Source organism: Nycticebus coucang, chromosome 11, assembly GCF_027406575.1.
Source record: "Nycticebus coucang isolate mNycCou1 chromosome 11, mNycCou1.pri, whole genome shotgun sequence".
NCBI classification, from domain to species: domain Eukaryota; kingdom Metazoa; phylum Chordata; class Mammalia; order Primates; family Lorisidae; genus Nycticebus; species Nycticebus coucang.
In genome coordinates this window covers 43843878-43988056 of record NC_069790.1, presented here as the reverse complement: position 1 = coordinate 43988056, position 144179 = coordinate 43843878, and positions in this window count along the sequence as shown.

Sequence of the window (144179 nt, the reverse complement as noted above, 5' to 3'; positions counted from 1 at the left end):
GCATATCTAGAGGACAGATGTAGCTGACAGCCCACATGTGTGTAACTTCTGGTTTAGCTTCCAATTATAAATACATGAATTTTCTAATCTAAGCCATTGCAATCCATAACATTTATAAAATTTAACAAATCCATCGAATTCCAAACTAGATGTCTAGTTTTTCCTGCTAGGGGAATCCTTTTTTCTCTTAATTATTTTAGTGATGCTCTTTAAGATCTTTGCTAGTTCTTTGTATCTTCCCAAGTGCTAAGTAGCATAGATAAAGTAACACTGAATCTACAGATAGAAAACTTAGATTCTATCTCTAGGTTCACCTCCCTTTTACTAGCTATGCAAATTTGAAATAACCTAGTTAGCGCACTCAGATCTATGCCATTCTATTATTAAAGTGAGCATAATGGTCCTGTTTCTTTTACCTGATGTGAAATCATGTACATGAAAGAATTTGTAAACAATAAAGAGCTTCTTCACATGTAAAGCTTATTCAAGTGTAGCAGGTCTATGGCTTTATATAGCAGTTGGGTCTTACTGAATGCTTTATTTCTAATAAAAAACTTCAGAGCCAATAAGATTGGTTATTTCCAGTATTGTTTAGAACAGATAATTGCATGTTTTTTTTGGTTGTTGCTCCTACCACTGGGCCAGTATTCCCAAGTGTTCTCTAGACGGTGCCATCTTCTTCCTCAGTCACAATTCATAATTCAGAGTGTAGCAGCTTATAAATTTACTTTGCTCTTTAAATTTACTCTTTTTTCTTCTTTTCAATAAACTTGATATCTCGTTATTGTTGTTAATTACCTCCTTTCAGTGACCCTGAATTTTACTTAGGAAATCATATTTGGTTTCTTGTCATTTATTCATCATTTTTAAATCACTTTACTCATCTTCATCTTTAAAAATCATATCCAGACACCAATAGCTGCTCAAATAACATGTCTTTTATGAAACTCCTGACTCTTCCAACTAAAATTCACCTTTTGCTCTTCAAAGCATCTACATAAGTATTTTACTTTAAGGCTTAATTCATTTCGTTTTGATTAACATTTGCATTTATATTCCAAGATACAATGACTCAGTCTTGTTCAATTTTGTGACCTCTGTGACACTTAAAATAGAACTCCAATAAAAATTCTGTTACTTTGATTTTCTTATATCAAAGTCAAATGTCATTATTCTTTATTTTCATTGCTTTCATTATATTCTTACATGCTATGCCTACCTACTCAATATTTCACTACCCAGAAGACCTTCATGATAAGGGAGAAATGAAACTTAAAGAATTCTTTCTGCCTTTTATTCTAAGCAATATATTTAACATATCAGTTGAGTTTGTGTTTCACCATCAATCACTGGGCACCCTGGCCACTAACACTTTTCCAAGTAGAGAAATGATCATTTATTCTTACACATTGCTTCCTGTCATTAAACCATTTCCTCACTTAGGACAAAACATTTTCCATAATAACAAGGAAATCAGGTTTTTTAAAAAATTGTTTGACCACCTATAGGATACTCTCAAAATCTTTTGAAAGTAGAAATAAAATTACCTTCTTCTTCATTCCCATCACTTCTGAGAAATCTAGAAGATTCATTTATTTAATAAATCTGTACTGAGAACCTGCTTTGTGGCAGGCACTGCAAACAAATTATCAGGTACATATAAGAAAAGCCCATTTTGTCTTCAAAAGGCTTTACTGATTGTGATCTAAGTGTTTGAATGAGAGATCGGGGAAAACTTTAACTTTACCTTGTTGGCTGTTCATGGAGATTTAATAGAGGTAGACATTTAGAGTCTTCAAAGACAATTTACTTGATGTTCAAAGGAAATGAGACATATCCTCAGAGAAAGCAATAGCATGTGCTGAGCACCGGGGCATGCTGCATCACAGTGTGAGGGGCCTGCAGGCTGCCAGGCATTGCAGGAGAGGATGCATGGAAGATGAGGAGATGGGCAGGGGCCCTACGCAGAAGGCCTTCTGAGTTATGATGGACAGTCCCTATTATATCCTACAGTCTTGGCAATTAAATATTTTCAAGTAGAAGAAGGAACCAGTGAGAGTGTGTGGAGAGATTAGAGATAATTCTGAAAGTGGAATAAAAGATGTACTATGGAAGGCGAGGCTGGAGACAGGCAGGATATCTGAAAAATCCAGTCGAGCGCACTGACATGTTAGAGCAGCAACAAACAATAAGAGAAGAGGAAACAAGATGTATTATTGGAGAGATTTCATCAATAAGAATTCACAGTTGTGACTGAGTTAAGTAGAGGAGCATTATTTTCCCATTGCAGAAGCCAAGTTACATATATCCCCAAATGTTATATTTTGCTAGGAATCCTCGATGCCATCATTCTTTCCAGCTGCTGCCCTCCTGACAAGTGTGGGGATACGAATCACCTCTCTGAAGTTCCCAAGTTTGCTTCCAGTTTCCTCCCAATGGACACTGTGTACTGAAAACCATTAGTCTTTGCTACCACAAGTCAGCTTAGCCTGACAGCTTGCACTTTCTAGCCAAAAGTTTCACCAAGATCCCCAATGACTTATTTATACCTAGTCTGTCAATTAAATATAGAACATACTCTTTCTTTACCCAGCACAACTTGTTTTAATACATTAACTTGCTGTAGTTGTGCATCCCTTGCTTTCTTTTCAAGGTGGTCGTATTCCTACCCTTAACAATGTCCGATCATCCATCATGTCCCATTCTAGTCTGCCAGCATGAACTACAGTTGAGTTATTTTTTAATATGTGACACATATTTTTCCCTAGGTCTCTAAAAAGGTCACTGAAGGAGATTCCAGGCTTCCTGCGTTCTAATTCTTCTCTAAAGGATTTCTATTTCCTTTTTGAAGATAAGTTATTATGGGGCAAAACAGAATTCTGGTGCATTATTTATCATATAACATCAAATTAAAACTGTTGGTTCTACCCTTCATTATTTATTAAGATGCCAAAATAAAAGTAAGGTACATTGTACTTGTTCTAGTAATTCCATTCACTCATCCCAGTGTTGTTTTAAAACACAGAAAATAATTGGAAAGCATTTGAATGCTAAAGATGGTATGTTTAGTGACTCAAACATGGTGTATACAGATAATGTAATGAGCCCCCATTAAAAATCATGTTAATCTGTGTATTTTGACATAAAATCTATCATTATATATAACAAAGGAAAAATCACACTACACAATTAGAAATGGAGTATGAACTTAGTTTTGTCATAGTCTCTCTTTTTTTTGCATGATTCTATTTAAGTAACAGAATTTCAAAAGACTAATTTTTTTTCTTTTATGCCATGTTTTTACTGTATAATTTTTATTATTTTATACTTTTTGGCAAAGAGAGCACATTGAAAGTTAGAAATACTTGCTCTCTTTATTTGGGAATGCTTCTCCAAGGTTTGGACTCTGCTAAAATGTTTAGATCAAGATATTAGTAATACAAATGACCAACAATGTATTTTAAGACTGTTTTCATGAGACGTTGTAAAGCAAAATAAACCAAAACTTTTGCATTGTATCTTCAGAGTTAGCAGCTTTTGTCTGACCAGTGAGAGACAGTGGCCTTCACCTATACCGAGTCTAGTTAGGATTTATTCCAGAAATGGCAATGCTATGATGACAAAATCAAATTGGTAACTTCGGATTAACACAGATAACATATTGTGACCTGTTTAGTCAGTAAATTTTCTATTTCTCTTTTCAAGGATTATTTTTAAGCATTATGTGTACTTTGTAAAATAGCAAATGGAATATTTTTCTTTCATAGCACTCTTTCTGTTCGAAGTATTTTTTCTCCCCCACCCTCCAGTCCAGTGCACAAATGGCATCATTTAGCATTATTAACTGCGAAATGCTTATTATGGGAATATACTCTGAGAAAGAAAAGAGAGCTCTTGGGCCCACTGACATTCTGATCTGTGATCTGCCTTTATTTTCTTAGTGACACCCACTCTAACATTTCACACTTGATAATGAGTGTTGGTATATAGTGTGCATTTTTCTCATCCTTTATTTTGTTTTCCTTTACTTTGGAAAGTTTCATGGAAAGGGGAGGCGACTCCTACCAATATCCAGTGGTCTCTCTTTTATTTTTTCCTTCACAATCTGGGAAATTGCATTATAAAATGTGAAATTCGATATTATTCCACTAACACATTTTGCATGTTAATTCACCAAGAAGATAAATCACATTTTCTCATGTTTCCAGAATCCCTATGACTATAGTACATCCCACACTTGCTCCCTGGATGCTCTACCCTGGAGTCCCATCTGGTTTTCTTTTCTGAACACGATCCCCTGAGAGCTTCTTTAATTTGAATTGTATTAAATTCATCAAATTCTTTAATGAGCCTTGGGCATTGTTCAACTTGTGTGGTGGCCTCTCCTGGATAGTAGCAGAAGGGAATCTTTACGGCCTTCAGGGTATGGACTTCTGGGCGTTCCCATCAGGTCCAAGCACTGTTTCACATTATGTGAATGTCATAAATAACTCGGTTGAAAGGGTCAATGTTTTCTTATCTTGAAGAGAGTCAAAGGGCAGTTTGCATTTATCTAGGAAATGCACCTCACAGATGCTAGTCTTAAAAGCTTCTCAGAGGAAGGGTGGAGAAATACTATTATCCTTACATAATTCTAAAAACCTGGAGGTAGTGAACCAACTGCACAAATTCTTTCCTTTTAATCAAGGCTACAACAAAGGAAGAATAAGAAGGGGGAAAAACCACTCATAATCTGTAGTAATTTCTTTTTGCTTAAAATTCAGTTTTTCTCAGTAACACACGCTTTTGTTGCCATATCTTGGCTTACTTCTTTCAGGATATTCTTTATCTATGCAGAAAATGGGTTATAAGAGGTTTACTTCAATAGCATCCTTGAAGCGGTCTCAAATATGTACCTCTGCAAATTAGAAGAGTGGGAGCCAAGAGGTTTTTTTGCTTTATTTTGTTTTGTTTTGGCTGTGATGAACTGGGATCTGATTTAAGCATTTAACACATCAAGATTAAAAAACATAGAGTTTTGCAACTGTATTTTAAAGGCCTCCTACACAGAACACAGCTGTCTGGATCTGTTCCTGGAGGGAAATCATAGATGAGGTCTCTGATATCTCTCTACTGAATTCTCATTCCACCACCCATTTTTACTTCATACGAGCTGCTCCTCACCGAATTCCTCTCAATCTATGTTCTTTCACTATGTTTAATGTTTGGGAAAATCAGCTTCCCTAGCAAAGAGGAGAAATCTTGTCCACTCACTTTAAAAAATTAATAATAAATTTTTGTTAAATTTATTTCAAAAAGAAATATTGTGGAGTCCATTCCACTTTATTGTTGAATTCTATAACTGAGTTTGAGATTATTTTTTACTTTAGTCAACTTTCTGAGATGCCACCCACAATCAAATGCACTTAAATGTACAGTTCGATGAATTTTTACAAATATATCTTTATGCTTGATGATATCTATATTCACATGACAACACATCCAATCAAGATATGGAATAGTTCTTTCCCCTAAGTAATTTCATTACGTATTTTCTGGAGGGCACAGGTAGCGCAAAATTGCTAAGGTGGGAGAGCTTGGGAGACTAAGGGAATTGACAGAAAATCAGTGTCACTCTGGCCTAGTGAAGAGGCAGAGAAGAATGACATGAAAAGAAATCAGAGAAGCAGGCAAGGCCTGATCTTGCAGGACCTTTTGTTTTATGGGGAGAAGTTTGCTTCTACTCCAAATTCAATGTAAAGAAGCCACTGGGATCAGGCTCTTATTCATATGTAGAAGAACGCATAGACTCTGATTTGCACTGCGCTTCTGTTCCATTTCCATCTTTCTTTCCTAGGTCCTCTATTTCATGTTGCCCTGATTGCATCCGCCCCAGATGGAGTCATTTTCATCTTTTGAACTCTTATTCTACATGGCATCTTCCATCACTTGCACCACTGCTTTCCCTCTTTTAGCCTGTGCTAAGAACTGAGGGCAAGAAAGGAAAGAAGCAAGGAAGGGCCGCAGAGTCCTTTTTTGGCAAATCTCCCACAGATGAATGTTCATCCCAGGTCTGCTTCTGAGGAACCAGACATAAGGCAACCTTCTCTGAAGGTCACTGGCAGTTATAAATGTAAAAAAGAAATGAAAAGGCTCTTTAGAACAGAATCCCCTTTAAAATCGTTTAACCACAATATTTCTGATTTATCAAACCCTTCTTAACATCGCATGAACAATGCAAGCAATCAAGAAAAACCACTTTTTACTTTTGGTAGCGAATACTCAAATTCCTAAAAATCCTACACTAAATTCAAAAGTTATAGCATATTGTAATTATATTCTAAGGGATTATAGGCATATAATCAGCCATTATTTTTCTTTTGACCTCCTCATCCCTAGATTCTCCTACTTTGGGCTGCCAACACCTCATCTCATGTGGATATAGTTAAGGTGACCATATGTATCCTTTATCATTCTCAAAAGTGCTCAGGTTTAGATGATCAATTATATGTTTTCTACTCTGATTATAGTAGGATCATAATAGTAAAGCAGAGTGTCACACTGGCTACGACACTAAATTCTATAATTATTTTACAGTATTGAATTTTCTTAATTGGGAATGTATTGCTATGTCACTATTTACATGAAAAGTAAACAGTCATTTTTTAAATGCACATTATTCAGCATTATCTCAACACTGTTAACTTTTTCTATTATTTCAAAATATTAGGGTATACAGATTTTCTTTTTTTGTAGAGACAGAGTCTCACTTTATGGCCCTTGGTAGAGTGCCATGGCATCACACAGCTCACAGCAACCTCCAACTCCTGGGCTTAAGCGATCCTCTTGCCTCAGCCTCCCGAGTAGCTGGGACTACAGGCGCCCGCCACAATATACAGATGTTTTTGATACATGACTTGAGACCTTGAGTCAGGGCTATAAACGTGCCTATCATCCACATAGTGTTCCTTATACCCATGAGGTGACGTTTTGCCCCTCCTCTCCTCACCTCTCCCCCACTTGATTTCCAGTGATTTTTACTTCCCTCTGTGCACATGTGTGCCCATCCACTAGTTTCAATTTATTAGAGAGTACACGTGGTGTTTGCATTTCCATTCTTGAAATACTTCACTTAGGATAATGGTGTCCAGTTTCTTCTAAGTTGCTGCAAAAGGCATTAATTCATCCTTTTTTTATGGCTGAGAAGTATTTCATATTATACATATACCATATTTTGTTAATCCACTCATGAATTGAAGGGCACTCGGGTTGATTCCACATCTTTGTAATTGTGAATTGTGCTGCAGTGAACATTGGCATGAAGAGGTCTTTTTATATTTCATTGAAAATCAAATGCAAAAAATTTAAGAAGTTTGCTGAAAGTCTTACAGCTCATTGAGGCAGAGCTGGGGTCTGATTTAGCTGTGTCTGATTCTATACCTATGTTTTTGAACTTCACATTAGAAAGTATGGTAATAAATAAGGGTCAAAATGTATCTATTAGTTATAGCTGTGTTTGCACAAAAATATCCCTTAACATTCCGTCGACATCTTTGACACTTAGTAGGATGTTAGGATACACTGAGTATAACATTCAGATGAAGGTGATATTACAAATGTTTAATATAACCATGCACTCCTTGAGAGATTCTTACTTACTACTCTTTTCCTGTATCTTAGGCAATATTTTTAAAGAATGTGAGTTGATAATGCAAACAAGCGCTTAATACACATAGTCAAAAGACTCTGCTTTCTACCATCCAAGTCATCCTGTCTCTATCCCCAAACCATTAAGGATGACATCTACAAAATACTAGTGTATATTATGGTCAATTATAGACAAAGGATTCTGATGTGCTACTGAATTTTTCTAGGCTCCTTTGAAAAAGTAATTTTCTAATAGATTTTATAAGAGGAAATATCTGGGTCATATAGTTTGAGGTTTGTTACACCAATGTTGAGAACTGACTTTCAGTGGTACTGAATTTTAAACAACCTAAGAAGTGGCCAGTGAATGCTTGTTCTGAAAGTATTACAGGCAAAAAGAGAAAATCTCACCATGATCTTCTCACCATGTCACAAAGCTATTTCTACATAATCAAAACGAGTTTCTTCACCAAGGTGTATAAAATTGTACCAAAACTACCCCTGTTGTTTTTTTAAAGTAAAAATCCAAAGTAGCAACTTAGATACTTTGTTTTGAACTGAAAATAATTTTACTAGCTGGTTTGATTTTATGCCATCTAATGATATATTCACAGTGGTGAGATATTATGATTATGGAATGTATTTATGGTTGTTGTCTAATCTTTATAAAGATTGCCTTCTTGTTTGTGAGATTCTAATTTAATTATCACAAAATAAATTATATGTCAGCATGTTATGAGGGTCAACATGTTAGCTGTTAACTTCCTTTAATTTTGAAGAAATACATATTTTCATATACTAAATCAATTTGGAGCACTTAATGTTTTACTCAGAACTATTGAGATTTTTGTCAAGTAGTAATTTAATTTAAAAAAAGTTATTAGTGAGGGCTTAATTTTTAGTGGTATCAGAATTAATTCTGGGTATAATCAGTGCAAAGTCACAGATCCAAAATATAGCACTTCCTCCTGGGGAATGGCGAGCAGCCAACACTCTGGCCAAAACCATTATCAAAATCAATGCACATCCTGATTGGTCAATCAGGTAAATAGTCCAAAGGGACCTTTTTATCTTTGGTAAAGAAAGTTTCCTTTATTGTGAAACATCTGCATTGTTGAAGATAAAATTTAGAAATACATGACATGGAATTTATTGCGTAAAGTATAGCTGGAGACGGAATCCTTTTTATTAAAACTAGTATGCCAAGGGCTTTCATGATTTCCGGTTCTTTTATCACCTTGCAGTCTGCCTTCTGATCAATTGCCTGTTCAAATTCTCCTTTGTGTTCCTCCCAGAGAAAGCAACTTCATTTCTCTTGGAAACAGCTCCATTTCCTGTTCTGTGGCTGGGGATCTAAAGCATAGACCTTCTTATGCTTCCATCAAAAGGTGTCATTAATTCTAGGGTCCTTGACAACTATGTTCTTTTTCAAAGACACTGAGGAAGTAGAGAGAGCACTCCCTCCCTGCTTGTTCAGGATTTTTCTATTTCAACTCTGGATGAAGGTTTCTGTAGAATATGTATATTGTGCACTTTTTGACTAGCTCCGGAGGTATTATGCCAACTTTCCCTTTCACACTCTACTTGTGGCATTTTTTGGACCTCAGTGGGTATAGATCTGACAGTGGAGAGATGTCAGGAATTGATATGCTAAAAGAAAACACCATGAAAATGGAAACAAATCCCATTTAAGAAACCACTTTGAAATTTGCCATCCCACTGGTTCAATTGCTCTTTATTTTTCTTTGGGTTAATGTATCAACTTTGAAGGTGTAAACATAAGATTCATATCTGTTACGAAAGAAATATTGTAGTTCTCGAGACTCACAAATCCCTACAGAGGTAATACCTCAAGTATAATACAAATTGTTATTTAATTTTTTGTTGCTGTTTGCTTTTATTCGCTTGATTTCTTTAGATATGCTAAAAAAGAAAAACAATGAAAATAAATAACAACAACCCTTATTTAAAGCATTGTTATAAAGGCCTCTTTGTTCTCTAGAGCATCAGGCAGAATTGATGTGAGGTCAAGATAAAGTATTATGATGCTTATTTTTAAAGTTACCTCAATAAATAAATCTTCTAATTTCTCATTTTTCTGTTTCCTTTTTTGGGAAATAATTAATCTTTTGAAAAAATACAAATTAAAGAGTGTTTGCTCAACTGAAATGGAGACTTTCTCTATAATGTTTTCTTTCATAAAGCAGAGATCGAATCTAAGCTCACATTTTGAATATGAAAATTCTCTTAGTGAGGAAAGCCATACTTAATAAATGTGGAATATATGCTTCATACTGTAAGTGTTCTTGAAAATAAAAACTATGCCAGTGAACTTCAAGACGATGAAGTTTAATGGGCCCTGGAGTCTAAGCAGATCTCACTGCTTGGATTCAAATATTAACTTGTAACCAGAAGTGTGTATAGAATCAGCACAAATCAGCAAAGAGTCATGGATCTGGTGAAAAAAAGCATATGTGCCAGTCAGAGGAACCCCTGGCTAGTGTAAGTGATTGAGGAATTGAGAGCTTTGGCTCCACTGAAGTCTAACTGGGTGCTAGACAGGATTCCAGTAGGAAACTTGCACTGAGATTATAGTGGTTTGTAAGGGATGCCAAGAAAAGCACAGTTGGTGCTTCTGGGGCAGACTGAGGCATGAATAAAGAAATCATTAGACATTATACAGGATTATGAAAGATGAGGAATTATCAAATAAAAAGTGTTGTCTTTAGTCCCCGGACCTGCATTTTTGTTTGTTTTCTTTTTCCTTTTCCTCTGCCCTGTCGTGGTCAGTGGTTGACCTACTGCTAGGTTCAATTATTTGAATTCTCTGGTACTAGTGTCATCTGGCCTGGGAATTCCAATTAATTACTTTTGTGAAATAGCTACTATCTTAAAGCAATTCATTTATACTGGCAGAAGGTCAAGGCTAGTTCCAGAGTTTGGCGTGCCTAAAAAAAATTGGAAAGTTTTCTCATCTCATGCCCTGACATTGAAAGCCAATAGGTAGTATTCAAGGGAACTGCAGGACTACTGGCAGCGTTGGCCTACAAGGAAGGAAAAAGAGTGATGACTTGGAAAGACACAGTTCTTTCCTGTGTCTTAGTTTCCCTTAGTTCTTATCTGGATGAATTGTATTAATTTTTATTTCTCTATTTCTCTTTATTTCATTTATATTTTGGACAATGCTCTAATTTCACAAAGTGGTTACGAAAACACTTCTGAGTTGACCGCTATGTTTATATATAAGGTTAAGAATGGTCACTAGGAGGTGGGTTCCACAGTGAGCAAACAGCAAGACTCCAGGAAGAGTTAATAGACATAGAGATATACTTTTAAATAACATAATTTGTGACCGCCTGAACTTTTTCCAGTCAATATAGTTACAAGTTAGTTCAATCTCAAACATAGTGTGACATTACAATAAGAAACATTCAAATTGACTTGTTAATTGTATTTAGTTTGATTCCCTTCTTTTCTTGACTTTAGGGGAAATAACCCACTCTTTCTTTGGCAATAACTGTACATTTAATTCAAAACTGCAAAATTATTAATATATCATTCTTAATAACATTTTCATGACTTAAAATAATATGATAATATGTTAATCATTTTAAGTCATCAAACTTGTTATTAATAACATATTTGATGACATATTATATTAATATATCATTCTTAATAACATTTTGATGACTTAAAATAATATGATCATATGTTAATCATTTTAAGTCATCAAATATGTTATTAAGAATGATATATTAATAGATTTGCAGTTTGGAATTAAATGTACAACTATTGCCAAAGAAAGAGTGCGTTATTTCTCATAAAGCCAAGAAAAGAAGGGAGTTCAACCAATCAACTAAAAAAGTTATTAAACAATATTTCATTAATAGCAATTTGGGAATTGAGCGAGTCCTATAAGCCATGATCTAGAACCAAAGAAATCTTGCCTGCTTATTCCCTTTCTATTCTTTGAAGAAAAGCTGTCAACTTTTAGAAACTCACAGCTGTGTGCCGTGTTGTAAATGGAAGAGTCAGAAAGCAGTATTTACAGATTGTCTACTTTATGCCAGGTGTTTTACACACACTACCACACTCAATCTGGATCAAGTGCCATTAAGAAGAAAGAAAGCATTATGGTCATCTTTTTGGGGAACATACACATGAATCTCAAAAGGAGAGAATAACTTCGTCAAGGGCATATTGTTGATAAGGAGTAAAGTTTGGATTTTTTAACCAAATATTTCTTATCAATCTGTCTTTTATTTACTTCACCAAGAAGCTAGAAATAGAAAGTAACCAAACACAACCTTTAAAAAACTGTACTTTAATCCTTAGAGGATACAGTAAAAAAGCTCAGTGGAAAGTGTTGACTTCATTCACACTTCATTCATTCAGCAAAAGCAATTTGAAGCAATGAACTGACCAAGGCCCAGGCATGGAACAGACACGTCTGCGGCTTTTTCCACATATCCTCACTCTCTGGAAAAGCCTCACTGCCTGTCTGAAGGGCCATGGTTATTGCTGTCTTTTGGCTTTTATGTCACTGTCCCTTCAGGCGTTTGGTTTGAGAATACAGCGAAAGTTCTTGGCAAGCTGTCTAGCAGAAGTTCTTTCTTTTGCCTTCCAAAGAAACGTGACTCTGAGTTTGGTCAGGTTTTCAACCTCCCTCATGGAATCTATGTCACTCAAAAAAAAGGTGATCACATATCATCTTCTGCTCATGGGTGGACCTCATTTGTCTAAGGGTAACCTCCTTCCTTTATTAGCAATTGAGTCATGTGTAGCAATGTAACTCTATTTTGGCCAAAAATAATAAATATTTCTGGAAATTCAAGAGAAGATCTTCATTGGTAAGCTGAGAAAAATACAGAAACCCTCTCTCTCATGTTGGATGTGAATTAAAACATATGTGATCTTAATGGCTCAGGCAACTATTCCATAAGCCTGATGGGGAGCAGCCTCAGGACAAAGCCAGCACTGTTTTGGGTAGAGCAGATGGACAGAACTTATCAATTAATCTTTGTTTTACAGAGCTGGTGCTCAGCTGGGCTCAAAGTGTGCCCTCCCTCTGGATGTACTCTCATTGTTTAAGGTAGGTTGATCTGGATTTTCTATTGCACATACAGTTCCAAAAGCTTGTCAATTGATACAAGAGCTTTAGACAAATGGGAAAAGGCTGATAGGATGCACTCACCCAAACATTGGCTCTGGTGGTTATGCAGGATCATTGTTTGGAAACCCTATTGTTCCACTTTGCTTTCTGGAAGGTGTCATATTGAAAGAAATAAGCAAAAAGGAAGTCATTTTCAGGAACCAAAGTCCTGGAATTGAGTCAAACAAAGGGAAGTAAGTTGAGCGTCTATACTTTGGCAACCACTTTTCTAAGCTGTAGAGATACAGCAGAAAAGCCAACAAAATCTCCAATGATAAGGGGTGGTGTACAGGTTCAAAGAAGAGGAAAGGCAGTAATCAAATACACAGAGAGTTTTACAGCTTGTAAGGTAGTCGTAATCAGTGCTTTGAAGAACAGTAAAAATTAGACTAAGGGATAAGGAATGACAGTAGGAGAGTGCTTTTTTATGTAAGGTCATCAGAGAAGCTTTTTAGAAGAAAGAAAGAAACAAACGAACAAACAGAAAACTGAAGAGGAGCAGTTAAGCAGTTATGAAATTATCTGTAAGGAAAGTCTTTCAGGTAGCAGGAATAACAAATGCAGAAATAAGTTTTTCAAACTAAGACAGGAGCGTTTCAGAGCTTAAGCAAATGTAAAAGCTCTGAAGTGAAAGCACACCAGCTGGATTACAAGAAAACTAGAAAAAGACCCCAGTGACTGGTATAGAATGTGGGAACGCAAGTCTTCGGGACAGACATAGAGATAAGAGTTATACTTGGGCTTAGGTGAACATTTTGGCTTCACACTTTCCTCTTTCCAAGAAATTTGTGCAAAGGTGTGACATTTTCAGGGAAGTGAGAAAATAGACTATAGGGAGGCAAAGTTAGAAGCAGGAAGATGCATTGAAAGGCAAAAAGTAATAAACCAAATGAGTCAAAATGTTGGCTTGAATTCAGGATACATCAGTGGGGAAGGGAGAAGTTGCCAGATTCTGAATACATTCTGAAAGCTTGGCTAATAGGTGTGAGAGAAAGACAAGAATGACTACATGACTTTGGCCTGAATAAATACAGTATTATTTTACTAAATCCATGATACCTATGGATGGGTAATTTTGGAGGACTTGGAAATATGGATTCAATTTTAAAATCAGCAATTTTAAAAGTTGGATTTAGTAAAAATAAAAAAAAATGTTTGTAGATATTTATGGGGACATGCTGAGTAAATGGTTGGGTAGATTCTAGAGTTCGGAAGACAGGTTCAGGTTAAGGATTTATATTTGAAAGTTATTAGAATATTGATGTATTAAAAGTTATGAGGCAAGAAAAACTCATTTGGAGAGTGAGTACAGACTGAGCAGATTTTGAGCCAAATCCCATGCACGACAAAGTTAGCATTTGGGGAATATGAACATTATTTAGGGAAGGAGAACAGGAGAGGAGGCCAGTGAGTTAAAAAAGGAACCAAGATAGGGTGTTCCAGAGGTCAAGTAAAGAATGTGTTTCAATGAGGAAGGAATGAACAAGTGTGTTAAATGCCACTGATTGGTAAAGCAAGATGAGAATGGAAAAATGACCACGATTTTAAGAGCAAAGGGCCAAATTCAAGCTGGTTAGCTTTTCTCTGCAGATACTATTTTATATTTCTTCAGCATTTGGAATGCAGACTAATTGGACTATTTAGTTTTGAGGCTATATTGACTTCTTATTCTCGTTTAAAACGAGAGCCAATAATTGGTATAATATTTAGTATAATTAACAAGCTGAAAACTCTTCACCCTTCAGTGCCGCTAACTGGACTCCAGCCCTATGAGTGAATTAGGACACTCTATCCATATACACGAGACACTTGAGCATATGCAAATAAACCTGTAAAAACATTACATCTTTCATTAGACATTAATGTACACAGCTATAAAACCACTAGGAAATAAGTCTAAACCAATCTCATTGGCTATAGAAATAGTCAAAGAACAAGAAGAACATAGATTCATGGTTTTTGTGGACATAGTTTGATGCATGACATGATTGAATGTTTGGCAAGCCTTTTGAAAATTTTTATTTAAGTTTCAGGTGGCGCCTGTGGCTCAAGGAGTAGGGCGCCAGTCCCATATGCCAGAGGTGGTGGGTTCAAACCTAGCCCCAGCCAAAAAAAAAAAGAAAATTTTTATTTAAGTTTCATTATATTTCAGTGTTAAATTATCAGAGATTTTATGCCAATAAGATAGAGTAAGTTTTCCAAACTGAAACATTTGCACATCTGTGAAACACCTGAATATATGTAAGTTTGTGAGATTACATACTGACAAACTTAATTAAGTTCCAAATGGTCTAATAATGAACAATTCAGACTTTTAAAATTAATATGGTACTCAGATGTGGGCCTCTCTTTTGTGTATTCCTTAATCATAACAATCAAATATTCAAAGAAAAGTCTTTGTGTTTTATTTTGGTCTTTAAATATTGTCTTTAGGCTGTAGGGAGCTAATGGAGTGCAGTGAGGACACAAGGCTGTTGAAATAATAGTTAGGTTTTAACTATAAGTGCCTTGTTGGTTATTTTTATATGACAATAGGCGTGAAAGAAAAAAGAATTGGCCAACTTTTCATTACATGTAAGTTCTTATTCCTCCTTTTTTGCTAATTATTTTTGTTCTCTAAGGCATGATTCACAAAAATGTTACTTTGTGGCATTACTGATTTTCTGTAGCTAAAAATTTGAGAAATCTCTCAGTGACACTGAATGTGTTAAATAGAAATAAATTGCAAGCTATATTTATTATTGAGTAGCGATAAATATTAATCAACCTTTTTAAAAAGGAATAAATCAGCATTTTTATATGTAATTATAATAAACAATTATTTAATAATTTTTTGTATTCCAGATACTGTACTATGCTCTTGATATATAGTTAATTCCTCAGAAGAACCCTAAGAAATAGGACTATTTTACAGACAGATGCCCATTTTAAATAATGGAAATTGGGATTTTCAAATTTTAAGTAATTTGGTGAAAGTGACAATAATTTGGCGCACCACACTTCTTAATTAATATTCCACATGGTGCTATATACAAGTTCAAGTCAACACTCCAAGACTAACAATATGAGGGGCTCTAATTCTTTTACAACTAAGAATGTCTGTTCTCATGTATCATTTAGTTTTGTAGTTCCATCATTAGAATAATTTTTGAAAGTTTTCTGTGGGCTTTTTAAGGTAGTAAGACTTGATGTTATCTGAGGGGAACGGACAAGCCCCTAGCTAATACAATACCAAAGACTCATTACTCAGGGCCAGTCGTTACTTTCATGAGAACCTAGAGAGTTAGAATAGCATAAAACGGTGATATTACATTTTTCTTTTTTGCTAGTGTACTCTAAAATAAATTTTTGAAAAACAGTGCAAACCCTTAGACATCTTTAGATGTACAATTTTTAGAATATCCTTTTAAAATGTATCCCTTGAATGCAAAACAATAGCTATTCTAATTCCATCATTGTCTGTCAAAATATTCATACATAAGCTGTTCCTGAATATTTGGTAGTTTCATTTTGGTTCATTTTTACCCTTTATATTTTATTACCTTCCTCTTTACCCACTCATGTAAAATATGTTTAGATTTGCATGTCTTTATTCATTCATTTATTTATTTATTTATTTATTTTAGATGTCAGCAGCATCTATTTATTTTTTCTTCTTTTTTTATTTCAAAATATTACAGAGTACAAATGTTTTTGGTTACATGTATCAACTTTTTTATACATTAATGCATTTATGGAGTACAATGTGCTGATTTCATATAGAATTAGGAACGCTTACATCACACTGGTTAATATATACCTCATCTCGTTTACTTAATTATGGTGTTAAAGACATTTATACTCTATACTCATAGATATGACATGTACCCTTGCATTATGCACCATTGGTGTGATCCCACCATTCACCCTCCCTTGATCTGACCTACCCCCTCCTACCTCTATTCCCCCTCCTCCCTCCTTTATCTTTGGTCATAGTTGTGATCTATTCTTCATATGAAAGTGTGAGTGATTATAAATTGGTTTCTTAATAGTACTGAGTACACTGGATATTTTTTCTTCCATTCTTGAAGAAAGAATGTTCCAGCTCTATCCATGTAAACATAAAAGAGGTAAAGTCTCCACTTTTTAAAGGCTGCATAATATTCCATGGTATACATATACCACAATTTATTAATCCATTCATAGGTCGATGGGCACTTGGGCTTCTTCCATGACTTGGATATTATGAATTGAGCTGCAGTGAGCAATCTGGTACAAATATCTCTGTTGCCAAGTAATTTTTGGTCTTTTGGATATACACCTAGTAGAGTAATTGCAGGATCAAATGGCAGGTCTACTTTTAGATCCCTGAGTTGTCTCCATACGTCTTTCCAAAAGGAATTTATTAGCTTGCACTCCCACCAGCAGCGCAGAAGAGTTCCTTTTTCCCCATATCCATGCCAACATCTGTAGTTTTGGGATTTTGTTATGTGAGCCACTCTTATAGGAGTTAAATGATATCTCAAAGTGGTTTTCATTTGCATTTCTCTGATGATTAAAGATGATGAGCATTTTTCCGTGTGTCTGTAGGCCATGAGCCTATCATCTTCAGAGAAGCTTCTGTTAAAGTCCCTTGCCCACAATGAAATGGGATTACTTGTTCTTTCTTATTAATAAGTTTGAGTTCTCTGTGGATTCTGGTTATCAAATCTTTGTCAGAAGCATAACCTGCAAATATTCTCTTCCATTCTGAGGGCTGTCTACTAGCTTTACTTACTGTAATCTTGGCTGTGCAGAAGCTTTTTAGTTGGATCAGATCCCAGTAATGTATTTTTGGTGTTGCTTCCATTGTCTGGGGGGTCCTCCTCATAAAGTATTCCCCCAGGACAATTTCTTCAAGTGTTTCTTCTGCACTCTCTCCAAGAATCTTTATAGTTTCATGTCTTAAGTTTAAATCTTTTATCCAGTGAGGGTCAATTTTTGTTAATGGTGAAAGCTGTGGGTCCAGTTTTAGTCTTCTATAAGTCACCAGCCAATTCTCCCAGCATCATTTGTTAAATAGAAAATCTTCCCACCAATTCATATTTTTGATAGGCTTATCAAAGATCAAATGACAATAAGTGTCTGGGTTCATCTCTTGGTTCTTGATTCTGTTCCATGAATCTACCTCTCTATTTTTGTGCCAATACCATGCTGTTTTGATCACTATAGATTTATAGTATAGTTTGAAGTCTGGTAGCATGATTCCTCCTGATTTGTTTTTATTTCTGAGTAATGTCTTGGCTATTTGAGATATTTTCTGGTTCCATAAAAAGTACTTCCAAAATGAAGTACTATTTTTTCCAGATCTTTAAAGTATGATGGTGTTAACCTCAGCAAATTTTAAAGTATAGAAATTATTCCTTATATTTTCTCAGATCAGCATACAATAAAAGTTGAACTCACCAATATCAGGTATCTGCATACTAATACAAAGTCATAGAAACTAAATAACCTTCTTTGAATAATAGCTGGGTCATAGATGAGATTAAGAAGGAAATTGCCAAATTTTTGGAACAAAACAATAGTGAAGACACAAATTATCAGAACCTGTGGGATACTGCAAAGGCAGTCCTAAGAGGAAAATTTATAGCATTGCAAGCCTTCCTCAAGAGAACAGAAAGAGAGGAAGTCAGTAACTTAATGGGACATCTGAAGCAACTGGAAAAGGAAGAACATTCCAAACCCAGCAGAAGAAAAGAAATAACTAGAATTAAAGCAGAATTAAATGAAATCAAGAACAAAAGAATTATTCAAAAGATCAATGAATCAAAAAGTTAGTTTTTTGAAAAATTCAGCAAACTTGATAAACCTTTGGCCACCTAACCAAAAATAGAAAATTAAACTTCATAGTATCATCAATCAGAAATGACAAAGGCAAAATAAAAACAGACACCTCAGAAATTCAAAAAATCCTTAATGAATATTACACAAAAACTTTATTCTCAGAAATATGAAAATCTGAAAGAAATTGACCAATACTTTGAAGCATGCAAACTTCCTAGAAAGAAATGGAAATGCTGAATAGAAGTATATCAAGTACTGAAATAGAATCAACCATATGAAATCTCCCAAAAAAGAAGACTCTGGGACCAGATGGCTTCACATCAGAATTCTACCAAACCTTTAAAGAGGAACTAGTACCTATTTTACTTAAGCTTTTCCAAAACATCAAAAAAGAAGGAATACTTCTCAACACATTCTATGAAGCAAATATCACCCTGATCACCAAACTAGGAAGAGACCCACAAGAAAAGAAATCTATAGACCAATATCTTTAATGAACATAGATGCAAAAATATCCTAGCAAACAGAATCCAGCAGCACATCAAATAAATTATACACCATGACCAAGTGGGTTTTATCCCAGAGTCTCAAGGTTGGTTCAATACATGTAAATCTATAAATATAATACATCACATAAACAAACTAAAAAACAAAGACCATATGATTCTCTCAATAGATGCAGAAAAAGCTTTTAACAATATCCAGCATCCTTTCATGATCAAACACTTAAGAAAATTGGTATAGAAGGAACTTTTCGTAAACCTAGAGGCCATCTATAGCAAACCCACAGCCAATATCATATTGAATGGAGTAAAATTGAAAACATTTCCACTCAGATCAGGAACCAGGCAAGGTTGCCCATTGTCTTCACTGCTTTTTAACATTGTAATGGAAGTCTTAGCCATTGTAATCAGCCAAGAGAAGGTGATCAAGGGTATACAAATAGGGTCAGAGAACATTAAACTTTCACTTTTTGCAGATGATATGATTTTAAACCTGGAAAACCCCAGGGACTCATTCACAAAAATCTTAGAAGTGATCAAGGAATACAGCAGCATCTCAGGATACAAAATCAATACTCACAAATCAGTAGCTTTTAATATGCCAATAATAGTCAAGCCAAAAAAACAGTCAAGGACTCTAATCCTTTTACTCTAATCCTCTTTGTGCCAAAGAAGATGACACATTTGGGATTTACCTAACAAGGACGTGAAAAATCTCTATAAAGAGAATTATGAAACTCTGAGAAAAGAAATAGCTGAAGTTGTTAACAAATGGAAAAACATACCATGCTCATGGCTAGAAAGAATCAACATTGTTAAAATGTCCATATTACCCAAAGCAATTTACAAATTTGAATGTCTTTATATTAACCACTCTTGCTTTCATCCTTAGCTATGATGACATTATAGGTATATTTTTATGTATTTATAAACTGAAGTTGAAATTTTTCAAATTTCCCATGATGAGGTATTCTTAAAATGTAATAAACTTTCTTCTGCATTTAACTTTATTATTGTGATTAACATGCAAATGATCAAGTTATGTTTTAAATTATGATAAATAATTGCTCATCATAAGAACATAACATTTATTTATATACAAATGCATCTCTTCGTGAAGTAGATATTATGCTTTTCTAAAACTTAAGGACCTGATATTTTACATAGTGAAATAATATATTAAAGTTAGATATGCTATGAGAAAGATTATACTTCTTAACAAATAAGCATGGATATAAAACTGGTCTAAGGGAGGTAGGAAAGAAGAATCAGCTTGACTCTTGCCCACAGATATTCTCAGGCAGATTAGTTTTAAGAGAGGTACACAAGGAATTCAAGAATACCACAGCTGATTGTCATAGAACCCTCTGTACCACAATATGACCCATGATAAGAACTGGTTGGAAACACTTTGATATCATTTGTCTCTCTCTGAGGGAGGAAGCAGGAAGATTTCCACAGGTAAACCCTAGAAGCCACACGGCCTAGTGACACTATATGCCCAAGTAAAAGACACAGAGACAGAGTGGGGACTGAGCGAGAAAGAGACAGAAACATTGAAAAGAGAAATAAGGTACAGGGAAGAAAATGAATAACCTACTATAATCTATTTTACTATTTTATTTTAGATTGTATAGTGCCAATAACAGAGAAATTGTTTTTTATAAAACATTTGGTTTTTATTAAATTAGTACTTCTACAAAAATCTTAGCATATATAAAATAATTTTATGTATTTTATATCATACATGTATTTAATTTTAAAACATACATGTACATAGATGATAATGACCTGGCTTGAATTATATTAAATGGTTATTCAAATTATTAATTTCATTAACCAATGGCTAAACTCATATTACCAATTAATTTTTTAATTCCTTCTAGGGATATTAGTTGAAATATTGACAAATTCAATGAATCATATAAACATAACTGTAATCATATAAAATGTAATCATGTAAAAAAAAAACCTATAATCTCTTTGTTGAGAATGTATTCATTCAATCATTTTTTTTCCTTCAGTGAGCATTTATTGAATGTCCTGTTTGTACCAGCCACTATTCTAATTTCTGGAGATAATAATGTTGAATAAGACCATGTCATTGGCTCTTATGAAGCTTCCATTCTAGAAAGGTAAATAATAAACACATAATTCACTGTATGCAATTTTCCCAAATGAATGTGCCAAAGTTTGTTGGAATTTTATTTTTCCAGAATGGTGAGTAGATATGACATACTCCTTTTATATATTGTTTATTTTTTAAAACACAAGATATGTTTTATTTAACTTCATAATAAAGAAATCAAAAAGGTATTAGAACCTGTTCAAAAGAGAGCTCAAAAAAACACAGATATGGCCAGTCAGCAATGTTGAAATAGATTTGTAAGCAGATGCAAAACTGACTTCTTGGAGGCTCACAAGATAAATTCATTACTATTTTTTTTTTTTTTTTTTATTGTTGGGGATTCATTGAGGTTACAAGAAACCAGCTTACACTGATTGCATTTGTTAGGTAAAGTCCTCTTACAACTGTGTCTTACCCCCAAAAGGTATGGCACATACCAAGACCCCACCTCCCTCCCTCATTACTATTTTTATAGATAAGAATAATGGTATTTCCACTATGATCAGTTTTTTACAAATTACAATGGTAGAAAATAGCTAAAAGACAATGAAAGAAACACATAAGCCAAAAGAGTATGCTAGATAGTAGACCAAGATGATGCTAGACAGGACACCAAGTAATCTTTTTTTGCTTATTGAAAAGCTTTAATATTTTTTATGAGGGACTATCTCCCTTCTGATCATAATAATCTCAAAGATATTCTTGATCCTAAAAAGCCCTATTAAATTTGACCTGCTTATGTATATAAATGTAGGAAGAATATCACTTTATTATTGAGGTCCTTGAGTTTGCATTTTAATTCCTGAGTCATACAGTATTGAGCAGCTACAAAATCTATAAATTGGCTGGGTATGGTGGCTCACACCTGGCACTCTGGAAGGCCAAGGTGGGTGGATTCCCCAAGCTCAGAAATTCAAGACCAGCCTGAGCAAAATTGAGAACCCCATCTCTACCAAAAATAGTAAAACTAGCATCTGTAGTCCCTGCTACTCAGAAGACCAAGGTAAAGGATTCCTTAAACCCAAGAATTTGAGGTTGCCAAGAGATGTGATGCCATGGCATTCTACACAGGGTGTCTCAAAGAAAAAAGGGGCTGGGGGCCCATAAATTAATCTTTGCCTGAATATTTTCATAAAGAATCTCAGATTGGATTTCTTTTTTTTTTTTTTAATTAAATCATAGCTGTGTACATTAATGTGATCATGGGGCAAGATTGGATTTCTTAAAACCCTCTGTTTTTCTATCACAAGGCCTGGAATTCAATCCCAAGAATATCTTTCTACCAGATTTCACCATCAGTACTTATACATTGGGATGAATTATTATCTTCTGGAAATGTCCCCAATTTTTTAAGGTCCCATGCCTGCCTGGATTTTTTCTTCCTACCTTTAAAAGTAAGGCTAACACCTTTAAACCAGATATGTTGGGCTAGTTTTCTCGGGAGAAGTTTGGAGGTATCAGTGCCTTCAGTGTGGCCAATTTTTAAAAAAGATGTCCTGTTCATTTTTAATTAAAAGAACATTATTTTCAAATGTAGCACATCAGGCAAGACATTAGAGGGCAGATTCTTATTGTGTTTATTGTGTCTATGCAAATATTTCTATGAAAAGTTAAGGAGATATTGTGGCCTCGGAGTGGCAGTGGATTGAATTATGTTCCCCAAAATGATTCCTCCAATTCCTAAGGCCTGTGCATGAGAACCTATTTGAAAGTAAGATCCTTGTTATGGTAATTAATTAAGGATTTTTGAGATGAGATCATTCTGTATTCAGGGTGGATCATAAATTCTAAAATTGTTGTCCTAAAAAGGGAAAGGAGAGGAAGACATGAGACACAGACATGTTGAGGGGAAGTCCAGGTGACCACAAAGAGAGATTGAAGTGATATGTCTATGAACCACGCAATGCCAAGGATTGGCCTCCACCCGCAGAAACTAGGAGGATCAGGACGGACAGACCCTCAGAGAAGGGACCAGCCATTCCGACCCCTTGGCTTTTGGACTTCAGGCCTCCAGAACTACAAGAAAACAAATTTCTATTGTTTTAAGCCACAGAATGTCTGGCAATTTTCTATGGCAACCCTAGGAAATTAATAAAGCTGGTAATTAAAAAATCAAATATTATCTTAAAGTGCTTTATTTCAGTTTTAAAAAGCAGATTTTAATAAACTATGTGCATTTTAAACAGTTTTAGAAAAAAGAGAAGGAGCTGCTACATATAACCAGAAAATAGAATCTTAACACCAACAGTGTTCTAAATCATGATAAAAATTTTCCTCATCAGCTTTTTCATCCCCAGGAAATTGATTTTTCTTCTAACAGATCTTGGATTAGTCTTTTGCGAAGCATCACACTAATATGGCTTGAAAGTTGTCTATGTGACATCGGCTCTGAAGCCAATACCCAAGAGTCCAGTCTTTTGAAGTGTCCATCATTTAAAGCTCAGAGACTTTCTTTGTTGGCCTGCAGCTTATGGCAAAGACTTTGGGCAAGACTCAGAATGAAACAAACTATATGTAGATGAAAGAGATTTAATGGCTGTTATGAATTTATCACCATAATCAATAATAATATCATAATCAATAACATCCAAATAAAAAGAGTAAGATTTTCTATTGGAGTATTATACATAACTATTTTATAATAGCTTTGATCAGTTTTCTTCCAGGGGATAAAAACATAATAGACAGGGAGGGCAACAAATTCCCAAGATTTACTTTATTTCTGAAATATTAACCTTAGTGACATTTTACCTATATACAAATTATCTAGAAGAGGCAAAATGCCTCAAACCTGACCATTTTTTCCACGTGTGCAGTGGTACCACATCAAATAAATTTGACTCCCATCTTTCTTTTTATAAGGTGAAAAAAAAAATTCTTGTGATTTCTTGGGTGGCCTCTGGGAAATCTCAGATACAATTTTAGGTGTAAAATATACCCTGAAATGTTTTCATTATTTTCTAAATTTACAGGCTGATTTATGGAAGAAGAAAAATCAATAGTTATCAGAGGTAATTTTGGAACTTTAATAAGGTAGAATAACAGGTAGCTGAGAAACAATTCATAGTTTCCTATTTAAAGGGACAATAAGACATTTTAAAAACAAATCTAGGAGATAATATCATTATAAAACCTTTAGCTCTTTCATAAGTGAGGAAGTTTTTTTTTTGTATATGTTTACTTTTTTCTTAAATAAGCAAGGATGTAATAAAGTCAACATACAACACAGAAAATTGATCTGGTGAGACAAAGACTTTGCTATTGAGGCAGATTATGAAGCACTAAAGAAAATTCTTTCATAATAGGTTAAAGTTGTACAGATTTGTAATCAGTCAGCTGAAAAAGCAAGCCCATCAAAAATGAGGAAATGTTACCTAATATTTCTCATTCTTCCCAGCTTCTTCTCTGATGTAGGTATTATAAGCCGAGGCTAAAAATTTCACTTTCTGAGTTTTGCCCTTTATTATGCTCTTTCATATTCTGGAACATATTGAGCTTTTTTTTTTTTTTTTTTTTTTGTAAGGACAACATATGGTCTGGAAACCCCCAGGAAACTCTCAAGAGACCTGTGAGGTCAAAACCATTTTCATAATATGTTAAAACGTTATTTGTCTTTTTTATTCTCATTCTTTTACACAGGAGCATGAGAGTTTTCTAGAAGCAATATGCCATATGATGTAGGATGTTGCAACAAACCACATGCAGAAGCAGGCTGAGAATCCAGCTGCCATCTGTTAATTCGTACATTAAAACATTCACAGAAATGTAAAGCAATGCCACTCTTTTCACTAAAAACTTTTTAAAAAGTTATTTTCATAAAAATATGTTACATGCAATTGGCTTACACTTCTATAAATAAATGAATAAATTCGTATTTCAATAATTTGATATATATATTATAAGAAGACAAATATTGATAGTTACCTACAAAACATATGCTTTGGGGGATCTTCAACAATTTTTGAGAGTGTGCAGGTGTCCAGAGACCGAAAAGCTTGGGAAAAGCTACTTTAGGAAAAACCTACTTGTTTTCTTTAAAAAGTGAGAGTACATCCAGAGTCATATGTCTCTGTCACTGTTACTCCCTGTTTAGTCTCAACCACCATATCAATTACAACTTTTAACCAGAGTAACTAACTTCTATTTCTAAAATCATTGGAAGAAACACATCTCTTAAAATGTGATTTGAATTTAGACACAAGCCATCTTTTTAGTTCAGAACAAACAGAAACTGAACTACACTGACAGGGAGAATAGTAACATCTAGACAAGAAAAAAGGTAGCTCAGGAAGATTAAAAGGATGAGAAACAAAAGAGCACATGTTCTAGAGATTAACAAAGCTTCATTAAAATCACAAGTTATCACACAGAGGAATTTAATATTCACCAAGAGACAGGCTCCCTGTTTCATGAATATTGCCAGAAAAACCTAACAAGAGCACAGGAAGGAGACCTGTCAGAATCAGAGCCAAAAGAAATAGGCTTTAGTAAAAAGACTTTTGGTAGATCCACTGACTAGCGAGATACTCCTGACTGTCTTACTTCTCCCTAAAGGAATAGCAAAACTTGCTCCTTTCTAAATATTCATGAAAGGTCTAATGGCGGAGAGGAGCTACCAGTGGCTTTCTTTCGTAAGAATTATTATTTTAGTTATAATGCTGTCTTTTTCTGTTCAGCCTGTTATGATAAAAGTGCCATAGACTGAGTGTTTTATAAACAACAGAAATGTTTTTTCTTACAGTTCTGGAGGCTGGGAAGTCTGAGATCAAGGCACCAGTAGTGTCTTGAGACCCTGACATCAGGTTCATAGATGGCATCTAAGCTGAGTCCTCACAGACAGAAAAGCAAGTAACCAATCTGGCCCAATCTAAAAGCACACTTATTAAAAATATATAATAAGCCCACATGACCTACCTCCTAAAAATCCCACCTTCTAACAGCATCACAATGAAGATTAAGTTTTAATGACTCAGTTTTGAGGAGGCGTAAACATTTAGTCTATAGAAGGTGGTTTTGTATGTTTCTCTCTGCACAAAAACTAGTATCAGTCATGTTATTGGCTCATACTATGATAGAAAATGTTGACACAACAGCAAAGTATAATAAAGTCTGGTGAAAGAGAAGAGAGTACACATCAATGTCAAAAGTCAAGTTGATTTGAAGAATTTTTAGAAATTTCTTTATGCAGACAAGGTTGCTGTTACACTACTGCTAACAAAAGCTGTTTATATGCTTGTTGGTTGGAAAAGATGGGACCATCCAGACTTATGAGATACGTTGCTTGGACAAAAACACAACACACAATAATCACATTGTAAATATCATATTGGGAAGCATTAAAAGAATGCCTACACTTACTATAGTCAGTATATTGGACTAGAGGTGCTCACATACTCTGTTCAGTTGTGTAATTCTAGATCTTTCCTGGAGGACTATTGGTTACAAAAGTCTCAAAAGTAATAAAGCATTTTACTTCCAGAAACTTACACAAAAGAAATATTCAAATGTCATGAAATGTTATCATAGTGTGTTAATGGTAATACAGAAATAAAACTAACTTAAACCTGCATTAATCCAGAAGTGATTTTAAAAAATGACAGTTTATCTATACAGTGAAACACCCCTCGTAGTTATAAATAATATATGGCTTTATTTAATTTGTTCATTCTCCTAACAAATGTTTAAATACTTATAATATTCCAGGTTCTATTCTATAATCTAGCCATACAGAAATGGACAAACAGAAAAAGTACTACCTTTCTGGAGATTACGTTCTAGCTGGACAGATAGATAAAACACAATAAGAAGTAAATGTATTTTATGTATTATGAGAAAAAGAAAGCAGGGATATGGGATGGTGGAATTTTAAATAGGGTGGCTGAGGAAGGACTCTCTAAGAGGGTGAAATTTGTATCAAGACCTGAAGTAGGTCAGAGAATAAACCACATGTATGTCTGGGGGAATAGCATCCAGCGCAGAGGGAACAGCAAATCCCACTGTCCATGAGGAATAGCAGGAGCCAGCCTGGCCAGAGGGGAATGGGAAAAAAGGTGGATGAGTAGTTGTAGATGTAGTCAGAAAGAAAAAAAGGTACCATGAAGGGCTTTGGAGAGAATGGAGAAGAGAAGAAATGTGATCTGTCTACTTTGTAATAAAATCACTCTGCTTTCTGCATTTGGAAGAGACTAGAATTAGCTAAGGCTATAAGGAAGGAAACCAGTTGTAAAGTTTCTTCAATAATCTAAACAAGGGATTTGGAACATGGAAGTGGGTGTAGAGGTGGAAGTGGTAAAATGAAAGTTTCAGGGCTTATGTAAGTCAACAGAACTATTCTTTAATCAGATCAGATATAGACCATCAGTGAATGAGTTAGTAATTTCTATATTCTTTTTTTCTTAAATAACAGGAAGGATGGAGTTTCATTTACCGAGATAGAGAAGAGGAGTAGGTTTGGCAGATAATGTCAGAAAATCAGGTTTGAATTTGGAACTTTGAAGTTTAAGATGCCTATGAAACCTCCAAACAGATGTCAAAAAGTCAGTTTTACATACCAGTAAGGAATTCACAGAAGGTACCAGAGTAGAGAAACATATATTTGGAAGATATCATCATGCATTATACAAATGATATCTAAAAGCATCAGATTCCATTTTCACCAACAGAGTGGGTATGTAGACAGAAGAGAAAAGGTATAAGGTCTGAATCCAATAGCACTCCAACTTTCAGAGACTATGAAATTGAGAAGAAACTAGTAAAATAGACCAAGAAGGAGCATTCAGAAGAAAAATGAGAAGAGGCACCAGAGAAAAATGAAGACAGTGGCTCAAGAAATAAAAGAGGGACCCACAGTGTCAAGTAAAGGTCCAGTAAAATAAGGAATGAAAATCACACATTAAAATAGTAGTTAGTGGTTATCTGATTATAGAACGGTTTCAGTAGAATTGATATAAAAATCTAAATAAATCTATATTTGTAGGTATATAACATATCTAAAGCTTATTTAAGAGAAAAAGTAGTGTATAAAATAATATATCATTGGAAAGCATATTTAAACATACATATGTCTATATGTGTATTTATGTATGCATATATGTGCATGATTTGTATTTAAATACATTAATAGGAAAAATCTGAAATAAAAATAGTCATAAAGACTATTTTCCAGCAAGTGATATATTAAAATCTTTACTTCTTATCCTTCTTTCATAGCTTCTTTTCTAATTAGTATCCTAATTAGTATCACTTACTCCTATAATCTAAAAAATAAAAACCCAATAAAGCAATTTTCTAAGAAAAGAAAAAAAAAACACAAAGAAACAATAAGGTAAAAATATCTATAAGATAAAAGATAAATTTAAAATATTTTTAGGTCCTCTTAAATTAGGAAATGTTTTAGAAAAGTTTGGTTTTAAAATATATGTGCATTAAACACTTGAAGAAGTTCACAGAGCCCTTTCTTTTTACACTATAAGTATTATTTAGTAAAGAGTGTTCTTTTTCTTAAGAGTGAAAATCTGATTTCAATTGCTCTTAATGATCTAAAAACAAGATGCTGAATTATAAAACTCATAAGAATATGCATTAGAAAATTAAAATTTTATTCCTTTTCCTTACAAATTCATTCTTTTTTTTTTTACAGCTGAAAAAGTATTTAAGGTAGTAAAACTTAAATTTTGCATGTTTTGATATTGATATACTTTAAGAAAGCCTCAGTTTACCAAAAAAGATTTTTAAACATAATCATGACCCAGGAAGCAGCTGTATCCCATTTCCAAAGGAAAAAAATTGCACCATGTTGAATTGTTTAAAAGAAGTAATATAGTGGTGAATTTTTTTTTTTTTATGTGATTTAGTTTGAAATACTGTGCCTAAAATGCTGAGCTTGGAGTCCCATAAAGCTTGGTATGCTTTGCAAAAAGCAATCCCAGCTTAATTTAGGCCAGGCCTCCTTTCGCTTTGAAGAAACAAAAAAGAAACATTAGCTGTTCCTGGCCTTATCCTCAGGAGTCAACTCAAGACTTCCCCACTGGTCATGGTGATGTCCATTGCAAACTGAGCTAAATCTTAAATGAATAAATGTATGACCCAATGAAATCAACAGAAATAGTAAATTACCTTTAATCTTGATAGAATGTAAATGTACATCTCTGAATAACTTGGAGTCAAATATATTTTTTATTAATGTAAAAAATTTTTAGCTTCAGGCATGCACTAATATTTTTAGATCAAGTCTCATTGTGCTCTATCGCTTGCCTAAATTGAACAGATAAGCTTAGCAAAGGAAATATCTATATATTTATTTCTGAGTCCAAATAATGTAAATGAGGGTCAATCTACCCCATATTTGTTATTCCCATCTTACTTTTTGTCTTCTTATAAGATCTACCTTCTTCTCTTTTCTGTAAGTCACTCTGAAAATACCCTGTCCTCCCATATCTCCATAATTTGAGCTTAACACAAAAATATTAGTGTTAAATAGCCAAATAATTCTTTATCTTATTTCATATACTGGAAAAGTTCAAATTACAAAACAATTTATGTGGAATAAATAATATAGTCTATAAAACAATAACTAAAAATGTAAAGCAGTGAAATATAGATTAGAAGTCATGAAAGGGAGTAATATAAAATACTTGAAAATGTTTGACTGTTCCAAATGTAAGACAGGAAGACCAAAAGAACAACAACAATAACAAATAACAAAGTATGTCCCAACAACAAATGTGTACATATATATGACAAACAGGAATCAAATAGGAAGATGGTAGTTAAACTCAACAGTGCCAACAACTACATTAAATGTAAATGGACTAAACACTTCTATTAAAAGGCAGAGATATCAGAATAAATTTTAAGAAATATCCAAGCATATTCTTCTTGGACTTAAAAAGAAAAAACAAAGTTGAATATAAAAAGCTAAAAGTTTTCATGCATTTACTAATCATAAAAACTAAGCTATATTAATATAAGACAAGGTATACTACAAACAAGGGACATTATCAGACACAAAATGCAAGTAATAATAATAAAAGGTCAATTTATCAAAAGATATAACAATTTAAATGTTAAACTAAAAAGAGTTTTAAATCAGGGAACAAAAATTGTCAGAACTAAAGGAAGAATCAGGCAAGTTTGCAGTAATAGCATGACTTTTGTGGATGTTTAATATTTCTTTTTCACTTAGTAATAAAACAAATGGGTAAAATAAAGTATATAGAATATTTGAGCAGCATTATTGTCTTTATTCATACTACCTTAATAAAGTACCATACACTGGGTGGCTTAAAAACAACAGGAATTTCTTTCTTACAAACCTGTAGGCTGAAGGATGAGATCTGAATATGATAACAATATGAAAATCTGAGATCAGAGAATGGTAGAGCTCTTCTTGATTGCAGAAGGCTAACTTCTCCTTGCATCCTCACATGGTAGGAAGAGAGTTAAAGTGCTTTCAGGGTTCTCTTTCATAAGGACACAAATACATTCATAAGACCCCAACTGTCATGACCCCCAAACTCCCCATCTCTTAATGCCATCACATGAAGAGTTAAGACTTCAATGTACTAATTTTGGAGGATATGAACATCCAGTCCATTGTAACTGTCAATTTACTGAACAGACACAGATCCAACAATTGCAGAATATATAATATATACATTTGAAGTGCACATGAAATGTTCACCAACATAAAGAAAATATTGTTACAATATTTTCCTAATAAATCAAAAGCTTGATATCCTAATAAATTCAAAAGCTTGATATCAAACGAATTATGCATTCTAATGACAATGAAATTAAATTTAAAATTAATAGAAAAAAGATGTCTAGATAGACATCTCTTAATTTTTAGTGCTGAATAATATAGTTGTGAAAAAATTAAAATCAATTAAATATTAATGTATCATTCACAATAGCATAAAAAAATTAAATACCTAGAAAATAAATGTACCAAAAAAAAAGACCTCTATACCAAAATGCATAAAAGATTTCTGAGGGAAATTTTAAAAAACTTAAACACTGGGAAAAGTATAAAATAGTCATGGTTTAGAAGATTCAATAATGTAAAGATATTAATTCTTCTTCAAAGTTATCTGTATATTTAATACAATCTTAATCAAATCTTCACAGGACTTCCTATGTAAATTTAAAGTGATTATAAAATATTTGCATGAAAATACAACAGGACCAAAATAGACAAAACAATATTGATAGAGTTGAACAAACTTGGAGTACATGACCATCTAACTTTAATTTTTCTTACAAAGATATACAGTAGAGTATCTAAGTGAGCAAGTTATGTGATATTGGCATAAGAATAAATAAATAGAACAAAGGATCAAAACATAGGACACAGAAATAAACTCAAATATATATAGACAATTTTACTTTGAAAAGATGCTAGAGCTATAGGCAAAAAATAAAGTCTCTTCAACAAAAGGCACAGAAAAACAGGATCAACATAAAGGAAAAAAACAAATCTTTTCCCGAAAATTGTCAGCCTAATGTAAAAGCTAAGGCTATACTCTCAGAAGGAAAAGATAAGAATATCTTTGCAAACATAAGTAGATAAAAATTTTTTGTAATAAAAGCGACTAATTACAAAATTAAAAATTGATAAACTGGGATTAATCAAAAATTTTAAAAACTTGCTCAGCAAAAGAAATCATTATAAACATAAAAAACTAAGCCACAGATTAGGAGAAAATATTCACAATTAACATTTCACAAAAGACTTATATCTACAATAAATGAAGAACTGCAAAATAATAATATAAATAGAGATGAGCAATTCAAAATGGACAAGTTACTTCAAAAAGATATTTGAAAGGCCATGAATGGTTTTTATTATCAGGAAAATGGAAATTGGCATCACAGTGAGGTACTATTTAACACTTAAATGAAATTGTCAAAAATCATACACACATATTCACATACATACATGCACCCAGATAATTCCAAATGTTGGACAGGCCACAGACTAGCTGGACCTCTCATGCATTGCTATGAGTATTTAAAATATACAACCACTTCAGAAATTGTCTGTTATTTTCTCATAAAGTTAAAGAAAAACCTACCTAATTTATAATATATCAAATTTTCTTCTATAAATTTACACAAGAAAAATTAAAGCATGCATGTACAAAAATCTTGCACAAGAATATTCATAGCAACTTTGTAGTAGCCTAAAACTAAAAACAATGTCTATGGACAGGTGAATGATAAATAAATAATGATACATTTGTCCTACTCAGAAATTAAGGTAAATATTAAAGGATGAGCCTCAAAGACTTGAGAGTTAGAAGAAAAGCCTGACATAAAAGTGTACACATTGTATTTTCCATTTTTATGAAATTTTACATTTTCAGAACTAAACTATGGTGATCATCAGATGGGCAGAAAAGGGGCAAGAGAAAACTTTCTAGGTTTGTGAAAATGTTTTCTATCTTTATTAATCTAATGGTTACACTGACATACACATTTTTCAAAGGCCATTAAATTATACACCTAAAATATGTGCATTTTATTGTACTCTTCCATTTAAAAAAATCTAATCATATGAACTCTGGCTTCTAGGACTTACCTATTAAGTCAGGGATATCAAGCAAATACACTACTGTTGTTTTGTCCAGGAATCCCAGTGATTACTCCATAGGATACAATGAAAATAACACAATCCAGCACGTAGAGTTTTGTATTAATCTGGATGAAGGTGGAACACATTCTTCTTAGCAAAACATCACAAGAATGGAGAAGCAAGAATCCAATGTACTCAATTCTAATATGAAGGCAGTAGATGAGCTAATACAGGGGATGGGGTAGATGAATGAGGGACAGGGAGAAGGGAGAAGGGGGAGGGATGGGGTGGTCAGGGTGTATGGCACACCTCTTTGGGGCAGGACACAATTATAAGAGGAACTTTATCTAACAAATGCAATCACTGTAACCTAATTCTTTATACCCTCAACGAATCCCAAACAATAAAAAAAAAAAAAGATATATGTAATTGTCTCTTTGATTTAAAATAAACCTTGAAGTAGGCAGGCAGATATCATTACCCCATGTCAGAATTAAGGAATTTGAGCTACAGAGCAGGAGTTAGATTGAAAGGGGAACCTCAGTTTTCTGATCACTGGTCCAGCTCTTGTTTCACTATATCTATACAAAGCAGTTGGCTTCCTAAGGCATTAATTAACCCCACTCAATGATTACCCACTGATCTCCTGGCTGGGCTCTTTGGTTAAAAAAGGTAAATCACATAAGGTCTCTGTCTTCAAGGAAATTGCAGTCCATACTGTCTCTGCTTATGGCACTCGACAATGCCAAAGCCCTGTACAGACATTAACATGTGAAAGCATTTTATAAATTAAATGATGTGAAACGAGATCAAACATCTTCATCAATATGCAGTCTATCAAAATAAATTCGTGCTAAAATTTTTTTAGACTTTTAATTCATCATTTATCCAGCTGCTCAAACTTTGAATAGTAGTATTTTATTCCAACAGACAAACCCACTAAATGTGTGTCTTTACTTCTCAACTGGACGTAGAGGCCTCAAAACCCCAGAAAGGAAACATTTGGTTTGGCCATTTTTTTTTAGCTGTGCTCATTGAGAATATATGAACAATCACGAGCAGGAGGGATACCATTAAGTTTCCATAAAACCACCAACCCTGACACCACAGAACAGTTTGTTCCTTTTGTTGGTTTTCACAGTTCCTGAAACTTGAAGGTGATGACAGGAAAAAAGGTTCATCAGAAAAGAAATGAGAAAGTCACCATACGATAATTAGAGACTGGGTTCTCCTGGAGAATATTTTTTATCTTATAAAAGAAATAGTTCAATTCACTGTGACTATTATAGCAATTTTAATTGTTTTGAAAGGGTGATTTACTAAAGATATCATTCAGCCATATATTTATTTTCCATTACTCTACATCCTAAAGCTGAGGATTACGGTATTTATTTTGCATTTTTAAATGAACAGAATAAAAATACATAGAGCAACTTTTTAAATCTTATTTGAAAATATTAAAATTCATAGCTTTTAATATAGAAAAATAAAAGATGTTGATGTTTTATATGGTCTTTCTGACAGATTACGAATATCCCAAGTTATTGTGTAAACAGTGAAATGTGGAACTAAAAGCCTCATTTTGAACTTTAATGACTATCAGGAGGAGATTAATATATATTTTATCCACTTTTAATATAAAATATGATTTGCAATTAATATACAGAATAAAAACTTACTCTTACTTCAGACTGTAAATTTTATCATAAAAATCACACAAATGAGAATAATACTAAGGAAATATTTACATAGTACTTAGTAAGAAATGAAAATGGTGTGTGAATTATAAAACTTAATTAAAAATGAGTATGGATATATTGAATAACTTTGTCAATTTTGCAATCAGCTTGAATGGGAAACTCTGATCAAAAGGAGAACTCAGTTTTCATTCCTTGTTTCACCATTAATTAGAGGTGTTATCTAGGATAAGAGCAGAGAATTTTAGGAAGAGAAGACACAAGATTCAGTGAAGACATTTTCTCCAATAGAGAAGACCATAACAGCTGATGTTGTAGCTTCCTCTTTAATGCTTGCATTGACGAAAACTCATTGCTTCACAAAACAGACATTATGTTTCTATGATATAAATTATTTAAAATTATTTCAGGTGAAATACTATGGTATAAATGTGCATGTTAGCTTTAATTTGTGCTCTATGAATAATTAATTAATTTAGAAAATCCTAATCAATTCTGTATACCCAGGGATGGTTAACTACTACTAGGAAAATTCTCATCAGAATGCTGTACTGTGGAATGATAATTCAATTGTCTTTTAAGTCTTCATTTCAGTACCAGATGGTATGAAGGGAAGTTAGCAGTGATTTTGTGTGTGTGTGTGTGTGTGTGTGTGTGTGATAAAATGTGTATTATCTCAGATGATGTGGACTTATCATTTCTGCTTTTGTTTGAAGAAAGTATACAAACCTTGGTTGAACCCATCAAAATGGCACCCTCCATTTAAGGTTATGGCCTCCATTTTAACTAATAGAATTCTGCCACAGGAATACTCTCACATTTACAACCCTAAGCCCTTTTTAGTGCCCCCTGAAAGAAAGAAATTTCATTGAGTTTGCAGCTCAAATGCCTGATTTGTACATGCTTGCTAATAAATTTTGTGTGGCAGAATTCAACATGTGATTTGCTTTTATTATAACATACCAAATGGTACCAAGATGCTGAAGACTACCAATATCTACCCAAAGGAATGTGATCATTCTGAAACCCATTTAGGTAAGTTCACAACAGCCTATTCTGCTTTTTACTTTTGTGTTAACATCTAAAAATAGGATTTATTAATTTGCAAAGAAACATCAAATTTTAAGTAGACTAGAGCATGTATATTAGCTGATAAGCACATTACCCTTTCTGGTTTTATAGCTCCCTTAGGGAATATTCTTTATACTAAGCTAACACCACCTTCTATACATTTCTCATAGTTTTTGCTTTCTGGACCACACACATAAATGTAATCTTTCCAAAGCAGAGCTAAATTTTAAAATATGAACTAAAAGAGAAGGCCCAGAGCATAACAGTTTTTCTACTCTGGCCAAGACTCTCCTTATCAGAATAGCAAAAAATTCAATCTTGATCATTTGAGTGCTTACTCTTTCTGACTTTCTTGAAAACCCCAGAGTCTTTACAAAACTTAGCCTATTCAGCACCTGAGTCCTTTCTGGTCTTTGGTCTGTATTCATATTTATCCCTTCTGATCTACTCATTTTTCAAGACCAACTTATCTACTGAAAAAGGCTACACTTGTGCAAAATGGGGACGGTGGGATGCTTACCATGGTCCATAGCCCTGCTTCTGAAAGTAGAACCTCTAGATGTGCCAGGTCATTTTCTTCTGATATTCTTCCACTTTGCTTCTTGGGAATCCCTGCTATTGGCAGAATCCCAAATTATGGCTTTCTTTCCACTAAAGGAAACATTTCTAGCTGGAGGAATTTCCAGCTGGAGAATCACCATCTTGATTCAACAATGTTTTCTCATGCACTTCCCCATCAGTCCCCATCACCATTCCCCAGAGGTAGAAACTGTTCTGATAGACTAATTTTGCCTGTCATAAAATTTGTGAAAATAAAATCATATAATATGTACTTACACTCTATCTGTTTAAGGCTTCTTTCACTCATCAGTATGTTATTATTTTATCTATGTTGTTTGCATGAGAAACACATCCCTTTTTATACTTCTATTGTGGTATTCTATTCTATGTATATACCACAGTGTAATTCATTCTCAACTACAACTGTTGGTTGTCAACAGTTTTTAAATACCAAAAAAGTCTATTTGTGAACATTTTAAAATATTTTTTCTTGCTTAAACATATTGGAGTGGTATTGCAGGGTCACAGGGTAGACATATGTTCAGTTGTATAAGAAACTGCGAAAACGTCTAAAAAGTAGTTGTACATTCTGTAGTTTACATTCTCATTAAAAATGAATTGCTGTACATCTCCATCAACATCTGGTGGTGTGTCAGTCTTTTTAGTATTAACCATTCTAAGTAATACTAACCATTCTGGAGTAATATCTCATTATGATTTATTTATTTATTTTTTTTTGAGACAGAGTTTTACTATGTCGCCCTTGGTAGAGTGCTATGGCATCACAGCTCACAGCAACCTCTAACTCTTGAGCTTAAGCGATTCTTTTGCCTCAGCCTCCTGAGTAGCTGGGACTACGGGCACCCATCACAACGTCCGACCATTTTTTGTTGCAGTTTGGCCAGGGCCAGGCTTGAACCCGCCACCCTCAGTATATGGGCGCCCCACTCACTGAGCCACAGGCGCCGCCTCTCATTATGATTTAAAGTTGTTCTTGTTCTATATAATTCTGAGTCTTATAATATTATTAACTTCAACAATAAGCAATAATGAAACCATTCCAGCAAAGTTTCAAATTCTTTACTCCTAAGAATTATCCCAGTTGGAAAAAGATGCACATACAAGCCTATTCCTAATATTTGCAAGGGCTAGAATAAGAGTATCAACATACGTTAGTTGAATATTTAAAAGTTAAAGTTAAAGCTATCACACCCTTACATAAATATGTTTTATCTTTGACACATCTACTTCTAAATGACCTAATAGGGATGATTCACAGTTCACATCTGTGAATGTGGGGAATGTGGGGAAGCCACAGAAATGTGGGGAAGCCAACCTGAAGTCTACTCTCTTCTATTGCATTCCCAGCTCTGGCTCCTACCCGCTCACCATAGGTTACCTGTGCACATCCATGCAGATGGTCCAAAACAAGTATCTGAGCTGTGTTCCTACACCTGCATATGGCTTCCCCTTAGCTTTCCAATGGGCTAATGAAGAGCAGATCAGTTTAGGAATCTGGAAGTGGGTGAAGGCATTGTGGCCTAGGAACTCTGAGTAGGTGCATGGAGGATGTGCTGAAAGAGGAGAATGTGGACTTTGGGTGGGTGTGGATTTCAGGTGGGCATGTTCTTTGATCCCCCAATCCTTGCTCTTTAGAAGAGGTGTGGCAGAGGCAGAGACCACTCTTGAACAAATCTGAGCATTTCACCACTTGCCTCAGTGACACCAAGTTCTTGCGGGCTACTATGATTGGAATAGTGACAGATCTTGAAGAAATTTCTCATTTGCTCAGCCACCTCAACAACTCCCCAGTATTTAGCTGAGATAAGCATGATGTTTTCACAAGAAAATGAGAAAGGAATAACAAAATTAACAAATGGAAATTGCAAAATCATAGAAACGAATGTTCATTGATCTCAGAGAACTTTCTATGCCTAATATCTAGAAATATAATTAGTGAAATCGACAAAATGTAAGTAATGAGATAAAAGAACACATATTCCTACAGCCTTGCAAACACACACACACCAAAATTATATGAAATTGGATCGGGCATGTTTCAGAAAACATTTATTAATAAAACTTAAATTTTAAAAACACTATCTACACTATTGACTGCTTGAGGGGGTTCACATGAGTAATTATTTAAAATTTACATGCTATTATCATCTCCATTTTATATATGTGGAAACTGAGGCTCATAAAGGTTAGGTTCAAAGGATTTCTCAAGTTAACTTGGGAGAAAGTATCATGGGCAACATTCAAATCCAGACAGTCTGGCTGGAGCGTCCAAAGGCCTGGCCAGGAGGTCATACTGGCTAGGTCTACTACGTGTTAGGTATTTTACGAGGTGTTTTATATAGATTAGCTAATTCAAACTATGGCATAGGTATAATTATCTCTGCTTGACAGATGACAAAACAGAGGCTAACTAATTTGCCAAAATTATAAAACTAGTAAATGGTTGAACTGGATTTTACTAACTTGCCAAAGTTATGTAGCTAATAAGTCATGAAGCTTAGTTCCAAACTTGATTGAATTATGTGCAGGACACATTGCCCATGAAAGAAACATGTAAAATATTTTTTAAATGTTTGGAAGAATGGGTTCTTTAAATTTTTTAATTTTCAATTTACATATAAACAAGTAAGATGCAAATGCTTGAGTATTTCTTTCATATGAAGCTCCTTGTCCTTTAACCGTCCCTGATAAATGAGGCATTACTAACTATACTCACTGCACTCAGGGGAGACAGGATTTGCTTTCCAGTCCTGCAGCCTAATCTAAACCTGGGGTTTTGAAAGGTGCATTATAATTGCCTTTAACTGTATTTGATTTCTTCTGGTAGAAAAAAAAAAATCTTAGTCATAGAAAGCAATACATCCATTAAGTATCAAACACTATTTTATTTCTATGCAAATCTATTAATATTGTAAGTTAGTGATTTCATTTTTCCCCATGAATGCAATAAAACCTGAAGGAAACTGAAGAAAAAATAACTACACCAAATGGTTCAATACACATGCCTCAGTAAATTCCAGAACTTGGAGCACATACAGGAAAGTATGGAAAAAATGACTGCTTGTGCTCTCCGACTTAGAAAGATTTAATTTTCCTTTTGAGCCCTTAGTGTGAGCATAGGTGTGGTATTTTATTGTACATTCATGATGTGTTTCTAAGTTGCCACTGAAGTAAGCATATTCTCTTGAATATGAGAAGGTTGGAAACTGCAAAGGTTTCTTAGAGGAAATAATGCTTTCTCTGCCCTTGAACAGAAAAATATTTGCACTTTAAGCATGAAATCTCTGGAGAAACTTTTGCTTATAATCATACTCCACAATGCTTTTATGACAATCGGTCTTAGTTGAAGGAGTATTCATTGACTAATTACTGTCCTTTAATTGTGCCTCTCAGTCTTCACAAATAAACCCACTTTTCACAGACTTTGAAACTGAAATGTCTGAGAAAAGAGTCCCTTCACAAAGGAGGATCGCCAGTAGCATTTGTGGGCTGCTAATTAGAAAAAGAAAAGCAAACACAATTACAGGAAACTCCATGACTCATTTAAAATTGAAATCTCTGTGTAATATCACTTTAAATGAGGATGTCATGTCAGTATGGATATAGGTTTGCTAAGCATGGCAATGCTGTTGTTCTGGTGTGTGAATTTTAGCGGATGTGTTTTACTTCCCCTACCTAAACCCTCCTGACAACCCTGTTATAAATGTCAATGTATGTTGTTGCAAGATTTATCTGTGCTTTTGTTTAGACTTCCCAAGATTCCTTCAGCAATGAATGGGTATCCCATGATGAGAAGGGACCCCACACAGCTTTTGGCACCAAGGGTGCTTGGGCACAGCCTACATCTAGCAAGAAGCTGCTCTCACATAATTGGCAGTCCTTTTGGGACATGGAGCCCTCAGCAACCTGGCTGCCCCAGATATTTCCTAAATGAGAGGGTCTCCTTAGAAGGATGGGTGCCAACATTGCTGAGGCAAAGCTTACAAATGAACAATTGGAGCAAAGGGAAGTGAAAAGGAAGACAAATAGGTTGTAGACGACTTGCAAGCACTGACAGTGGGTGAAGACATTCTTTAAAGAGGTTTGGAAAAAGAGGCCTTCATGGTGAAAAATATTTTTCTTTTGTTCAGTATTTGCATTCTGTTTTTTGATTTTTGATTTATAATTACTGTGGTTTTTTATGGCTGTTGTTTGTGGCTATTTTTTAAAGAAAGAAAACCACATCCAACAGAAAATGATAATAAATGATTACCCTCCAGATTAAAATAAGGTTGTGCAGAAAATAAATTAACTTTAAAAAATTTTATAAAGGAAATACAATCTCTTAAAACTCTGCCGTGTGCCAGATAATACATTAACAGTTTAACACATGAACTCAGGTGTTGCTCATAATTACACTGATAAAATACTTATTTTTATCTCTGTTTTATTGATGTAGAATTTAAGGTGTCATGAAGTAATCTGACATGCCTATGGTCATCTAGCCACAAATATTATTTGTGTCTCTACCTTTATTCAATGGAGAAATCTAATTTTTGTCACCACACTGTAAAGCAAATGATATTCATTTGCTCCTCATTATCAATTATTAAATAATTTTGTCACATAATAATATCTGTCACCAAATAGAAATTTAGATATTTCCCAGAAATTCCCATTGTCAATTCTATACTTTGATTTTTACAGGATTTCTATAGAGATGTTTTTTCAATCTATCTGATTATATGATTAGAATGAAACATTATCATACAGAAATCAAAATGTAATTAAATTAGAAGATTATTTAGAGATTATCTAGTTCTGCAATGCCCAATGTGGTCACTATCAACATGTGGCTATTTACATTTAAATGAATTAAAATTGAATTCTAGTTTGTGATTCCACATTTAAGAAGCTTGGAAGTGTCACTCCATTCTAACAAGTATGATAAAAAGCTTTGCAAACTAAAATGTCATAACTCTTCTTGAATCCAAGATTAGAAAGACAGAAGCAAACACCAGGAGTTGCAGTTTACTGGTGTAGACTGACAATTAGAAACCTATGCAGGAACTAAGGAGGGAGTAAGAAATCTGAACTATAATAACAAATTGCTGGAACTTCAGTATGGACAACAAAATGTTGGGGCAAATCAGTATTAAGTAGGACCCCATATTTCAAAGATTTACCTCCAGGAGCTCGAACATTCTCATAATAAATGTCAGAGAAAACTCTGCTCATGTTTTCTACAGGGAGAAAGGAAAAGGAAACATTCTGAAATCTTCCAGATTACTCTGTTCTTCATAATAAGGTTTGACCTCAGGAGGAACTAGTTAATCAGACTATAATATGTTAGAGTTTCTCAAAGCCTAACTGCCTGGGAAAAGAGGAATACTCATCCTCAGCCCACTCTACCTATCCTATCTTATCTAAGTGGGGGACTTAGAAATGCATGTGAAGTTCATTATAGCCCAGAGGCATTAGGCTCACTAAATGACTAAGTATAATAATGGAATATAGAATGCTTCCTTTTCCCCTACACCTTACCACCACATTTCTAAAAGCTTATTTACAGATGTACACTTTACTTGAGACCATTACATCCCACTATCAGGAAAAATATTATAAGGGACACCAAAAAGCGAAAAACACAATTTGAGGAATCAGAGCAAGCATCAGAACCAGATATACCAGGGATATTGTAATTAATAGATCAAAAATTTTAAACAATTATGATTAACATGCTATGATTTCTAAAGGATAAGCTAAACAGCAGGCAAAAATAGATAAGCAAAGTAAGTAAAGGTGGAGATCCTGATAAATAATTCAAAAGAAATACTAGAGATTAAAAACACTGAAACATATATGAAGAATGCCTTTGGTGAGCTTATGAAAATACTGAACAAAGTTGGGGAAAGAATCTCAGAGCTTGGTGATACATCATTAGAAACCTCCAAAACATAAAAGCATAAAGAGCAAACATCGAAAACAAACAACAACAAAACCCCCCAGAATATCCAAGGACTGTTGGAAAACTACAAAAGGTATAACATACATGATAAGAAGAAGGAGGAAGAGGAGGAGGAGAAGATGAAGATGAGGAGGAGGAGGAGGATGAAGGAATAAAAGAAATATTTGAAACAATGGTGACTGAGAATATCAACTGGAAAACCACAGATATAGCAGACAGAGAGAACAACAAGCAGAACAAACACTCTCCAACCCCAAAAATACACTTAGGCATATCATTTATAAGTTTAGAAAATCAAAAATAAAGAAAAATTCCATTGGTGCTACCCAGACCTCTGGAACAGCTGTGCTATGACCCGTGATTGGCGCTGCCCAGACCTGCAGAAGAGCTGCTCCGCAACCCGTGACCCACGCCTGCCTGGACTTCCTTATGAGCAGTGCCTTGACCTGCGACCCACGACCCATGCCTGACCAGGAACTCTGGGAGCCACGCAACCCAGCGTCCTCCCTTCTGTACCCTTCCTGCCTCCACACAGCCCACTCATCTGGCCAGGGACTCTGGTAGCCGTGTGCCCTCCGGAGCACTCCCTGCCACTGTGTGGAGCCCATCTCCTGGCCAGAGACTGCTGGAGCCTTGGGAGGCTGTGCCAAAGTCACTGGGTGCCAGGAACTCCCAGAATCATGTGCATCACCCCCTGCCCTATTGCTAGATCTGGGTGTGTCACACTCCAGAGCTGCTCCCACAACCGGAACTCCCTGGCTGGGGCAGCCCCAGAGGAGCTACACAGGGTCACTCCCTACAAAGATCCAGCAACAATAGAGTGATCCCGCTGGGGTCTAATCTTGGAGAGACACCTCCCCAACTCTGAGGATGGCCAAAGGCAATGGTGAAAAACAATCATGAAGCAAAATCAATGGAAATACTCTGGCAATATGAATAATCAGGGTAGATCAACTCCCCCAAGGAACAATGGCGCAGATAAAGCACAAGATCCCATGCACAAACAAATAGCTGAGATGTCAGAAATTGAATTCAGAATCTGGATAGCAAATAAGATTGAATTAGAATTTCAAGCAGTAACCCAAAAGATGTCTCAAGAATTCAACGAATTCAAACACCAAATGACAAAAGATTTTGACACATTGAACAAGAAGTTGCAGCCCTCAAAGATCTGAGAAACACAGTAGAATCCCTCAGTAACAGAATGGAGCAAGCAGAAGAAAGGATTTCTGACATTGAAGAGAAAGCTTTCGAATGCTCCCAAACTCTCAAAGAGGAAAAGAAATGGAGGGCAAGAACAGATCACTCTCTCAGAAAGCTCTGGGATAATTTAAAGAAAACTAATATTCATCTTATTGGGATCCCCGAAAGAGATAAAGTGGCTACACAAGGCACAGAGTCTCTTCTCCATGATATTATAAAAGAGAACTTTTCAGACATGCCAAGAGATTCTGAAATTCAATAGCAGACAGTTTCAGAACTCCAGTACGACTCAACCTGAATAAGACATCCCACAGACACATCATGATCAATTTCACTAAACTTAGTATGAAAGAGAAAAATCTAAAAGCAGCCAGACAAAAGAAAAACATTACCTACAAGGGGAAGAATATTAGAATAACTGCAGATCTCTCTGCTGAAACCTTTCAAGTTAGAAGAGGATAGTCATTGACTTTTAATCTCCTAAAACAAAATAACTTTCAACCCAGGATCCTGTACTCAGCTAAACTGAGATTCATTTATGACAGAGAAATTAAATACTTCAATGACATTCACATGTTGAAGAAATTTGCCATAACTAAACCAGCTCTCCAGGATATTCTCAGACCTATCCTCCATAAAGACCAGCATAATTGTCCACCACAAAAGTTAACCCACCGAGAAAATTTTGATCAAATTACAACTTCCACAGTCACGAAAAGATTAAAAATGTCCACTGTACCCTCAAAAGGCTTATCAATATTCTCAATTAATGTGAATAGTTTAAATTGTCCTCTAAAGAGGCACAGGTTGGTGGACTGGATACAAAAACTCAAGCCAGATATCTACGGCATACAAGAATCTCATCTTTCATTAAATGAAAAATATAGATAGACTCAAGGTTAAGGGATGGTTGTCTATACTCCAGGCAAATGGAAAGCAGAAAAAAAGCAGGTGTTGCAATCCTATTCACAGATGCAATAGGCTTTAAACCAACCAAAATAAGGAAGGATAAGGATGGACACTTCATATTTGTTAAAGGTAATACACAATATGATGAACTTTCAATTATTAATATTTATACACCCAACCAGAATGCATCTTAATATATCAGAGAAACTCTAACAGACATGAGCAACTTGATTTCCTCCATTTCCATAGTAGTTGGAGAATTTAGCACCCCTTTAGCAGTGCTGGATAGATCCTCCAAAAAGAAGCTAAGCAAAGAAATTTTAGATTTAAACTTAACCATTCAACATCTGGACGTAATAAACATATACAGAACATTTCATCCCAACAAAACTGAATACACATTCTTTTCATCAGCCGATGAAACATACTCCAAAATCAACCATATTCTAGGCCACAAATCTAATCTCAGCTAATTTAAAAAAATAGAAATTATTTTTTGCATCTTCTCAGACCATCATAAAATAAAAGTTGAACTCAATAACAACAGGAATCTGCATACCCATACAAAAACATGAAGCTAAATAACCTTATGCTGAAGGATAGATGGATTATGGACAAGATTAAGAAGGAAATCACCAAATTTTTGGAACAAAACAACAATGAAGACACGTATTATCAGAACCTCTGGGATACTGCAAAGGCAGTGTAAGAGGGAAATTTATAGGACTGCAAACCTTCCTCAAGAAAACAGGCAGAGAGGAAGTTAATAACTTAATGGGACATCTCAAGCAATTGGAGAAGAAAGAACATTCCAACCTTAAACCCAGCAGAAGAAAAGAAATAACCAAAATCAGAGCAGAATTAAATGAAATTGAAAACAAAAGAATTATACAACAGATAAATAAATCCAAAACTTGGTTTTTTGAAAAGGTCAATAACATAGACAAACCTTTGGACAACCTAACCAGGAATAAAAGAGTAAAATCCCTAATTTCATCAATCAGAAATGGTAAAGATGAAATAACAACAGACCCCTCAGAAATTCAAAAAATCCTTAACGAATAGTACAAGAAACTTTACTCTGAGAAATATGAAAATCTGAAAGAAATAGAACAATACTTGGAAGTACGCCGCCTATCAAAACTTAGCCAGAACGAAGTGGAAATGTTGAATAGGCCTATATCAAGTCCTGAAATAACATCAACTATACAAAATCTCCCTAAAAAGAAAAGCCCACAACCAGATGACTTTACATCAGAATTCTACCAAACCTTTAAAGAAGAACTAGTACCTATATTACTAAACCTCTTCCAAACTATAGAAAAAGAAGGAATACTACCCAACACATTGCAAACGATGCAAACATCACCTTGATCCCCAATCCAGGGAAAAACCCAACAAGAAAAGAAAATTATAAACCAATATCACTAATGATTATTGATGCAAAAATACTCAATAAGATCCTAACAAACAGAATCCAACAACACATCAAAAAATTATATACCATAACCAAGTGGAATTTATCCCAGGCTCTCAAGGCTGGTTCAATATACATAAATCTATAAATGTAATCCAGCACATAAACAAACTAAAACATAAAGACCATACGATTCTCTCAACTGATGCAGAAAAAGCTTTTGATAATATCCAGCATCCTTCATGATCAGAACACTTAAGAAAATTGGTATAGAAAAGACATTTCTTAAACTGATAGGGGCCATCTACAGCAAACCCACAGCCAATATTGTTTTGCATGGAGTTAAATTGAAATCATTTACAATTACATCAGGAACCAGGCAAGGTTGCCCATTGTCTCCATTGCTCTTTGACATTGTAATGGAAGTTTTAGCCACTACAGTTAGGGAAGAAAAGGTGATCAAGGGTATCCACATAGGGTCAGAAGAGATCAAACTTTCACTCTTCGCAGATTCCATGATCGTATTATCTGGAAAATACTAGGGAGTCTACTACAAAACTTTTAGAAGTGATCAAGGAACACAGCAATGTCTCAGGCTATAAAATCAACACCCATAAATCTGTAGCTGTTATATATACCAACAATAGCCAAGGCGAAAAAACAGTCAAGGACTCTATTCCTTTCACACTAGTGCCAAAGAAGAAGAAATATTTGGGAGTTTATCTAACAAAGGACATGAAAGATCTCTATAAAGAGAACTATAAAACTCTAAGAAAAGAAATAGCTGAAGATGTTAACAAATGGAAAAACATACCATGCTCATTTCTGGGAAGAATCAACATCGTTAAAATGTCTATCTACCCAAAGCAATATATAATTTTAATGCAATTCCTATTAAAGCTCCATTGTCATATTTTAAAGAATTGAAAAAATAATACTTCGTTTTATACAGAATCAGAAAAAACCTTGAATAGATAAAACATTACTCAAAAATAAAAACAAAGCAGGAGGAATCATGCTACAAGACCTGAGACTGTACCATAAATCGATAGTGATCAAAACAGTATGGTACTGGCACAAAAACAGAGAAGTAGATGTATGGAACAGAATAGAAAACAAAGAGATGAATCCAGCTACTTACCATTATTTGATCTTTAACAAGCCAATTAAAAACATTCAATGGGAAAGATTCCCTATTTAACAAATCGTGCTAGGCGAACTGGCTGACGATCTGTAAAAGACTGAAACTGGACCCACACCTTTCACCATTAACTAAGATAGACTGTCACTGGATAAAAGATTTAAACTTAAGACATGAAACTATAAAAAAACTTGAAGAAAGTGCAGGGAAAACTCTTGAAGGAATCTTCCTGGGAGAATATTTTATGAGAAGGACTCCCCAGGAAATTGAAGCCGTATCAAAAATACACTACTGGGACCTGATCAAACTAAAAAACTTCTGCACAGCCAAGAACATAGTAAGTAAAGCAAGCAGACAGCTCTCAGAATGGGAGAAAATATTTGCAGTTTATACCTCCAATAAAGGTTTAATAACCAGAATCCACAGAGAATTCAAATGTATTAGCAAGAAAAGAACAAGTCATCACATCTCAGGGTGGGCAAAGGACTGGAAGAGAAACTTCTCTAAAGAAGACAGATGCATGATCTACAGACACATGAAAAAAAGCTCATCATCCTTAATCATGAGAGAAATGCAAATCAAAACTACTTTGAGATATTACCTAACCCCAGTAATAGTAGCCCACATAACAAAATCTCAAAACCAGAGATGCTGGCATGGATGTGGAGAAAAGAGCACACTTCTGCACTGCTGGTGGGAATGCACACTAATACGTTCCTTTTGGAAGGATGTTTGGAGAATACCTGGAGATCTAAAAATAGACCTGCCATTCGATCCTATAATACCTTTACTAGGTATATACCCAGAAGACCAAAAATCACAATATAACAAAGATATCTGTACCAAAATGTTTATTGCAGCCCAATTCATAATTGCTAAGTCATGGAAGAAGCCTAAGTAACCATCGACCCACAAATGGACTAGCAAATTGTGGTACATGTATACCATGGAATAATATGGAGCCTTAAAGAAAGATGGAGACTTTACCTCTTTCATGTTTACATGGATGGAGCTGGAACATATTCTTCTTAGCAAAGTATCTCAGGAATAGAAGAAAAAGTATCCAATATACTCAGCCCTACTATGAAGCTAATTTATAGCTTTCATTTGTAGGCTATAACCCAACTATAGCACAAGAATATGGGGAAAAGGGCAAGAGAGGAGAAGGGAGTGAGGAGTTTAGGGTGGAGGGAGGGTAATGGGTGGGGCCACACCTACGGTGCATCTTAGAATGGGTACAGGCAAAACCTACTAAATGTAGAATACAAATGTCTACATACAATAACTAAGAAATTGCCATGAAGGCTACGTTGAACTGTTTGATGAGAATATTTCAGATTGTGTATGAAACCAGCACATTGTACCCCTTGATTGCACTAATGTACACAGCTATGATTTAACAATTAAAAAAAAAAAAAAAAGAAAAGAAGAAAAATTCCAGAGAGAAGCAAGGAGAACAGGGGAGGTCTGTAATGCCTTATTGATAGGAGAACAAAGACAAGAATTCTAGCTGACTTCTTCTCTGAAACTATTCAAGCAAAAGAAAGTGGAATAAAATATTTAAGGTGCTAAGAGAAAAAAATCCATCTCTCTAAAATTCTGTACCCTGCAAAATTATCCTTAAAAAAAAAAAAAAAAAAAAGAAGACGGAGAAGAAATAAAGGTTCTCTCAGACAAAGAAAAATTGAGGGCATTTGTGCCTTGTAAGAAATGTTTAAAAAGTTCTTCAGAGAAAAGAAAATTAATATAAGTCAGAAACTTAAATTGACAAAGATAGCAAGTGACTTGAAAAAGAATAAGTAGTGGTAAAATAAATGTTTTGTTTTTCTTATTCATAATTGGTATAACAGACAACTGGTTCAAAATAATAATGGCAAAATGTGTTTGATTAGATATGCTCATGTGTAAATTTATATCTGTGTATATATGTACATAGGCCTTTGCATAGTTATAGATAAGAGAAATGAATGACAGAAATCATATAAATGACAGAAAAAAATAAGATTTACTGTATTATTAGAAGTTACTCAAGCTAACTGTAAAATTGTATAGTGTTATAGGAAAGTGGACTTGAATTAGTTGTAAATGTATACTGCAAACTCTGGGACAACCAATAAAAAAGTTTTAAAAAATGTGACTGATGTGCTAATGAAAGAAAAGAAAAAGAAAACCACAAAAATCGGAAAATGAGTGGAAGACATAAAAGAACAAATAACAAATATGAAGACCAGCCTGAGCAAGAGTGGGACCCTATCTCTAGAAAAAGCTGGGTTTTGTGGCAGGCACCTATAGTCCCAGCTACTTGGGAGGCTGAGGCAAGATTACTTGAACCCAAGAGTCTGAGGTTGCTGCTAGCTATGATGCCACAGCACTCTACCCAGGGAGACAAAGTGAGACTCTGTCTCAAAAGAAAAAAATATATGGTAGCTATTAACTATATTAATAATTTCTTTGAACAATAATGGTCTAAATTAAAAGACAGATTGTCAGATGATAAAGAACAAGACTCGACTGTATATCATGCATAAGAAAACCACTTTAAATATAAAGTTAGATAGATTAAAAGTAAATGGGACAAGAAAAATACACCATGCTAACAGTAATTAAAGGAAAGGAAGAGTAGCTATAATAATTCCACACTCAATATATTTCAAAGCAAGGAAAGTTATCCAGGAAAAGAAAGGTATTATGCAATGGTAAGGGAGTTGATTCTCAAGGAGACATAATAATCCTTAATATGTATGTGTCTAACAATAAAGCATCAGACCACATAAGGTCAAAACTAATAGAACTGTAACAAAGAAATGATGAATACATTACCATAATTGTGTATTTCAATACTCCTTTATCAGAAATAAATACTCCTTTAATACTCCTTTATCAGAGATCCAGCATGAAGAAAATCAGTAAAGACATGGTTGAAATCAACAATTATCAATCAACTGGATATAACTGACATTTATAGATAACTTCATCCAAAAAAACAGAGAATCACATTCTTATCAAGCTGACATGGAATTCTCAGCAAAGTAGATCACATTCTGGGCATAAAACACACTTTAATAAATTTAAAAGACTAGAAATCATACAATGTTCTCAGACCACAATGGAATGAAACTTGAAATCAGGAAGACAAAGTTAACTGGATAATTACAAACTGTGTGGAGATTAAACAACACATTTCTAAATAACACATAAATCAAAGAACTGTAAAGATACTTTTAAAAATTGAACAATAAAAATTACAACACAACTTATCAAACATTGTGAATTCTTCCAGAGCAGTGCTTATAGCCCTGACTGCATCTGTTACAAAAAAAGATAAACCTAATGTTAATATGCTGTTTTCACCTTGGGACAAGAATATGAGCAAATTAAAGAAAGCAGAAGAAAAGAAGTAGTAAAAATTGGAGCAGAAAGTGGTGAATTGGAAACTAGGGCACAATAGTAAAAATCAACAAAACCAAATGTTGCTTCTTTAAAAAGATAAGTAAAATCAATAGCATCTAGCCAAGTTAACTAAGATGAATTAAGAACATAAATTTCTCTAGCCGGGCGTTGTGGCGGGCGCCTGTAGTCCCAGCTGCTCGGGAGGCTGAGGCAAGAGAATCGCGTAAGCCCAAGAGTTAAGAGGTTGCTGTGAGCCGTGTGACGCCACGGCACTCTACCCGAGGGCGGTACAGTGAGACTCTGTCTCTACAAAAAAAAAGAAAAAAAAAAGAACATAAATTTCTCATATAAATGAAAGAAAAAAAATCACTACAAGTCCCATGAACATTAAAAGGATGACAAAGGAAAACTAATGCCCCCAAATTTGATAACCTACATTTAATGGACCAATTTCATGAAAAAACACAATTTTCTAAAACTCACACAAGAAGAAACACATAGTATGAAAAGACCTATATCTGCTAAAAAAATTGAATCAATAATTAATAAACTTTTGAAACAGAAAGCACCAAGCCCAGATTGGTTCACTGATGTATTCTGCCAAATATTTAAGAGAAAAATTAGACCATTGCTCTATAATCTCCCTCAGATAAGAATAGCAGAGAAAATAGTTTCTAACTCATCCTATGAGGTAAAATTACTATCAAAATAAATTATATCCAACAGTGTATAAAACGAATTATACACTTTGACTAACTGGAATTTCTCATAAGCATGCAAAGCTTTTTCAACATTTCAAAATCAAATGATATGATTTAAACAATGATTAGGCTGAGAAGAAAATCATAATATAAGTAGATGCAGAAAATCCATTTGACAAAATCTAACAGCCATTCTTGATAAAAACTCTTAGTAAGCTAGTTTTAGATGGTAACGTCCTTGACTTGATAAATAAGTTTAAAAACCCTATAGATGGTGCATCTTATAAGGGTATATGTGAAACTTAGTAAATGTAGACTGTAAATGTCTTAACACAATAACTAAGAAAATGCCAGGAAAGCCATGTTAACCAGTGTGATGAAAATGTGTCAAACGGTCTATAAAACCAGTGTATGGTGCCCCATGATTGCATTAATGTACACAGCTATGATTTAATAAAAAAATAATAAACCCTATAGTTAACATTATACTTAATGGTGAAAAATTAGAAGGATTTCTGCTAAGTTAAGAAACAAGAGAAAATGTCATCACTCCTTTTCAAAATTGTATTAGATAAGGGAATCAGACAAGAAAAGGAAATAAAAACAGGTCAAAAGAGAAGGAAGAAATAAAATAGTCTTGATTAATAGATAACATTATAATTTATGTAAAAAAATCCTAAAAATTAACCAAAAAGACTCTAGAAACTAGTAAGCAATTTTAGCAAGGATACAAGGTTAACATTCAAAAGTCAATCAATTAAACCTAACCATCCAATATTTAGATTTAGCAGACATCTACAGAATACTTCATCCCAACAAAACTGAATACACATACTTCTCATCAGCCCACGGAACTTACTCCAAAATTGACCACATTTTAGGTCGCAAGTCTAACCTCAGTAAATTTAAAGGAATAGAAATTATTCCTTGCATCTTCTCGGACCATCATGGAATAAAACTTGAATTGAGTAACAACAGGAATCTGCATACTCATACAAAAACATGGAAGTTAAATAACCTTATGCTGAATGATAGCTGGGTCAGAGATGAGATTAAGAAAGAAATCGCCAATTTTTTGGAACAAAACAACAATGAAGACACAAACTATCAGAACCTCTGGGACACCGCAAAGGCAGTTCTAAGAGGGAAATTTATAGCACTGCAAGCCTTCTTCAAGTGAACGGAAAGAGAGGAAGTTAACAACTTAATGGGACATCTCAAGCAACTGGAAAAGGAAGAACACTCCAACCCCAAACCCAGTAGAAGAAAAGAAATAACCAAAATTAGAGCAGAATTAAATGAAATTGAAAACAAAATAATACTACAACAGATCAATAAATCAAAAAGCTGGTTTTTTGAAAAGGTCAATAAAATAGATAAACCTCTGGCCAACCTAATCAGAAAAAAAAAAGAGTAAAATCTCTAATATCATCAATCAGAAACAACAAAGACGAAATAACAACAGACTTATTAAAAATCAAAAAAAATCCTTAATGAATATTACAAGAAACTTTATTCTCAGAAATATGAATATCTGAAGGAAATTGACCAATCCTTGGAAGCACGCCACCTTCCAAGACTTAGCCAGAATCAAGTGGAAATGCTGAACAGACCCATATCAAGTTCAGAAATAGCATCAACTATACAAAACCTCCCTAAAAAGAAAAGCCCGGGACCAGATGGTTTCATGTCAGAATTCTACCAAACCTTTAAAGAGGAATTAGTACCTATATTACTCAATCTGTTCCAAAAGGTAGAAAAAGAAGGAAGACTACCCAACACATTCTATGAAGCAAACATCACCCTGATCTCCAAACCAGGAAAAGACCCAACAAGAAAAGAAAATTATGGACCAATATCACTAATGAATATAGATGCAAAAATATTCAACAAGTTCCTAACAAACAGAATCCAGCAACATATCAAAGAAATTATACATCATGACCAAGTTGGTTTTATCCCAGAGTCTCAAGGCTGGTTCAATATACGTAAATCTATAAATGTAATTCAGCACATAAACAAATTAAAAAACAAAGACCATATGATTCTCTCAATTGATGCAGAAAAAGCTTTTGATAATATCCAGCATCCCTTCATGATCAGAACACTCAAGAAAATTGGTCTAGAAGGGACTTTTCTTAAACTGATAGAGGCCATCTACAGCAAACCCACAGCCAATATCATATTGAATGGAGTTAAATTGGAATCATTTCCACTCAGATCAGGAACCAGACAAGGCTGCCCATTGTCTCCATTGCTTTTCAACATTGTGATGGAAGTTTTAGCCACTGCAATTAGGGAAGAAAAGGCGATCAAGGGTATCCATATAGGGTCAGAAGAGATCAAACTTTCGCTCTTTGCAAATGATATGATTGTGTATCTGGAAAACACTAGGGACTCTACTACAAAACTCCTAGAAGTGATCAAGGAATACAGCAGCATCTCAGGTTACAAAATCAACATTCATAAATCGATAGCCTTTATATACACCAACAATAGTCAAGTTGAAAAAGCAGTTAAGGACTCTATCCCATTCACAGTAGTGCCAAAGAAGATGAAATATTTGGGAATTTGCCTAACAAAAGACGTGAAAGATCCCTATAAAGAGAACTATGAAACTCTAAGAAAAGAAATAGCTGAAAATGTTAACAAATGGAAAAACATTCCATGCTCATGGCTGGGAAGAATCAACAACATTAAAATGTCCATATTACCCAAAGCAATATATAATTTCAACGCACTCCCTATTAAAGTTCCACTGTCATACTTTAAAGATCTTGAAAAAACAATACTTCGTTTTATATGGAATCAGAAAAAACCTCGAATAGCCAAGACATTACTCAGAAATAAAAACAAAACAGGAGGAATCACGCTACCAGACCTCAGACTTTACTACAAATCGATAGTGATCAAAACAACATGGTATTGGCACAAAAACAGAGAAGTAGATATCTGGAACAGAATAGAGAACCAAGAGATGAATCCAGCTACTTACCGCTATTTGATCTTTGACAAGCCAATTAAAAACATTCAGTGGGGAAAAGATTCCCTATTTAACAAATGGTGCTGGGTGAACTGGTTGGCAACCTGCAGAAGACTGAAATTGGACCCACACCTTTCACCATTAACTAAGATAGACTGTCACTGGATTAAAGATTTAAACTTAAGACATGAAACTATAAAAATAGTAGAGGAGAGTGCAGGGAAAACCCTTGAAGAAATTGGTCTGGGAGAGTATTTTATGAGGAGAACCCCCCGGGCAATTGAAGCAGCTTCAAAAATACACTACTGGGACTTGATCAAACTAAAAAGCTTCTGCACAGCCAAGAACACAATAAGTAAAGCAAGCAAACAGCCCTCAGAATGAGAGAAGATATTTGCAGGGTATATCTCTGACAAAGGTTTAATAACCAGAATCCACAGAGAACTCAAACGCATCAGCAAGAAAAAAAACAAGGGATCCCATCGCAGGCTGGGCAAGGGATTTGAAGAGAAACTTCTCTGAAGAAGACAGGCACACGGTCTTCAGACATATGAAAAAATGCTCATCATCTTTAATCATCAGAGAAATGCAAATCAAAACTACTTTGAGATATCATCTAACTCCAGTGAGACTAGCCTATATCACAAAATCTCAAGACCAGAGATGTTGGCGTGAATGTGGAGAAAAGGGAACACTTCTGCACTGCTGGTGGGAATGCAAATTAATACATTCCTTTTGGAAAGATATATGGAGAACACTCAGAGATCTAAAAATAGATCTGCCATTCAATCCTGTAATTCCTCTGCTGGGCATATACCCAGAAGACCAAAAATCACAACATAACAAAGATATTAGTACCAGAATGTTTATTGCAGCCCAATTCATAATTGCTAAGTCATGGAAAAAGCCCAAGTGCCCACTGATCCACGAATGGATTAATAAATTGTGGTATATGTACACCATGGAATATTATGCAGCCTTAAAGAAAGATGGAGACTTAACCTCTTTCAAGTTTACATGGATGGAGCTGGAACATATTCTTCTTAGTAAAGTATCTCAAGAATGGAAGAAAAAGCACCCAATGTACTCAGCCCTACTATGAAACTAATTTGGGGCTCTCACATGAAAGCTATAACCCAGTTACAACCTAACAATAGGGGGAAGTGGGAAAGGGAGGGGAGGGAGGGGGGGTGGGTAGAGGGAGGGGGATCGGTGGGATCATACCTGTGGTGCATCTTACAGGGGTATTTGCGAAACTTGGTAAATGTAGAATGTAAATGTTTTGGCACAGTAACTGAGATAATGCCAGGAAGGCTATGTTAACCATTGTGATGAAAATGTGTCAAATGGTCTATAAAGCGAGTGTATGATGCCCCATGATCATATCAATGTATACAGTTATGATTTAATAAAAAAAGTCAATCAATTTCCTATATACTAACAATGACCAAGTAAATTTGAAATGAAAAATGCAATACTATTTATGTTAATACCCTCCAAAATGAAAAACTTAGATATAAATCTTTAAAAATGTATAAGACCTCCATGAGGGAAACTGCAAAAGTCTGATGAACAAAATAAAAGGAAAAACTAAACAAATAAAAGGATTGTCTATATTCGTAGTTAGGAAGACTCACTATTGTCAAGATGTCAGTTCTTTCCTATTTAAGGCATAGATTCAATGTAATCCCTATGAAAATACAATTAAGTTATTCTGTGGATATTGACAGATTCTAAACTTTACATGGAGAGACAAAAGACCTAGAATGTGAGTAGAGAACAACAGAGTTGGAGGACTGAAAATATCTTACCACAAGATTTCCTATAAAGCTACAGTAATTAAGATAAAGAATAGATGAATAGATGAATAGAACAAAACAAAGAGTACAGAAATAGATCCATGTAAATATAGTCTACTGATCTTTAATAAAATACAATACAGTAGAGAAAGACAATCTTTTTTTTTTTTTTTTTTGTAGAGACAGAGTCTCACTTTTATGGCCCTCGGTAGAGTGCCGTGGCATCACACAGCTCACAGCAACCTCCAACTCCTGGGCTTAAGCGATTCTCTTGCCTCAGCCTCCCGAGTAGCTGGGACTACAGGTGCCCACCACAACGCTATTTTTTGGTTGCAGTTCAGCCGGAGCCGGGTTTGAACCCACCACTGTCAGTATATGGGGCCTTACTGATTGAGCCACAGGCGCCGCCCAAGAGAAAGACAATCTTTACAACACATGGTGCTGTAGCAACTGGAAATATGAATCTAGATATGGACCTTGTACCCTTTACAAAAATGAACTAAAAATAGATCATAGATCTCAAATTAAAATGTGTAGTTATAAAACAAATTTATAAATCAGATTTATAAAGATCACATAGGAGAAAAGCTATATAACTTTGGGTATGTTCATGACTCTTTAGATGCAAAACCAAAGACATAATCCAAGAAAGAAATATTTGATAAACTGAACTTTATGAAATTCTACTCTGTGAAAGACAATGCCAAAGAATGAAAAAAAGCCATAAATTAGGTAAAAATGATTTGCAAAACACACAGCTGATAAAGGAATGTTATCTAACTGTCATTTATTCCCGAGGGAAATAACTGTCACTTTGGAAGACAGTTCGACAGTTTCTTACAAAACTAAACAGACTCTTGTCATATGATCCAGAAATCACACTTCTTGGTATTCAACCAAAGGAATGAAAAACTTACGTTCACACAAAATCCTGAACACAGATATTTATAGTGGCTTTATTCATAACTGCCAAAATTAGGAAGCAACCAAGTTGTCCTTCCATAGGTGAACAGATAAATAAACTATGGTATACTTAGACAACAGACTATTATTCAGATTAAAAAGAAATGAGCTTTTGAGCCCTTAAAAAAATGTGGAGGAAACTTAAATGTATATTACTAAGTGAAAGAGTCCACTCTGAAAAGGCTGAATACTGTATGATTCCAACTATGTGACATTCTGGATAAGGCAAAACTATTGTGACAGTAAAAATATTAATGGTTAAAAGTGGTTAATAGGAGGGAGGGATAAGCAGAATACAGAGGGGTTTTAGGGCAGTAAAATTACTCTGTATAATGATGAGTATATGACATCACACATTTGTCCAAATGTGCAGAATGTACAACACCTTAATGTAAATTATGGACTTTGGCAATTATGACGTGTCAATATAGGTTCATCTTTTGTAAGACTTGCACCACTCTACTAGCAGGTGCTGATAACAGGGGTGGCTACGTGTGTCCAAGGGTGAGGAGTATATGGGAAATCTCTGCCTCTTCCTCTCACTTTGCTCTAAAATAGTAAAGCTTAAAAAAAAAAAAAAGTTAAAACTAAGTGAAATGAAAAAAATATTCATTCCTTAGTCTCATGGGGTTCAGGGTAACTGCAGTGAACAGGCGGATTATACATTTCCCTTATCACAGAAAGTTCCATGAACAGTGCTGCTTTAGACCTCACTGCTTCACATTTCAGATGAAGAAACAGAAATCCAGAAAATTACTGATGGTATAAGAAATGACTCTGTGCTGTTTTCTCATCCTACTCTCTTGTTGCCAGACCACACTGTCACGAAAGTTTTACGGGATTTAAAAAGCAAAACAAAACAGATAAACAGTTATAGGAAAAAGCTGCAGAAAATGTATTTCTTGTTTATGACATACCAAAGTGAGTGAGAAATAACACTTTTTGATTTGGAATCTTACTGTAAACTATAGGATTGATGGCAAAGTTAGTATTCATCTGTTCAAATAGCATGTTTCTTGTTAAATTGCTTTATAATTTTTGGAGGAAAAAGGGGTCATGATAAATAACTTTGTCTTCTGATATAGACATACTACTAAGAATTTACCCCTTATTTTTAAGTACTGACTGTTTAACATGTAATGTTTTCCAAATATCCATGTGTGATAAAACAAATTAATTCATTTAATTATACTTAATAAGATTGACAATTAAAACTGTTACTATATTTTGATTTTCAAAATGTTTTCAACTTTAATTCAGTATTTGAAGATTGTAATTTTTTCATAATACTTTCATATATAGATATTTCTCAACTTATGGTGCTGTTACATATCAATAAACCCATCAGAAGCTGAAAATATCTCAAGTTGAAAATGCATTTAATATACCTAACCTACCAAACATCATAGCTTAGCCTCACCTTCCCTGAACGTGCTCAGAACACTTACATTACCCTACAGTTCAGCCAAATCATCTAACACGAAGTCTACTTTATAATGTGTTGAATAATTAATGTAACTTATTGAATACTGTACTGCAAGCAAAAAAAAAAACAGAATAGTGGGGTATAAATGCATATCACTTTAGCACCATCATAAAGTCAAAAAATTGTTAAGTGGGACTGTCTTAAGTCAGGGACCATTTGTAATTAATCATATATATTTTTCTACACCTAAATCTACATTTTTTTATTTGAGCATAAAATTTCATGAAAACATTGCAAACATATTAAGGTCAGGACATTATGACTGAGATCTAAATTTTTTTTTTCCCTATATACTTATTTAATGTTAACCCATAGGATCATTTGGCTGCCTATTTTCCCTGTGGTAATTATATCTGACTTTAAATAATACTCAACTATAGCTTTGCAATAATACCGGCACTACAGCATTATAATTCATATTCACTTATTAGGAAAGATTCAAAATGCTTTAGTTATTAAATTTTCCATACAGTATTCTTTTGATATAGAAAAACAGCCAAATTCTAGTTCACAGGTGGGAAAAGTAAAGAACAAGGCTATGATTACCTAAAATCTTGTTCAATATAACAGAAAATGCAGCAAGTTGAGAGTCAGGAAACCTGGATCTGATGGCTCACAAATGACCACAGCCATGTAGGACCCTTCGACCTTAATTTCAAGGGGTGTAAAATCAGTGTTATAGGCAAAGGATTCTGACAGATGTTACAGCTTATGAATATGCCTAGTATGTGTGTGAGCACTTTTATCTCCTAGGACATAAAGTAGAGTGAGTATCTTTGCTAGATTCTGTGAAGTAGATTGGACATGTGGTGAAGTCTAACATGACTATCAGATTTGAAGATACAGAAACTTTCCCTGTAACCCTCCCAGCCTATCCTTTTCTACCATTAAGGGTATCTCATGAGAGGTTAGATTTTAAACTATTACCACAAAGGTTAGAAACACAGATTTAAACTATTACCCATTAGGACAGAAGTTTAAACGTTTTTTATTTTGCTTTTTGTTTTCTCCCCATTGCCTCTGTACCATCCAACTTCTCATTTTCTTCCTTTGTTTCAATTTCTTTACATTCTCTTCAGTTTGGTGAGCTCATCAGTCTTCTTACAAGAAAAGTGTAGCATGAAAAACTGATTAAGAGAGAGCCCATACACTGGGAGGCTACATTACTGGGCCTGTGGGCTGGATTGGTTTATGGGGAGACCCCAAGGAAAACATCTACAGGGTTTTTCTCTTGGACTACACAATTTCTCCAGAAAATTGTTTCCAGTCTATTCCCAGGAGAATTATTTTCCGATGAAACAATCCCCAACAAGGAAAAAGCTCCTACTGGAATTTTCTTCTTTTTACTGGTGCTATGAACTATGAGAACCAAAAGGGACAGATGGTCCAGCAAAAAACCAGCCCTACCCCAACTAAGTCTCAGAATAAAAAAGAGTTCCTGGAACTTACTTAAGTCCACACTCACAGGAAGAAAAGTGCTAGGATTTCAAAGTCAAATCCATCTGATTTCAGGACATACACGCTTAACCACATCCAGTTCATCTCCCCTAATCACAGTATCCTTTCAGTTCTTGAACCTTTTGTATAATCTTTCCCTTACATTTCCCCCTTAATGTGTTTCTTTCCAGGTATTTTGTTCTTTGGAGTGATTTGAAGACCACGATCTCCAGAACAGCGGTTCTCAAACAAGTAAGCATCAGAGTCACTTGAAGGTTGTGGAAACTTAGACTGCTGGGCCCTCCCTGCAGAGATCCTGATTCAGTAGGTCAGGATCTTCCAGACAATGCTCATGCTGCTAGTCCAGAAACCATACTTTTGGAACAACAGCCATGAAGATTAAATTGAAGATCATCTGGGAGTGAATGACTTGTAGCTGCAGCCACTGGTGAGGTGAGAGCTAATACCATTCCAGCTCAGCTGGGGCAACATCCGTTACAACTTTATTCAATTATGATAAGATCAACACTCGATTTAACATTGAATGCTAGTTTTCATTTTCCTTTCCTGTATCTATCTTTTCATTTATTCAACATGTCTTTTATCGAATAAGAAGGTGAGAGGTAGGACTGTGCTTTTCCTTCAAAGGTAATAGTATGATAAAGGCAGAAGACAGGATGGAATGATGTGGTTTTCAGGACTTGCAGGTGGCCAGTCTGACTGAATTGTCAATTTAAGGAACTTGTTGAACAGTAATTGTATAGAGTTGACTGGGCCAACGTGCTCAGAAAGTTGGTTACACATTACTCTTGGTGAGATTTAAAATTAAATAAGTAGATTCTGAGTCAAGCAGATAGTCCTGCATAATGCAGTAGGTCTCATCCAATCAGATGAAGACCTGGCTGGAATACACTTTATGGGGGCAAGACATGATTGCAAGAGGGACTTTACCTAACAATTGCAATCAGTGTAACCTGGCTTATTGTACCCTCAATGAATCCCCAACAATAAAAAAAAAAAAAAAAAAAAAAACTGACTTCCCATGGGTGGTGCCTGTGGCTCAAAGGAGTAGGGTGCTAGCCCCATATGCCAAAGGTGGTAGATTCAAACCCAGCCCTGGCCAAAAAAAAAAAATCTTACTTCCCCTAAAATGAGGGAATTCTCCAGTAGGCTATCTTTAGACTTGACTTGTAACACAGATTCTCTTCTTTGTGTCCAACCTGATGACCTTCAGACTTGCACTGGAAGATTGGCTTCTACCTGGCTCTCCAGACTGCCAGCACATCCTGCAAATTTTGGATTCACCAACATCCACAATTGCACTAGCCAGCTCCTCAAAATCAGTCTCAACCAGTCTCTCTCTCTCTCTACACACACACACACACACATCACATATATGCTAGTTATCACATATTTGCATATTTGTATATATACATATATTAACGTATATAAGGTGTACAGACTAGTAGTTTGAAATTAATATTTTAATAACAGAAGTTTGGATATGACATTAAAAGAAAGGGAGGAGAATTCAAGCTTAGGTGACAAGGAGAAAATGGTTCCAGAAATAGCAAAATGAAAAGGAATACCTGTTTGAGGACTAAAAATGACATGAAAGGATCATGAATTTGAGATTCATTTTGAACCAAGTTAGATTTGATTTGCTAATTGGATGCCCAGAAAAAAATTTAGGTGATTAGAAGTGAAATATTAATAATGCATAAGAAAATGTTTAGAGAGAAAAATAATATCTAAATTCCAAAATAACTGGAATAAGACTGTTATTTTATTTTATTGCATAAATATGTATATTTCTGTTAACATGATACTAAGCAAAAGTTTTAATAAACTGGATGGAGGAAATACTGTATGTTAGTCGTTTCTGCCAGTGCTTATATTAATTATTAAGTTACTATATTGGTTAAAAAACAGTAAAAATAATTCATTATTTATGTGTTTTATCTCTCTAATGTTTATGATGAATTCCAAGTTCATAAAAGTGGGCACATGTGCCAGGTTTCAAGTACTATTAACTAGAATATTCTTAATTTATTAATTCTAAACTATTAAAGACATGAAAAATCATGGTCACACATATGTATATACAACGAATTACTATTAATCACCTACTGTATACCATACTCTTTGCAATATTTACTCTACTTCTTCCTCAGAATATCCCTATTGGGTAGGTCTTTCTTCCCTAATCTATAGATGTGCTGTGACGACTTCCCTTGAGAACAGACAGGATCCAGTTTTATCTGGACACAAATTCTTATAATTTGATAGCACTTAGATGTGTGGAAGAGAAGATTTTGTTTTTCACCTGATGATTCTAATGGTTATCAAAATTCAACATTTCTATTCATTAGAACTGCCTCAAGAGCCTTCTGTGGGTAAAGGTTTGTCTCCTTTTTTGGTTCTGTTCAGTCACAGAGGAAGTTGTAAGAAAAGTTCCCTCATGGTAAGACACTTAATTTTACTTCAGCTACTGTCTCCTCCCACTCTCCATAAAAAGTTTATGTACCACAGACCATAAAGAATACAAGTGAAGAAAGAGGCTCACAGAACAGGATTGATGTAATCTGTGCTCTGCAAACACTCTTCCTCCATGCCATTTGTGGAAAAGCACAGTAAGACTTTTCAGACATCTGTTTGGGGGGTTGCAAAAGCTGAAAACATCTACAGACTTCAAGTAGTTATGAAAACTGTAATGCAATCTGCCATGTTGGAAAGTAACACCAGTCAACATGCATTATCTTAAAGCAACCATTGCTTCCATATTTTGGTTGCATAATTATTCCACTGTCCATTAGTCTAGCACCAAGTTTATTTACTGTATCTGGGGACACTTATTAGAGGTAAAATAACATTGTAAATTGAACTAGATTGCATATTTATTGTCCTTTCACATTTTCAGGCCCTGACACAAACCAGAGCAAAAGCCTTTGAAGATGGTCCAGGATTCTGCAACAGAAGAGGATGTGTCCGAAGTCAGCTTCTCAAGGTGCCGGAGTTGTTGGCTTCTCTGCACCTGTGTAAGAAATTGGCTGATAGGCAAGGTGGGCAAGTGATCACTTACAAAAATCACTATGAAAGGTAACTGGAAGGTGACTGCCCTCCTGCTGCCAACCAAGAAGCTCATCTGTTCCTGCACAATGATTTCTAATAGGTCAATTCATTTTTTTTCTTATTGGCTATTACAAATTTCACCAACCTTCCCCCCAAAACCATTTCATACCATAAAATTGCCAAAAGTATGAAAAGAAAGCACAAATATATGCTTTTAAAATACTTATTAAATAAGTAAACCAAATAGATTAGAAAAGTCCCTTTGTAAATGTCCCTTAATATGGGTTATTCTGCATGTACAAAAATGACAAACCTAAGTAAAAGTCATTCCAGTGAAATTGGGAGTATGTATTTGTCCAGAGTCATCCTTTTGGGATAAAGAAGATATTTCTCTTTTGATCGAAATCAAAATTAGATTCATTATAAATTTCTAACTTATTAAGAACATTGAAAGCCTTTGAATTGGTAAATCTAAAGAGAAGCTTGCCTTTAACATTTGCAGGGCCTGAGACTCACACGTGTGAACATTTTAAAGTTATAGATCAAGCTACAGTCATGTCCCTAACCTGATTCTCACTAGGGCTCCAGACGCCTGTTGCTACACTCGCCTTCACAGCTGAGGCTCAAGAGCTATTGCTCAGCCACAACCTGGATCACTTCCTGTAAATCTGATTAGCAACTTGGCTGTACTGGCACTGGGGCAAGGCAGCAGCTGGCCCAGCACCCAGCATGACTGGCTGTCACTGCATTTGCCAGAACCCAGAATGGGGCTAACCTAGTCAAGCATACCAGGGAGGGAAACAGGGAAAAGTGTCTCCTCCCACACCCGTCACCTTTCATACTCAAAATGTCTAGGTAGTTCTAGTCACTTCCCAAAGCAATAGCACTCCAGCAGGAGGCAAGGTGGAATTCATTTATTTGAGAATCCAGTCTGTCTAAACACACACTTTGGGTGATTTGAGGCAGCCAGCTTAAAACAAAACAAAGTAGCTCCCCTCCCCTAGCTTCCTCTCCTCACTTCTCTTCTATCTCCCCCCGCACATACAGATGCATACATACACACAGAAATGTGTACAGCTACCCACATGCACACACACATGGATTTCCTTCCACCAGCATCCTCTGTCAAGGGGATAAAGTTCAGATCCAAACATTACAATTATTTGTTCACCCAACCGGTTACCAAGATTTTAATAATCTTCCCTAAAAGGTCAAACAGGGGGAAAAAAGACTTTGTGTTTTGGTGTTTGAGACACATAGTATGTGTTGCCCCTCTGAAGGATGGACTGACTCGAGAAGATTCACTTTGTTCCCGTTTTAATGTCATTTTTGTTAATTTTCTCCAGTAAAGGAGAGTCTACCAATTCAATCCCTCTACAGTAGAAACTGATAGCTGTCTAATTGCCATTTCAATTACAGTTGTTTTGTTCTCATTGTGCAATATGTAGTAGAATATCTTTTCTTTTAAACTTCATTTTATCTGGGTAAGAACACTTAACATAAGACCTACTCTCATCCAATTTTTGATTGTGTGTAACAGTCTTGTTGGCTATAAGTACAATGTTGCATAGCACGTCTAGAGAGAAAGATAGAGTCACCCATTACCTCCCTAAGGTTAGATCAAGCTTTGGCAAGTTCACAATGGGCCACTCAGAACTCCCCTTTCAAGTAGAGATTCACCCCCTGTCCACTCCGTACAGTTATCTTGTAATAGTCACAGGACTTTAACTGGACCCTGGCACCTGGAATATGAACGTGACCAAGATTTGGACAACCTAAGTATTACCTGCTCTACTAACATGATTGTATCAGGACAAACCAAGCTCATCAGAATCCAAAAATTCTGAAGGAAATATTGAGGAAATCATGCTCTGTTCACCAGGAATCAAGAAGGCTGTCAGTTTCCATCATGTTGCCTCCTGGAAATAGCTTCTCTGAAGTCGAAGCCAGACAGAAGCAGGCAGAGACGAAAGATCAAGTTCTAACTACAGAGTTTGAATCTCTGAATCCAGCTGTGCCCACTTACAAAGACCAATAAATCTTTTCCTTTGGTTTGAACTAATTTGAATTGGGTTTGTATCATTTACAACAGAAAGTGACTGGAATAATAGCATTTCATCCTGAAAGCAACAATTTCACCTGTTCCCAGGCAAATCCGCCAAGGTGTCCTCTAGGCACATCACCTTAAAAACCAAATGCACTTCTTTTTCTTCCTATATTCCATACTACTGGTCAAAACAAACAAAGACCAAAACCCAAAAACAGTCTTCCCAATGCTCCACTTCTTAAGTACTGACACACTTTCTCCTGAATATTCTTGAACCCATCATCTCCTCTGTTCTTCCACTGTTGACGTTACTTAATCCATAATCTCAGTAGATTTTAGCTGAACTGCTGCAATAACCTTTTACTCACTGCGTTTCCCTACATCAAATTTTATCCCTTTTTATGTTGTTTTTATGTTGTTGCCAGAGTGAGAATTCCTAACTGTACATTTAAACAGGTGACATTCCACCGAGCAATTTCATTAGCTCATCCCTGCTTAAAAGATAAAGTTCAAATTCCACAGCATGCCCATAGCTCCTTTATAGTTTGGTCTCAGACTCAACATTTCTAACCTGGCTTCCTGCCACTACCCTGAAAATAATTTGTGGTCCATCCATAATAAATTACTTCAGTTCTTTGGACACATTAACTTGTCTGCACGTGATGTTTCTCCTTCCCTTGAAATAATCTTTCCAACATTTACCTCCACCAGAAAACTATGTGCCTTTCAAGACACTCAATCAGCTCTGCTTCCTTCCAGCAGAATTGGTCTTTTCAAAGTTTATGTAAATTGGAAACCCCACGTCCTTCCACTTGATAAGCTTAGCATTTATTGTTGTTACAGTCACTTGGAGAATCAGGGAGGTGTGATCACAAAGGAATAGGAGGCAACAGAAATGCTTCTAAGAACCTTGCTGTAAAGAGGCAATATTTATGATCTATTATTCTGGAAGCCAAAGTAGATGCAAAACATTAGACGTTTTGATCTTGTACTACTATCTGACTGGCTCAGTATATTTATGGATTTTTGCACTAGTAGTTTCACAGTGGAAGCTCTAAATATGGATTGGTAGATGCTGAAATCATGGAACACACTCTTTGTTTTTGGTGACCTTCAGGATAGCTTCCATCCCGGAGCCAATTTGGAGCTCTGTCTCTGTACCTCTGAATTAGGGATTTTTCTACATTTTCACCAGCTTCTAGATTTGGACATTTCCTCAAGGTGTCTGGCATGGATTCCCTTTCTGGCTCTCCCCACTAAAGCTAGTTTGTAGAGTATACCTATTACAGCCAACCCATTGGAACTCTCCCCTTGCACATACCCCCAATTCTTTTTTTTTTTTTTGTAGAGACAGAGTCTCACTTTATGGCCCTCAGTAGAGTGCCATGGCATCACACAGCTCACAGCAACCTCCAACTCCTGGGCTTAAGCGATTCTTCTTGCCTCAGCCTGTAGAGTAGCTGGGACTACAGGCGCCCGCCACAACGCCCAGCTATTTTTTGGTTGCAGTTCAGCCGGGGCCTGGTTTGAACCCACCACCCTCGGTATATGGGGCTGGCACCTTACCGACTGAGCCACAGGCGCCGCCCATGCCCCCAGTTCTTACTACTGACCCAAGCCTCCTTTTAAGTCTGATTAACAAAAAGTACCAACGTTGGCTTAGCCATAAGCATAACTTTAAAGGCCCACAGTAATCATGGAGTCCAAAGAGATTTTTTGTTGTTGTTTGCTGTTACTTAACACTTATTCCTAAGTCTTGTTTTTAAAGCCCCTAAATGGAAGGAAACAAAAGTTCCTGTTTATTTCTCTAAAGTGCCTGCCTGCAACACTGATTTGTTCATTTTGAACCAGAGAAGCCAGCAATAGTGAGACTCATTCATTTAAAAAGATTATTTCAGTAGATCCCAGCAGCCTGGCTCCTTGAGGCTTTCCAAAGCAACAAAGCCGAGAAAGGGTGGTTTATTATTAACTCCTAGATCACCTGATGATAAACGCTGGATTCTTAGAGTCATAGGTGTGCTAAGAAACCCTCAATGCCCAGGCAAGACATGCTGAAGACATTCTGTGCATTCTGGTAAATACATCAAGGTAATAATTACTTCCACATTTCCCCTTTTAAATACACATTTTTTACTCAGGGCCACAGTTTGCCCTTATATACACCCAATGCATTTCAGATTTCTGTGTAATTTAAAGGAAAAGCATTGCTGAGGTGAGCCAAATTTATATATGAGCTCTTTGTGTAAACTATTTCAGAGCTACAAAGGCTACGTCCCCACGCTTATATACAGTTTGCTTCCTCGTAATGGCATTTTGCCATCAATTGGAATACCTTTCTTACAGTACCCCAGATTCCAATATGAAAAGAGTTTACCTATTTTTTTTTTATTATTTTTTAAAGAAAGAGTTCTTATGTATGTTTTTAAGACAGGAGGGCTGGTTTGCATTTTTGATACCCTCAATCTGGATATAGTAAAAGAGGTGATATATTGGGGGAGGGGGGATTTGTAATGCCAATGGAAAGAATGGGCTCATTTTCTTGCTTTGGAAGCAGGGGAGAGCATAAATGATTTTTTACTGTATGGAATATGAGGATAAAAAGTATTATGACATGTCTTTATGAAACAAATGTTGTAAAACAAAGTTAATTTATAATATATTTATAATAGAATTGTCTTCTGTTCCACTCATTTTCTTCCTTCTGCATGCAAGAATATATTTATTTAATGTTATAATACTTTAAAAGCTTTCTTTCAGTTTTCAATTAGATTACCATGTATGCTACTCTGTTCAGAACTGATAATGTTATTTCAAAATGACATTTGTCCATCTCCAAGTGTTCTGGTTTTATTAACTTTTGAGACTGATTTTAGTATTTCTTCTTTTCTTTTTTCTTTCTTTCTTTCTTTTTTTTTTTTTTCTTGTTATTGTTGTTGCAGTTCAGCCAAGGCCAGGTTTGAACCCACCACCCTCGGTGTATGGGGCCGGCGTCCTACTTACTGAGACACAGGTGCTGTCCCCCTCCTCCGATTTTAATATTTCTTTGGTCACAAATCTTCCATGTAGAGCTAGTTTCCTTAGTTTCCGCTGCTCCTTCTCATTATATTGGATTTAAGAATGTCTGAGACTTGATTTTTAGGGGTGGGTTTTCCTTGTGCCTTTTTTGTTTATTTGTTTCACATTTTTTTAAAACATCTTACGATTTATGGATATTTGGGGAAGACACAAGCTTTTACTGTGTTTCTTACTATCATCCAGGCTTTCTATTAAAATATCTATTTAAAATAGCACAAAATTTTGTCTGTGGTTTTGGAAGCATTAAACTTAAGTGCATCCTGTGAATCAAAGATGTGTCTGTTCAGAGACCAAACAAAAAAGCAATTGAAAGCTCAAGTGCAATGTTGTTATGTTTTATTGTAACGAGTATTTAAAAGGCCAGCTATTGTGGTGCCAGATACATTACTTTAATGGTTAAGTCCCTGGCAGCCTATCAAGAGGTAGAACTTGTATCTGGAATAGCCTAATCGGATAAAAAATGTCATAGCTTTGATTTTACTGCCTCAGACTATGCAAAATTATTCAAGTTTTACCTGATTAACCCTGTGGGCAGTAGTGTGATTAGCACCATCCATGGAGGTTTTGTGGAGGAAGTCATCCAGGAACACAGAAAATATCAAATTTTTCACTTCCTCATCTTGTTTGCCTAAGTCTTAAATTAAAAGTGACTTTTGCAAACCTTACTCTAAGTCAAATTCAAACCTAGACTTAATTAGTCCATTCTCCTAATAAGAAGTTTAAAATTCAGTGATCTCATGAAAATGTATTTATTATCTTTACTTGCAGCTTTGAGATGGCTAAATCAAATGATGAAGAAATATATTTTATAGTTTACATTCCTTTCATCACATTTATTCCTCTCTACCATAATTAAAATATTCTCATCTGACTTTCCATGAGACAGAAGCTATCACAAGAGGAGGGGGGACAATGTTTTTGCTTCTTTAGTATCAGAAGCAATGCAAAGGAGTAAATTTTAAGAATTCACACAGCTCATCTGTAAAATGGGTTAATGGCATATAGCAGCAGGTATCTGTCATAACATAAGTGAAAACACTTATGCCTGGGATTCAGTGGAGGCCCATTCCCTTTCTTTCTCTGAGTAGTAAGTGGTCTATTCTTCACAAATTACTCAAATTAATATCTTCCTGTGGAACTTCCCTTTGCCCCTTCAAACAGCAATGTAACGAAGGTTTTAACCCAGAAATGAGAAGGGGAAGAGGAAGCTACTAAATGTTGAGCATTTACTTTCTGTCCTTGAGATAGGTCATGATGCCCCATGCGGGTTGATGCTTCCAGTTGTTTCCAGTCCCATAGCTCCTCTTTGGAAAAGAGTATAGTCAAGTAGCAAAACGTTTTCCCTCTGGGATCACATTGAAAGTGTTCAAATGCCAGCATTTACCAGTCACGTGCACTTAAAAGAAGCATTTGTCCTCTCTGAGCATTAATTTTTCTTGGAAAATATAAATACATTTTAACATACATAATAGGTAGTTAGGTGGATCAAGTGAGATTGATACAGTTTATCTTAGATGCTGGCACATGGTTAAATTCGTCAAATCATTTTCCAAATGTTAAAGAGGAAGGAGTAGAAGACAAATGCACCCATCAATCACTAACACCAACTGCTAACTTTTTAACAAGAAGAGACTGATGAAATGTAATGTGGAGCCAGCCCTCTCTTCCTGTCTCGCTCAGCAATTCATCTGTCTCAGTTGCCAGCTCCACTACACTGGGAGCAAAGGGAGCATTCTGAACTGCCCACAGTGAGTGGCAACCTAGAGAAGGGTAACTAAGCATTAGCCCAATGGCTTCCCAGGCTGTTAAAGCTGGATAGTTTAAACAATGGGCAGATGAGTAGGGGGACCACAGTGTCCCATGTGAAACTGTATCTGTTAAACAAATTGCTCTTGATCACAAGTAAGAATGAGGGTTTGAACACAATAATTAAGAAAATGCCATGAAGGCTATGTTAACCAGTTCGGTGAAAATATTTCAGACTTTATATGGAACCAGCACATTGTATCTCATGATTTCATTATTGTAAAAAGCAATGATTCAATTAGAAAAAAAAAAAAAAAGAATGGAGAACATAGGTTGGGTGCTGTGGCTCATGCCTATAATCCCTAGCACTCTGGGAGGTCAAGGGGGATGGATCACCTGAGCTTGAAAGTAAGAGTAAGACCCTGTCTTTACTAAAACTAGGAAAAAACTAGCTGGGCATTGTGGCAGGTACTTGTAGTCCCATCTACTCAACAGCCTGAAACAAGAGGATTGCCTGAGCCCAGAAGTCTGAGGTTGCTATGAGCTATGACGCCATGACACTTTACCTGGTGTGACAAAGTAAGACTGTCTCAAATTTTGAAAAAACAAAAAGAAAAAAGAACAGAGAACATTGATATAGAAAATATGATCATTTGACACAAATTCCCAAAATTTCTAAGGAGAAGAGTAAATATTATCTATGTTCTCTACAAAAAGAAAATACATGATTTTAGAGGCATTGATGAAGAAAGAAAATTACCTGCACATAGCATTACCTAGTAGTTACTTTCAGGAAAGAATTTGTGGTCATTCAAAAGGCTGATGCCAGTACATATAATATAAAAGTGACTTTCAATGTCAAAAAAAACTACAAGATTTTTTGAAGCAATTGATAAAAAATATTACACTTGCATGTGAAATGAAGATAGAGAGGGAACTTATCAGGGTCATACCTTGGTTTGAAACGATAGATCTATGTATACATCTACATGGTCTTGTATGTCTAGATTTTGTGTATTTGTTTCTCCCTCTACATGTGAAGTTCTTAGGGGCAGGGGATATGTCCTACCTTTTAGCTAAGAATGTTTATTACCATATGAAGTACCATATATAAATAAATCCATCTAGTAAACCATAGGTATGTCTCATAGAGAATCCAGGGATTGGGAAATTGCCCCAGTTGGAAGAGGTGTCAGTCTGAGAGGCATTAGCTGAACTCAGGATTGGAGCATCTCAGTGGTCCACAGGAAGCCAGAGGCACAGCCAAAAAATGGATGACCCAAAAATCAAATTCCTGAAGAGGCAAACCATTCCATGATGTTGCCAACCCAGCATGTTTTCAACCCAAAAGGACTAAAACGAAATAAGAAAGAAATGTATAGTAGTGGATGGAGAAAGAATGTGAAGTAAGTAGCTACGGCACTCTTTTTTGGGGTGGGGGGCAAGACAGGGAGTGGTGGTGGTGTAACCTGGGATAAGCTTGGAAGGCAGCCACTAAAGAGGTCAAGCTCCTGCGGATCACAACGGCCATTGTGATCTTAGAAGATATTTCTTACCTTCTCATTGTCAGTGGGACAATCATGCTAAGTGATAATCATTACATCAAATAATATATCTTAAATAAGTGTTCACTTTTATTAATATACAGAATTATCCTGATTAATTAAAGAATGTGAATTATGAAAATAATGTTTAGTATAACCTAATTCTATCAAAGATAGATTTGTGTGTATGCAAATGTGTGCATATGTCAATGAAAGAGACACTAAGAGTTTACACACTACGCTACTGGCAAGATGTATTGTTAGGTGCTGAGAATATGGTTGTTTACTGTTTCCTTTTCTGTGTGTAACTTTTCCACAAATATTTGTTTGTGAATGTATATTGCTTTTTTGATGAGAAAATACAGATTTATATTTGAAGAACAACTCAGCTCAGTAAATAGTCACTATTATATTATAACCACTATGAGAGTAGGTTATAATAAAGCAAAAGTATCACTAGAAGCATATAGTTTTTCACTAAGCAGTACATCAAAGGGTAATACACAGTTCAGATGTCTTGCACAGCGCTATCATTGACTATCAGAAGTCCCTTAGACTATTTTGCAGTTGTCTTCCCATCATCTATCTTAGATTTGGCTAAATCTTTGTGTCCTTCTCTCAACCAATGCCCCTAAAGCCAATATAGAACGACAACAGAATAACACTAGTTCTATAAATTGTTCTCCATCTGCAGAGATGCTGCTACTGAAGCATTGTCAGCAACACACACACTTAGAATTATGTCTTTCTGAGTATAAATTGTGACCTTGAGTCACCCACACTCTGGCTCTGATCCTTTCTTAATCAGCAACAAATATTTGCCAGGCAGCTGGCTAGCATTATGGTTGCTTACAGCATATGCATAACACATTATTTATGAAACGAAAGGGATGACTATCACACTGTTGACACAATTAACACTGTATTCTCTATGACCAATAATGTATATTTGAATTGGAACCAAATTAACTGTGACATACTAGACTCATTCTATCTTTACTTTTGCTGAAACACTCAAATCAGAATTTCTAGGTGATTGCATACCCAACAGGTGAGTAGGCTAGAACCATGGTTTGGGACCAAGAGTCCTGAATTCTAGGCTTACATGAGCCATCCTTATTTGGGTTAACAATTCTACTGAGCGTTAATCTTGGTATCTGCAAAACAGAGGATTAGACTAGTTCATTATCTTCCAAACATACTCTATCTCAATAAGTTCATAAAGTGCTACTTAGTGTGACCGTTCCCCATTCCCATGTATTGTGTCCATCAAGAAATTAAGAGATTAATTTTTTGAAGGACACATTATTTTGCTTTTCTTCTATAACTGAATGGCCAAAGGTGAATTCAGTCACATATACTGTGCAATTAAATCAACTTATGGAACGTGGAAGTCCCTTAAAGGAAGTTTTGTGACATCAGACTGAATAAACTCTGTTAACTAAAGTGAAGTCAGTTTTATTTTTCTACCTTATAGTCTTAAAAGGACAGAATTTCTTTGCAACATTTACTATTGTAAGATCTGGAGCCTGTTGAATTGTTGTAGAAATCATGGAAATGTAAGCTTGCGGTCTCAGAGCTGGGAAAATTATAGTATGGGCCCTTTTAAAGAAATGAATGAAATAAAACATAAAAATATCCTCCCTGTCTCTCTCTCTCTCTCTCACACACACACACACACACACATACACACACCCTTTGCTCTTGTTAAACATCCACACACACAAACACACTTACACTCTCCAAAATAAGAACACATGCGCTCCTCTTCTGAGCACATGCTGTGTCACACTCTCAACTCTGGATTGAGTTTTCAGTTGATTAAACACATGAAACTGAAACTATCCAAATAAACTCTTCTGGCAGTTATTGAAAGTCTTTTGAAGTAAGCCAGAGTGCCATTACCGTCAATGTTTCCACACTGAATCAGTCCCTGTCACAATGATATTATATTTATTTTTTATGTTTGGAACATAGATTTCTTCTTTCATTGAACCAGTTCTGCAAAGATAAAAATAATATTTCATAAAACAACATTCTATGGGTTTGAAAACCCCTTCCCTGCTGAGAATTTATGGTCTAATTCTTTGTTTAAAACTCTTTTTAATAAGTTTGGGCTGCTACCTTGTAGCACTGATTTCAGTCACCTTCTATCTCCTCAAAAAGAAAATATTTTCATCTCTGAACCAGTATTGCTTCTTAATATTTGGTGATTCCCTCATTCCTTTGTTTCCACAGAGACATGTCATCCAGTGAAGCTTGTCATCTGCACCAGAAATTTAATGGGAGGGGCACATGTGGGAAATTCTAAAGGTAATTTTGAAGATTTGCCCAAAAGATTTTTTCAGGATAAATCAAACTTAAAGCTTAAGTACAAGATATGAAAAAATTAAGCGTATCAAAAATGAACTCGTAACTTTATACACTGTATATAACACCACTCCCTTCCTCCAAAAGTCCCCATTTTGACCAGTGTTGAAGTTATAAACGAAAGACTCACTGTGACATCCTTCTCTGCTCACCAAATCCAGTTATTCATCACTTGAAGATGCTTTTACCTTCCCCCCCATAACCTTTATTGTCATTAATTGTCCTCATATCAAAACTGAGTACATAGGATTCATGCTTCTCCATTCTTGTGATGCTTTACTAAGAATAATGTCTTCCACTTCTATCCAGGTTAATATGAAGGATGTAAAGTCTCCATTTTTTTTAATGGCTGAATAGTATTCCATGGTATACATATACCACAGCTTGTTAATCCATTCCTGGGTTGGTGGGCATTTAGGCTGTTTCCACATTTTGGTGATTGTAAATTGAGCTGCAATAAACAGCCTACTACAAGTGTCCTTATGATAAAAGGATTTTTTTCCTTCTGGGTAGATGCCCAGTAATGGGATTGCAGGATCAAATGGGAGGTCTAGGTTGAGTGCTTTGAGGTTTCTCCATACTTCCTTCCAGAAAGGTTGTACTAGTTTGCAGTCCCACCAGCAGTGTAAAAGTGTTCCCTTCTCTCCACATCCATGCCAGCATCTGCAGTTTTGAGATTTTGTGATGTGGGCCATTCTCACTGGGGTTAGATGATATCTCAGGGTTGTTTTGATTTGCATTTCTCTAATATATAGAGATGATGAACATTTTTTCATGTGTTTGTTAGCCATTCGTCTGTCATCTTTAGAGAAAGTTCTATTCATGTCTCTTGCCCATTGATATATGGGATTGTTGGCTTTTTTCATGTGGATTAATTTGAGTTCTCTGTAGATCCTAGTTATCAAGCTTTTGTCTGATTGAAAATATGCAAATATCCTTTCCCATTGTGTAGGTTGTCTCTTTGCTTTGGTTATTGTCTCCTTAGCTGTACAGAAGCTTTTCAGTTTAATGAAGTCCCATTTGTTTATTTTTGTTGTTGTTGCAATTGCCATGGCAGTCTTCTTCATGAAGTCTTTCCCCAGGCCAATATCTTCCAGTGTTGGTGTGTGTCACACTTTATGGGGGCAAGACATGATTACAAGAGGGACTTTACCTAACAATTGCAATCAGTGTAACCTAGCTTATTGTACCCTCAATGAATCCCTAACAATAATAAAAAAAAAAAAGAAGATGCTTTTACCTCCAAAACATTTCTGATTTCTCATCTCTGCTCACTCCTGAGGGCTGGAGTCAGAACTCATTGAATCTAGCCTGTTAATCTCCCTGCTGTTGCTTGTCACTTCCTTAAGTCCTAATTCTGCTGCTCACAGTCCTGTTTCTAAAGTTTGAATCCAATCTTAGAGAAATTTTTGAATAAGATGAATTTGAATTCAGATTGTTAGCTCCTTATAACCTGGCCATAATCTGACATCTCTGACCCATAGGCTATCATTTCCTCAGCCCTCATCAACTTTCTCTTTTGGGGACAATGACCTTCTTTCCATTTCCTAAACATGCCTCACTGTTGCCTCTTGCACTCTCCGGCACGGAATATCTCCCTGGAGTTGGAATTCTAGTACCTCTCACACCAGAGTGCTTCTGCCTGAAGCTAGCGAACTCCAGCCGACTTAATTTTAATCTCATGCCATGTTCCCTATTATGCTTTCACACCTCCCTCCCAGAGCACTGCATTTCTATTCTATTAATATAGTGCAATTCGTAGCATGGATACTATAGTAAGTTGAATGGTTCCCTTTCATCAAAAAGTGTACCCACATCTTAACATCCTAAACCTCCAAGTGCGACCTTATTCAGGAAAGGGCTTTTTGCAGATAAAATTAAGTGAAGAATCTTGGGATGACATTATTCTTCATTATAGAGGTGGGCTTTAAATGAAAAACAAATTCAATACAATCTCCTTATGAGAGACGTGCAGAGAAGATACACAGAGAAGTACAATGGAGACCAGGTGAAGATGGAGGCAGATTGGAATGATCTCACACAAAAGAACTCCTGGAACCACTAGAAGTGGAAAGTGGCATGAAAGTGTCCTCCCTGAGAGCCTGTAAGGGGAGTTGGCCCTGTGAACACCCTGATTTCAGCCTCTGGGCTCCAGAGCTGTGAGGGAAGCCATGTCTGTGTTTTAGATTCACTAGGTGTGCAGAGATAGAGCATCCCTAGGAAACTAACAGGTATTTATTTATCTGCTCCCAGCTATATCTTTAAAGCCTGGAGGGCAGAGATCTTGGATATTTTTTTAATTAATAGACTTCATTTTTTTGAGTAGTTTTGACTTTACAGAAAAATTAAACAGGAAACACAGACCATTCTCATATACTCCTTTTCTTCCAGTTTTCCTTGTTCTTAATATCTTGCATTAGTGATACACATTTGTTACAATTAATGAACCAACATCAATACATTACTATTGACTATGTTTCATAGTCAATTTCGTTAAGTTTCACTCTGTGTTGTACATTCTATGGGTTTGAAAATTGTATAATGACATTGATCCACCATGACAGTATCACACAGAGTAGGGTCACCACCCTAAAATTCCTCCGTGCTCCACTGATCTATCTCTCCCTCTCCCAGACCTTGTCTATCATGAGTCTTTATGCTGCCTCTACCTGCTTCTTCCAGAATGCCATATAGTTGGAATCATATAATATGTGGCATTTTCAGGTTGGCTCCTGACTCCTTAACAATATGCATGTAAGGTTTATTCACGTCTGCTGGTGGCTTGATAGTTCATTTCTTTTTATTGCAGAGTAATGTTCCACTTTATAGATATTTTTAACTGTGCTTATAAAAAATGCTAGAAAATAATATAAGAAGAAATATTTTTCATGGAATGAGTTACTTTATATAAAAGCAAGAGGTAGCACACAGTACAGTGAAAATATTTTGGGTGTCATTTCATGTCTAAAAAGCAAAATATAAAAAATTTCTTTGCGGGGCGGCGCCTGTGGCTCAGTCGGTAGGGTGCCGGCGGCCCCATATACCGAGGGTGGCGGGTTCAAACCCAGCCCCAGCCAAACTGCAACCAAAAAATAGCCGGGCGTTGTGGCGGGCGCCTGTAGTCCCAGCTACTCGGGAGGCTGAGACAAGAGAATCGCTTAAGCCCAGGAGTTGGAGGTTGCTGTGAGCTGTGTGAGGCCACGGCACTCTACCAAGGGCCATAAAGTGAGACTCTGTCTCTACAAAAAAAAAAAAAAAAAAAAAAAAATTTCTTTGCATAAAAATAAGTTGTAAGACAAACTCATAGACTTGTAAGTCCCTGATGTGATTTGGGGTACAGTTTATTTGTGAAAAGATATAAAAACAAACCTGGCATTCAGCTTCATAGTAAATAATTTTATGTATGTTCAATCAAATTGTGGCACACCACCAATAGAAAAAATTCCCCTCCCACACATTTAAGATTATCCTTAATAAACTACAAATTTATGTTATCATCGGGCAATAAACAGAAGCAGATAAATCATTTTGTTTTTGAATAATGAAAGTTCTCTTCAAAGTGCCTCCCCCCAGATGTTGGACAGGAAACAAAAAAAACAAAGATTTTATTTACAATTTCAAGTGGTTTGCAACCCCCTGCAACATAAACTCGTTTTGTTCAAACTGATATTACTTGCTTTGCTCAAGCTAACATTACTTAGTTTAATTTCTTATTCATAAATACTGTATATTTTCACTTCTATGTGGAAATTCATTTAAGAAAAGAGCAATATGAAAAATCTCAACTTCTGGTTTTCAGAAAAATGATTTTTCAAACACAGCATCCTGGTTCCCCATCTGGATGAGGCTCCACCAAGCTCCCTCCCCACACCTCACACTCTAGTCTCCTGCTTTTGCATTCTTTTCTTCCTCCATTGTTTACAATATAAATTTCTGGCACATTTATCCTCTTTTGTAAAGTAAATTGTTGAAATTTGAGTTGCCTCTGGCTTGCTGGTGCACATAGAAAAGAACTGAAATCCCTTTGAAATACCCTTTATTATTTGGTTGTTATTTCTTTTTCTGGCTGTAGCAATATTGCTTTGGTTTCGCTGTTTTTAAGCTTTGCTTTTTTTGCGACACACTTTGACATTTGACTAATAGAAAAATGTTTGCTTCTTTTCTTAGTCACTTTTATATCATGAGATTATTTTTTGTGTGTAGGGGGAGCCTATAAATTTATTTGGCAGCTGTTAAAAAAAATTCCCCACTAGATTTCTTGCATGTGCACTTTTACACTGTTATTAAATATGCCTATTTAAAAATATTTAATTAATATTTTAATATGTGTGGCAAACATGACAGCATCTCTGACCTACTGCCATTCCCAGAAGTCAGTGCAGGCAAACAAAAGACTTCCTGGTACAAGAAAGTTTCTAATGACTTGTATTTTTTCTGGTGTTATAATAATTTATATTATTGTTAATATAATTATACACCAGCTTACTGCTCATCTCAACCTCAGCTGATCACTGCTTAATTGCCATGCACTGGGTTAAATATTAGATCTACACATTGAATATCACATGATTACTATATTTAGGTAGCTCACACATGCTGAGGTACATCTTGCTCAAGAAGAAGAAATACCAGTGTTTCAAGATAAGAAAAATGGAGTAGCAACACCTTTCCTTGACATAAGCATTACTGAAAATATAAAACTGTAATAGAAATAGATTAGAAAAGAAAAAAGCTTCCTGAAACATTTTAGATTGGGGGCAAACATTTGGATTTAAACATAGGGTTTCTCATTTTTGACAAAATTAACAACCTTTTATAACAAAAACCCTCAACAAACTAAGTAAGGAAGGAATTACCTTACCATAATAAAACCCACAGCCAACTTCAAAGTAAGTAATGAAAAAAATGAAAGCTTTTCCTCTAAGATAAACAGCAAAAGAAGGATTCCCACTCTCACCACTTGTATTCAACACAGTACTGAAATTCCTAGACACAGCAATTAGGCAAGAAAAATAATAATAAAATGCATCTGAATAGAAAAGTAAGAAGGAAAACTATCTTTTTTTTTTGTTAAGGATTTTTCACACTTCGTATTAAAGAGTTTGCATATCATAAATGAAGAGCTATTTGTTTTTACTTTCTTTTTGCTTTTAATGTACTCATTTTGTGACAGCATTTATTTTATTTTATTTTTTAATACATTTTTTAATTTTTTATTGTTAAATCATAGCTGTGTACATTAGTGCAATCAAGGGGTACAATGTACTGGTTTATACAATCTGAAATATCTCGATTTGCAGATGGCATAATCTTAATATGCTGAAAACCTCAAAGTCTCTACAAAGAAGCTAGTAGAATCAAAAAGAATTCAGTAATGTTGCAGAATAAAAAAATCAACATATAAAAATCAATTACGTTTCTGCACACTAACAAAAAAATTATCCAAAAAACAAATCAAGAAAACAATTCTACTTACGACAGCTTCAGAAAAAATAAAAATTTAAGAACAAATTTAACTATGGAAGTGAAAAAAACTTATACACTGAAAACAACAAAACATTGGTGAAAGAAATTAAGACACAAATAAAAGGGAAACATCTGTGTTCATGAATTGGAAAAATTAATAATATTAAAATGCCCATACAACTCAAAGCAATCTATAGAGTCAATGCAATCTCTGTAAAAATCCTATTAATATTATTTATAGAAATTAAAAAAATCCTATAAGTGATATGAAACCACAAAATATCCCAAATAGCCAAAGCATTATAAGCATTATTTTTGTTCTTGAGAAAGAACAAAGCTAGAGGCATCACACTTCCAGATCTCAAAATACATTACAAAGCTGCAATATTAAAAACAGCATGGTACTGGCATAAAGACAGACATATAGACCAATGCAACAGAATGAATCCAGAAATGAACTCATACAATATGCCAAATAATCTTCAGCAAGCGTGCCAAGAATATTAAATGGGGCAAGGATATGTCTATATAGCCAATGTGGGAAAAATTGGATATACATATGCAAAATAATTAAATAATAAAGTCAGATTTATATCTTACACCATACAAAAAAAATCAACTCAAAAATGGACTAAATGTTTACATATAAGATCAAGAAATGTCAAACTTCCAGAAGAAAACTTAGGAGAAAATCTTCATGGCATTGGGTTTCGTGATGTTTTCTTGGAAATGATATTAAAAGCATAATCAACAAAATCAAAACTAGACAAGTGAAACTACTAAAAGTAAAACTCTTCTGCACAGAAAAAGAAATAATCACAGAGTGAAAAATATACTTGTTGGTGAGCCATGTATCTGTTAAGGTCAATATTCAAAATAGATAAAGAATTGCTATAAATCAATAGAAAAAAATTGCCCCCCTTCACCATGGGCATAGGACTTGATAGAAATTTCTCAAAAAAGACACACAAGACAGAGGATCCCGTCCAGAAGGAGAGTTAAAGGAGAAAAATTTAGCAAGTAACCTGGTGGATCTGAGCTGCACTAAGAGAGAAGGTTGAAGAACGCACGTCAACCCTGCTGAGGCGAGCTGCAACCACAAGGATACAAACAAAAGGTACAAAATCCATCACCAAGTGGACAGGAGTCCCCTTCCCCAAGAGAATAGCTCGGAGTGCCCCACAAACAATCAGGCAGAGTTCAAAGTTCCTCCCACTACACTCCACGGGAGAGACCCTCTAAAAAACTGGACCTACCTCTCCTACTAGGGTGCCACGGCATCCTTCTGTCAGGCATAAAACTGTATAAAACTGTATATAGTCTCTACCTGGAATTCTGAGCTCCCAGTTCTCCCCTCCACTCACAGTGAGGTCTGGAGGCCAGTCCCCCAGGAGTTCAGAGTCTTGGGTGATTTCTCGAGGGGTGTGGATGGTGCCTGGACTGCAGCTAGTTGGCGCCAGCTCCAGGGCACGGGAGTGAGCAGAGGACGGTTGGCGGACAGGGGACTGCACGGAAGTGGCAGTTCCCTGAGGCACAGTGCAACAGCCATCTTTTGGGGACAATACGGCCATGCATAAAACTGTGTAAAACTGTGTGTGTTCTCTGCCCGCAACCCTGGGCTCCCAGAGCTTCCCTCCGCTCTAGCTTCAAGGTCTGGAGGCCTGTCCCCCAGAAATCCAGAGTCTTGGGTGATTGCTCAAGGGGTGTGGACAGTGCCAGGGCTACAGCCCATCAGTGAAGACTCTGGAGTGCAGCAACAGAGAGATGACGGTTGACCGGAAGGGAGCTACACCAGAGCAGCGGTTCCCTGGGGCATAAAACAGCAGCCCTCTTTTGGTAGCAATACGGCTCACTACCAAATATTCTGAAGCCACACACCCTGTCTCCCTGGCCAACCAGAGACTGTGAGTATAGGATTTGCCTGAGGCAACAGCAACTTGCAAACTGGGGAAACTTCCAGGTCGGGGCTAACCCAGAGGCCCGCTTTACTGAGCCTAAGATGCACCTGGCCCTCAGGGGATCGTCAGCCTATAGACAATACAAGAGCAAAGACAAGCTGATTTGGAACTCAATTCAGCTTCTCTTCTTCAGGGGAACTGCAAAGTTGTTCTGTTCTGTTCTGTCAGTAACATTAATCAGGGGCAAGACTGGACCTGAGTGAAAACCCCCCAACCTTCATCAAGCACCCAAGGTTGTCAGGCCTCACCTCCTCCTGCTAGAGAGAGGCAGAGCACAGTGGCCTGGCAGACTTCCTAGTGATTCAGGCAGGTACAAACTCCTGGAGTATCGGTTCACTACAGGCAACTGGGTCAGCCAACTGCAGAGCTATGAGTGACTGGGTGTGACAGTGGTGCAAGGTGGGGAAGGAGGCATCAACCTTCCCAGACTGATGTATTGGCTGGGTGGCTCCTTCTGACTCCATGCAGCACTGGAGCAAGCCACACCAGAGTAGTCACCAGACCCCTGTGATCCAGTTCCCAGTGACCTCTTAAACTCTCTAACCCAAGACAGGTGCAGACTGAGAAAATTGATTTGGACCTTTTGAACTGAACTAATCACCTGAGGAATAATGAGGTGGCGCCCTGGGTGCACAGTGGTAGGAAGGTTTGATTTTCCTTTTCCAATTGTTTGCCTATGGGGGGCAGGGTGATTAATTGCTGATATTTCTCCACAGCTGAGACTTCAATCCAGAGTATCTGTTTCACTAGGATGGAAGAGAAACCAGCTGAAAATAAGACAGAACCACTTAGCCCCACCACACCAGACAGGGCCCCAGTATCTCAGGCCACAACACTGTACAGGCCCTCGAGAAAGCCACAGGGGAAAAAAATCAGAGGGAGGAAAACAACCATGGGGTGGAATCAGTAGAAAAACTCTGGTAACATGTATAACCAGAATAGATCAACCCCCCGCCCCAAGGAAAGATATGGCAGATGTAATTGAAGATCCCATTCATAAACAACTGGCTGAGATGTCAGAAATCGAATTCAGAATTTGGATTGCATACAAGATTAATAAAGTGGAATTAGGATTCAAGGAGAAATTCAAAAGTTGTCTCAAGAATTTAATGAATTTAAAGACAAAACCACCAAAAACTTAGACACACTGAAGCAAGAATTTGCAGCCCTCAAAGATATGAAAACTACAGTAGAATCCCTCAGCAACAGAATGGAGCAAGAAGAAGAAAGGATTTCTGACACTGAAGATAAAGCCTTTGAACGCTCCCAAACTCTCAAAGAGAAAGAGAAATGGAGAGCAAAAATGGATCATTCTCTCAGAGAGCTCTGGGATAATTCAAAGAAGGTTAATATCTAAATCATTGGAGTTCCTGAAACCGATGAAGTGGCCTCACTGGGCACAGAGGCCCTTCTGCATGAAATTATGAAAGAGAACTTTCCAGACATGCCTAGAGATTCTGAAATTCAGATAGTGGACAGCTTCAGAACCCCAGCATGACTCAACCCCAATAAGACATCCCCCAGGCATATCATAATTAACTTCATTATAGTTAATATGAAGGAGAAAATTCTCAAAGCTACCAGGAAAAAGAAAACCATTACCTTCAAAGAGAAGAATATTAGAATGACTGCAGATCTCCCTGCCGAAACTTTTCAAGCCAGAAGAGGGTGGTCATCAACTTTTAATCTCCTAAAGCAAAATAACTTTCAACCCCGGATCTTGTATCCAGCTAAACTGAGTTTCATTTATGATGGAGAAATTAAATACTTTAATGACATTTATATGTTCAAGAAATTTGCCATAACCATACCAGCTCTTCAGGATAGTCTCAGACCTATCCTCCATAATGACCAACCCAATCCTGTATCACAAAAGTAAACTCACTCAGAAACTTCGGATCAAACTCCAATTTCCACACTGGTGAAAGGATTAAAAATTTCCACTGCACTTTTGAAAAACTCTATACCCCAAATTTCACCAGACTTATCAATATTCTGCATTAATGTGAACACCTTGAACAGTCCTCTAAAGAGGCATAGGTTAGCTGACTGGATACAAAAACTCAGGCCACATATTTGTTGCATACAAGAGTCACATGTTAACTTAAAAGACAAATACAGATTCGGGGTGAAAGGATTGTTGTCCATATTTCAGGCAAATGGTAATGGGAAAAACGAAGGTGTTGCAATTTTATTAGCAGGTACAGTAGGCTTTAAACCAACAAAATTAAGGAAGGACAAGAATGGTCACTTCATATTTGCTAAGGGTAATACTCAATATGATGAGATTTCAATTATTAATATCTATGCACCCAACCAGAATGCACCTCAAATTATAAGAGAAACTGTAACAGACATGAGCAACTTGATTTCCTCCAGTTCCATAATACTCGGAGATTTCAACACTCCTTTGGCAGTGTTGGATCAATCCTCCAACAAGAAGCTGAGCAAAGAAATCCTAGATTTAAACCTAACCATCCAACATTTTGATTTAGCAGACATCTACAGAACATTTCATCCCAACAAAACTAAATACACATACTTCTCATCAGCCCACGGAACTTACTCCAAAATCAATCACATATTAGGTCACAAGTCTAAGCTCAGTAAATTTAAAGGAATAGAAATTATTCCATGCATCTTCTCGCACCACCATGGAATAAAACTTGAGCTGAGTAACAACAGGAATCTGCACACTCATATAAAAACATGGAAGTTAAATAACCTTATGCTGAATGATAGCTGGGTCAGAGATGAGATTAAGAAAGAAATTGCCAATATATTGGAACAAAATGACAATGAAGACATGAACTATCAGAACCTCTGGGACACCACAATGGCAGTTCTAAGAGGGTAATTTATAGCACTGCAAGCCTTCCTCAAGAGAACAGAAAGAGAGGATGTTAACAACTTAATGGTACATCTCAAGCAACTGGAAAAGGAAGAACATTCCAACCCCAAACACAGTAGAAGAAAAGAAATAACCAATATTGGAGAAGAATTAAATGAAATTGAAAACAAAATAATAATATAACAGATCAATAAATCAAAAAGCTGGTTTTTTGAAAAGGTCAATAAAATAGATAAACCTCTGGCCAACCTAATCAGAAAAAAAAAGAGTAAAATCTCTAATATCATCAATCAGAAACAACAAAGACAAAATAACAACAGACTCCTCAGAAATCCAAAAAATCCTTAACGAATATTACAAGAAACTTTATTCTCAGAAATATGAAAATCTGAAGGAAATTGACCAATACTTGGAAGCACATCACCTTCCAAAATTAGCCAGAATCAAGTGCAAATGTTGAACAGGCCCATATCAAGTTCTGAAATAACATCAACAAAACCTCCCCAAAAAGAAAAGCCCAGGACCAGTTGGCTTCATGTCAGAATTCTACCAAACCTTTAAAGAGAATTAGTACCTATATTACTCAACCTGTTCCAAAAGGTAGAAAAAGAAGGAAGACTACCCAACATGTTCTGTGAAGCAAATATCACCCTGATTCCCAAACCAGGAAAAGACCCAACAAGAAAAGAAAATTATAGACCAATATCACTAATGAATATAGATGCAAAAATATTCAACAAGATCCTAACAAACAGAATCCAGCAACATATCAAACAAATTATACACCATGACCAAGTTGGTTTTATCCCAGGGTCTCAAGGTTGGTTCAATATACGTAAATCTATAAATGTAATTCAGCACATAAACAAATTAAAAAACAAAGACCATATGATTCTCTCAATCGATGCAGAAAAAGCTTTTGATAATATCCAGCATCCCTTCATGATCAGAACACTTAAGAAAATCAGTTATAGAAGGGACATTTCTTAAACTGATAGAGACAATCTATAGCAAACCCACAGCCAATATCATATTGAATGGAGTTAAATTGGAATCATTTCCACTCAGATCAGGAACCAGACAAGGCTGTCCATTGTCTCCATTGCTTTTTAACATCATAACGGAAGTTTTAGCCATCACAATTAGGGAAGAAAAGGTGATCAAGGGTATCCATATAGGGTCAGAAGAGATCAAACTTTTGCTCTTTGCAGATAATATGATTGTATATCTGGAAAACACTAGGGACTCTACTAGAAAACTCTTAGAAGTGATCAAGGAATACAGCAGCATCTCAGGTTACAAATTCAACATTCATAAATTGGTAGCCTTTATATATACCAACAATAGTCAAGTTGAAAAAACAGTTAAGGACTCTATCCCATTCACAGTAGTGCCAAAGAAGATGAAATATTTGGGAATTTATCTAACAAAGGACGTGAAAGATCTCTATAAAGAGAACTATGAAACTCTAAGAAAAGAAATAGCTGAAAATGTTAACAAATGGAAAAACATACCATGGTCATGGCTGGGAAGAATCAACATTGCTAAAATGTCTATACTACCCAAAGCAATATATAATTTCAACGCAATCCCTATTAAAGCTCCACTGTCATACTTAAAGATCTTGAAAAAACAATACTTTGTTTTATATGGAATCATAAAAACCTTGAATAGCCAAGACATTACTCAGAAATAAAAAGAAAGCAGGAGGAATCACTCTACCAGACCTCAGACTATACTACAAATTGATAGTGATCAAAACAGCATGGTATTTGCACAAAAACAGAGAAGTAGATGTCTGGAACAGAATAGAGAACCAAGAGATGAACCCAGCTACTTACCATTATTTAATCTTTGACAAGCCAATTAAAAACATTCAGTGGGGAAAAGATTCCCTATTTAACAAATGGTGCTGGGTGAACTGGCTGGCAACATGCAGAAGACGGAAACTGGACCCACACCTTTCACCATTAACTACGTAAGACTCTGACTGGATTAAAGATCTAAACTTAAGACATGAAACTATAAAAATTCTAGAGGAGAGTGCAGGGAAAACCCTTGAAGAAATCGGTCTGGGTGAGTATTTTATGAGGAGAACCCTCCGGGCAATTGAAGCAGCTTCAAAAATACACTACTGGGACTTGATCAAACTAAAAATCTTCTGCACAGCCAAGAACACAGTAAGTAAAGCAAGCAAACAGCCCTCAGAATGGGAGAAGATATTTGCAGGTTATGTCTCCGACAAAGGTTTAATAACCAGAATCCACAGAGAACTCAAACGCATTAGCAAGAAAAGAACAAGGGATCCCATCGCAGGCTGGGCAAGGGATTTGAAGAGAAACTTCTCTGAAGAAGACAGGAGCACAGCCTTCAGACATATAAAAAAATGCTCATCATCTTGAATCATCAGAGAAATGCAAATCAAAACTACTTTGAGATATCATCTAACTCCAATGAGACTAGCCTATATCACAAAATCTCAAGACCAGAGATGTTGGCGCAGATGTGGAGAAAAGGGAACACTTCTGCACTGCTGGTGGGAATGCAAATTAATACATTCCTTTTGGAAAGAGATATAGAGAACACTTAGAGATCTAAAAATAGATCTGCCATTGAATCCTGTAATCCCTCTACTGGGCATATAACCAGAAGATCAAAAATCACATCATAACAAAGATATTTGTACCAGAATGTTTATTGCAGCCCTATTCATAATTGCTTAGTCATGGAAAAAGCCCAAGTGCCCATCGATCCACGAATGGATTAATAAATTGTAGTATATGTACACCATGGAATATTATACAGCCTTAAAGAAAGATGGAGACTTTACCTCTTTCATGTTTACATGGATGGAGCTGGAACATAACTCTTCTTAGTAAAGTATCTCAAGAATGGAAGAAAAAGTACCCAATGTACTCAGCCCTTCTATGAAACTAATTTAGAGTTTTCACATGAAAGCTATAACCCTGTTACAACCTAAGAATATGAGGAAGGGGGAAATGGAGGGGAGGGTGGGGAGAAGTGGTTAGAGGGAAGGGGATTGGTGGGATTACACCAGTGGTGCATCTTACAAGGGTATATGTGAAACTTGGTAAATGTAGAATATAAGTGTCTTGGCACAGTAACTGAGAGAATGCCAATAAGGCTATGTTAACCAGTGTGATGAAAGTGTGTCAAACAGTTTGTGAAGCTAGTGAATGATGCCCCATGATCATATCAATGTACACAGCTATGATTTAATTTAAAAAAAAAAAAAGACACACAAATGGCCAATAACAGTATTGTGAAAATATGGTCAACATTATTTTTCATCAGGGTGCTACATTTCAAAACCATGAGTATCACCTTAAAGCTTTTACTATGGCAATTATCAAAACAACATAAGATTATAAATGTTGGCAAAGATGTAGAGTAAGGGAATTCTTGTACAACGTTGGTGGGAATGTAAAATGATGTGGCTATGATGGCAAACACTATTATGATTCCTGAAAAAAATGAAAAATAGAACTATCATATGATCCATCAATCCCACTTCCTGGTATACATCCAAGCAATTGAAATCAGAGACTCAAAGATATATTTACACACTTGTGTTTAATGCAGCATTACTCACAATAGTCAATGTAAAGAAGCAATCAAGGTGTAATCTGTAGATTAATGAATATTCCTTTTTGTGTTCTATACATACAATGCAGCCTTAAAAATAAAGAAATCCTGTCATATTTGATAATGGATGAACATAGAGAACTCTATGCAAAATTAAGTAAGTCCATCAAAGAAGGACAAAAACAGGTTGATTCTACTTGTGAATCTACAATGTTCAAACTCATAGAAATAGAAAGTAGAATGGTGATTGTCCAGGGCTGGGGAGAGGTATAAAAGGACTATTGCTATTCAGAAGGTGTAAAGTTTCAGCTAAATGAGATGGATAAGTACTAGAGATCTGCTGTACAACATTGTGCCTATAGTTAATAATACCATATTATACACTTAAAAATTTGTTGAGTGTAGATCACACATTGCATTCTTACACAATAATTTAAACAAAGCAAAACAAAAAAACAAAGGGCAGGAGGAAACTTCCAAAGGTGATGACTATTTTATTACCTTGATTATGGTAATAGATTTTTATTTGTATACCTATGTCAAAACTCATCAATCTGTATGCAGATGTTCATCAACTTATAATGGGGTTATGATCTGATAAACCCACTCTAGGTCTACAATATCATAAGTAAAAAAAAAAATACATTTAATACACCTAACCTACCAAGCATCGTAGCTTAGCCTACACTACTTTTGATATGCTGAGAACACTTACGTGAGCCAAAACATATAATACAAAGACTATTTTATAATAACGTGTAGAATGTTTCATGTTATTTATTGAATATTGTACTAAACATCAAAACTAAATGGTTGTGTAGCTACTTGAAGTATAATTTCTATTGAATGCAAATCACTTTGCTTAAGTTGAACCAATGTAAGTCAGAATCATCTGTACTTTAAGTATATGTGATTTTGTGTACATCAACTATACTATAGTAAATCTAAATAAAATAGACACAAATATTTCCAGAACCCACTCACTTTGAATAATGATGTTTTCTGCTGAAATTCTTTCAAGAGTCTGTAGCCACATATCGCATGTTGATAGGATCTATGCTTATGCAGTGGAGGAGCAGTGAAGTGAAGTAGAAAGAGATAGAGATTAACGAATATGAAAGAGAAAATGAAACTGCTAGGTGATTATTTAGAAATTGAGTCCTCTACCTGACTTGAAAATATGTTTTGTCTCTTTCTTAGGCCCTTTTATATTTTTACTCTATATCCTATTCATAGTGAAGCTTATTGTTTTCCTTGGTTTTAAATAAAGTCTGGAGTCTAATAACTCACACATTTATTTTTCCAGCCTAGCCTTCCCATCTGGGTACCACACCCATATATCCAACTTCTTGCTGACATCATCAGGCATCTCACAGGTGCTAACTCAACTGCAAGTTCTTTCAGATATCCCATCTTCAAAACTTCCGTTGTCTCTAGAGCATGACACCACCCACTCAGTTTCAAGTCAGAACATTGTTTTGTGTGTCTTCTTTGACATTTTTCTCTCCTTCAACATTCATAAGTAAACCACTATCAAAGCCTGTGGATTTGGACTCTGTCACAATCTTCTATCTTTTCTTTACTGGTTTTCATCTCTATAAAACACTAAAAGGGGTCGCTGGTTGTATTCTGGTCCTTTCTAAAACATTCTCAACATTGCCCCCAGAGAGATATTTTTTCAGATGAGAGTTAATGATGGTACTTTGACTGTTTAAACTTCTTGACTCTTGATCCTTCAAAGCTTCTCAATATGTTACATTAAAATTAAATTCCTTTAGGAGTGAAGGATCTTACACAATCTAGGTGCTTTCTGTCTCTCTAGACATGTCTTGAGCTGCTCTTTCCCTTGAGTGGTCTCACAGTGGAATTCTTATGTACTTTTGAAGGACATTCTCTTTTCTTATTCAGAACCTTCACATGTGGTCTTTCTTCTGCTTAAAATGTTTTTGTACATTTTTATTTTCTATTGCCTTTTTACAGTCTTAGTTCATATATTTGTTCTACAAAATACAAAGCTTCACCCCAGATCCTCTCATACTAAATATTTCATTCTCTACCCTGATTCTTTTTTCAGTTGTGATGTCAACTGCTGGAAATGTTGGCTATTAACTCCTCACAGTTGCATCTTTCCCTGGAAACAGTCATCTGCCAGAGGCTACCTATCATTCCTCCGATAGGGATAAAAATACCCAACTTGAGGGCGGTGCCTGTGGCTCAGTCGGTGGGGCGCTGGCCCCATATACCGAGGGTGGCGGGTTCAGGCCCGGCCCCGGCCAAACTGCAACCAAAAAAAAAAAAAAATAGCTGGGCGTTGTGGCAGGCGCCTGTAGTCCCAGCTACTTGGGAGGCTGAGGCAAGAGAATCGCTTAAGCCCAGGAGTTGGAGGTTGCTGTGAGCTGTGTGAGGCCACGGCACTCTACCAAGGGCAATAAAGTGAGACTCTGTCTCTACAAAAAAAAAAAAAAAAAAAATACCCAACTTGAGACAGTGTTCAATTTGAGACAAGGGAGCTACCTATGTCCATGTAGGATTGACTGAAGCATCAGTTACATTACAAATCAACATTTCTCTGTCTAATTCTGTCTTCCAGACTTCCATATAGATACATTTCTTTAGAATACTTCTCAGAAAACTTTTAGAATGCAGTTATTTTCAGAGTCACTTTTTAGGGAACACAACCTAAGTTAGTATCAAGAGCCATCCTAGAAATCTAACTGTAACGTGAGATCTTAAAGCTGGAAATCTTAGTATGTATGTGTGTGGCGGCAAGGACTCCACCACTGATGTTAGGAGGAGCATGAATAGCCACTGGCATATTCAGGTTAAAATGTTCCCTGGGAGTGAACTTGGCTGGGATACCAGTGGAATGGTACAATGTTAACTGCAATATCTCTGGCATAGGAGAGATGAGTGAGTTAGTACCTTTAAGACTTAAGGAAATAGGTAGCTCTTGTTAAGTGTCTTTGATGCACTAAAGTGTGAAATTTGTTGTCTTGCATGTTAATGCCTACTTGGGAGCACGAAACTCAGAGGAGGAGTTAAAATTAAGGAAAATGATTTAAACTGTTAAAGTCTTCCAGTCACTGTCATTGGTGAACTCAGTACTGGGACAATGACAGTATAGAGTTGCCCTGAGGGCAGTGATGGAGGCTGCATACAAGCACTCACTCTCCAGAAGCTGTTCTAGATTCTGTACCTGTTGAATAACAAAGGGATAAGCAGCCATTGTTTGAGAAGGAGGTGGCAGGGCCTCAGATCCTTCAGGGATAAAGATCTGAGGGACTCCACTGGGCTAACCACCTAGAAAGTAAAAGAGTTAGCTGAGAATCAGAAAATATGGATGTATAGTGGAGGAGGGCAATAGATATTAGTTACTGCTTAGAAATCACACGCAGCAGCAGTGGCTGTATTTCATCTTACCAACTCTGCTTTTTTATAAGTTTCCCAGGAAAGAAGGCCAAGAAAAATCCAGGAAAAGTGTCCCCAGATGGGAAAAATCTTCTAGATGATGCTAACGGATCTGTAAGACTTAATTGTGAACTATAATCAATTCTGCGGTGCTCTATTCAGACATCCTGTTTAGGTCTGGTGCATCATCACCCCAGCTCTTGGAAATATGGGCTGCTGAGACCTCATGGCTACCTCCCGCACTGCGAATTTTCCTCAGCTGCATGGAGTGCCTTGTCTCTTGTTATAATCAATTCCAGGATGGCCACCCTTGACCAGTGACAGGAATGTGAAAAAGCAAAGCTCAGTACATTTTCCCCAATTTTGAACAGCTCTGAAGGGTCATTCCAGCAACCAGGCTTCCAATAAGATCAGCTGTGACTTTAGGTGCAACCACATCATGGCTGAATTTCTCCCTCAATCCAATCTCGCTTTCTCATGTCCTCACAAGTCTCTTGAGAGTACTCTACAATAAGACCACTTTCCAAATCTCCCGTTCTCAGAATCTGTTCCCAGGATATCCAGTCTACAACAGTCCACCCTTAGTGTTCTCTTAACCTCTCATCACTTACATGAGTATTTATATATTTTCTATCTCAAGTACTAACATGATTGAGGGCAGGACCTGTAAGTATTTTGCTTGCCCCTTTATGTACTATGCATAATTGATATTCATTAAATATTTCTTGCTGTTCTTTCCAAAGCTGTTTCAATCTGGATAACATGATCTACGTTCTCAACTGTCTATTAGTAAGACACTCATCTTCACTATTGAGTTCTTCAATCAACAGTATCCTACCAATAGATACATACATCTGTCTGCCTTCTCTGAGATGCTGAGATCACAGGAGAAAAATCTTACCAACTCCCAAATTATGCCATGACTTTTAGCCTCAACTTGTTTCTCAACAATCTAATAATCCTTCTACATTCCCCTGATCATCTGCTTTCCCTTTACCACAAACAACTGATTTAGTCTTCTCTAAGATCCTTAAGCACCACATTCTATATATAGAATATATAGAGACTATATGTAGAATGTATAGAATTCTAGAATATATATATGTATATATATATAGAGAGAGAATGGTTATATCTATATAGGTCACATATGGTTATATCTATATAGATTATCTATATAGGTTATAACTATATGATTATATCTATATAACCCACAACTTCATTCCAGAGGACTTCAGCTTCTGGACACAATATTCATATACAAAATGTGTACATTTATGCTATATCTGAGTCTACTTTATTACTTCCAAAAAGAATTAGGAGCATTTTCTAAGTTTATTTGTCCTATTTTTCCACATTCTTTTCTGCATAACATCCATTCTTACTCCTGTCCTTTGCAGTTGAGTTTCTTAAAGAACTGTTACATTTACTATTACTCCTTCTTCACTCACCAGTTCTTCCCAATCACCTTCAGTTGGTTTATTTGAATCATCATTCTGCTTAAATTACTCACACCTAGATTGCCAACAATCTTCTTGTTAATAAATTCAACAGAATCTTTTCCATTGTCAGGTTACAAAGTTTTTCTAAAGGGTATGACAGTTGCCCTGAAAACTGCTAGCTTTGTATTCCTTTAATCATTGCTCAAAATTACTGTCAGATGACTTTGTTGAGTTCTTGCATCCAACTCCCAGGATTGTTGGAGGTTTTCTGGAGTTCTTGGCTGCTTTTTCTCAATCTTTGATAATGCTTCCATTACTCTGTTCAGACCCTTTGTCTCGTCTACTCTGTCCATAACTCTAATACAGATCTCTATTTTGAATGTCAAATTCTCCTCCACCACCTACTCTTTCAGTGCAGCCCACATTTCCAAACCTGAGTTCATTATCTCCTTTACGCCTCCTTTATTGCACTTACATAAATATCTCATTCATCGAACAATGCAAACCAGAAACTTGGGAGTAACACTTGACTTTTTCTCATCTTTATTGCCTCCAATTTACCACACAGCTATCAGATAGTGATTTATAAAATTTTAACCAATTATATCAACCCTTCCTTAAATCCCCTCAATAATCTTCATTGTGCCAAACATAAAGCCCCATTATGTTTGCAAAGCTCACCAAAACTTTGGTGAACCGAACTCCTTTCTTATCAGAAATATCCAATTTTAGTCATCATCCTCTTTCTTGTCTAGAAAGGCAGTGTAATTTAGAATAATTGAGCTGCCTAAATTTGAATTGTTTGCTTTCTGTGGGACATTTATTTGTGTGGAGCAAGAGACTAAATTTGCCCACATCTAATTTTCCTTTAATGTTAAAAAAAAAATACTTATTGTATCCATTTGTCAATGGATGAGAATAGATTGATAGCAGATCTGTAAAATTCCTGCAGGTGGGAATGACTCAACGAAGTGTAGCTATGTTCAATACTATTATTAATAGTGGTAGCAGTAGTATTTCATTATAGATGTTAAATTTGTCTGAAGAAAGTACTATGCTAAACATGTAGTAGATACTAATTAAATAGTTATCCCATGGATAAAAACATAAGAATAACTCTATAAACAAACTCATATTAAGATTTTACTTCTTTAATCTGTGAACTTATTGTAAAAAATGAGCACATTGAAAGAATTGAAATAAGTATAAACTGTGAGATTATAGTCCAAAAGTGTTCTAATACATAGAAAATGAGAATAGACCGTAAGGCTACACCAGGAAAATCAATTACTTCAGATGTAGGAGTTTGAGACACAAATTTCCAAAAAGAAAATGAAAAGCTTTGCCCTTAGTCTATTGTGCCTATGGTATTGGAGAAAGTAAATTTTGTAAAATAAAGCTCAACCAGAGGATAACTTTCAAATGTTCTTATTTAAACCCTCTGGCAGAGACTGAAAACTCAACAACTTGATTCATCAAAGACTGCAATCAATAAGTAAAGCTTAAGAAAGATGGGAATGAACAAGCTGCTCCACAGACTCTAAAGGTTATTAGAATTTGATACAGTCAGAGCCAAACACACCATATGACTGCTGAAAATTCCACTCATCAGGAAGAGCCATAAAATTGCAGTATTTCTAAAGGCATAAAAGCCCTACCTATTAAGGATCGAAAATAACCAGGGATGTAGAATTTGTCAGAAAGGAAAGTAAGCAAGATTTGAAATCTTCAAAAATGCCATTCTGATACTTGTGTTGTAGATATCTACATAGCAGACACAAAGGAAAATGAATTGTCATTATACAGTATTGACTTATACATAGTTTTACCTACTACTGACACACACCTATGTAATGATCTTTCATCCAGAATGGTCCTGATTCAACTACTACCATGTATTTTCTTCTATTCACAGACTTCTCATAATGAAGCAAGTACTATGTTTTTTTTATAAAACCATGATTTGGGGGTTAAAAACATACACATTTCCAAATCAAAATAACTCCAACTCTGAGTCACTAGTGAGAAATTCTATCTCTTCTATTATAAATCCCCAGGTCCCAAGGATTGTATATAATTCTGAACAATTTAAAAGGACCTCCTTTTTTTTTTTTGGAGTTTCATTTTCTAATTTATATTGATCAAATGGGAATGGTCTTGTGACGGTAGAAGTTGTTGCTTTTTCCCCAGTAGGCATGCAAGAAAGAATTTTGCCACCCTGGCAGCCTTAGTGCCCAGGATCTGTCTAGCCTTCCGAAGAGTACTCTGAAGTTATCTGGCATGATTTTCCCACCACCTTAGCAGTTTGTAAAGAAGCTGGAAATGAGTCTTCCAAAGCAATACTAATCATGGACTTTGAGAGAGGGGCAGAACAAGATGCCTGAACAGAAATCTCCAGCTATCATCCCTCCACATGAACACCAAATTCAACAAGTATACACTCAAAAAATACCTTCAAAGAGAACAAAATCAGATGAGTGATCATGCCGCCTGGTTTTAATATTATATCAATGAAAAAGGCATTGAAGAAGGCAGAAAAGGCAGTCTTGGGTTGGCTGCATCACCTCTCTCAGTTCCCTGGCAGAGCTGCTCCCGCATGCCCCATAGGGGTAGAATCTGTGTGCCCAAGGGTAAAAGAGTGAAGTGGTGTGAGAATTTGCATTAGAACTTAGGGTTTTCCTGTCATAGAGGGACATAGCAGGCAGGATTCTGCAGGTGCCCTTGGGGGGTGCATTTAAACAAGCCTGGATAGAGAGAAACCCTCTGCCCAAAAGCCTAAATTCTGGCTAGCACCACCATTGGCTGACAAAAAGAAGCCTGCGCCTGACCATATTCCTAAGGTGGCTGGGCCATAAATGCTGCCCTCCTTAGGCAATTTTTGTGTTTGTCCACTGGCTCAGGGCCAGTGGTCTTGGGGTGCATGTGACCCAGTGAGACACCAGCTGTGACAGCCAAGCCAGTGCCTGTGTCATATGTAGTGTGCCTCAGGGAGATGTCTTCCACTTGAAAAAAGGAAAAGGAAAAGTTCAGAGGCTTTTTCTTTTTTTTTTTTGCAACTTGATTGCTCAGCCACAGTAAAATCAGTACCAAGCAGAATCCTAAAGCCCCTGAGTCCAGGGTGTAGTTCCTAGAAGGCATTTTCAGACCCACCCTGGGTCAGAAGAAAACATGCTGCTGTGAAGGGAAGGACCCATCCTGGCAGGATTCACCACCTGCTGTCTAAAGAACTATTGGGTTTTGACTGTAGTCAGGCAATAGTCATCATGGGCTTTGAGTGAGAAAGGGCTAGTTTCAAAATGTGACCTGGTGCTGGTGACCATGAGGGTGTATCCATATCACTTTTCCCCTAACTCTAGCAGCTCAGTACAAAGAATGAAGGAAAAGAATGAGAGACCTTGCCTAGTAATTTGGAGAATTCTCCCATATCTTACCCAAATCCACCAAGGTGGTACCACCAGAAGTCTGTAAGAGTCACAGACTTGGGGTACACCCAGTGCTGATACAGCTGCAATGACCAAAAGCTTATATAAGAACGCTCAAGTACCTTTGAACATCTGTAAAGTATTCTCAAAAAGGAGAAGTTCAAACAAGCCCAGACAGTTAAGATTAAAATAAATACCTAACTTCAATGCCAGACATTGAAGAACAACCCAGAAAAAACATGACCTCACCAAATGAACTAAATAGGTTACTAATGACCAATTCTGGAGTAATAGAGATAAGAGACCTTTCAGACAAAGTATTCAAAACACCTGTCTTAAAGAAGGTGAATTTGAAGAAGGTGAACTTTTAACTTAAAGACAATATGAAAATAAGTTCAGAAGCCTATTACAGAAATTTAACAAAAATATTGAAATAATAAAGAAAATTAAGCAGAAATTCTGGAGCTTAATAATTCAATTGACCAAGCTGAGAAATGCAGTAGAGTCTCTCAACAGCAGAACTGACTAAGCATAAGAATGAATTAGTGAACTCAAAGATAGGCTATCTGAAAGTACACAGTAAGAAGAGAAAAAGAATGAAGCATGCCTACAAAATCTAGAAAATAGTCACAAAGGAACAAATTCTAAGAGTTATTGGCCTTCAAGACAAGGTAGACAGAGAAACTGGGGAAGATGGTTTATTTAAAGAAATAATAAGAAAGAATTTTGCAAACCTAGAGAAAGTTATTAATATTCAGGATAAGAAAGAAGATCACAGAACACCAAGCAGACTTAACCAAAACAAGACTACCTCAAACTCCCAAAAGTCACAGAAAATGTCCTAAGGGAAGCAAAAAAAAAAGACAAAAACAACATTTAAGTGGCACATTAATTATCAAAAAGAAAATCATCTTTTATCTGCAGATTAACAAAATGTGGTATTTGTATACCATGGAATACTGCTCAGCCATAAAAAAGGATGAATTAATGTATTTTTTAACAATTTGCATAGAACTAGAGATTATTATTTTAAGTGAAGTACCTACCTAAAGAATGAAGAAACAAACACCACATGTACTCACTATTAATCTGGAACTAACAAATGAGCACACATGCACAGAGGCAAGAAAAACTCAGTGGAAATCGAGTGGGGAGAGGGGAGGAGAAAGGATGAGATGGGCAAAAACCTACTAACAGGTACAATGAACACATAATGCACACACTTATAACTCAAGCATTAAAAAAGCAATCCATGTAACCAAAAACATGTATAACCCTGTATTATTTTAAAATAAAAAAAAAATCACTGGTAACAGTAAGTGCACAAATGCAAAATACTTTATTGCTATAATTATAGAGTATAAACAATTTCTGTCTTGAATAGGATAACAAAAATAGAAGTCTACCAAAAATAATTGCAAGAACTTTTTGAGAAATATATAAAATATATTTTATATATAGAATATAATATATAAAATATATAAATATAAAAATATTGAAGGACAGAACAAAAAGTTAAAAAACAGTAGAAGATGGGGTTAAAGTGTAGGATTTCTGCTAAATTTTAGACTTCTCCATTCTTGTTTTTTTGTATGTATTTATTTGTAGCAGAATTTTTATGTTTAAAATAATCAGTTATAAAATGTTTTTTTGAAAGCCTTATGGTAACCTCAAATCAAAATCCTACAACAGATACGCAAATAATTAAAAGCAAGAAATAAAAACACACTGTCAGAGAAAATCACTTTTAGCAAAGGAAGACAGGAAGGAAATAAGACAGAAAAAGAGGAACACCAAATATCCAGAAACCAAATTAACAAGATAGCAGTAATAACTGTTTTTATCTTAATAACTCTGAATGTGAATAGACTAAACCTTCCAAACAAAAGACCATACAATGACTGAATGGATTAAAAAAAAACCAAAAGCCAACCTTGTATTATCTGCAATAAATCTACTTCACCTCTAAAGATACAATTATACTGAAAATAAAGGGATGGAACAAGATATTCCATGCAAATGGAAACCCAAAAAGATCAGGAGTAACTAACTTCTATCACATAAAATAGATTTTGAGACAAAAACTGGACAAAAGAACAAGCAAGGTTATTATATAATGATCAAAGAGTCAAATCAGCAAGAGGATATAACAATTCTAAATGTATATCCCCCAAAATTGGAGCACCCATATGTATAGGGTGGCCATAAAGTTCATTTCAATTTGCACACAAACTTTATGGCCACCTGTATAAAGCAAATATTATCAGAGCTAATGAGAGTGACAGACTCCAATACAGAAATTGTTAGAGACCTCAGCACTACTTTTGGCATTAGACAAATCATCCAAACAGGAAATCAACAAAGACACCTTGGACTTAATTTGCATTATAGACTAAAATGGACCTAATAGATACTTCATCCAATAGATGAAGAATATGTGTTCTTCTCCTCAGCTCATGGATCATTCTCAAGGATAGATATATTGTCACAAAACAAGTCCCCCAAAACTAAAAAAAGTTCTTTAGGTCATACCAACTTGTTTCTCTGCTCACCAACAAAGAAAACTATGAATCATTAAAAAAAGAAGCTATATGAAATACAGAAAAAACATGAAAATTAAGCAATATGCTTCTGAATATGGCCAATGGGTCAATGAAAATATTAAGAGGAAAATGAACAAATTCCTCAAAACAAATGAAAAGGAAAACACAACATATCAAAACCTATGAGATATAGAAAAAGCAGTAATAACAGGAAAGTTTATAGCAATAAAAGCCTACAGCAAAAAAGTAGGAAAATTTTTAATACATGACCTAATGATGCATTTCAAGAAACTATAAAAATTAGAGTAAACCAGACCCAAAACTAGTAGAAGAAAAGAAATAATAAAGTTCACAGCATAAATAAATCAAACCAAAACAAGAAAATACAAATGATCAATGAAACAAAAAGTTGATTTTTTTAAGGTAAATAAAATTGACACAACTTTAGCCAGACTAAATAAGAAAAAAAGAGAGAAGATCCAAATAAATAAATCAGAGATGAAAAAGGAGACATTATAACAGATACTAAAGAAATCCAAAGGATTATTAGAGGCTACTATGAACAGCTATAAGCAAATAAATTGGAAAACCTAGAAGAAATGGATATATTCCTGGAAACACACAACTTAGTAAGGGTGAACCAGTAATAAATCCAAAACTGGAATAAACCAATAGCAAGTAATGAGATAGCAGTAGTAATAAAAAATCTCCCATCAAAGAAAATTCCATGGCCCAATAGCCTCATTGCTGAATTCTCTCAAGCATTCAAAGAACTTCTACCAACCCTATTTAAACTATTCAAGAAAATCAAGAAGAATGATATATTTCTAAACTCCCTCTTCAAAGCCAAAACTGATGCTCAAACCAAAGTCACAAGAAAAAGAAAACTATACGCCAATATTACTGATGAACATATATGCAAAAATCCTCAACAAAATATCAAGTAGCAAAATTCAAAAACACATTAAAAAGATTATTTATCATGATTGAGTTGGATTCAACCAAAGAATGCAAGGATGGTTCAATATACACAAATCAATGTGACACATCATATTAATAGAACAAAGGACAAAAGTTGTAAGATCATTTTAATTGATACTGCAAAAGCATTCAAAACAATCTAACATTCCTTTGCGATAAAAGCCTTTTAAAAAACTGGATATAGAAAGAATTTACCTCAAGACAATGAAAACCATCTATGAAGACCCTCAGCTAATATCATACTGAATGGGGAAAAACTGAAAGCCTTTCCTCTAGAACAGTGTTTATCAACTTTTTGTTTGTTTGTTTAAAGACAAGTGTCTCACTCTGTCACTGTGGGTAGAGTGTCATGGCATCATAGCTCACAGCAACCTCAAACTGTTGAGGTTGAGCAATCCTCTTGCCTCAGCCTTCCCACTAGCTGGAACTAGAGGCAGCTGCTACAATGCCTGAGTAGTTTTTTTTTTATTTTTAATATGGACAGGGTCTCCCTCTTTCTCAGGCTGGTTTTGAAGTCCTGATTCAAGCAATCCACCCACCTTGGCCTCCCAGAATGCAAAGATTACAGGCATGAGCCACTGCCCTGGTGATGTTTTCAACCCTTTTTTATCTCACAGCACCAGCGTTATTTGAACCTATAGTTAAACTTGCATGGCATACTTAAATTATGTTCATTCAAAAACAAAGTACAAAAACAATATACTTACTATGCTTTGAACTTCTTCTGAAAATAATTTAATTAATGATCTTTAAAAGTTTTCACAGTACACCCAAGATCCTCTAAATGCACACCAGTGTGCCAAGGCACAACGGTTGAAAATCACTGCTCTAGAATTGGGAAAAAACAAAGATGTCTGTTTTCATTTCTTTTATTCAACACAGTACTAAAAAATTGTAGCTCCAGAAATCAAATAAGGGAAAGAAATAAAATACATCCAATAGAAAGGAAAAAGTTAATTTTCCTAATTCGCAGATGATATGATCTTATATCTAGAGAAATAAAGCCTCCACAAAAAAAATATTAGAACTGATAAACAAATTCAGTAAAGTTGCAGGATAAAAAAATTGACATACAAAAATTATTTCTATATGCTGACAGAAAACAGTCTGAAAAAGAAATCAAGAAAGTAATTTCATTTATAATAGCTACAAACAAAATAAAATACCTCAAGTTAGCCAAAGAAGTGAAAAATCACTATCATGAAAACTCTAAAACATGAACAAGATAAACTAAAAAAGACACACAAACTTGGAAAGATACGCCATGCTCATGAATTGGAAGAACCAACATGTTTGAAATATGCATACCCCAAAAGGAAATCTGTAAGTTCAATGCAATCATTATCAAAATGCCAATGACATTCTTCACAGACATAAAAAAATATTTCTAAAGTATGTTTGGAACCACAAAGACTCTGAATAGCCAGAGCCGTCCTGAGCAAAACAACAAAACTGGAGGAATCACACAACCTGACTTAAAATTGTACTACAAACCTGTAATAATCAAAACTGCATGGTAATGTCATAAAAAAGACATATAGACCAGTGGAACAGAATAGAGAACCCAGAAATATACCCACACATCTGTACTAAACTTATCTTCAACAGAGGTGCCACAGACACACAGTGGAGAAAGGACAATCTTTTTAATAAATCGTGCTGGAAAACTGAATATCTATATGCAGAAGAATGAAATTAGAGCCTTATCCCTCATCGCATACAAAACTCAAATCAAACAGAATTAAAGACTTAAATCTAAGACCTAAAACTACTAAAAGAAAACACTGGGGGAATTCTTCAGGACATTGCTCTGGTCGGGGTGTTTCTTAAGTAACTCTCCCAAAGTACAGGCAACCAAAGAAAAAATGTAAAAATAGGATCTGATCAAACTAAAAAGCTTCTTCACACCAAAGGAAACAATCAACAAAATAAAGAGACAACCCACAGAATGGGAGAAAATATTTGTGAACTGCCCATCTGACAAGGGGTTAATAGATAGAGTAGATAAGGAACTCCTAACAACTCAATAGAAAATAATCAAATAATTTCATTAAAAATTGGGCAAAGGATCTGAATAGAAATTTCTCAAAAGAAGACATATACCTGTCCAGTAATTAGAATAAAAAATGTTCAGCATCACTAGTCAGAGAAATGCAAATCAAAATTACAATGAACTATCATCTCACCCCAGTTAAAATGGTTTCTCAGAAAGATTGCTAATAATGAATGCTAGAGAGAAGAAAGTGGAAGCCTTGCACACTGCTGGTGGAAATCAAAATTAGTGCAACTATTATAGAGAACAATATAGAGCTTCCTCAAAAAACTAAAAATAGAACTACCTCATGGCCCAGCAATCCCACTGTTGAAAATATGCACAAAGGAGGTGAATTCGGGTTAGGAAAAGATATCTGCCCTCCCGTGTGCACTGCAGAACGATTCACAATAGCCAAGATTTGGAATTAAGCATCCATCAACAGATGAATAGATAAAGAAAATGTACAGGGCATGCTTGTGGCTCAAAGGGTTAGGGCGCCAGCCCCACATGCTGGAGGTGGCAGGCTCAAACCCAACCCCAGCCAAAAACAAAAACAAAAAAAATGTACATATACACAAGGGGTTACTATTTACTAACAAAAAGGAATGAAATCCTCTATTTGTCACAATGTGGATGGAACTGGAGAACATTAAGGTAAATGAAATCCTCTATTTGTCACAATATGGATGGAACTGGAGAACATTAAGCCAAGCACAGAAAGGCAAATCTCACATGTTCTCACTCATATGTGGGAACTAAATATAAAATATAATTGATATTGTGAAGACAGAGAGATGGTTACCAGAGTCTGGGAAGGGATTCAAGGAGTGAGAGATAAAATGGATGCAAAACTGTAGGTAGAATGAACAGTAATTGATAGCATAACAAAGTCACTACAATCAACAATAAGTTAGGGGAAAGAGTATAATTAGAATGTCTCTAACACAAAGAAATGATAAATGCCTGAAGTGATGGATACCCCAATTACCCTGATTTGATTAATTCACGTTGTATGCCTATATCAAAACATCACAAGTATGCTATAAAGATATATGGCTGTTAAGAATTAAAAACTTAAAAAAAAAAAAAAGAAAGAAAGGATTGTAATTGATCAATTGTTTCCTGCAGCCTTTTTAAGTTTTACTCAAATTTTTTCTCCATTGTAAGATGAAAATTTAGGATTTTATGCTTCTCTCCTCCTTTGTGTGTGATTAGTCACTATAAGTCACAAATACTGTTTTATTTCAATGATTAGAATGTCCAGAACAAGAATTTAATAGAGCTCTGACCATGCTTAAATATACACTCTCTCTTCTCACCTAGGTCAGCTTCACTCTGCAACCTACAAAATGCAGCAGGAAGGTGGGAGTCGGATATTTTAAGTCAGTTGTACCCACTGCTCTGGGCACATGATTACACTTGACTCTCTCTTGTGAGCCACTCTCAGAGGCTCGTCAGTGATCCCATCTCTGGAAACTCCATCCTGAAGTCCCCATGACCATCTAGTATGCTAGGCAGATACTTCCAAGTTTTTCATGCAGAATCTAGTGATAACTCCTGGTTAGCTATTCTCTAATGGAATCTTCTTGGGTCTTAATCACCCTTTGGCATGATCTTCAGACAGCATCATGCCAACTCTCTACGACACATGGCCCACCACTGACTTGCAGAAAGCACTGGAATATTCTCTGCTCTGACAAACACCAAGAGTACAAGGTGTTTGGGAGGCGTCAATGCTCTGCTGGCTCTGTCACCAAGTGATTGGCTTGACCTTCTCCTGCCTACTAGTGTGTGTGATATGACTACCAGCTGCAGAGACGCACATATCCCAGCTTTTTACATCATCTTTTGAAAGTTCTCCTCATCAGGCCTGAAGAAGTGAAACAGACACAGGTGAGTTCGAGGAAGGTGCGCTGCTGGTTACAAAGCCCACAACACCATCTTCTCAAAGATTATTATCCTCAGAAATCTTTCCCAATACCTCAGCCCCTGCTTATCCTTCATCTGCTGAGAGATCTAAGGGCGGCGTAACCAGAACTCAAGATGTTTTATATGGCTATGTACTGCGCATACAGTTGTTTGTCATATCCACTCTGGCATCTCAGTCACTCTTATTGGAGCATATTTGAAACTCAGTCTGCCTGAGTCTCATTCTAATGCCCTTCACAGTGGCATGAGTGGCTAACAGCATACTTCCAGGTTGGTGGCAGGCTCCCAGCCTGCGCTGTGGTAACACTACTTCTTTTTTGTTCTAGAAAAGTATGCCTAATTTCCCCTCAATTTAACTTGGCTTTTAAGTGCTCTATTCTTGGTTTGGAACAGGTAAATAAAATGCTCAAACTAATCATTTTTCTTATGAAGTGACCCCACATTATGAATAATAAAATTAAAGAATTTCAAAGGTTTCTCATAATCTATGGAGATTAGTTACTACTTGAAAATTTTTAATAGAGAGATGGTAGATAGACAGATGATAGATAGCTATCATATACAATTTTACAATAGTAAAAGATACGTGTATATACATATACCCATATGTATTTGTGGTTTTAAATTTCACTATCCAAATATCCAATTTATTTGAAAATTCTAATACCATTTGTGACAAGTGAGAAAACCTTTGTTCTACGGAAACGTTCTTGATCATACCAAATCCTTTCAAAAGAAAAATTTAAAACTTCTACTGAAGGTAGATATAAAAAATCAATAATCTTGATTAACAACTTTTTGCTATTCTAAGATACATTCTGATAGGTGAGAGTCAAAATCATTTATTTCTAGGATTTTTTCTTCTTTTTACTTTTAACACCAGAAGGGTATATCTGAGTTTTATTTATGTGCAGAAGTCTAACTAATACAATAAAGAATCCCAAAAGAAGACCATTCTCACCATTGGAGAGCCATTTATTTATAAAAAAAGATAAGAACCATACCAAAAAAGTGTCTGAGGTCCCAGAGGTGAAGCTTGATACTCCCACCTTAATAGGAGTTCGAACATGAACCAAGTGTGGGACTAGAGGATTATATAAAAAATGAAAGTGTTGTCAATTATTTTACATTTCAGAAAAAATGGCATAAATTTGAAAATTGGCAAGCATAAAAGCTTAAGTGGAAAAGAATTCTCCTACAGATGAGGACATTGCTTTTCTATTTTACACATAAATTAATAACTTATATGATTATAGTGTTTCAACTGCCAAAAGAATAACTACCAATACTACCTACCTCCTCCCAAATACAATTAACATGGAACATTTATGTAGGTTAATTCAAAATTATTTTTTCATTCTTCATTGTTTTAGATTGTCACAGAATGTGGGTCTGTGTATACACATACATATATACACATATGTGCACACACATATGGAGAAAAAGAGAAAATTTGTGCATGACAAAGGCATTATTCTAATGATGATTCAAGATTAGCAACATGGGAAGGAGAGGGTTTCATTATAAATGTAGGTTATGTGGTATATTTCTGACATAAATAAAGGGGTGATAGTGTCCCTGTCTTACAGCAATTGCAAAGTATTTGGGGCATAACAAGGGCCACTTTTAAAAATTCATTTAAATAAAGGGATAAACAATAAATGATAACTCATTTGAAGAGGTGGAACACCAATTCACATTTTTTAAATGACAGAGCTGAGAACGGTTCTCTGGAGAACATGGTGTTCAGCTGAACACACACACTGAAGGACGTGAGAACTATCTCCACGTGCTTAAAACACCATGTACAACAGGAGATGAAGCTTTCTCTAAGAGTCAGAGAAAAATGAGTGAGAAGTAGAGAGAGATTCTATTTGGATCATAGATAAAATGGGATATCTCAGAAGGAAACTGGTTCTCTGCCTTCTGAGGTGGTCAGATAGAAGACGTTAATCATGCCTAGGATAAAATTCAATTTTGCTCATTTTTCTGGGTTCATGAATCCTGTTCTAGCAAATATTACCATTTTATAATAGTCATACGAAGTATATTCAAACGGGTTAAAGTGGCAAATGCTTAAAGGTATCCATTGTCTCTCTAGCCCAGGAAAGACCCCTGTGTTGGCTCCTACTTGGAGTTTGGGCAGAGCAGAACAAGTAATTCAGAGTCACAAAATATTTTTGTGTTTTATTCCTTTCAGAATGGTCAGATTCTTCCACCAGGCTCTGCATCTACTCTGAAGAATGCTGAGTTTCTCCATGCAATTAAGCCATACCCTCATTTTTTGTTTCCAGTCATGAAACTATGCTTTGTGGATTTCACAACTTAAAAATTCATGTGTTACATTGACAGACCAAAAAAAAAAGAAAAGAAAAGAAAAACCGCTTTCCTTTTTCAACATCTGTACTGCTGTGATTTATGACCTTTTTTTATTTGGTTCTCTGTCTTACATTTTTTTAAGTAGTAGGTGGAAGGATAGGAATCCATTCTTTGAACTGAATCATATATAAATATCAGAACTCAAATACAATAACAGATCTGTTGTGCATCACAGAATAGAACCAGTAAGATAAATAATGTAGCTGCATTAAATACCCAATTATGCTTATTACAAACACCATTGATTTTCCCAAGCACAGCCAAGTACAGAGTGGCCATATTACCCTGCTGTTTTGCATAGCAACCATGAAGTATGTAAACTTGTATGTGTATTTGTTTTTAATAATTTTTAATTATTAAATGGAGGCTTTTCTTTAAATTCAGAAAATTATTCTATACATATGGTGCTATAACATTTTTTTCCATATGGTGTCATATTTATTTCCACAAAGGAAAGGTGATGACAGAATTTAAAAAAAAAAATCTTCCAAAAATATGTATTAAAACAACAGTAGATTTCCCATTAAACGAAGAATTCAGTACCTCATTTTTCAGCCAGTTGAAGGAGAGCCGAGAATATACTGGCTTTGGAAAAGATACTTCTTTCCAGCCAAAACTCTTCAGAGAAGTTCCATAAGAATAATTTCCATTCAGGAATTCCATCTTTCATATGCCAGGTGTCAGGGCTGTCAAACCTCTGGACTGTTTAGTCTTATCAAACCTAATAAAACAATCGTATATAACCACTAGGAAACATTCTGTTGCTCTTTTCCTCATAGCATCACTTTTAAGTTCAACTAAGTTTACTAAAAACCATTTTTGCATTCTTGTTTAAATTCCTGAAGATTTTTCTTGAAAGCATGTCAATACAAGGAGTTATTCAAATATACATGTAAAACAAGAGTGATATTCAAATGGTTATGTATAGAATGTAAATCATGAGACATGAATTTTAAATGTTATTTCTAGAGTAAAAAAAATCAGTGGTAAAAAACTTTTAGCCTTCTCTTATTAACAGTTGGTAGGGATTCAGATGATGCTGGCTGGATGTTGCTTTGTGCCAAACATTTGAAATTCAGCATAGAAAACGGGTTTGAAAATTGACTTCTTGCATCCTGATTTGTAATATGATGGTTTGCCATGTAGAGCTTTGAGTTGAAGACATCCTTGCTTTCCTTACATCCCACAGCTCATAGTTCCATAAAAGGAATGCAATGGAAAAGAATTTCACATATCAAATATAAATGTCACCTACAATTGATAATATTTAAAACAATTCCTTCACTTAATAACCTTTAATCGAAATCTCCTTTATTTTCTCCATCACTGCATTGGTGAATAAGAAGAGAGTCATTTTCACAGAGGGCTGATGTGACCATTGTGTTACTCTAGCATGGGATAAAGTATGATATATATTGCATTTTTGTAATCCTCTCTAGGATACATTTCTCACAATTTAGGAAAGAATAATATAAATCACTCCTTTACTGACCTATCCTGGAATGATGGTGGATGATCTCAGTGATTCCTGGATTTAAAAATTCCTAGCACTTAAGAAGGAGATAAGTAGCTATACTGACCAAGTGCCAAACTTTGGACTCAATGTTTTGCACATATTGTCGCAGGCAAGGGTATCACCTGGCCCCTGAAGTCCTCAAACAGTCCTTTCCTTGTTGAGCCATGACTCACTTGCAAATCACTGGGTCCATTAAATCTTTTCTGACCATAAATTATAGGTATAAATTCAGGGATTTAGTCTTAGGTTTAATACCAAGTCCTTGACCTCTACATCAGTTTTAGTGAGTGGGTGCATATTTTATTCTGCTAAGCCTGAGTCCTTCTCTCTCAATAATTAACCTAATACTTTAGTTCCTCCCAGGTTTTATCCTGTTTGCTTTAACAATTTTTTTTCCTCCAGAGACTAGAGTCCAGTCCTACTACTTGCCACTGGGTGCAGATCTTTCATTGCTGACTCAAACATACCCAGTTGTCAATCTAGTCTAGCCACTATGATAACAACCAGCCTTTTGGAATTTCAGCTAGTAACTAGTGCAATAGAAATATTCATAACTCCATATATTCTCATAGCCCTGTAATGCATTTCAGTGTAAGCTATTATATTTGCAATATTTTTTTAAAAAGTTGAAAATTACTAATTTTAGAAATTATTGAGGTGACGTGGAAGAATTTTTCATTTTGTTTTCTGAGTGTGGAAAATTTCCAAAGCCAGAGAGTCCCTTTCATCACTGGCTCCATTGTTACCAAGAGGGGACCTAGCCTGGGTGCCTCTATCCTACCTTGAATGTGAAGGTCTAATTTCTATGTTCTTATCCTTCTCAACCTGATTTTGGATCTTAAGTCTATGTTTTAATCCTTCTCAACTTGATTTTGGATTTTGATTCTAGCATCTGGCTATATTTTAGAGCTTTTGTGGCATTAAATAGTAATCTCAAAGATGTTAACATGAGATTAGCAGTTGTAGAAATTTCTCATAGAACAGAGAAAACACTTAATAAATTAAGGTAAAAAGGAGAATAAAGAGCTTTTTACCTCTAAAAGGCATCAAATACATAAGATGAATTAAGGTGACTTAGTGAATGTTCCACAGAGCCATACTTGACAAAGGAAAATGTTTAGTTAAAAAAAATTGATGAGGGAAGGGGAGGGAGAAGGGAAGGGAGGGGAGTGGGTTGATAGAGGGAGGGTTAGTAGGGGGATCACACCTGTGGAGCACATTGCAAGTACAAGTTGAATCTATCAGGTGTAGAACACAAATGTCTTAATGTTGTAATTGGGTAAATGAGGTGAAGCTATGTTGATTAGTAGGATGCAAGCACTCCAATTTGTACACTTAATCAACACATTGAATCCCATAATGGCATAAATGTATTTATGATCTATATACAAATGACTTAATAAAAAAATGATAAAATAAAAAAATTGATGTTAGGATAAAAAATACGTAAACTGCATCATCCTCCTCAAGATTATCCTAATATACTTAAATTACAGATTTCCTTAATATACTTAAATTACAAATTATCAGTTTCCTTTGCAACTAATATTACCATGCCTAATAATGTATGGACATACCCAGGTTCAGGAACTAAGTTTAGAATTTTCTCTCCCATATGAAAGAAAACAAGAAAGCTATGTGTGGTGGCACATGCCTGTCATCTCCACTACTTGGGAGGCTGAGGTGGGAGAACTGCTTGAGTCTAGAAGTTGGAGACCAGCCGGGGAAACACAGTGAGACTGCATGGCCATTTAAAATAAAAATTTCACTTCAGAGCATTTTAATAAATATATGTGAATGACATAATACATATATTTTGATGCTTCTCTAATAACCATCAGAAGTAACATTTATGCATTTAAAATATATAAAAATTTACAAATTTTGTATATTTCATTTATTTGGTATTAATTAATGATCATTTTGAGATAAAATATGGTGTGATCACTAACCAAATGTGAATATTAATCTCTACTCTACTAAACAATTAAAACTTGAACACATGAGAATATGAATGAGAACAAACCACTTAAGTATTGCAGTAGGAAAACATGTCTCCATCAAGAGGAGCCATTTGTATTTTTCAAAGAATGCATTTAGTCCACTTTGGTAATAAACTGTACCATGTATATCCATCCAGCCAACCAACAAGATAAACATACATATCACGGAAACTGGAAAACCTTTTGAAAATGCCAAACATTCATCAAGTGATATCTATACAGTCCCTAAAAGAAATTTAAATGGTAAGTTTTACATGGATAGTGTTTAAAAATTCATTTAGCCTACAGAACTCAGCACAGGATTACACTTCTTAAAGAAGTATTCGTGAATACCCATGATTGATATTTACTAAGTTTTATGTAGTGACTATAAATCTATCTATGAACACGTAAAAGGTAATATACATATGCAGAGAGAGAAAGAGAGAGAGAAAATGAAGAAAGAGAAAGCATTTTTGAAAATATGCATTTTAAATAATATGCAATTAATTAGAGAACAAAAGTGACTATGTGAGAATGGGTGAGCTTCCCTATAAAATTAATATGATTTCTAAGTTTTTTTTACTTACACATGTACTTATATTATTTTTATCACCTTTTTCTTCCAACTGTGGCCTGCATAACTCCAGCCAGCTCTCCCAATTTCCTCATACTACCAATTCCAAGACTCTCTCTCTCACTCCATCTAGTGAGGATCATGGCTTTTTTGTCATGACAAGGTGTGCTGCAAGATTCAATCTATTGCCACTCAACAAAACATCTTTCTAATCCCTGGTGAAGGTCAGAGATCAAGGCGATATTACACACATCATGGTAAAACACAAAAGATGAACATCAATATTCAAATACGTCTGAAAATAATGACCAATATCTTTGAACAAACATGAACACACCGATGTTAGTAGTAATTATGAGAATTATCAAGTCTTTTATCTCTTCCTGTAGATTACCTTTTTTTTTTTTTATTGTTGGGGATTCATTGAGGGTACAATAAGCCAGGTTACACTGATTGCAATTGTTAGGTAAAGTTCCTCTTGCAATCATGTCTTGCCCCCATAAAGTGTGACACACACCAAGGCCCCACTTTACATGTACTATTTTAAAATACCTTTATTCTCAAAAAATATTATATTTATGAAAAATGACAGTAGTGACCAGAAAATATTTTTAGCGAGTTCAAAAACTATATTTTATTAATATTTCACAAAAGATAGCACTTTGATAATATTTTGAAAATAAGGGTTATTTTAGAGTGAAATATTTTTATTATGTATTTCTAATTTTTATATCATCTACAGAGCATATAGAATCATGTTTCAAAATTCAAGAACATTTCAAAAATTATATTCTACATATATTAAATAAATATATATGTGATAGGCAATATGTGTATTCACATATATACACACATGCACACTTTGGAGAATATCTGTGTATTCCTCTGGTCTGCCTTAAGTTTCAATTCAAAGCCAGTATTTTTTTAATAAAAATTATAAGTTCCTTATCTTTTAGAGATGTAATAAAATACTTTTCATTTTTCTTTTTTTTTTAATTAAATCATAGCTGTGTACATTAATGCGATCATGGGGCACCATACACTGGTTTTATAGACCGTTTGATACATTTTCATCACATTGGTTAACATAGACTTCCTGGCATTTTCTTAGTTATTGTGTTAAGACATTTACATTCTGCATTTACTAACTTTCACACATACCCTTCTAAGATGCACCACAGGTGTAATCCCACCAATCCCCCTCCCTCTGCCCCCCTCCCCACTCCTTCTCCTCCTCTTCACCCTTCCCCCCACTCTTGGGCCATAACTGGGTTATAGCCTTCATGTGAAAGCCACAAATTAGTTTCATATTAGGGCTGAGTACATTGGACACTTTTTCTTCCATTCTTGAGATACTTTACTAAGAAGAAAATGTTCCGGCTCCATCCATGTAAACATGAAAGAGGTAAAGTCTCCAACTTTCTTTAAGGCTGCATAATATTCCATGGTGCCTGTGGCTCAAAGGAGTAGGGCGCCAGCCCCATATGCCAGAGGTGGTGGATTCAAACCCAGCCCTGGCCAAAAACTGAAAAAATAAATAAATAAATAAATAAATAAATAAAAGAAAAATTAAAAAAGGTAAAAGAAAAATACAGTATCTGTAAAGTGCAACAAATCAAAGAACAATAGAGTGAGGTAAACCTATACAACTTAATATACCACAATTTATTAATCCATTCGTGGATCGATTGGCACTTGGGCTTTTCCCGTGACTTAGCAATTATGAATTGGGCTGCAATAAACATTCTGGTACAAATACCTTCGTTATTATGTGATTTTTGGTCTTCTGGGTATATGCCTAGTAGAGTAATTATAGGATTGAATGGCAGGTCTATTTTTAGATCTCTAAGTGTTCTCCAAACACCTTTCCAAAAGGAATGTATTAATTTGCATTCCCACCAGCAGTGTAGAAGTGTTTCCTTTTCTCCACATCCATACCAACATCTCTAGTCTTGGGATTTTGTGATATAGGCTAGTCTCACTGGAGTTAGATGGTATCTCAAAGTAGTTTTGATTTGCATTTGTCTGATGATTAAAGATGATGAGCATTTTTTCATATGTCTGTAGGCCGTGCACCTGTCTTCTTCAGAGAAGTTTCTCTTCAAGTCCCTTGCCCAAACTGTGATGGGATCATTGGTTCTTTTCTTGCTTATATGTTTTAGTTCTCAGTAGATTCTGGTTATTAAACCTTTGTTGGAGACATAACCTGCAAATATCTTCTCCCATTCTGAGGGCTGTTTGCTTGCTTTACTAACTGTGTTCTTGGCTGTGCAGAAGATTTTTAGTTTGATCAGGTCCCAGTAGTGTATTTTTGAAGCTGCTTCAATTGCCCGAGGGGTCCTCCTCATAAAATACTCGCCCAGACTGATTTCTTCAATAGTTTTCTCTGTACTCTCTTCTAGTATTTTTATAGTTTCATGTCTTAAGTTTAAATCTTTAATCCAGTGAGAGTCTATCTTAGTTAATGGTGAAAGGTGTGGGTCCAGTTTCAGTCTTCTACAGGTTGCCAGCCAGTACACCCAGCACCATTTTTTAAATAGGGAATCTTTTCCCCACTGAATGTTTTTAATTGGCTTGTCAAAGATTAAATAACGGTAAGTAGCTGGATTCATCTCTTAGTTCTCAATTCTGTTCCAGACATCTACTTCTCTATTTTGGGGCCAGTACTATGCTGTTTTGATCACTATCGATTTGTAGTATAGTCTGAGGTCTGCTAGCGTGATTCCTCCTGCTTTGTTTTTATTTCTGAGTAACGTCTTGTCTATTTGAGGTTTTTTTCTGATTCCATATAAAATGAAGTATTGTATTTTCAAGATCTTTAAAGTATGACAGTGGAGCTTTAATAGGGATTGCATTAAAATTGTATATTGCTTTGGGTAGTAGGGACATTTTAACAATGTTGATTCTTCCCAGCCATGAGCATGGTATGTTTTTCCATTTGTTAACATTTTCAGCTATTTCTTTTCTTAGAGTTTCATAGTTCTCTTTATAGAGATATTTCACACCCTTTGTTAGATAAACTCCCAAATATTTCATCTTCTTTGGCACTACTGTGAATGGAATAGAGTCCTGAACTGTTTTTTCATCTTGACTATTGTTGGTATATATAAAGGCTACCGATTTATGAATGTTTATTTTGGAACCTGAGATGCCGCTGTATTCCTTGATTACTTCTAAGAGTTTTGTAGTAGAATCCCTGGTGTTTACAGTCATATCATATCATCTGCAAAGAAGAAAATTTGATCTCTTCTGACCCTATATGGATACCCTTGATTGCCGTTTCTTCCCTAATTATGGTGGCTAAAACTTCCATTACAATGTTAAAGAGCAACGGAGACAATGGGCAGCCTTGTCTGTTTCCTGATCTGAGTGGAAATGATTTCAATTTAACTCCATTCAATACGATATTGTCTGTGGGTTTGCTGTAGATGGTTACTATCAGTTTAAGAAATGTCCCTTCTATACCAATTTTCTTAAGTGTTCTGATCATGAAGGGATGTTGGATATTATCAAAAGTTTTTCTGAAAAAAAAGTTTTTCTGCATCAATTGAGAGAATCATATGGTCTTTTTTTTTAATGTATTTATGTGCTGAATTATACTTATAGATTTACGTATATTGAACCAGCCTTGAGACCCTGGGATAAAACCGACTTGGTCATGATGTACAATTTGTTTGATGTGTTGCTAAATTCTGTTTGCTAGGATCTTGTTGAATATTTTTGTATCTATATTCATTAGTGATATTGGTCTATAATTTTCTTTTTTTGTTGGGTCTTTTCCTGGTTTGGGGTTCAGGGAGATGTTTGCTTCATAGAACGTGTTGGGTAGTCTTCCTTTTTCTTCTACCTTTTGGAACAGGTTGAGTAATATAGGTACTAATTCCTCTGTAAAGGTTTGATAGAATTCTGACATGAAGCCATCTGGTCTCGGGCTTTTCTTTTTAGGGAGGTTTTGTATGGTTGATGCTATTTCAGAACTTGATATGGGCCTGTTCAACATTTGACCTTGATTCTGGCTAAGTCTTGGAAGGTGACGTGCTTCCAAGTATCGGTCAATTTCCTTCAGATTTTCATATTTCTGTGAATAAAGTTTCTTGTAATATTCATTAAGGATTTTTTGAATTTCTGAGGAGTCTGTTGTTATTTCGTCTTTGTTGTTTCTGATTGATGAGGTTACAGATTTTACTCTTTTTTTCCTGATTAGGTTGGCCAAAGGTTTATCTATTTTATTGACCTTTTCATAAAACCAACTTTTTGATTTATTGATCTGTTCTATAATTCTTTTGTTTTCAATTTCATTTAATTCTGCTCTAATTTTGGTTATTTCTTTTCTTCTACTGGGTTTGGGGTTGGAATGTTCTTCCTTTTCCAGTTGCTTGAGTTGTCCCATTAAGTTTTTAACTTCCTCTCTCCGTTTTCTTGAGTAAGGCTTGCAGTGCTATAAATTTCCCTCTTAGGACTACCTTTGCGGTATCCCAGAGGTTCTGCTAATTCGTATCTTCATTGCCGTTTTGTTCCAAAAATTTGGCAATTTCCTTCTTAATCTCATCTATGACCCAGCTGTCATTCACCATAAGGTTATTTAACTTCCATGTTTTTGTATGAGTATGCAAATTCCTGTTGTTACTGAGTGCCACTTTTATTCCATGGTGGTCTGAGAAGATGCAAGGAATAATTTCTATTCCTTCAAATTTACTGAGGTAGACTTGTGACCTAAGATGTGATCGATTTTGGAGTATGTTCCATGGGCTGATGAGAAGTATGTGTATTCAGTTTTGTTGGGATGAAATGTTCTATAATAATGTCTGCTAAATCCAAATGTTGGATCCTTAGGTTTAAATCTAAAATTTCTTTGCTCAGCTTCTTGTTGGAGGATCAATCCAACACTGCCAAAGGAGTGTTGAAATCTTTGACTATTATGGAGTTGGAGGAAATCAAGTTGCTCATGTCTGTTAGAGTTTCTCTTATAAATTGAGGTGCATTCTGGTTGGGCGCATAGATATTAATAATTGAAATCTCATCATATTTAGTATTACCCTTAATAAATATGAAGTGACCATTCTTGTCCTTCCTTACTTTTGTTGGTTTAAAGCCTATCATATCTGCAAATAAAATTGCAACACCTGCTTTTTTCTGATTACCATTTGCCTGAAATATGGACTACCATCCTTTCACCCAGAGTCTATATTTGTCTTTTAAGGTAAGATGTGACTCTTGTATGCAACAAATATCTTGCCTGATTTTTTGTATCCAGTCAGATAAACTATGCCTCTTTAAAGGACAGTTTAAGCTGTTCCCATTCATGGAGACTACTGATAAGTCTGGTAAAATTTTGAGTATCGAGTTTTTCCAAAGTCCAGTGGACATTTTTAATCTTTTCACCAGTGTGGAAGTTGAAGTTTGATCAAAAATTTCTGGGTGAGTTTATTTTTGTGGTAGACTATTGGACTGGTCATTATGGAGGATAGGTCTGAGAATATCCTGAAGAGCTGGTTTGGTTATGGCAAATTTCTTCAACATATGAATGTCATTAAAGTATTTAATTTCTCTATCATAAATGAAACTCAGTTTAGCTGGATACAGGATCTGGGGTTGAAAGTTATTTTGTTCTAGGAGGTTAAAAGTCGATGACCACCCTCTTCTGGCTTAAAAAATTTCAGCAGAGAGATCTGTAGTCATTCTAATATTCTTCGCTTTGTAGGTAATGGATTTCTTACGTCTGGCTGCTTTGAGAATTTTCTCTTTCACATTAACTTTAGTGAAGTTAAGTATGATATGCCTGGGGGATGTCTTATTGGGATTGAGTCGTGCTGGGGTTCTGAAACTGTCTGCTATCTGAATTTCAGAATCTCTTGGCATGTCTAGAAAATTGTCTTTCATAATTTCATGGAGAAGGACCTCAGTGCCTAGCGAGGCCACTTCATCAGGTTCAGGGATTCCAATGAGGCGGATATTAGCCTTCTTCAAATTATCCCAGAGCTCTCTGAGAGAATGATCATTTTTGCTCTCCATTTCTCTTCCTCTTTGAGAGTTTGGGAGCATTCAAAGGCTTTGTCTTCAATGTCAGAAATCCTTTCTTCTGCTTTCTCCACTCTGTTACTGAGGGATTTTACTGCATTTTTTCAGATCTTTGAGGCCTGCAAATTCTTGCTTCAGTGTGTCAAAATCTTGGGTGGTTTTGTCTTTAAATTCGTTAAAATCTTGAGACAACTTTTGAATTTCTCCTCGAATTTCTAATTCCGACTCTTGAATTGCTGCTCAAATTTCTAATTCCACATTTTCCTCCATTTTATTAATCTTGTTTGCGTCCAAATTCTGAACTTGATTTCTGACATCTTGGCCCACTGTTTATGGATGGGATCTTCAGTTATATCTGCCATATCTTTTCTTGGGGGGGGGGGTTGGTCTATTCTGGTTATTCATGTTACCAGAGTTTTTCCACTGATTCTACCCCCTGATTGTTTTACACCATTTGATTTTTCCCTTGGAGCTTTGTCGAGGACCCTTACGGTGCTATGGCCTGAGAAACTGGGGACCTGTTTGGTGTGGTGGGGCTATGTGGTTCTGTCTCGTTTGCAGCTGGTTTCTGTTTGACCTTAGTGAAACAGTTAATCTGGGTTGAAGTCTCAGCTGTGGAGAAATACCAGCAATTAAGTTACCCCACCCCCCACACGCAGCAATTGGAAATGGAAAATCAAACCTTCCTACAACCACACACCCAGGGAACTACCTGAATTATCCTCGGGCAATTGGCTCAGTTCAAAAAGTCCAAATAAATTTTCTCAGTCAGCACCTGTCTCAGGTGGGGGAGTTTAAAAGGTCTCTGGCAACTGGAACACAGGGGTCTGGTGACTACTCTGATATGGCTTGCTACAGTGCTGCATGGAGTCAGGAGGAGCCACTCAGCAAATAGATCAGTCTGGGAAGATTGATGCATCCTTCCCCACCTTGTACCTCTGTCACACCCAGTCACTGATAGTCCCGCAGGGCTTTGACCCAGTTGCCTGTAGTGAACAGATACTCCAGAGTTTTGCACCTGCCTGAATCACAAGGAAATCTATTTCTGCTGAGCCAGGCCACTACACTCTGCCTCTAACTAGCAGGAGGAGGTGAGGCCTGACAACCTCGGGTGCTTGATGGAGGCTGGGGGGGTGTTCACTCAGTTCCAGCCCCGTCCCTGATTTATGTTACTGACAGAACAGAACAGAACAACTTTGCGTGAATTTGTTTCTGTCCCTGCTAAATTCCCCTGCAGAAGAGAAGCTGTTTTGAGTTCCCAGAGCCTGCACCTCAGGCCCTGTCTTCACTCCTGCAGGTTTGTATTCAGTTACCTGTCAGTTCTATCTTGCTGCCTTCCTTTGCCTATAGGCTGACAATCCAATGAGGGCCGGGTGCATCTCAGGCTCAGTAAAGCAGTCCTCTGGGTCAGCCCCACCCTGGGAACTTTCCCAGGCTGTGAGTGTGTTTCTAGTCCCTGCGCTCCACCCAGATCAGTACCGCCTCAGGCAAACCCTTTACTCATGGGGCCTGCGTTTCTGTCCCAGATCTGTTCCGTGGTGGTTGCCACCAGAGTAGATGCCCGGCATCCTCTGGTTGCCCAGGGAGACAGGGGGTGTGGCTTCAGAATATCCAGGAGTGAGCCATATTATTGCTAAAATATGGCTGCTTCTCTGTGCCTCAGGGCACTGCTGCTCCAGTGTGGTTCCCTCTCAGCCAACCATCCTCTCCTCGCTCCCATGCCCCAGAGTCAGCACTGACCAGCTGCAGTTTAGGCACTGTCCACACCCCTTGAGAAATCACCCAAGAATCTGGACTCCTTGGGGATAGTCCTCCAGACCTCAGAGTGAGAGAGGAGGGGAGTGCTAGAAACTCAGAGTTGCAGGTAGAGAATATATACAGTTTTAAACAGTTTTATGCCTGGCAGGAGAATGCTGTGGCACCCTAGTCGGGGAGGTAGGTCCAGTTTTTAGAGGGTCTCTCCAGTGGAGTGGAGTGGGAGGAACTTTGAACTCTGCTCGTTTGTTTGTGGGGCACTCAAAGCCATTCTCATGGGGGAGGGGACTCCCCTCCACTTGGTGATGGATTTTGTACCTTTTGTTTGTATCCTTGGGGTCACAGCTCACCTCAGTGGGGTTGATGTGCATTCTTCAACCTTCTCTCTTGGTGCAGCTCAAATCCACCAGATTACTTGCTCAATTTCTGTCCTTTAACTCTCCTTCTGGATGGGAGCCTCTGTGGAAAGCTGGCTTCAGTCAGCCATTTTGTCTCCACCCCCCTTCATTTTTCACATGTACAGTCTCTTTAATGATCAAGCTCATCTTCTTAGCTACCTTCTGGTCCATAAATTACCATTCCAGGGGGCATTCCATTGTTTCTAAATTGATGCCACTCACATTCTCTTAGGAAAAGATTGTATTTACTAGGAATTCTGGGCAATGTTTTTCTCCAAAAAATGAAAGAGAGGGTGTAGCTTGAGGAGCAATATTAGGTTTTGCAATTGAATTGTTCTTCTATGAATTACTTCCTAAAAACTGATGTAAGCAAATAACTCTTCCAAGTTCCTGAGAACTGCTTTATAACAGGAAATGTCTTAATAATTTGCTGAAAATATTTGCAACTCCTCACTCAGGAAGTGAGCATCAAAAGTGATTATTATCTTTTTCTCCTTAAAGAAATCCATCAGAAGTGCCCTGTGTCATTGAACACACACCCTAGTCATGGGTGGGTGTGCCATGTTACTAACACACTCTTGAAAGGAAATCAGTCAATATCTATCTATCTATCTCTCTCTCTCAGCATGAATTAGGCATGAATGTTAGTGGAGGTAGAAAAAGACTTTTTATTTTATTGATTACAGTCATCCCAATGTCTAGGTTAGAGTCTAACAGACTAGATGCTTGATGACTATTTACCAGGTGAATGGATAAAAGCTGTTTATGATCTTAGCTGCTCAATAGCAGTCTTTGATAAACTAAGGGGCCTAGTAAATGCTCTGCCCACTTTCCTGGCACACTATATTACCTCTATAGCTTAAAAATCAATACTTCAATATAAGTTTTCCATTTCTAGTGATAAAGCTTAAGAATCGCCTATATTGTATCTGAGAAAGATCAAATATGGAGACAAAGGCTATTTGGAAAATTGGAAGGAAAAAGTCATATAAGACTGAGAATCAGGCAAAACATTGTTTTATTATAATCCTGATTATCTTTAGGTTGTTTTACATTTTAAGCAAATGACTTTACTTTTCCTTATTTGTAAAATGAAGGAAACTGGTCTAGGTGTCTAAGTCTCTTTAGGTTCTATATTCTGAAATCAAAACAACCAGCAAACCAAATAATGGTGAGCTTGCTGAGCAACTGGGAATTCAAACATTATGGGTGGGATTTTTTTTGTTAATACATCAACCACCCTGGAAAACAGTTCAGCTTGTTTTTATAAAGTTCAACATGTATCTACCATAGGACCCGACAGTCCCACTCCTAGGCATCTACCTGGAAGCATTGAAAACTTACTCACACAAAACCCTCCCCAAGTACTATATTTATATAAGCTATGTGTTAAATTGTTAGTAACTGGTGACAACCTAGATGCCTTTCAACTGGTAAAGGCCTAACCAAACCATAGTATATCCTTAAAACAGGGTATTACCATGTAGCTATAAAGACGAGCAAATTATTGTCCATTCATGCACCACCATGGATGCATTTTAAATGTATTTTGCTGAGTGAAAGAAGCCAGACACAGAAGACCACATATTGTAAGATTTCACTTGCATGGCACTGGAAAAGGCAAAACTTTATGGTAAAAAACAGGTCAGTGGTTGCCAGGAGTTGGGTATGGGAGATGATGTCTACAAACGTCTAGCTTGGGGGAGATTTTGAGTGACAGAACTCTTCTACATGGAACAGTCATTTTTCAAACCCATAGAATCACACATGATAAAAAAGTAAAATTTTCGGTGTGTAATTTAAAAAATAAACATCCAGGATGTGTGTGGGGTGGAGGGCAAGAAGGAGGTGACAGTATTACATATAAATCACATGATCACATTCATGGGACAAAGAATGTGTCCTCTAGGATAAAGACACAAAAACTATGCCATTTGTGTACTAGAATTGAACAAATTAGTAAATGTCTTGTAGATTACAAGAGCTAGGTCTCACACTTAGCAGAGAAAGAAATTATAATAAGTGAAGGGAGAAGGTTAGAATGAGTCCTTCTATGCTGAATTAGAATAACTGGTATCAATAGTACCTCATTAAAATACATATATATACACACACACACATATATACACATACACACAAGTAAATATATACAAAAATGGCTATGAATTTGTGTGTAGGCATGCATAGTATACATACAGACATTGCCTGGTTTTACCCACTGATTGGTGCTACAATCAGTGAAACCCTTGTAACACATTAGCACATCAAGTGCTCAGATACTGGTTTCTAAATACCACTCTCCAATAATTGGAACCAGAGCTCCTGGGAAAAATAGCTGATTCCAGAAGTGAGACAATAAAACACAAAGAGTGCCTGGAGCAACTTCTAAATGTCAGAAAGTAAAAAACTGGCTGGGATGAGTTAGAGGAGGTGGGGGGAGTACAGAACAAAGGATGGAGGCCTACTGAAATGACTCAGGAGCCAGACTGAGGGACCTGCCAGAGGCCAAAGTTGGAAGAACATGAACAACGCCATCAAAAAGCCTGAAGAAGACTGTGGTATTTTGATTACACCCTTAAAAATAAAACTCTGAGTTTATACTAAATAAACATACATAAATAAATGGGAGGGGTAGCAATGACTCTTCTTAAGAATTTCAACTATTAAATAAGAAGTACTGAAGGAAAACAGAACACCATCATAAAAATCACCACAGTCAAGATCCACAGATGGGGCCAGACACGGTGGCTCACACTTGGAATCCTAGCACTCTGGGAGACAGATTGCTAGAGCTCGGGAGTCTGAGACCAGCCTGAACAAGAGTGAGACCCCATTTCTACTAAAGGAAAAAAATAGAAAAACTAGCCTGGTATTGTGGCAGACACCTGTAGCCCCAGCTTCTTAGGAGGCTGAGGCAAGAGGATCACTTGAGCCCAACAGTTTGAGGTTGCTGGGAGCTATGACGCCACTACATTCTATCCAGGGTGACAGAGTAAGACTTTGTCTCAAAGAAAAAAACAATCCACAGATGGCTGCTAAAATGAGTGGGCAAATATTTAGGTGGAAATAATATTTGATTAGTAGTTCTCAATAACATTTAGTAATTATGGCAGAAAAAAATAGTTTAGAGTAGAAAGTCTTAGCATAGGCCACCCTAGCCAAGTGATTAAGGTTAATGTTACCCTTAATACATACTGTATGAACTTCAGTTACTCTGTGATATGTGGGACAACAAAATCAATCCTGTGACATGTTTCTCATTAATTTATAGCCCCAGTCTAATTATAAGAAAACATTAGACAAACCCATATTGGAAAAACAAACCCTTCTACAAAATAACTGACCAGTACTCTTCAAATGTGTCAAGATCAAAACGAGGAGTGTCACAGACTGAAGGAGACGACAGAGGTCTGACAATTAAGGCAACATGAGATCTGGGATTGAACCTGGAAAAGAAAAAGAACATCAATGAAAGAATTGATGAAAGTTTAAGAAAGGTTTTATTTTGCTTATTACTGTTGTGCCAATTTGTTAGTTTTGATAAATGTTTTATAATTATATATGATAAAAGCATTAGAGGATGATGGATAAAGAGTAGAGGGAACCGTCTGCACTATTTTTGCAGTTATTTTGTAAGTATAAAATTATCTCAATGTTATAGAACAAATTGCTCAATCATTTAACTAATAAGATATCAATGTTCTTCATTCCCTGATGTCAATTTAAGAGTTTTTGTTTTTTAGAATATTTTCTAATTTTTCTCCTGCATGTTTTCTGTAATTATAAAGATCAAATATCTTCAAACACCATGTAGATAATTTTTATCAGATAAGATTCACTAAACTGTGTTATTAAACAGGTCCCAGAGATTTAGTGGTTTAATAAAAAAAAAAAGTTTCTCTCTCTACTCCAAACAAGACAGAGTGGGGCTTCCAAGTTATCCAGCAGCACTAATCCACAGAGTGATTCAGAAATCTAGGTTTCTTTCATATTTTTTCTCCGATATCCTCTAAACTATTTTCACCATGTCCAAGTTGGAGCAGAGAAATATAAAAAAGAGGCACTTCCTGGTCTTAGAAATTGTCCTTGAAGTGGTACATACCACATTAGTTCACATAAACTGAAATATCTGGCCACCCCTAATCGCAAGGATGTCTGGGAACTGTATCAGCTACAATTCTATTATTATGGAAGAAAGGAAGAAAAATTTTGGTGATCAGCTACCAACCTCTGATATAAGACTAAGAGAGTATTTTTAGACATTCTCAACTTAACATTTATTTACAATGTTGATGCACTTCACACATTAAAAAAGTACCTTAAAGAAATACGAGTAATACCATAAACAGTAATTTCAATAGCTAACATTTGAGTAGTAGGTTATACTTTACAGAGGATTTTTTCTGTGAACATTTGCTTTTATTCTATAAAATAAATATAACAATCCCAATTGATATTTGAGGAAATTAAAGAAGAGAGAAATTACATATCTAGTGACATAGATGGTATATAATTCTAGTTTTTCTGACCTGACAACAACATTTTTATATGCAGTTTATAGATGCTCTTAGTCTAATGCTCATGAATGTTTTGAAAATTGAGGAAAAAGACTCACCCTAATATTATAATAAAATCACATTGTTAGATAATTATATACTGTGTTCTCAAAGAAGTAAGAGTTTAAGAATGACTCAAATTCTCCTTTTGAACTTGACTTAGCCATATTTGTTAAGTTTGTAATGACTGAATGTTTCATTTAGTCCAAATAACCACCACCAATTCCAGACTCTGGTTAAAAGCCAGACCTCGAAGTCTTCTATTATTCCAAGAAATAATACTTTATTTCCTTATTTTGTCTCATGCTCTGGTTTTGTCGCAGGCAGGTCTAATTCAACTCCGAGTTTGAACAAGAGCCTTTCAGTCTCACAGTCTCCCATCTCTCTCCCAATTTGTTTTGGCTGATTGCCTCCCACTATGGCCACACTGTTTCTCTCACTCACACAGTTGATACCATATGTCAGTGCTGTTTCAAAAGGAGTCCTTGAAAGGGTGGGACCACTTATAGGTAGCATTGTTGAAGGGCAGCATTCTGAACAAGGGACGCTGCAGTTCATACTGCTCCATTATCCACACATTCACCAGGAGTAATCTAATAAACTCCCCAGTAGCACAGGATCTGAAGTTAGTGTCCTGGGCCTTCTTTCCTGCTGTATAAAATTGGTATCAACACTATAACAAGGCTGTCAAGAATGCTAATCATATTTTGCATCTGTGAATGGATATTCTGAAAGGAGGAGCTGATACAGATGTCCTCACTCTATGGTAGTCAAAAAATACCAGAATTTTTACCAAGGTCATGGTCTCATTCCCTAAGAGTCCTGGGGAAATTATGTCTCTGAAACTATAGGAAAGGTAAAGAGAACCAAACACTTTCCACAGAGGAATAGCTAGACACATACTAAGACTATAAAGAGAAAACTACAATTTGAAGGGTTGTCTCCAAATATCTATCTCAAGAGCACCCCTGACGTAGCCTGCACAGAGGCATCAATTTTGCAATACCTATGGTGAAAACCCAGATTTTTTGAGGGGTAATTATTAGAAATGAGATATTAGTTCAACATGAAAAGGTATAAATATTCTTGAGATACTTTACTAAGAAGAATATGTTCCAGCTCCATCCATGGAAACATGAACAAGGTAAAGTCTCCATCTTTCTTTAAGGCTGCATAATATTCCATGGTGTACATATACCACAATTTATTAATCCATTCATGGATCGATGGGCACTTGGGCTTTTTCCATGACTTAGCAATTGTGAATTGGGCTTTAATAAACATTCTGGTGCAAGAATGGAAGAAAAAGTATCCAAGGTACTCAGTCCTACTATGAAACTAATTTTTGGCTTTCATATGAAAGCTATAACCCAGTTATAACCTAAGAATATGGGGAATGGGGAGAGGGAGGGGAGAGAGAGGGGAGGATGGGCGGAGGGAGGGTGATAGGTGATTACACCTGCAGTGCATCTTACAAGGGTACATGTGAAACTTAGTAAATGTAAAATATAATTGTCTTAACACAATAACTAAGAAAATGCCAGGAAGGCTATTTTAACCAGTGTGATGAAAATGTGTCAAACTGTTTATAACACCAATGTATGGTGCCCCACGATTGCATTAATGTACACAGCTGTGATTTAATATTAATAAAAAAAAAAGAAATAAAAAAAGAAAAGGTATAAATATAAGTGATATCTGAAAAAAGTATGGGCATTTCATCTGTGAGCTGGTTTCTCAGCTCTTAGAAAGCTTCAACGGGAGGACAGAAGTATGAGAGACTTACTGGATAACCATGTCACCACTGACAATGTTCATTTAACCATTCCTAATAGTTTAAATTCATTGCTGAATGTAGTGCATAATTCTCTTAAGATACATGTAAATAAAATCCAATGGAACCAATCCACCTTAAAACAAGTGAATGAAAGGACAAATACTTGTTGATTTCGAAAAGGGAAGGCATGCAAATGGATATCATGGCCAGAATAGTATAATAATCAACATGAAACTCCAAGGGAAATCAGAAATGAAAAACACTCAGCAGGCATTGATTGATAGAAACTTAGAGAAAGACATGCTTAAGCATGGTAGCAAAAACTTGAAATTATAGACATACAGTCATGACATAGACCTGGCTGTGTTAGTTGTTGTCAGAAAACTGGATGGGCTGACAGGTGCAGCGAATGTCATAGTCAAAACTCAGCAGTCCTATTAATCCTTCTGCTACCTGGAGGCAGAGGTCCATGGATTCCATGGGAGTCCTGAAGGTTTGGGGGCTGTTTGATTAGACTTACATGTAATGTCAATAAGGTCATCTACATCAGTCTTTTTGTTTGTATTCCTCAATAACCTTCAACCACTGAAATGAAATGAAAAGAAAGGAAAGCAACGTTACATGACTGATAGCTACACCGATGCTTAGGACACTTGTTACTCTTTCTTACCAGGACTGTTCCCTCTGTAGACAGGAGTAGAGCTCTAGAGTCAGCCTGTGAGGGGGAGTGTGCAGCTGAAGGAGGCTTTCCATGCACTACTTGGACAGGGCTGTCTATTATTTCTTTTTAATGACAGAAAAAAAAATCTATCCTTAAACCTTATGTTCATTAACTTCAGGTTACATATTCCCAAGAAAGGATCGAGCTGCTTTTACTTGAGGTCGGGAATAGTCCAGAATTATCATGTGTACAACATTACTGCACAGACAGGGAAGAGTGTAGGGACACTGATTATAGACACTAACTTTGATTTTAATTCTTATCTTCCCTGCATATATTGTCTGCAAAAGTAAAAAGGTATCAGGTGGTATTCAAATAAGTCAATATAATCCACTGGGACAAAATGATCCCAAAGGACAGAGTTCACAATTATACAGTCCCATTGTGCTTTGGAACTTGAGCTACATCACAGCGTGGTAACTGATTAATAGACCCCTTTTGCAGGGCTAATAAGAAATATGCTACTATATCTCAAATGGATTTCCAGTATTCTGCCAAAAATATTTCTAAAAATAACAAAATCTCAATAACTTAAAGATAAATAAATAGATTTATTGTAAAGGACAAAACTTTCCAGGGAATCTTATTTGTCTCCAAAGCTATAGGGCTGAATGCCACATTGAGATGCTAGATTATTTTCTTCCTTCCCCTTCTCAAGGAGATACTTAACTCTATACTCAATTATTTCAAGAAAGACATATGGCAGGGCAGAAAAGCTAAATTGGCCACATGTCTTTGCAATTTTTTTCCCTACATTTTTAAGCTCTTAGGAAAATCTAGAGGATTTTATGATTAAGCCAAAGACTATTAGGTTTCATGGATATAAACTTCTGAATACAGAGGAGGATTATCTCCAGGCTAGGAAAAAAAAGCCTTGCTCTAGGCATATTTGTCTAGATATTTGCTCTAGGCATATTTGTCTAGGCCTATATGTCACAAAGAGAGAGACATATAGGGATAGCTAAATTAGACACAGGGAGAACTACATATGGTTTTCTAGAAGCTTCTCTGGGAAGCTATGATTCCAGATTCACCCCATCCCCACCCCCCAAAATGGTTTTACTGTGGTATACAGCTTAGTACTTGGGGTCCCTGAGTCTGGTGTGGGTCCAATTCTCTGGAGAAAGAGAACCAATGAGATATACAGATATTAATATTTGGCATCAATATATAACAGGAGGCTTTTCATAGGAGTTGTTTTGTGTGATTATGGAAACCACAATCTAGTGTCTGCAAGCTGGAGAACCAGGAAAGCCAGTAATATAAATCAGTACAAATCTGATGGCCTGAGAACCAGAGGAGGGAAAGGTGTAACTTTTAGCCTGTGAGAAACAGCAAGGTCCCTGGTATAAATCCTAAGGCCCCAATGGCCCAAGAAACTGGAGTTCTGATGTCTGGGACAGCATATGATGGGTCCCAGCACCAGAAGGGACAAACAATTCACCTGTCCTTATCTTTTTGTTCTATCTGAGCCTTCAGCTAATTCCATGATGTCTGCCCACATTAGGTGAGGGCAGATCTTCCTTACTCAGTCCACTGATTCAAAGGCCGGTCTGTTCCGGGAATTGATGCTCACAGATACTCTGCAGTGGAGTGAGGGCTGAGAAAGGAAGTTGGTTGAGAACTGGTGAAGAGCAGTTGTCCACCCAGCTCTCTGCACTATGTGCCCTTAGTGGCTGCCTCTCCTCTGCCCAAGCAGACATCTAAAGCTTTATTCTTTGAAAACTTAAAAAAGAGGATCCCTAGATGGAGGGACTGAGGGACAACAGAGAAAGTTAAGGCAGATGTTCTATAACAAAACAAATTCACAACAACAACAAAAGGAAGATCAAGAGAGTATCTTCAAAACAGATAAGAATTTTTATTCAATTTTCTCTGCCTTTATCCCAGAAGGCTACAATCAGGACTTACCTTCTAAGCAGGAGGTTACAGGGTTTGCCCTAGGAATTCTGACCAACCCAAAAGGAGAGAACTTAAGAAACTGACATCTAGGAAATCCCATGAATGTCTTGTTCAAATAATCTCCCTGTGAACTCTGAAGTTAATGGGTCCCAGACCCATATGCAGAGTTTAAAACTAGATTTTCAGGCCCTTCACTCTCATAGTAAGGTATCAAGGATTACCAGGTATTTAAGGAAACTCTTTCAAATAAAAGATAATAAGCCAAAACAAACAGAGGAAGAATATAATTTAAAAGCAAAGAAAATTATAAAAAAAAGATGGAATAAAAAAGACACGATTAATAACTTAAGAGAGATACTGCATCTGTGATTCAAGTACATACAGAATCTCCTTAAAAGAAAGAGCTATTTAGAGAATTTTTTAAAAGCCTTGGAATTTAATAATGTCATGAAAGATAAGAAAAAGGACATAAGATTTGATAGCCAAAAAAAAAGTAAAGAAAAAGCAAAAAGAAGGAAAATAAAAGCTGATTAGAACAAGAGATCCATGCAAGAAATTCGACACTTAAGTAAATGGAGTTACAGAAAGAGAAAATTGAGAAAAGAATAAATCAGGGCGGCGCCTGTGGCTCAGTGAGTAGGGCGCCGGCCCCATATACCGAGGGTGGCGAGTTCAAACCCAGCCCCGGCCAAACTGCAACAAAAAAATAGCCGGGTGTTGTGGCGGGCGCCTGTAGTCCCAGCTGCTCAGGAAGCTGAGGCAAGAGAATTGCGTAAGCCCAAGACTTAGAGGTTGCTGTGAGCAGTGTGACGCCACGGCACTCTACCAAGGGCGGTACAGTGAGACTCTGTCTCTACAAAAAAATAAAAAATTAATTAAAAAAAAAAAAGAAAGAAAAGAATAAATCATCAGTGATATAATTGAGGAACAATTCCCTGAATTAAAGGACTTAGACTTCTAAATTTTAAAAACCTATCTAGTAGCGAAGACAGTGGATTAAAAAATGTTTTAAACCAAGGCATGTCACTATGAAATTTCTAAATAATAGAAAAAAGAACAGACTCTATAATCTTACAGAAAGGGGAGAATAGAAAGGTGCATAAAAAATCAGAAATGAGAAGTTCTTCCTCTGAATGGCAAACACTAATAACAAACAATGAAGTCATGAAAAAATTCTAAAAAGAAAAAATTATCAATTTAACAGAATTCCATCACAGCTAAAATATCAATTAATTGTGAAGGTAAATTAAAGACATCTTCAGACAGTGTTTCAAAATATTCACTTGTAATTGTTAGAAATATGTTGTAGAATATGAAACATCAAAATCAATGAGGAGAAGGAGGAGAAAAATGGGAATTCATAGAACACAAAATCACACCAGAGAAGGCAAATCTTTAGAAGGGGGATAGCAGGAAATCTCATGGTGACAGTTGAATTCCTGATGGAGATAATGTCTGATGAACTTAGCCCGATTCCTGCTAATTCTGGTGTTTGACTTAACCATGTGCTGGAGGGGTCTTATTCTCTTCTTCGTGTCATGTAACATTTACTCTTTGATGTACTTCTGGGAGCTAGAGGTAAATGATAGCAATTGTACAAGCAGAATGTTCAGTGGCCACAATCTCCCTTCCATGTCCCTACTGGATACCTAGCGTCTGTCCCACACCACAGCCTTGCCAGATTACTAGCCTTCAGAGATCCCTATGATGCTTGTGTTTGAGACTTGCCTTTGGCCTCAAGCTTTGGCTTTATCAGGAGGTAACCTTGAAATCTTCGTGTAGACTATTTCCAACTTACCATCTTCAGAAATCTTTTGTCTAGTTATGATAATATTGCCTTTTTCTTGGATTTGAGGAGTAATAATTTTTATACAAATAATATTTCACATCTATTTCATGCCTGGCAATTGATCTTTTTTTTTTAATTATGAAAAAAGATAAAGTAAGAGGCTAGCAAAAGTTTACCAATATATGCCAAACCAATGACAAAAAAATTACAAAAAAGCATGAAAGCTAGAGAAAATTATTTGATAGCTATTTTTCAAAGAAATGCAAATTATATCCATGATCTAATTTTAATCTATTTCATGAGGGTTATATACAATAATTAGTAGTTGATAAAAAGTGGGGCATACAAATTGCCAAAACATTCTGGGAAAGAGTTCTGGAGCAGTAAGGCAAGAGACATAAAAGCTTTTATACGTTTTTCCCAGAAAATCCAATGCTGGAAAATGATCTTAAGTAAATAATTACACATACACAGATTGATGTATAAGGACATCCAATCTGAATGTTTTCATAATAAAGTGGAATAAAATGAAACTCATCATAAAAAAGTAAATTCGCATATGTACATCAAAATCTGAGAAGTTTGCATGTAAGGTGATTCATCTGTATAAGAAAGTATATTAGCTGTTAGAAATCATACTAATGATAATTAAAGACTTTGTAAATTTTTGTAATACAGGGTTAAATTGAATAGCTAAATACAAAATTACGTATGTGGCGCCATCCCAAGTTTTCAAAAAAGTTTGAGTGTGGCTATGTGTGTTTCTATTTATGTACAATTATACAAAAAGGATAAGCAAAAGGATTGAAAATAATACCAAAGTTTAACTGCATTTATTTCTGAGGCATGAGATTATGGGTAAAATTTATTTTCTTTTTATTCATGTTCAACTAATATCTTTACCCAGAAATAGTAGACATCATTCCAAATAGCCAAGTCGAAATCCTCTTCAATGGAATTGTAAAGTGACAAATATGGAATGAATGGTTCTCCAAGGTGTGCGACTGTTCTTAGTATAGACTTAGTCCTCCTACTGGCAGAAACAAATGAAAATAACCAATAAAACTTGTTCACACAACTGTGCTGACAATGATATTAATGCCTAGAACAACACAGCAGTTAACTAAGGGAAAATCATGCTGGGTTCAACTGAATGAGAACCAGAGAGGGTAAAAGTAAATGAAAAAAGATGAATTTGACAGGAAAAGCAAGTGGTAAATTCAAGCTCCCAGCCTGGGTGGGCAGTTTGGGTGGGAAGCTAACCTCTCCAGAGTTTGGGTTCACTGACCACAAGTGAAACAGAGATTGGCAGAGCAGGCCAGATTCAGGCAAACAGCTATAAAAGTGTTCTACCCCGTGAGTACCACCCTGAAATATAATTAACCACCCGAACACAGGAAAACAGTGCCCAGGATTTCTCCATTCAGGAAACGGATCTAAAGAGCAGGAACTGGAACCATGTGCCAACACTTCCCCAAGATCAGAGGCCAGGAAAATTACATGAGATCCAAAAAAATAAATCTGGTCAGATTCTCGTAGGACTTTCTAACTCAACTCTTTTGAATTGGGCAGTTTCTTTCTAAGAACCACTTGTGCAAGAAATCTAGGTATTGGTTCTATCCTAAAACCTTAAGAACTAAGAGGTTATTTTTACATAGTAACAGACTTTGTCAAATTACATGAACTATTTCTGACATACTGGAAGAGAAACCCAGTCTACCTGGATTATGGGAATTCTTCTTCTTTAAATACAAACACACACACACACACACACAAATAAGTATGTATACTCGCATGTATACTTAGTAGCTTCGATTCTTATATTTTTCATTAATCCATTTAAGCATTTAAGCATTCTACCATTCAATAACTGTTCCATGTATACAGGGTATTTACTATACCCTATGCATTGAGAAACATACAATTATGTAAGTGACATGCACTCTTCTTTGAATTCGGTGGAGGGAATAGGATATTAAGATATTAATGTAAAAGAGATCTTAATTGTAAGGACATACTATAAGAATAATAAAAAGTACTTGATGTATCACCAGTTTCAGATAGTAAAGATTAATCAATCACAAAAGTCTGAGAGGTTAAAAGTTTTTCCAGAGCAATGTTTCATTATAAGATAACCCAAGAATATAGAAACATTCAATATAAGGCCTCCAAAGTCACTGTCAAAGGAGTGAAGAAATAGAAGAGTCACTAGCCGGACATTGTGGTGGGTGCCTATAGTCTCAGCTACTTGGGAGGCTGAGGCAAGAGAATCACTTAAGCCCAAGAGTTTGAGGTTGCTGTGAGTTGTGACATCACAGCTCTCTACCAAGGGTGACATAGCGAGAGTCTGTCTCAAAAAAAAAAAGAAAGAAAGAAAGAAATGAAAAGAAAAAAGAAATAGAAGAGTCACATATGCTGGCTCTAAAATCATACATCAGAAGTGTTGTGTTATTTCCTTTGATATTTTTATTTGTCGGAACTTAGCAATATCAGGTTTAGGTTGGTTTCCCTGTTGAACCAGAATATGAGCCAAGGATTTAAATTCAAGAGATCTGTTTCAGAAATAATCCAGGAAAAATCAGTAATGAATCAGAGACATAAGCTATGAAAGCCAAGCAAGGGTACAATTTCAGTCCTTAGCATGGATGTGCCATTGATGAACTCATTGAGATGAACAGTGATCTAAAACTCCCAGGCATTTCCACATTTTGAAGGTGAGGCAGACTCAGTGTCCAAAGCAAATGTCCAAAGGTCCAGGTATGGACCATTAGCAGTAAAATATGTCAAAGCCAGGGGATGGGCACATAGACTGTTTAAAGAGATGGAAAAGAATAGACAGAGCAAAAAGAGTCTACTCCAAGATGCAACAAAACTCAAGAGAATATAGGAAAGATTGGCTTTCGTGGTTTTTATGAAGAGGAAATTTTGTAGTTAAGTACATGGCGTTGATTGAGTCTGCTGTATGTTCTGAGATATGTCATGTTAGTAGAATAGAACTCTGCAACAACTTGGTTATAATGAGCCTGAAGATTGACAGTTGGTTCCTGTCATCTTTTCAGTCACCATATAAATGTTTATTGGTCAAAGATGCAAATGAAAGATTCAAAACGCACATGTAGTGTTTTATTTGTCAGATAAGAACTACGCTATTGTCTCTAATACAAAAAGTGTACCAAAATTCAGATATTAACAGTAGTTTGAAAAAAAAAAAAAAAGAAAATCAGCCTAAACTCAAAAAGCTAATTTATTTTATTTTGACATAATCACCTTAGAGAAAAATGTCAAGATGATTTTTTATTGTATACTTATTAATGTAAACAAAGGGGCTTGCTTAGCACAACGCCTACACAAAAACTGGCTCTTGATAAATATTTATTTAGACATTTATATCACCTAAAGAACACAAATGAGAAAAGGATTCCTTTGCAAACACAAAATAATTCCCATGTATGATATGGTTAAACTCTTAAGAATTTTTTTTAAATAATAAAATTGGTATTAAAAGAAATTAAAGAGAGAAATGACCAGATTGTGATTCTAGACATGTAAGAAAAATCTAAATTCAGCCTTCAGGCTCAAATCAATCAAATTTCTAATCCAAGTGATAAAAATAAGCAATTTAAAAAACTCACCATCATTACAGACATCATCATTTAAGCGCCCCTTTTCATAGATCTTTATACTTACAGCTTTGTACAAATTTCTTATCAAATCTTTTTTCAGTATGAATTATGTTTTGTTCTATTTCTTCTTCTCTTTTGTTTTTATTTATTTTTTTTCTTTTTGCAGTTTTTGGCCTGGGTTGGGTTTGAACCCACCACCTCAGACATATGGGGCTGGCGCCCTACTATTTTGAGCCACAGGTGCTGCCCTTCTTCTCTTTTTTGTTAATTTGCTTTATTTTAATGTAATTATGCTACCCTTATAAGAGATTTTCACATTAAAGCATGGAGAACTCCAATGCTATATGATGACTGTAATGGTGTTCAGTGGTCCAATTTTCCCATTGCATTTTACCCTTCACTAACCAGTAATGAAATAATGATAAAAACCTTAAAACTTACTGCACCTGGAGTTAAAAAAAGCATCTTAGCTACAAAATTATTATTGTTTGAGGTGAAAACAAAACAATGTAGTAAGTTTAAAAGAGGAATATCTAAACAAACACATTAGATACCTTTCATTCATAATAGCAGGTCCTAAAATTTGTTCTTTTCTGATCCTAATGACCTTATCCCTTTAACAAAGAAAAATTATTTTAAAAAGAGCAAGATACAAAGGAAAGTATTGCTGAACAAAATCCTGAAATATTGTTCCTCAGCATTTATTCTTAGGGCGGCCAGAACACAGCTCCGGTTAACTTTGGCTGCCAAAGCAAAACTCAAAAAGGTTATAAAAATGCAGTAAATTCAGTTCAGCTGTTTAACACAGATTCTTGAACACCTACTATGTGTTGAGCCAGACTGGCCTCTAGAATTACAAAAATGTGTACAGCATTTTCATGCTGAGACTGGAGAAACACATTTAATCAAACCCAGATAGCAAGTCTAGATAGATTACAGCTATCTAAAGAATATTCCCAAAGAGATTCATTAGCATTATGATTTAGTCAACATTCGTGCTTAAATAATAATTAATAATCATTTATTAAGCTCTCATAGCACTCTAGACTCTGAAATCAACTTAAATATATGCAACTTTCTCTTCTTCCCATAGTGAATTTAGAAATAATAGCCTTATTATACTAAGGTCTCTCATCCCTCATTATATATTTTTCTGCAAAAGAAGCCAACATGCACATTGAGGTGCTTTGTTTCATGATACTAAATAGAAAAGTTTACACATGGAGACTGCCTAGTACTTTGTACATATGCTACACAATTTGTCCTTAAGTCTGGGGATTTCCTTTACTTGGCATGAATTATAGAAGAGGTGCCTCACACCCAGACTGAGTGAGTTATTCTAGCTTATGGTGGTGTTGGAGAGAAAAGTGAAAAAACCAGAGGATGTCATTAGACCAGTGACAATGGAGGAGAAAATGTCCAGTGCTGACAGCTCTGCTCACTTGCAAGCTGATCGGTGTCAACGGGCCGAGTAGCACAGACAGAATGGCTTAGGAAGGGGTTTGCTGCATCTGGCGAGAAAGGAAGTATAACAGCAAAAAGAGAACAAAATATTGTATGTCCGCGTTTGCTCCACCTAGGAAAAGCAGACACAATGACTCTACAGTATATACAGAGAAGGAACTAACCACATGTATTAATGCAGCCTTTGTGCCTCAGCTGTAAAACAGGTTCTGGGCTTGTAGTTAAAGTGGCTGCACAGATGGGGCCTTTTCCCCTTTCTTTGCAATATTCTATATTCTAATTATGACTTACGCTGTTTCTGGCACAAAAACAAGGCCACTGATGTGGCCCCAAGAGTAGGCATGATAAAAAGCCAAGCCCGTGAACTCATATGAACACTCTTTTCCACTTCCCTTCTCCTCCCTCTGCTAATTCAGTATGAATTTTTTTGAGAGCATTTGGAATTCTTCAAGCTGTCTCTGGTTGCTTTTTACCCACTGCAAGAAAGAAGATCCAACCTTCCGAAGGAACTCAATAGTTACTGGCAGGAGAGGAAGCCTAGACTGATTAATAGTGTGGTACAAAAATCCTAGAAGTATATAAAGAAAAGTGCTAATAATTGATTATAGTAAAAGACCTTGTAGAGACCTAAGGAAATTGTTTTAGATTCTATGTAAAATCCAAGTGCAAAATCTGTATCTTAGGGTACAAGTCTCCCTACCACACATGGTACTTCAGTTTGGCTACAAGGGTGAGGTTATTTGATTCTAATCCATAAAAGAATAACACCACAAAATTAATGACAGACAGAATATTTTAAATCATCTCGTTTTATTTCTATTATCACTGGCAGAACCTTATGAATTTTCTCTTCTGTTTAAACTGTTGTTTAACTATTGAACTTCACTATATCATTCTACCAAACTTTTATGAAGAATAAGTGTTCTCAATAAATGATTCTTCCATAAGCTATACAGCTGTCAATATAGAAGAGTCCTATACAATTTGTATGTGCGTTTGAGCTCTTCAAATATACTAATGAAATTATCAGGTAGAGTCTTCAATTGCAATGCAATCTTTTAAACACTTAAAGAGATTCTTACTTTTTTACTTATTGTAGCCATTTTTTACACAGAATCTCAAAAATGGCTTTCACGAGTTGGTAATTAGAACACTGCTATGCTATCTCATTAATTCATTTAGTTACTCCTTCAACAAATGTTTACCAAATGTCAGCTAAATACTAGCATTATTCTAGGAAGTATAGTACTTAATAAGATAGACTAGAACAAAAATTCTATCCAAAGACAATCAATAATAAATAAAGTAAAATGTAAGAAATGAGATACTAATAGCTATTATAGAAAAATAAAGTAAGGAATATATAAAAAGAGAGAATGGAATTTCAAATATTGTAGCCAAGAAATGTTTCACTGAAAAGTATATTTAAAAACATCTATCACTAAGGAAAGAAAGGAATAAAGTCATATGGATTTATGATAGAAAATTCCTCTGTAAAGGAAGCAAGAAGGGCAAACACGTTGAAGGCAGATTATGTGTGAGTCTTGAGAAGAGTAAAGGTGACTGATGTGGCCAGAAGAGATCAACCAGCAGGAGATGGTCACAGAGGCCTGAAAGATGAAAATGCAGGTTCGTAAGCTTTTATTCTAAGATGGAAGGCCATTGGGAAGTTTGTGTAGAAGAGTGGCATGCATGAACTTATGCTTTCTAAGTCTCCTTTTTTTGATAATAAACTGTTGAGATAACAAAGACAGAAATGGGAATATTATCCAGAAGATTATTGCAATTATTCAGACAAGAAATGATGATGACTTGGACTGCACTCACTGCCATGAAGAGCGTGTAAATTGGATTACAGGAGAGTTTTAGGGGAAAATTAGCAACACTTAGTGACGGATTAGACGCAGTTATGAGAGGAGTGAGGTCACGTACGACTCCCAAGTCGCAGACCTGAGAAAATGAAAGCATGAAGTTGCCGTTTACAGAGATGGGGAAGGTCACAGAGGAGCAGGTTTGGAGGGAAGGGTGGAGTGTAACTTTTGACTTTCTGAATCTCAGATGCCTACCGGATGTCTAAGTCAAAAGATGTGGAGTTAAGGACAGAGGTCTAGGCTGGAGACACCCATTCAAATGAGTTTTGAAATCATGAAAAAGGTAAGACTATCAAGATAGTGATTGTAAGGAGAAAAGACAGAGCCATGCTGTAATCCAGTTATTTGTGGTTAAAGAGATTAAGAGGTACCCTAAAAAGAAGACCAAGAAAGGATAGCCAGTGAAAAAGAAAAAAAAAATTACAGAGAGTGATAACCTGGAAGTCACATAAGGAAACTTTCAAGAAGGAAGTGATCAACTGATCAAAGTTTAATAATGGGTCAAGTAAGATGGTGAATAGGAACTAAAAGTTGGATTTAGCAATATGAAGATCATTGGTATTTTGGTGTGTGTCACACTTTATGGGGGCAAGACATGATTGCAAGAGGGACTTTACCTAACAATTGCAATCAGTGTAACCTGGCTTATTGTACCCTCAATGAATCCCCAACAATAAAAAAAAAAAAAAGAAAAAAAGAAAATTTCACTGGAGTGCTGTGTGATTGACTATCAAGAGTTCAAGAAAGAAGGTAGAAAAATTGGAGACAGTTAATTTAGACAATGTTTTGAAAGGTTTATCTGTAAAAGAAAATGAGAAAATCCGTGGTAGCTGGGTAAGAGGCTGGAGTGAATAATGTCCTTTTTTTCAGATGGAAGAAATAAGAGCATGTTTGTAGATTAATATAAAGGATCCCATAGAGATGAGGGGGAATGATACAGGAGGGAGAAGAATACCTTGAAGTAGGAGAGAAAACAAGCAGTTTTCCCACCATGTGGAGGGACTGTCTTTGGATAGGAACACCCCTAAGCCATTCACCATCCAAGACACACATGCAAGCAGGTGGTTAGTCACTATGGTAGAAATTTGTGGACACTCCTTTCTGAGTGTTTCCATTTTCTCTGGAAGAGACGTCATCAACTCGGAGTTAGAATTTAGGGGAAAGACTTAGAAGTTAGAGGAGAAAAGAAAAAGTAGGAAACATTTTTCAGGGAGAGTAGGTGAATGAATGAACCAAAGAAATATGATTGTCAGGCAACATTAAGAATCCATTTGAGATTAGAGGTCATAAATTTAAAGGAAGATAATCATTATGGTTGTGTTTTTCTGCAGCCAGGTTTAGCTTATGGGGGCAGATGTGACAGAGAGGGAGATTTATTCACAGGTTAACTGTGGCTGATATTTTGCAAGACAAATATACTGAAAAGGCAGAGTTATTATAATGATGGAACATGGAATATGAGGTAAGTAAATAAAGGGACATAAAGGTGTAGTTAAGGACCAAAAAAAATTGGTATGAGCATTTGATTTCAGCCCCAGTTGTCTTATGTAGATGGAAGATGGTCATGTTAGAGGAGAGGAGGTCAAACCAGATTGAAAAATGCAGTGACATGGGCTTCAAAATCACCAAGAATTAAGCCTGAAACAATTTGGAAGACAACAACTTTTACCTAAAAACCAGATTCTTGAAGAAAAAAGGACAGTGACCCAGAGGTCAGTAAATTAACACAACAAGAAAGGATAACATGAAGTCACAGCATGAGCTTTGAAGCAGCAAGGATTTGTGCAAGCATGAATCCTATGTACTCAATTTTGATATGAGGACAATTAATGACAATTAAGGTTATGGGGGGGAGGAAAAGCAGAAAGAGGGACTGAGGGACGGGGGTGGGGCCTTGGTGTGTGTCACACTTTATGGAGGGAAGACATGATTGCAAGAGGGACTTTGCCTAACAGTTGCAATCAGTGTAACCTGGCTTATTGTACCCTCAATGAATCCCCAACAATAAAAAATAAAATAAAATAAAAAAAGAAGTGACAGTCAGAAACAAGTACATTGGCCCATCTCCAGGCCCAGGGTTTGGAGAGTGTGAAAGAGAAAGAACCACAAATAAAGAGAGCTCCAGGGAAACTGTGTCCTTAAAGGAGAACCAGGGTCAGTTATAGGAGTGCTTCTCAGCCTTGGCTGCTCATCTCATAAACAGAAGAGATGAATGGATGGATAGATGGATAGATAGATAGATAGATTAGATGATAGATAGACAGATTTTAAATAAATATTTTTCAGTTTTACTGCTTAAAGTTTTATACTCCCCCAATTCTAATAGAAGGCCTGCCATAGGAGTCAACCTAATTTTTCGGACAACTAAATGATACGAATATGAACTTACATTGTCTATTATGTAGTGAGGAACCATCTATAGTCATGCACATAAAGTTTACATTATCCCAGATGATTTAATTAAATTTGATTGAATAGGAAACAATTTCACTTGAATGTTCTTTGGTACGAAGTTGGAATTCTCCAACAATAATAAAAGCCAGTTCCTCATGCTGTGTTTCTTTGAAGCTCTGAGTCCAGGGTGCCGATAGGTACAACTTTGACTTGGCTGTTGGCTCATTGCTGACAAGCCAGTCACGTGGCACTAAATGCCCCTGCAACATCTATGACCTCGATATTCCAGGCACCATCCCCAAGAAGACCTAGAAATCTCATGTTATTCTGCCATGGTAGTGAGAAATGTTCCATTTGTTTCTTTCCTACAAGGTGTGTCGTATACAAGTTAATTGTAATTCGTGTACAAATGGAGCCAGAGGATAAGACCAGTGGTAAAATAAAAAGATGAAAGAGCCGATTCAAAACCGAATATTTCATTTTTTAAAATTATTTATCCATTTATTCTTTCAAACGATATGTTCTGAGAGCCTTATATATGCAAGGCACTATGCTGGCCAAGGGACATGCAGAAATGAATGAACCCTAACTACTACTGAAAGCCACAATCTTCTTACCCTTGTGCTGGAGATGATTTATTCATGTACCCCACACCAAATATAGAGAGTGGGAATTAACTTTATTTTCAATATTTTCTCCTATATTTATGTCCTTACAACCCCTGTGAAAATTGAAGGGATAGGAGGTCTTACAAAACTTGAAGTGAAAAATCAAATCACAAACTCAGAGAACATCAGCAGCTAGGTAAATCGCCTGCGCTTCTGAAAATCAACAATAAATGTTTCTGTCACCCCTGACAGGAGCAGTAGATAGTTAAAATCAACTCTTAAATCTTCCGCTTTTTCTTTTTTTAATATGAATAGGAAGAACACAGATGATATTAAATAAGAAAGAGAGAGATCTGAGCAGTGGGGAAAAAAATAGAATGCGTTTTGCTGAGATTCCTCTGAGAGGAGCAGCTAAGACAAATAGAGCGGTGTTGCAGAAAGGAATGGAAATCCCCAAGGCACCCCAGCGAAGGAAGAGGTTCTCTTAAAGTATAAATGGGTCTTTGTTGAATTTTAACAAGCCCTCAAAGGACAGATTCCTGGAGATGTCTGAAGTTCTTCATTTAATGTGAAAATACTTTACACTTTTCCTTAAACAAAGAAATCACCCCCCCTGGCGAGGAGCCAGAGCCTGCACATTTTTCAAGGCACCACAGGAAAAGAGAAGAGAAGAGCGGGCCGACCCTTTCCACCCTGGTGCTGGAGGAAGAATGCGCCCGCTTCCCTGCGTTCAGAGCAGTGGCAGTTCTGGGTCCTGATTAATGAGCCGGTCCACGCTCCTGGCCTTTCTGCCCCCCTCCCGCCCCACCCCCGCTGCTCTATAGTTTCAACTTTCACCTCGAACCTGGAAATGCCTCCTCGGTGAAGAAAGCTCTGAGATGATGTGGAGGGAATAGAAGGGAAACGCAGATATTAGTGCTACCTGGCCAGCAGGAAATTTGAACTGCGTCTACTGAGATGGCCCAAAGAGCTGTTGAAATGTAAGATAAAGTTCAGAATGGGATTACTATGTAATGAAGGTGAATTTCCTTTTGGAGGGGAGAGAAGGGGGTCAGAGTTGGAGTTAAAAGTTTATGAGTCAGTGGGACACACTATTACTTTTTCCTTGTGTCCTGCTCAGGACTGGAACTTCTCTAAATCACAGATGCAGTGAGGCTTTTTATTATTTAACCTCCTTGAAAGGACTTTCTGTGCCATTTGGGTGGCTGGGCTGGGCTAGCTTACCTGTGGGCAGTGATTTATTTATGTGGGTGAATATGATGTTCATGGGCATATGTTAATAATATTATAGTAGTAATGATAACACCTTTGCAAGCTCTGTGCAAGGCACTGCTCTGGGTTTATAAATACTAACTCATTTAACCTCTGGATCATGGTGCAGCAACTGTAGCAAGGGGGATGTGTGAAAGTCATCCCCTGGCTCACAGATAGAAAAGCGTACTACTGGGATTTGGCAATGGCTTCGTAGAGTCTGGGCTCACAAGCACTAAACTACATCCCTCTCTTTTCCAATGGAAATCCTGGTATGAGACCTATTGATAATTCTCAAAAATGTACAGATGCTCTTTACAAGAAGAACGAACATTTTGTAAATAGAAAAGGAAGGAGTGTCTAAGAAGGCAACACAAAACAGCGGTTCAGAATCAGGACTGAGTTTGAATCCTAACTTCTGTCTCTAAGCTGTGAACTTGGACAAGTGGCAGCCTGCTGAAGATGCATTTTTCTTATGTGCAGTATGGGGGGTCAAAATACTTAGATTTCTGTAAAGATTAAACAAGATGATACATATTCGGTAACATATACCTAACACAAAAAAATTAATACAATAAATCATAGCAGTTATTTCAATGCCTTTAACATACATTGCTATCAAATAATGTATTAGTGAACTTACCCCAGTGAAACCTAAAATGTCCATTTATTTCACTCTCAGAATATACTATTAAAAGATTGTTTTTCATAGACCATCAAGGATTTCAGAATGGCAAGGAAGTTTTCAGTTTTAAGAAAGAGACATGAAAATTAATTTTCAGCATATCCCAATTTCTGACAACATAAAGAAATGAGAAGCAGCGGTCCGAGACAATGGGAACAAATAATGCCTCCTTCTGAGTTTACTCCTGAAAGGTCCCTCAGTCTTGGGTTTCTTCTGGATCATTTAGGGTATAGTCACTATCTCCCTAAAACAGCAGTTTCTTATAGTCAGCGTCGTGGTTTTTGGTACCAAAGGAGGCTTTGTGACCAGATCACCCTAAGTCACTCTAATATTTCAAACTGCCAAAGACTTTGTGGTTAAGAAGAATGGTAGAAGGCTTCTACAGTTTAAGAGCAGGGATTTTTTTTTTTCCACTGGAGTGATTCAATGTGCCTTGTGTGTGCACATGTGTTCCAGTACAGATGGAGACTCAAATGACTATCAGACCCTTTGGTGTGAGTTCAAATTTCCTGAAGGTGTTGGAATGTCTGTAAAACATCAGATGCCCTTTTGCCTGCATTAAAAAAAAATAAATATATTTTAATTTTCTGATGATTTGACATTTTGCTTTATTTAGGCAAAGACATGACAGTGTCTTTGAAAAATTGTTCACAAAAACAAGTTTTTGAAAGTTACTTCTGGCAAGTAACTGACTTTCATATTAAGAAGTTTTATCTGATTTGTCTAAAACTAAAGACCATTCTTCGTGTTTGTGTGTTCCCTCCCCCATCTAAAATCTTTATTCTTGCTCCAGTACTATGTTTTACAGAATTATTGGCCTGCCACTGTCATCACTCTTTACAAGGCATGTTTCCTACTTAAGTTTAAGAAATATTTTGGGGGAGACTTAGGCAATGTTATCAATGCAAATGCTGAGATTTTTTTCCCCTAAGCTTTTTGATAATTTCAAAGTAAGTTTCTTTGACTTCTTAATTTTGTGCAAATCACATTTGTTAAAGTGAGAAGAAAAAAACTGCCCTACCACATTTTTCTTCAAATATTGAATTCTCTGGTCAATGTCTTCCATCAGTGGCCCATGTATTTAAGACGATGTCTGAGAATCAAAATGTTAAGAACATGTGTAAAGAAGGGGATTTGGGATAGATACAATCTGACATTGATACCCTGTATTTTCATTTCTAATCAGAAATCCAAAACCCAAAAATATTCATCAGTTAAACCATTATTGGCAACTGACCTTCTGTGTGTATTTAGCTGTTTATATTACACACTTTGAAGAGCATAGAAAGGTTCTGTTTGCTGCAAATTATTTCCCAACATAGGAATTCTTGTTTCCTTTATTGTGGCAGAAATCATACCATTAGAGTTGTTCTAATGGATTCCAAACAAAGATTAAATCAATCCCCTTAGAATTCCCCTGTGACAATAAAATGCATGCTACTTTATCAATCAGCATAGGCTAGCTTATAGAATGGTAACAGACAACCTTACAAGAAAGGGTTTCTTTTTTCTGGTACACATTACATCAGGAACTTTCTCCTTATCATCATTCCAAAAGAAAGACTGATTCCTGAGAGTCTTGAAGTAGCAATGGGGTGCTCAAACCTCTAGCAGTGATTTTCAAATGGTGTGCCAAGGAAGGATCCTAGGTGTGCCACAAAAATTATTCAAATATTCAGATATACTTACTATACTTTCAATTGGAAGAAGTTCAAAGCACAGTAAGTATATTCTTTTTCTTACCTTTTTTTTAATCAACATAATGTAAATGTGTTATGAAAGTTTAACTATAGGTTCAAGTGCACTGTGAGATTTTTAAAAAGGTTGAAAAACACTGCCTAGAGAGACGCCTATTACTTGTGCCTTCAGTTCATTGACCAGTACTAGTCAGGTGATGCCATACAAATGGGCCAGCCTGGGCAGCAAATCTGTGCCTGAAGTTGGGGAACCTGAAAGCATTTAGCTAAGAGCACCAATGACCCCCCACAGTTACCTTTCCAGGTTTGACTTCTGATGTTGAAAATAGCTTGTTCTTTCTTACCCCAGAGACTCTGAAGGGTAAGTGCTGGGTCAGCAGAGGGGAAGGAGAGTGAGCCTCGTTGAGTTGACCGGCTTCATGGGATGAAAGCTGGAGGGAGAGGACCCTGTTTATTTGGAAGCAAAGAGGAGATGTAGGTGAATAATGAAAGATGGGGACCAAAAGATGATACAACTTTCCTCATATCAATTTTGCTTAAAACTATATTGTTGTAATTAGTATCTGTTATGTAAATATAATGTATTTTAAAATTGCATAAAATAATCAATATTGTTCATGAGAAGATCAGCATGAATATCTGAGAGGTATTACTCATTCACTAAGGTTTGTGACTGCAAGTTTCTAAGTATGTTTAGGTAATTGTTTTATAAGTATTCCTGAGATTTACTAATGCAGTCAGTTATTTACCAGAAAATCAATTTTCCTTTGAGTACTCTAAGCAGTGGCTGCATTTCAGTTCATCTGTTTTATTCTTAGATATCAATGATTTCATAATTAATTGCACTTTTATTTATAGCCACTCTAACCAGGAAATGCTGAATGCTATATTATTCACTACTTCTTGATTATGTCTCTGTTAAGTAGATAGTTAGGACATCTGGCTTTCCTGGGTACAATGGGCAGGTGCCCCAACTTTGTTCTGTCCACCTTGATCCTGCTCTGAGTAACTGCCCACACCTAAGAATCTACCAATCAGAACTTAGCATGCCAACTGCAACACAATGGAGAGAAGCCCAAGCTGAAGGCCAAACACCAGGAACCAAAAAGTCTGGAAGACCTAAAACAATGGTTCTCAACCTTCCTAATGCCATGACACTTTAATTCAGTTCCCGTGGGTCGCGATCCACAGGTTGAGAACAGCTGAAAAACAACCTGAAGACTAAATATTATGTTATTAACTGTATCATGGGCAGGTGCCCATGATGTTTGAACCATGAGGAGGGCCCATTCCAGACATTGTAATAACGGGACACCAGACCATAACCACAGTCATTTTTGTCTGTGGTAGATATATCTCCCTTTGTAAACCTCTATCTTGCTCTTGGTCTGTAAACGTATCTTTCTCTTCCTCAATGAACTTCATTTCATGCTCACCTTTCTGTTGGCAAGTGTGGTCATTCTCTGGCCAAGAGCATACCGAGAACTGAGAATGCAGACTATTGCCCGAACCTGACATCTCCAGTGCTAATTCCTTTTTATTACTAGGTATCTTTACAGGGTATGGACTGTTGATGGACATTTGGGTTGTTTAACATTTTAGGCCACTACAAATACAGACAATTTTAAATTTAAGTGTAAGTCCTTATATGAACATGTTTTCATTTTTCTTGGATATATACCTAGGAGTGGAATGATTAGATCATAGGAAGGTGGGTATTTTACTTTTTAAGAAATAGCCAAACTGTTTTCCAAAGTTACTGTACTATTTTACATTCCTTTAAGCATTGTACAAACGCTCTAGATGCTCCTTATTTTCATAAATACTGATGTAGCCAGCCTTTCATCTTAGCCATTCTAAGAGATGTGTAATATCTCATTATGGAGGTCATTTAAATTTCTCTAACATAGCATGTTTTTATGTTTGCTCACCATTTGTAATCTTTCCTAAGGTGTCTGCTCAAATCTTTAGTTTATTCTTGATTATTTATCTGTTTTTCGTTATTAACTAGTTACAATTCTATATATTTTTGATACAAATCCTGGGTGCCTGTTAAATATGTTGTGAAGTTTCTACTAGGGAGTAGTTTGCCTTTTCTTTTTCTTAACTGTGGCTTTAGAGTGTAAAAAAACTTTAAAAGTACAATTAATTGACATTGTACTTCATTTAGATATTACCTTCATTTAGATATTATGATCTTCATTTA